The sequence below is a fragment of the Canis lupus genome, chromosome 11 (assembly GCF_048164855.1).
Source record: "Canis lupus baileyi chromosome 11, mCanLup2.hap1, whole genome shotgun sequence".
In the NCBI taxonomy this organism is placed as follows: domain Eukaryota; kingdom Metazoa; phylum Chordata; class Mammalia; order Carnivora; family Canidae; genus Canis; species Canis lupus.
In genome coordinates, this window is record NC_132848.1 from 35023245 (window position 1) to 35164267 (window position 141023).

General features: G+C 45.5%; 2 protein-coding genes, 3 long non-coding RNA genes and 1 pseudogene across 9 annotated transcripts; 4 read left to right on the forward strand and 2 right to left on the reverse strand.

Moving 5' to 3' along the window:
- Positions 1-707: 707 nt before the first annotated feature.
- On the reverse strand, positions 708-39283 carry TCP11L2 (t-complex 11 like 2). Of its 4 annotated transcripts, XM_072844252.1 has the most exons (11): positions 38962-39244; positions 37675-37813; positions 30474-30665; positions 27675-27810; positions 23963-24083; positions 22502-22722; positions 21313-21449; positions 10984-11171; positions 10595-10776; positions 8000-8172; positions 708-3164 (listed from the first exon to the last, which is right to left on the reverse strand). In XM_072844252.1, the coding sequence occupies exons 3-11, from the start codon at positions 30628-30630 to the stop codon at positions 2923-2925; spliced, it is 1557 nt and encodes a 518-aa protein (XP_072700353.1). In that variant the 5' UTR covers positions 30631-30665; positions 37675-37813; positions 38962-39244; the 3' UTR covers positions 708-2922. The 4 variants fall into 4 exon arrangements, 3 of the variants coding, with proteins under 3 accessions (XP_072700353.1, XP_072700352.1, XP_072700355.1); XM_072844251.1 differs by lacking the exon at positions 37675-37813 and having other exon boundaries at positions 38962-39237; XM_072844254.1 differs by lacking the exons at positions 37675-37813; positions 38962-39244 and adding an exon at positions 38218-38374.
- Positions 12442-12814, forward strand: LOC140642978 (large ribosomal subunit protein eL37 pseudogene; annotated as a pseudogene).
- LOC140642979 (uncharacterized) lies at positions 38673-71433 on the forward strand. Of its 2 annotated transcripts, XR_012039363.1 has the most exons (5): positions 38673-38855; positions 62212-62354; positions 67065-67241; positions 68158-68299; positions 70320-71433. It is a non-coding gene; the product is annotated as an uncharacterized lncRNA (long non-coding RNA). The 2 variants fall into 2 exon arrangements; XR_012039364.1 differs by lacking the exon at positions 67065-67241.
- Positions 56933-72010, reverse strand: LOC140642980 (uncharacterized). The gene is made up of 3 exons (XR_012039365.1): positions 71413-72010; positions 69824-69981; positions 56933-58019 (listed from the first exon to the last, which is right to left on the reverse strand). It is a non-coding gene; the product is annotated as an uncharacterized lncRNA (long non-coding RNA).
- Positions 72011-73027: 1017 nt separating this feature from the next.
- CKAP4 (cytoskeleton associated protein 4) lies at positions 73028-82389 on the forward strand. The gene is made up of 2 exons (XM_072844246.1): positions 73028-73632; positions 79929-82389. The coding sequence occupies exons 1-2, from the start codon at positions 73168-73170 to the stop codon at positions 81249-81251; spliced, it is 1788 nt and encodes a 595-aa protein (XP_072700347.1). The 5' UTR covers positions 73028-73167; the 3' UTR covers positions 81252-82389.
- Positions 82390-106241: 23852 nt separating this feature from the next.
- Positions 106242-111511, forward strand: LOC140642241 (uncharacterized). The gene is made up of 3 exons (XR_012038739.1): positions 106242-106419; positions 106854-106996; positions 110350-111511. It is a non-coding gene; the product is annotated as an uncharacterized lncRNA (long non-coding RNA).
- Positions 111512-141023: the final 29512 nt, after the last annotated feature.

Below are 141023 nucleotides of genomic sequence, written 5' to 3' on the forward strand. Positions count from 1 at the left end.
AATATTCCAGCACCAATAGCAACTGTTCTTGGCTGAGGTAATCTTCCCAAAATATAATTTCCAAATATATAATTTTTAAAATACGACCCTCCCATTTCAAAAGATTCAGATTCTTTATCTGTTTTAGGACCAACCCCCAAAATTTTAGCATTAGCATCTCAGAACCTTTTTACCACTCTCATTTCTCCTCCCCTCACTTTCACTTTTCTACCATATGCTTGCTGGTTCTTGGCTTGCCATCTCTCTACCCCACTGGATTCACCATGCACTTGGCCTATTGTGACTTTTACTTTCTTAGGCTTTTGACAATTCCAGCCCATCCTTCCTATTGTAGTTCAAGAACGATCTCCATGAAATAGAATTTGATGGTATTCCCCATAGCACACTATGTGTACTTGTTTTATGGCCTTTATTACACTTTGTTGTGATTGTTCACAAGTTTGTCCTTCTTCCTAGGTTATAAGCTTGAGGACAGTGTCTGTCGAGTCACTATGTATCACAATACTTAGGATACTCCTGGGCGTATAGTATATGCTCAGTAGGTATTTGTTGACTGATTGTCTGACTGTGTGAGTGAACATGACCTGATCTCTATAAGGCTCTGACAATCACCAGAAGAACCATTCTAGAACAACTACAATAAAGGCTGTACAATATCCCAGCCCTGAGCTACCCAAAGGTGGTTTAGAAAACAAAGAGACACTGGCTATCTTGATAATAACTTTTAATGTTTTAAAATTTAACTAGTGCACACAATACATGTTTTAGCAGAAGAATGAAAACGTGTGTTTGGTGCCTAATAAAATTGACATTACAAAATAAGACCATGTTAAGAAAACCTCAAAAGTAGAAGTAAACATTTAAGTAGAACAAAATGAAAAACCCAAAAACAAATGAAAAAAATGCTAAGGGATATGCTTTTAAAATAGTAATAAATGCGGTTGCCTAAATGCAGACTTGAGATGTTGAGATTTACTTTGGGACTTAAGAAAAAAAAAAAGAAAAAAAGAAAAAGCAGCAGAATGCCCTTCATTTTAAATGTATTTTTTAAAAATGTCTGCACATTGTTTTCCTGTTTGCAAATGCAGTATAATCAAGTATATATATATAAGGATACCAGCTGGATTCCAAACTACTGATAAAAAAGTACACCACCTGGTCTTCCCATTAAGCATACAGTTTACATCAGAAAGCAACAAGAAGTCACACTACATATTACTTTTCCATGTCAGACCCTCCCTGCTACCTATGCTCCAAAGTGAACACAGTTGAAAACTACTTCAACTGAAGAGAAAAAAATGAAAACAAAAATCTTCAGCACCTTATAGTTTCTACGCACAGGACAACACGGGCAGACAGGAAATACAGGAAGAGAGAGAGAAAATGGGTAAGACCAGTGATGTGCTCTTCAGGAAAATTCTATGTATACACAGCTGCTCAGATAGATAGAATGGCTGATTTATATATTGGTCATTCTGAGAAAAAAAAAAAAAAAAAGACTTTCAAAAGTTCCGCAAATTTTGGCAGATCCCTTCAAAATGTAAAGATTGGAGACACTTTATTCGCACAATCATTTCCTAGAACTTTATCAAATAATTAAGTAGCACCATAATGGTGGGAGTCATAGTGAGGAAAAGTTGCTAAGGAAGAAAGGAGTACTCCTTTTTACTTCCTGCCCACTCTTCCTTACCAGAGTACTAAAGATTCGATGCTTAGGGTACAAAATAATCAAAATGTGTTTTATGGGAATGAAGTACTTTCTAGACTGTAGTGCTTCCCTTAACATTTCAAGAGAAGTATGTAATTCCAGGACAAGCAGATTTCTCTAAAATCCTGATGACAACCACTGCCAGCTTGGCAAAGTTTTGCTTTAATGCTCAAGAATGTCAGATGATAGTGATACTTAGAAGAGCATCTTGTCAACAGCGGGGTAAGAATTTAGTCAGCACAGGGGGCATCTGCTAGCAAGTTATATGGTTAAAAAAATTCAAAGTTCAACTAATTCTTTTTCAGATGTGAACTCCATTGAGAATGGGGATCTCCTGGGGATCTGGTTTTGTTATTAGCTTCCCTTCTTATAAATAAATCAATTCAAACCACTCCTGCCTTATGTAAAAATATCAAAATCTTACATAAACCTTACCAAGCAAGGCCTGAGAAATGCAAGGACATTCACTAAGATATTTGTGCAAAAGTTGTTTCTCTCAGAGAGCAGGGTAAGTTTCAGGCAGAAACCAACCTCTGGGATAAAATTTTAGATGGGATTTTTTTTTTTCCTATTTTCACTAAATAAACACTAGAAGTTTTATCTAAAATTTGTATAAAGCTTTAAAATATTTTTAATAAATTTAAGTTCTAGACAAATACTGACAATTGGTAATATAAAATGTGATTTGGTACATTTGTGGAATTTGAAGACTTACTATGTAAGTTTCTATTACACATTAATATTTAATTGTACATTTCAAATACAATTATGCTTACTTCACATCATTTATTGAGAACATAAATCCCCTTGGTTACTCTCATGACTTCCAACCCTTTAAGAAGTTGTACCAAAATTAAAAATCATTAGATTTGATAGTGACAAGTGAGGAAATACAACTCCTTAAGGTTGATGAATAAGCCATATATGAATGCTTATGAAAACATTTACAAATATTATATAGGTAATATAATTAATTACAAATTACTTTCTGTCCATTAAAAACATCTCTTTTGAATTTGAAAATGATGCATGAATAGGGTGTATACAATGTGCATGTTTTCTGCAACGTTAATATTACTGGATTATACAAATTCAAGCTAACACTGCACCACGAACAGGACTGAGAATGTGCCATATCTGTAATGCCACTGGTGGAAACAGACTGGGTACCAAAGTGCTGGATTTTCAACCTTGCATCCAATGTCAGTTCCTCTTTAGTCAGAAGATGAAGCATCTGCCTTTCCCACGGCTTCCTCGCCGAAGAGCAGCTTTCGAAGTATATTTGCATAAAATGGTCCATACACTTGTTTGTTGAGATTCACAATGTTTGCAAATTGAGAGCCTAGCTCTTCCAACTCCTGTTGAATGACAGCAAGGCCTCCTGGCATGGGAGGCATGCATTTTTGAGGACTTGGAAGACAAAGTAGGCTTTTCATGTATAGTTGGATTCGTTTATCTGAGGAAAAAAATAAGATATCTTTTAATCTGTCCCATTATTAAAGAACATGATTTTTAAAAAGCAAATGAGAATAATAATTACAGCGGGTGAATTGCCATAATATTCCCAATTTTCTGCCCTCCCTGTATCCATGTCCTTTATGAGGTTGCCTTGCAGCTCTTCCCATCAAAGGCTATAGACTATCTCCCCATATCTTGAATTGGGGCTGGCCTCATGGTTGGTTTTGGCTGATACAGAAGGTGGCAGAAGTGCCGGTATGCTAGTGGCATACAGAGACTCCAAGTGCCGTGGGTCACATCTGCTTTCTCTACCCACCACTGCACATGAACAAGCCTGGGCGGGGTGAGAGACCACACTAAGGGAAGCCTGGCTGTTCCACGTGAGGCCATCCTAGACCAACTTGTAGCCAAAAAGCTTACAAACGCTCGAGAAAGACCAGGAAAGGTCAGCAGAGCTACCTAGCCAACGCAGAGCTGATTGCGTATGCATGTATGAGTCCAGCAAGACCAGATGAACTACCTAGGTGCCCCCATGGACTTATGAGCAACACTAAAGATTTGTGTTTTTTTAAGCGATGGAGTGTGAGGTGCCTTGTTACGCAGCGATGGCTGAGAGACAAAAAGCATAGAGCACCTTTGGAGTAGGACAGGAACTCTTTTACAAAAACTTAACACTTAGTGTCCATAATTTTTTTTATTTATGTACATGAAAGTTGAGTTTGTAAACTGGTACTGCCAGTTTGGTCCCACAAAATGTTTTGTGTGTTTTTTTTTTTTTTATAGAAACTATTTAAAATCAGGGGATTTTGCATTGAAATCCAAATTTCCTGTTCCTCTTGAAAAATCTAGAGATCAGACAAACTTGGAGGCACAAATTACCTCAGGACCAGAGTAACCACACATCCAGGTTTTCCCAGTACAGTCAGGGTTTACACCTATTGTCCTGGCATAATTAACAAAAATGCTCTAAAAAGTGTCATGGTTTGGACAATAAATTATACAGTTACCCTACCTACAGCCAACAATGGAGGCACTGAGGAGGGCTGCCCCAACAGGCACTCCAGTTTGCCATTTTCTCCATCATCCTACTTCCCTGCTTCAGTCTATTTGCATGTAAGGCAACTTTATAAAAGGATGCAAATGTATAAGTAAATTAGGTTGCGATAGTATTGGTCAAATAGTTACTGGACAGGCCAGACCCGCTATAGGCCATGCTGCCCCAAGGACTTTCTTTGGCTTTGGAAATGGAAACTTCACAAAGAAAAGTTTACTAAGGAGAACACAGTCCATAGGATATGGACAATGATCACATTAATGAAACACTGGTCTTCAAACACTTCTCCCAAAAGTCACACATTGTAGCCAGATCTGACCTAGAACTCTAAGTTCCCAATGTCACATGTCCTTGTCTTAGCCACAACTATTTTCTCTTGCGAGACAACCCTTCCCTCTCACCTCACCTCTGCCCAAAGTCTAAAAGATCCTTCAATGACAAACCTAAAGTTACCTCCTTTCTGTGGCTTTCCCTAACATCCATCAGACAATCACGCCATATTACTGTTACTTAAGAACATGTGTCTTTCTCCCTTCTAAGACAAGGAGTTCCCTGAGGATGAGGGCTGTGTCTTTTTTTTTATCTTTATATCCCTGGCCTCACATGTGGAAGACACATCACTGAACTGAACTGAAATGAAGTAAGAATGGAATGAAAAAGTTCAATAAAGGTGACTACGTCCAATTGAAAACAAGAGAGTCAGGGAGGAATGGGGTGGGCAAAGAGAACTTGGCCTCACCTGTAATATGGAAACAAGAAGAAATCATTTGTGTATGTATCACTTATACAATTGAAAATTACTTTTAAAAAACTGATAGCTACAAGCACACAAATAATCTACAAAGCAGGTAATCTAAAAAATAATTTTCCCCTGGTTTTCTCATATGCATTTGAAAAAAAGCTGGTTTGAAAGAAAACTTTTCTAGTTATCTTAAAAGGCTAAGAACACAGTGGGAGTTATACTCCCATTGTAAATAAACAGCACATCCATCAAGAACAAAAGGTGGCAGACTATGGGTACCAGAAAGAGGGAAAGAAAACCAAGGCTAACTGGTCCTTCTTATGCCTCTGGGTTCCTCTAAGAGCTTAATTTACTCCAACTCTTCTGCAAGCAGAAAATTAAGAGTCAATTGTGTACTAAATTTCCCGTTAGACTGGTTGCCTACTCTCTGGAGCCCAGGTCTGTTTTTATCACAGATATGGTCCAACACCTTCCTGCAAGATTGTTTAAAGAAAGAAACTCTTTCAAAACTGTTATTATGCTGACAAGTGGTTCTGTCTCCTCTGTGGACGAGTCGGTTTTTAGGCCAAGACTAAAATGACAGAAGCATTTGTCCAGTTAGGAGCAGCCAAACTGAGTCCCTGCCAAAGGCGTGCCCTTGGCTTCCAGAGTCGTTCGGGAGGGCCACTCAAGTGAGTCATTTGAGTTTCTAGGCAACGATACTTTGAATGAGGTTAAAAATGCTTTCAGTTTGCAAAAGAGCAGGAAAGTTGGACTGGGAATAGCTGGGTGAAAAAAAAAAAGTGCTTTATGGGATTTTAAGAGGCCACCATGGGGTGGTGCATCCAGGTGGGGCATCCCAACTTCCCTCTGAATTACAAATATTTCCCTTAACCACAGCAAGGGCACAGAAGACACCCGAATGCTCCTGCCACCGTGCCAACCCACAGCAGGGCTCCAGTTCTGACTACAGTGCCCACTGGGAGTAGTTAAGAATATGAGCTCTGGAGTCTGACTCATTGAGAGTCCCTAGTCTGCAACCAGCTGGTTATATGAGTTACTTACCCAGCTAAGTCTCTGATGTGCTCACCCCTTCTACAAATACAGTTGATCCTTGAACAACATGGAGGTGAGGGGCACTGACTGCTCTCATACAGTCAAAAACTTACATAGAACTTTTTGGCTCCCCAAAAGCCTGACTACTAATAGCCTACTGTTGACCAGAAGCCTTACTGAGAACATAAGCAGTTAATTAACACATATTTTATGTATTTCATTCTTATAATAGGCTAGAGAAGACAAAGTGTTATTAAGAAAATCATAAGGAAGAGAAAACACATTTACAGTACTGTATCAAAGAAAATCTGCATGTAAGGGACCTGAGCAGTTCAAACACATATTGCTTAAGGGTCGGCTGTATTTACTAAATGCCATGCTGTGGGTCCAGCCTGGTACAGGGATATAGCAGAGAAACATGCATTCTATCCTCATGAGGCTTGCACACTAGTGGGGCTAGTGGTGTGTGGTAGAGACTGCAGACAGTCTGCCCCTCCTCCTCCCAGGTATGGGCTGCCCTGCTGGAGACCACAGGCTGTGAGGACACAAAGGCGTAGGCAGCGAAGGCATGCAGGGAAGGGCTTAGTTCCAGGGGGCTGCAGCTATGCTGTGTTTGTCACTGTCGTCCAGGGTCACCTCTAAGAAGCCCACAGTGCTGCACACTGGCACTACTCCTTTCTGGGAAGCAGTTAAAGCCTTGAGCTTTTAGTGGCCTAAATCTCCAGCATTCCATGTCCCCAGGGGTAAGGATGAGAGAAACTATGTGAGAGCCTCAAAAAAATAATGACAAGCCTTTGTACTCTTAGGGAAGTCAGTGTTGTACATTGAAAACTTGCAGATTAGCCATAGGTCCCATTCCTCTTCTCCTCCTTCTGGTCTTTATTCCTCACTCTCTGCAGCAGACACTTGCTTTGTGCCCCACATCACCCTCTCCCCCTCCTTCTGGCCACAGCACCCCAATTTGGTCTGGGGGAAATCATCTCCTCTCTCTCAGACCAGGTGCTGCAGGGAAAGCAGACTCACTCTGGCTCCAGGAACTGAACATACATCTCAAGCTCCAGTTCCTTCCCCTCTGGCCACCATGACTGATTCAAGAATGTGTTTTGACCTACAGCCATGCCAACTGGAGCCAATGAGGCTCAATTCTGGGGTCATTATTTGGGTTAACAGTAAAGCCAATACCTTGTTTTTCACTTGACTGCAATGTGGAAAGATACAGGCTGGAGCTGAAGCTGTCTTGCCATGATAGAAAAGAGCCTATCTGTGATGACAGCCAGCCCAAAGGAAGGCAGTGTTGAAGAGTAGAGGTGGGGAAACTAGTGCCAGTGACACAGACTGAACTCTAACTAAGCCATATAGAGCCAGTCCTGCTCTGCTCTTATTGGTTATGTGAGAAAATGCACTTCCTTCTTGCTTAAGCTGGTTCAGTTCTGTCACAGGTAATAGAAAGAGTCCTAACTGATGCATTCCCCATTTTCCCAACTCACCAACATAACTTGACACCGAGATGGTCACTTGCCTAGAAACCAAATACAAAAAAAGCCCACCATCATGTGCCCCAGTTCCACAGGCTCTTTACTCATTGTCTCTTTAAGTCTGACCGAGAAAAAGGCCTTAGCTCCCTGAGCCTTGCTCACAGCAGAATTGGTATCTATTTTCTGTGAACTTACTGCCAGCGGGTTTGGATTGTTGCACTGATCTAGGATTTTAACATTACTGATAGCATTATGATATTTTCTTCATAAAAATCTATTGGCTGGATAGTAAGACAGAGGGCCCTCGAACATTCCCCTACTCTATTATTACATATACACACAGAATAAGCAATGAGTCTCAAACCTTTGAAATTTACAATTTCTTTCTTTATATTTTTATATTTATTCTCCAAAAAGAACAGGTAATCTGTTTAAGACTAAAATGCAACTGACACTTGACACTAGTCAAAACCAGCAAGTTAAAGCAAATTGGAATTGAAGCAGAAACCAATAAAAACATGACTCACCAATCAAGGACCAGATAGGATTGTCCTCCTCTTCCATGCTTGAAAATTGACCTATAAGATTAGCTTGGACCTCAGCATTTAAAGTGGATAAACCTCTCTCCACCAGGGCTTTGTTAACCTCAACACAAGTCTGAACACCAATGGAATTCAGGACTTCCTTCAAGTTAAAGGTCCTAAAAAAACATGAAACAAAACTGCATCAGGAATAGGTTTTTTTGTTCAGCAGTTTATATCTATCTTTTAATATACCAACTTGTTTCAAATGTCTGTCACTTTTCATTTACAAAGACAGTAAGTACCTCTATTAGCATGAACTTAGAATATAGTAACTCCTCCCAAGCACCAACCCTTATGTGTAGCAGATTTTTAAATACTTAAAACCATTCAATTCCATAGGTACTGTTTAGTTAGGAAAGCAAAATCAGAAAAGTATGGTCCCCGAAAATACGTCTGCAACTCCATTTTCATGCAGGACCATCAGAAAGGAAAATACCTACTTACTTCTTAAAATAAACGTTTTGGTCTGAACAAATTAATTCAAGTTTTTTTTTTTTTTTTTTTTGTCAAATCTATGCTTATAAAATGAAGTAAGAATCAATTCCTTTATGCCTCAACAGTGAATCTATAAAACCAACCAAAAACAAGAAATGAAGGGACACCTGGGTGGCTCAGGGTCAGTTAAGCAACCAACTCTTGGTTTCAGCTCAGGTCATGATCCTAAGGTCCTGGGATCAAGCCCTGCACTAGGTGCTGTACTCAGAGCAGGGAGTCTGCTTGAAGTTCTCTCTCTTACTCTTCTTCTGCCCCTCCCCCCACTTGTGATATCTCCCTCTCCCTCAAATAAAAAACCCACAAGAAATGTGTGTTAAAAAAACCCACAAGAAATGAAGATATTCAGATGTTAATACCATAGTGACAAATTACCTAAAATTCTTGATCTGTCATGATCAAAAAAGCTCCTTCCTACTGTTACTTTCAAGAAACTTTAAAAAAATCCCAGAAAACTATGAAAAGCAATTGGCAGAGGGTTATTTAAGAGGTAAGGAAAAAGACGTGATCAGAAAGGGCATGTGGTGGGTCCACGCCTTTAGGGAATGATGATTAAAAATGTCTCTTACCATCCAGAAATAGTCTTTAAAGATAACTCTGCAAAAATGGGAATTAAAGGATGAGAGAACAGGAGTGGGTATGGGAAATTAAAACAATAAAGCAATCAGAGGGGCAGAGCCTCTATAAAGAAGAGATTTTACAACTAACCAGTTATTAGCAAGCAGCATGTGCCAGACACCTGCACTATGTGCTTCATGGTGAATCATCTTAAGTTCCCACATCTGTAAGTAAGCACAATCATCCCTTCTTACAAGTGAGAGAATGAGGCCCAGAGTGATTTGGGAATTTGTTCAAGGGTACCTAACAAGCTAACAGCAGAGCTGGAACTTAAACCCTGATCTGTCTGACCTGAAGCTTGACTTCTTAGTAACCACTTTGTTATATGCTTTATATTAATACTTAGCAGCATTGTGGGTTCTCTAAAGGTTTAATAAATAAAAATTTCTGGAAAGAAATAGTTACCATGTGGGGAAATGCTAAGGTAAGACCAGCTGCAAACCTAGAGAAAGTTCCTTTTAATTCTAGGTCTTGGGTCCTGGAATGTGAAGGAAATGAGCCTGGCTGATTAGCACAGAAGCAGTAGAAGAGGAAGGGCCTTGACACAGCCCAGGGCTCAGGCCTTGGACTGCCCTTTTACTCGCTGTGCACCCCAAGGCAAATCCCATTCTCTCTGACAACTTTGGATGCTATAATCACTCAGGCTCCTCTTGGCTCTTAATATTCTAGGATTTTATCAAATAATTTATGTGTTTTCTGAATAATGGGAAAGAGATGGAAGAATAGATGCAACTCACTCCAAAGATAGGAATGAGCAATGTAAGGTCTTAAAAATACCTGAAAGGGGACACAGCAAGAGGAGGTGACCCATATAAGACCCATGAAAACATCTGATCATTGACTAAGATTAGGAATTTTCTGACTTGCACAGGATTTGCAACAGGATGATCTAAATGCAAAATCTAAATGAGATCTAAGGTTTGATACTGGAAATGAATATAGCAAAAACAAGACCTTCACTGGACTTGTGTCACATCACTGAAGGACAGGATGACACTACTTCTAAAGACTTGATAGCAGGCTGGATCAGTAAAGTTGGTATATACTTCATTGCAGAAAAATGATGGAATCAGAACTGAATAGGAAAGCCTCCATGATAAGGCTTTCTAAACACATAGCTTGGAATTCTGGTTTTGTTTGTTTCACAGCACTGCCAAATAAGAGCTCTTGCACATGCCCATCCTAAGTGGAAATATGATACTCACTCTGGGACTTGTCATGGAAAAGACCTCTCCCTTCTTATGAAAGGAAATATAAACCTTTAGAGAGAGATATTAAAAGAAATTCTAGAAAAAGAAGGTATAAAATAGGCTTCTCTAAAGTACAGCCCTGAATATCACATCCAGACATCCAGGATTATTCACAATCTCTGAAACACACGCAGAGCCTTAATATGAGGATGAGCAGATATAAACACTTGGAACTTACTCTTTGTTCATGCCTTCAAGTAGAACAGCTGAAATCCTTTTTAACCTGTTTGCAAGCTCAGGGAGGCCTTCTGTAAGAGCACCCACCATGTTGTTGGTAATTAGGGACAGGCAGGCAATAATTTTCAATTGATTCAGCTTTTCTGTCAGTTCCTGAAGACGTGCTCCATCTGTCATGAGTGTCTAGCATATTTATTTTAAATGTAAAAATAGAAAGGGAAGCTCAATACCATGAAAATATAAAACAAGCAATGTTACATCCAAACTCCCATTTCTATCTGATTCCAGGAAAGTCATTAAACCACATGCAACACTAGACCAACTGATGCACAGATAGAACTTGAGAATTAAAATGATGGAAAACTTGAGGGAAGGAAAAAACCCACTCACCTCTGGTAATTCCTTTTTCAGATAATCCCACTGTAACAGTTTTAAATAACTGTTATTTAGCACCAGCGTAGGGCTCAGGCTTGGTTTAGAGCTGTTTTCAGCCCCAGGAGTTAAAGCAGTCTCAGAGAGAGAAAGTAGTTCTTCATTGACAGATTCTTTTATCCATTCTGTAGTTTGATCAAGAGCACCTATAAGTGAAAAGGCCACATATTTGTCCTATTGCTGTTGATCCCTTGTGTGCATTCTACATGGCAGATGTTAAGTTAGGAGCTAGGCATGAATGAAAAGACAGGCACACCTCTGAAGGAGCTTATAGTGCAGATGGGGAGACAGAGCTGTAAACCAATAATTAGAGCAGAATACAACAAATGCTAGAAGGCACAGGAGTGGAGGGAGCAGACACTGTCCAGGACAGTCTAAGATGAAGAGCTCTGTAAATGACACCTGAAGATATAAGGCAGACTATCACTCCAGGCCCAGCAAACGGCGCATACAGAAACCCAGAATAGTGAGGGAATATGGCACATTCTGGATGCTACAAGCATATCTGTATTGCTGGTCCATAGAAAATGAGGGAGAGTAGTAGCAGATGACACTGGGGAGGTAGACAGAATCCAGCTCACACACAACCTTGAATTCTGTGCAGAGAAGGTATTTAGACAAAGGCATTGTTTATTAAACATGTTTGGGTCCTGGGTCCCCTGAGTGTCTGATTAGAGCCATGCCTTTCCCAAAATGCACATGCATGCTAGTGTGCACACTTATACTTTTGACCCAGTTCTAGGGTTTCCCACTAGAAACAATCTGCTTTTTATACCACATTGCTTATAAAACTGTATTTGGTAGAATTTATAAGGTGGAACTTGCTAAAAAAAAAAAAAATTGCATACTGAACACAGGAGTAGATTTTTTTTTAAAAGCACCAGAGAATGAAATAAAGAATAGTGATCCTGAAATGCTTCCTCAGACCCAGCGTTTGAGCAGGGGTAATTTGTCAGCAGCTCTGGTTGCCACACCAGAGCAATATTACCTCAGAATTTCATAACTTTGCTTCTCCTCAGTTGGCAAATGTTCTAATTCTGTTCATAAAGATGTAAAATTTGTAGTCTTTTATTTAAAGGATATCCAACAGAAAGAGAGAAAAGGGGGGGATCTTTGTGGATATAATTACAACGTGGTGTTAATAAGCATTTATACTGCGTGCTCAATCATTTACAGCTGACACATTTAAAAGCCCATTTAGTTATCTCAAAAGCAACAGTGTACCATAGTGATTCTCAATCGTGGGTGATTTTAGAATCACCTGGAGAGCTTGAAAAAGAAAAGAATGATCTTGGGCACAGCTCCTGGAGATTCTGATTTAATCAGTCTGAGATGGGGCTCAGGCATCTGTGTTTAAACACCCCAGGTGATCCTATTATGAAGCCATAATTAAGTATGACTGGTAAAGTAGCTCTTTGGGGTCTGCCGCGGAAACAAGATGACGAAGGGGACATCATCGTTCGGAAAGCATCGCAATAAGACGCACACGTTGTGCCGCCGCTGTGGCTCTAAGGCCTACCACCTTCAGAAGTCCACCTGCGGCAAGTGTGGCTACCCTGCCAAGCGGAAGAGAAAGTATAACTGGAGTGCCAAGGCTAAAAGACGGAATACCACTGGGACCAGTCGAATGAGGCACCTAAAAATTGTATGCCGCAGATTCAGGCATGGATTCCGTGAAGGAACGACACCTAAGCCCAAGAGGGCAGCTGTTGCAGCATCCAGTTCATCTTAAGGATTTCAACGATTAGTCAAAATAAACGTTCTGGTTTTAAAAAGTAAAAAAGAAAAAAAAAAAAAGCAGACAGAGCATGAGTTCAGAGTGAAACATCAGCTTTCCTCTAAGGGATCTACTGAGATGTTATTCCCACAAGCTAGTACACTGACCATTCTATGTGGCTCCAAATCCAAGGTCAACCCCGTGGGACACTGGTACCCTTTATTTTTCATATGGGCAGTAATTCTCTTCATTCATTCATTCATTCATTCATTCATTCAATAACTGAACACTGAATATGCAGTAGGTACTGTATCAAGTGCTATGGAGTCTTAGATGAGTAAACATGTTCCGTGCACTCAAGAAGCTCTTAGTCTACTAGGAGGGGGAAACACGAGAACAGGCAATAGCCTCCCAGGTGCATTTACCTAAGAATTTCCTAGGAGCTGTGGAGGCCCAGGAGCATTGCACCTGACTTCAACTGTGCATCCAATACATGCTTCTATTTTCCTGCCAGGGAGACTTGGCCTAACCGCCCTGAAACTACCTGGTTCTCTAAATCTAAATCCAACCAGTCCTTACTGGTCTCACCTAAATCCCTCTGCCTGTTGGAAGCCTTCCTTCATCATATGGACTCATTCTTAGCTCTCCCTTCTCAGAGCACCTGTCCTTGAATTTTTGATCTGGCTGTCATTTTTCTTAAACAGCTGAACTAAAAAAACAGCTTCTCTATTTTTAAAAAAATTGTTATTAAATATTTCAAGTGCATCCGTCTTAATTTCATCTCACTAGTGAGATCACTGAGAGTCTAATCTATGATCTTTATTTTTTCTTTCTTTCCCTTGACTTACTTCATATCACAACTGATAGGTATGTGACATGTGGCTTTGTTTTGTCAGACACATCTGCTTTGAAAAATACTCAGATACCTTTCCAGTGGTACTTGTCATATAGGGGTTGGTCTAAAAGCCTCTGCTCTCTGTGTCTGGCATTAGAGACCTGGTAGGTTTCCAATTCACCATCTCTGGAAGTAACCATGGGCTTAAGGAATGGCTCAAATAGTCTCCTTCAGACTGACAAACTGATTGGTCCTACAGGTCTGCAGCTATCTTTCCCTCCCTACTGTCATCCAATAAAATGTTTGTACTAATGTACACAGTACATGCAAATCAAAACAAAGTGGTTTTTGCAAACTCTTTCACAAAGCAGAGAAGGGAATATTTCTCAATTCATTTTATGAGTTCAGCTTTGCCATGGTGCCAAACCCAGACAAAGGCATTACAAGAAAATTACAGAGTGATCTTTTCCAAAAAATACAGATGCAAAACTCCTTAAGAAAGCATTAGCAAGGTAAAGTATTAGCAAGATAAAATAATTAACTATGACCAAGGGGTACAATAAACATTTCAGTATTACAAGGTTGGTTTAACATTAGAAACACAGCAATCGATCAAAAAAAAAAAAAAAAAAAAAAAGAAACACAGCAATCACTGTAATTCAGAATATTAACACTATAAAAGAGAGAAAAAAAAAGATCACTCCAATAGATACAGAGAAAGCACGTGACCAAATTTAACATGTGGCCTATTTAGATAAAAACTCTCAGCAAACTTCCTCAACACAGAAAAGAACATCTATGAGAAGCTGCAGCTAACATCATACTTAATGGTCAAACAATGGAAAAACTCTTCCCTAGAGTGGCAAGGATCCTCTCTCTCATGACTACTAATGAACATTTGATTGGATGTCTTAGTGCAATAAGGCAAGAAAAAGAAACAAAAGTCACACAGATTTAAATAAAAAAGAAGAGGAAGTAAAACTGTCTTTATTTGCAGGCAAAATTATTGTATACATAGAAAAACCTAAGGAATATTCCAAAAATCTACTAGCATTAATAAGTTAATTTAGCAAGTTCTCAGGATGCAAAGCCAATATTTGAAAATCAGTTATATTTCTATATACTAGAAAATAAAACTTTTACAAAATATCATTTATAATAGCATCAAAGAACACAGAACAAATGAGATTAACCTGAACAAAATAAGTATGGAACTGATGGGGGTGCCTGGGTAGCACAGTTGGTTGAGCGTCCAACTCTTGGTTTCAGCTGGTCATGATCTCAGGGTTGTAAGACAGAGCTTTGTGTCAGGCTCTGCACTTAGCACAGAGTCTGCTTAAGTTTCTCTCTCTCCCTTAGCCCCTCCCCACCTTAAATCAATCAATCAATCAATCAATCAATCAATCTTTAAAAAAATTAAGTACAAGACTGGAACACCAAAACTAAAACATATTGCTGAAATAAATTAGATTTTAGTAGTGATATCTAGTTCACAAATTAATAGATTCAGTACTGTGAAGATGTCAATTCAACATAATTCTAATCACCATCCCACCTGGCTTCTTCTGCAGAAACTAATAAACTAATTAAAAATGCATATGGAAATTCAAAGCACCTAAAAGAGGCAAACAATTTTGAGTAAGAAGAACAAAGAAAGAAGACTAACAATACCTGAATTCAAGACTTAGCCTCAATAACCAAGACTGTGTCATACTGGTGAAGACATATAGATCAGAGGATAGAATCGAATCCAATAAAAAAAAAATGAAGTACTGATATGTGCTACAACACAGGTAAATCTTAAAAATATAATAAGTGAAAGAAGCCAGACACAAAAAGCCACACATTGTATGATTTGATTCATATGAAATGTCCCTAACTGGCAAATCCATAGAGACAGAAAGTAGACCAGTGGGCAAGAGGGTTCTTTCTGGCACAACAGAAATGCCTTATATCTTGTTTGTAGTGGTAGTTACAGGGGCATATTCTTTTGTCAAAACCCACAGAACCATACACTTAAAGTGGGCACATTTTACTGTATGTAGAACATACTTTGATGATGTTTAAAAGAAAAAAAGAGATATGGGTTATGAGTTGGTCAATTAAGTCCCTGAATCTAAACCTAGTAAACACAGATTAAAATCACATAAAGTTTCATCAACACTAAACATATATGTAAATATTTATGTTATGTAAAAGCCACTGGTTATGCTATTTAGTGCTACAAGAGCATTCAGGGGAATGTCCTGTAAAATCTGTCAGTTTAGTATGAATGAGTTTAGTATTTGAGCCTCCTCAGATGAATGCATCAAGGGTATCCCCATATGGATTATTCAAGGAATACAATTCCCATCTTTGCTGACTTCTAATATGGTAACTAAGCATGAAACCTAGTACTTAAGGATGAACTCTGAGTGACCTCTAAAAAGGCAACAACTCCATATCCTGGATCTGGGGGACGGCCTGTACAATTCTGAGCAGACAGTATTCACATAAACTACGAGAATGCTGCAGAATATGTGAATAGGAGATGTGGATGTTGTGCAAAGCTTTAATTGGCTCCCATTTTCAATATTCTAGCAAGTACATTCAGACTAAGTACTCCAATTTCCATTTAGAAGAATATAGTTCCCTTATCCATGACACCTGCTCTATTATGCCTAACAATACCTCACCTCCCTTTTGACACTGATTTTCTTTCCTTTTTTTTTTCTTTTTTTTTATAAGTAGGCTCCATGCCCAACATGGGGCTTGAGCTCATGACCCAAGATCAAGAGTCACATGCTCTACTGACTGAGCCAGCCAGGTACCCCTTGATATGGCTTTCTTCGAGAAATCATTTTCCCTCCTTCCATGTGAATATCAGTTAAGAGGTCCCTGACCATGGGTTGACCTACCTGAATCATATGCTCATCAAACTTTCCTGGGATCTGAATGGTGACTATAGCATTCAAGGATGGCCCATTTTAAAGTATGCATTAAGTCTTCTGATGATGGAGCTAGGAACTTTCCTTATTTTTTCCTGCCCGGATTCCCGATGTTCTCCTGGTTTCTGGCCTTGCTCAGGCTCAGCTATTTTAGCTTTTGTGTGAACTACCGCCATCCTTCCATTCACTTCCCTTTTTGCTAAATCAGCCAAATCAGCCAGAGTTGGTTTCTGTTGTTTTCAATACAACCCAGTTGATGAAACACAAAAGTGAAAAATCCAAAGAAAGTAGCCAAAACAGCAGCTTGGTTTAATCTTGGCTTGGATGTAGGAGACCTGGCTTCCAGTCCTAGCTCTACTACTTATTAGCTGTGTGACTCTGTATTTGGGCAGGCCATTGCTGAACATCAGTTTGCTCATCTTCTGCATGTTCCATTAAGTTCTTAAATGCTTTGTGTGTCAGGCAAAGAAAATAAAATTGCAGTTTGATGTGTTTCTGAAAAATATTTATGTCCTATAGGATTTTTAAAAGAATCAATGAGTGAAAATATCAGTGAGGGTGACAAAACATGAGAGACACCTAACTCTGGGAAACAAACAAGGGGTAGTGGAAAGGGAGGTGGGTGAGGGGTTGGGGTGACTGGGTGATGGGCACTGAGGGGGGCACTTGGCGGGATGAGCACTGGGTGTTATGCTATATGTTGGCAAATTGAACTCCAATTAAAAAAATTTCAAAAAAGAATCACATGAAATTTAGTTCTATGAGAATATTTTATCAGACATAAGATATTACCTAAATAAATAAAAACCTTCTGAGTATCTTAGAAATTACTTATGCTCTGCACCCCCAAGGGGTAATCTGTTACTCTTTTCACAAGTAATTTAGTTGTTGAACCTGATGTGGTCATCCTATTGATGCTTAGTGTATGTGTCCAATCATTGCCTAAGGCTTTCTTAGGTATACTGTAAATCAGAGAATTATATAAAAACTCTGTGTTGGCAAAATAAAATATTTTCTGGAGTCAATTTAGAAATCTAGGGTACGTCTATGTATTAATTTTCCAATAATTATTTTATAAAAAATCATGTACACACAAAAATCCAATCCTTTTGTCCTTCTGCATGTTACTGTGAGGCTCTTATTTTGATATTAGGGCACAGTGACCGACTTTTGGCAGAGGGACTTGAGGATATAATTAACAACTGACACACACTCTGATTCCTGGACTCTTGATTTCTCTGGGAACATATTTAGAGCTAGGCAATAATGACCTATATACACAACTGGATTTATTCTATTCTTAAATCTCTGAAAATATCCAAGTCAATGTGAAAAGTACAAATGAATTGCAGGTCACTAAGCCTAGATTTTAAGACAGAAACAAATAATTTAACATGAACAAAACTGTAATTCAAACCAATATTAAGGAATTTGCTCCATGAGACAAGCTATCTTGATTCAAGACACGGACACATTTCCGCACATGTGTATATACATGTACACAGGCACACAAATGAAACCAACCAATAAAATGCTGGAAAGGAAAACACTGCTACAAACATGGTTACTATAGTGCAGGTTTGAGATTCAGGTTCTACGTAGGGTTCTATTTCCATTAATCCCTCTTTCCCTGAGGAGCTAAAACAATACAGCCCTAAAATCACAGAATTTTTATTGTGGAAGGATCCTCAGATGTCATCTAATCTTATCTTCCACTCAGTGCCACACTCCCTCTGCAGATACCCCAAAGAAAGTCAGTATCTCATCTGAAGACCAGCAGTGTTGTGTAGCAGTTCAACGTACATGCTTTGGGGCAGAGACATGTCTGGTTTATCCAGGCTTTAGCAGTCACCTCAGCTAAGTACCTTTTTTTTTTTTTTTTTTTTTTTTTTTTTCAGCTAAGTACCTTAACCTCAGTTTCTTCACTTATAAACAGTGAATGATAACAGTGCCAGATTCATAGGGCTTTGTGAGGCTTGAATGGGCTAATAAAGGTAAAATGTTTGGCCATAGTAAGGACTTGGCATATAATAAGTGTTCAATAAAATGACAGCTGGCACTGACTACTAGTAATAGAAATACCCATTCCAAGCTTAAAACAGCTCTTGCTGCTAAAAAGGGTCAAAACTAGCTGCCTGTTATTTTTCTCCATTGGTCCTAGTCTACACTACAGAGCTTAACCCAAAGTCCCTAAACCAATATCAACAGGAGGGCAGTGCTCCTGGCCTATGTGTACCTCCTTATTACCAAGCAGAATGTACATAGCTTCATGGACTGTTCTTCCTATGACCCTCCATGACCCAGGCCCTCCTCCCTGGACATACTCCAGACTCTTTAAAAGTGTCTTTAAGAGCCCCTTTAAAAGTGACACCAGTTTGGCTTTGGCTTTGTTCACATAAGGCCACCATACTGACTATCTTGACCGAAAAGCTCAATCCATGAAGAGTGGGGGTGAAGTGGATGAATCACCCAAACAGTCTTAGAGTGTGCTTAGTTAAAGCCCATAAGCTAGTATTAAAAATTTGCCAGTGAGAGAATCAGTAAGCCAGCCTTTTGCCAGCTGTGCAAACATCTGGGATCTCAATTCCCTCGCCTGTGAAATAAAGCATATAACAGTACTTAATTAACTAAGTAACTGTGACATTTACTTAACTAAGTAACTGTGACATTTCACTGAAGTACCACGTTCTCTACTCCCAGTCTTTCTTGACCCCTCTCCCAGTCCAGTTTTAATGCCCACTAGTCCATGAACCTGCTCCCATTAGGGTTACCAAGGATCCTCATGTAGTCATATCCCATGATCAAACCTTGACTTTCATTTTTCTTGACCACTCAGCACTTGTCATAGCTGATTATGTCTTCATTCTCCACTTTGTTCACTTGTCTTGCAGAACATCACCAGCTCCTGGCTTCCTTCACTTCTCTAGCTACTTTCACAGTCACCTTTGTTAGATCTTTCTCCTCTTCTCAAGCTCTAGATGCTTTAGAGTCCCAGGTCATTGTATCTATACTCACTCCCCAGATAATTTAATCTAGTGTAATATTGTGGCTAAGAAAATGAACTTTGTAGCCAGAACACCTGGGGGAGTCCCAGCTCCATAGCTTACAAGTTGTGTCATGGAGACAAGTGATCTAACTAATCTATGCCTCAGTTTCCTCACTCATAAAATGGGGAGTAATTTCCTAAGGTTGTTGCAAAGATCAAATTAGTTAATACAGGTAAAGTACTTACATGTGGTAAGCATTTTATACATGTTAGCTATTATTCTAACATATCTTGGCTTTATCTATCATAAATATACTGATGAATCCTGAATATGTATCCTCAGTATCCACCATCCAACTGTACTCTAGTCTCTTACACCCACAGGCCTATCTGATGTGTCCATGTTGATGCCAAACAAGATCTCAAAGTTCATATATCTAAAACTGAACCCTGATTCCATACCACCTCCCTATTTGCCTTCCCTTGTTGCCCTACCTCACAGACAGCCATCACTATTCACCTTGCTGCTCAGGTGAAAATCTTAGCATCATCCTCTACTCCTCCCTGTTCTCCTTTGTTCAGCTTTTGGTCAATCATTTGATTCAACTTTCAAAATACATCCAGAATCTGGATTCTTCATACTACTTCCACCCTTGCTACTTGCACTACTTGCTCCCTGGACCATTACTTCTTACTGGAACAACTGCAATACCGCCTACTTGGTGCCCGTCTCCCTCTCCAATTTGCTCCTGTTATAATCTGTTCTCTACCCAGAAGCCAGGGTAGTCTTTAAAAATGAAAATCACACGTTGCCCTCCTGCTTAAAGCTCTCCAGTGACTTCCCATCACTCTTGGAATCAACTCTAAAACTCCTCTCATTTCCTAGCAAAGCTCAATAGGATCTTTTTCTACCTCTCAGTCTCGTCTCCTCCCACTCTCTCCCTGCCTACTCCACTCCAGCCACACCGTCTGCCCCGTATCTGTCCAAGTTCCCATGCAAGCTTAGCTTCCAAGCTTTTGTCCCTCTGTCTGGAAAGTTCTTCTCTTACATCTTCACATGCCCCTTCCTCTTTCCTTTGCAAACTCAGCTCAAATGTTACTTCTTAGAGAGGGCTTCCCAGTCTACATTATCTTAAAAAACACTACCTCCCCCACTCCTGCCCCATTGCTCTCTGCCCTTTTTCCTACTTTTCTTCATAGCACTTAACCCATCTGACAATATATGTTATTTGTTTGTTTGCCATGCCTACTAGAATGTCAGCACTCCTCAGGGGTCACAATATTGTTTGTTCACTACAGTATCCACAGCAACTAAGTAGTCTAGGATATTGCAGGTGCTCTCTCTCTCTCTCTCTCTCTCTATATATATATATATATATGTATGTATGTGTGTATATATATATGTATGTATATACATATATTTTAAAGATTTTATTTATTTATTCATGAGAGACACAGAGAGGCAGAGACCCAGGCAGAGGGAGAAGCAGGCTCCTCGCAGGGAGCCCGATGCAGGACTCAATCCCAGGACCCCGGGATCACACCCTGAGCCAAAGGCAGACACTCAATTGCTGAGCCACCCAGACGTTCCACAAATATGTATTTTTTAATACATGAAGAAATGAATAGTGCTTTGCACAATTCTTGGAACACAACAGATAGCTTAAATCTGTGATGTTGATTTTAGAAGTTAAAAAATGTTAATGTTAAAAAATGTTAAACAGAAAAGCCAAAATCCTCTAGGGATACTCCTTAAGATGTCAAAAACATAAACATCATATTTCCATTTAATTTCAATATATACACATTATATTGCACTTACTTGGAGTTTCTTCTAAAATTTCTTGGAACTTGGTTCTCTCGTAATCCACCAGCTGGCGTTGAAGATGTGGTCTAAGACTCCTAATTGTAAAATTGACCATGTCCATTTTCATGAGGTCCAGGACATGAAATATTTGTCTAAAAATTTTAGAATTCAAATAGTTAGAGTGGTGTTTAATGACTGAAATTCATTAATTGTGATCTATTTGACAGGCTGGAAAAGATAAACATCCCCAAATAGTTTTGAAATTCCAATTGCCATTGGCAAAGTCACTTTTTTCTACCTTTCTTTCTTTTTTTCTTTTTTTTTTAAGATTTTATTTATTGGTTCATGAAAGACATAGAGAAAGAGGCAGAGACATAAGCAGAGGAAGAAGCAGGCTCCCTGCAGGGAGCCCAATGTGGAACTCAATCCCAGGACCCGGGACCATGCCCTGAGCCAAAGGCAGATGCTCAACCACTGAACCACCCAGGCGTCCCAGCAAGGTCACTTTTAATAGAAGGCATTACATGTGCATTCCAAAGGTATTCTTCACAGATCTCAAGAGTATTTGCTTGAGCAAATACAATACCTCCAGCTGATCCATTACACCCAGCCGTAAACTGATAGACACTAAGAAGGATAAACAATGAGTCTTAATGAGACAAAGAAGATTCAAAAAGGAATTTTCATTTGAAAGCCCTGAAATTTTAAGGAGTCTGAACAAAGTATATATGGTTTCTATTCCTACTGGAATGGGGGTGGGTGGAGAGAAAAGAAAAAAACGTACAGGGCACTGAGGCACAGAGGAAAAATACTTCAGTTTTGCTTATCTGGTTTTCTTCTAAGATCAAGGATTCCTTTGAAAGACTAGTTATTATTCTGTGTTGCTCAATTCCCACACTTCTCTATTGTGTGTGTGTGTGTGTGTGTGTGTGTGTGTGTGTGTTTTAAAGATTTATTTATTTATTTGAGATAGAAAGAACATAAGCAGGAGGGGCAGGAGAAAAGATAATCTCAAGCAGACTCTGCACTGAGCGCAGGACCCAATTTGGGGCTTGATCTCAGGATCCTGAGATCACAACCTGAGCCAAAACCAAGAGTCAGCACTTAACCAACTGCACCACCCAGGCACCACCTACCCACCCACCTTCCCTTTTGAATGAACTCAAAGATACTCTGAGAAAATGCAAGCAGTGTAAGTGCTAACCTCAGCACCTCCACAATGTTGCTGGTCGCCTTTAGCTCTCTGATATCGTCATCTCGAACGGGAGCACACAGCTTTCCCATCGTACTGATGACATAGTTGGCCAGGCCCTGGATGTCGACAGCACTGTGCTCAGCCTGCTGCCTAATGAGGTCTGTGTCCAAAACTTCACAGATCTGGTTGCGAAGTCGGTTGCCACCAGGAGTCAGAAAAGAGAGGAGAATCTACATAGGGAAAGGAAAGAGAAGTTAACAGCATCGTTATGTGGATAAGGGTTGTCATTTTTTACTTCCAGATGACTAAGCTCCTTGTCCATATTTTAATGCCCTGGATGCCACAGAAGCATTCACTGCCTGGTGGTGGGTCAGAGTGGGCACTCTAGTGTCTCAACTCTAAAAAGAAAGCTCTATCTTCTGAATTAAAGCCTCCACCCCAACCCATGGGAAGTTACTGAAACTACCAAAATGAGAACAACTGGCAAGGAAGCAGTATTATTGAAATAACTTCAAATAGTTTACAGATAAACCATGCAAAGAGAGAACAAGTTGCAGATCATGGCTGCATAAGGACCCTTTAAAGAAGAGCAAATGGAAATACCCTATGGGCTCCATTAGTGTATTTTCTATGTAAAAATATTTTTTTTAATTTATTTATGATAGTCACAGAGAGAGAGAGAGAGAGAGAGAGAGAGAGGCAGAGACACAGGCAGAGGGAGAAGCAGGCTCCATGCACCGGGAGCCCGACGTGGGATTCGATCCCGGGTTTCCAGGATTGCGCCCTGGGCCAAAGGCAGGCGCCAAACCGCTGCGCCACCCAGGGATCCCAAAAATATTATATATTATATAAGCAACCTCTCCTGAGTATTCACCACACAGCAGACACTGTGCTTACACACACCACACATGGTTGGGAGTACAGGCTTGAGCCAGAGCATCTCAGCTCAAATTCCTCTCCACTCCTCAAAGCTGTGTGACCCTGCATAAGGGAACTCCATTTCTTTTTTATTCAGTGAAAATAACAGAAGTAACTACCTCACAGCATTATGGTAACAATAATGAATAATCTAGTGTTTGGCACAGAGCAAGTACTTTGTGAATGTCAGTTAAAACTGTAACTGTCATATCATTTAATTCTTATGATTACCCTGCAAGTACTCAGGACACAAAAAGTCATGGAGGGAAAGCTTGTTAGACAACCTGTCACCAAACCAGGCTGTCTGGCTCCTGAATCTGTGCTTTTAACTACTGTGACCACTACTCTGTGTGCTAAACATTGCCCTGTGCTCCTTCCATTGCCGTATTTCCCTAGCTCCCACCCCACCCAAGGAAGTGCATTTCAGAAAACACTCTTCCAGTGATTGAATTTACTTAGTTTTCCAAAAAGAATCTCCAAAACTCTTTAGAGGACATAAAAACAGCCTCTGGGGGGAAAAAAAACTTACTAATCAATACAATATTAACTTGCCTCTCTGATTTCTTCAAACAGTTTGATGGCATGTTCATACTCAGGAGGCTCAGCATTCAGTTCTGACTCCAGGACGTCCCAGAAAGCCCGGTGGACAATGTGTTTTACTCGACTGGCTAAGCTACAGGAAGGAAATGAGTTGTTTTTAAAAATAAGCATTATCTTTCCTGATTATAAAAGAAACATGCTCATTGCAGAAATCTTAGAAAATGCAGAAAAAAAATCCCAGAAAATGGCCCATAATCTCATTTTTAATCTTTTGACACATTTCCCTTGTTCAAAGTATTGTTTTAATATAGTTGAGAATAATCAACTAATTATGGTTAATATTCTGTCCTAACAGATTCCCCCCACACTTTAAAAATGCTTCCTTGCTATAGCTTCAATAAATTCATAAAATTCTGTCTTAAGGAGATTCCATAATTTACTCAGCTACTCTTTAAATCTTTAGACTTGTTCTAGATTTGTGGGGATGAGACAGCAAAGTTGCTCTTTCCTCAACAGCTACAGTTTCATTGCACAGAAAAGAACAGACTGACCCGAAGGAGACATGCATGTGAATTGCTGCCAACCGCAGTTTAGATGTCCCATTTAAAGTTAGCCAGACCAAAATGCTGAAATGGGAACTTTACTAGGAAGAGCTCACAATAGAATAGGTGGCCACTTTGCTTCACCCCTTATGTCAATGCCCTAAAATAGATGCACATTTAAATATGCATCCCTACTGAACTTCTATATTTGGCAACAGTTTTAAGAAAAGCACATATTTCCCTGCACGGCACTCGCTTATGAGTCTCCAACCCCTACAGCGCATACATCTCTCCCAGGCAGAGGCCATAACTTCTCTTTTAAGTACCTGCCACTATACCAAGCACACTACCTGGCATACATGAGTGTTTGATGAATGCACAGTGAATGAATTAATAATTTGATAGTTAAGCACATCCTTTTAGAGTATAAATAGCTAAACATACAACAATGCTATGAGAAATTAAAATTAGCTTTCTAAGGAGTGTGAGTTAAAATTGTTTCTGTAACTGCAAATGCTATATTCTACCCAGCAACTTTAAATGTTAAAACTTATTCTAGTTGCCTGACTAGATTTATTCAACGTAAATGCTATTTCTAATGTTGACCCTCTTGAGCAGCTATAGAACAATTAGAAAGGCAAACACTGCTAGGATGGACTTTCACCCTTGACTTTACAAGCCTCATGTAGTTGGCTTGAATGGATCAATGGCTCATAATATGCTATTGCATTTTTAAATAAAGGTAATGGTCCTAAGCTTGCACTCTGCTTTCCTTGCTCACATTTTCCAGATATGGCAGAAAATGAAGGAAGGAGGCATTCCTATTTCCCATAGTATCAAAATACTTATGTTCAAGGTACTCAGATACCTATGAGCATGCATTTCAAGTGAGTATTTTAGTACCTATCATATCCTTGGGGAATGTGAGGTTCAGAAATGGACTCAGCAGAGCCAGGATTCAAACCCATAGCCTGTCTGATCCTAAAGCACAGTGCTTCACTAATGCCTATATCTGCAACTTTTGAATTTAAAGTATAAATACTCCCAAATTGTCTTTTGCTATACTTCATAAAACACGCTAATTTTAACTTCGAACATTCATTTTCATTAGTCAGTCAAAAATGTTTCTAAGCCATCCAATATGTGCCAGGCCCTGTTTTAGGTGCTGTGGTTACTATAGTAAAAAGAAAAGTATCTGCTCTCAAAAAGCTTATTTGTTAGCAGGGACAGAAAGACAAAACCAAAACACATTAAAAATGAATAAGGCAATTTCAGAACCATGAGGAAGACAGAACAAGACGGTGTGGTAGATAGTGATGGGGAAGCTGCTAACTTCACTGGTGGTTGAAGAAAACTTCTCTAACACAGTGACCTTTGAGTTGAGACTTGAAGGAGGAACAAACAAGCAGCCAGTGAAAATCTAAGGGAACAACACTGAAAAAGCAGAAAGGAGGACAAAGTCCTTACACAGGATAAAGCTGGTGTACTCCAAGGTCAGCATAGAAGCCAGAGCACCTGAGGCATAGCAAGCAGGAGGGAAAGAAGAGACACAGTTGGGAGTAGGGCCTTGCTGCCTAGGGGTTTGAGTTCTTATTCTAAGTGTAATAGAAAACCATTAAAGGATTTTAAGCAAAGAAATGACCTACTCTCATTAACCCTTTTGAAAGATCACTCTGGCTACCATGTGGATATGGAGGATGGACCATGGGAATCAAAGATGGAGCCAGGATAACCTGCTAGGACTTCAGAGTCCAGGTCAGAAATGATGGTGGCTGGGCCTAAGAGTGTAGTACTAGAGCTGGTATAAAGAATTGTGGTAAAATGCAGTTACCATAGAAAACCAAACAGATACAACTATTTTGGCCAGTAATCTTAAAAAGTTATTAATGATTATTATGAATAATAACCTCAAGAGGGGACTATGATCCATATTTCGAAGAAGGAAAATTATGATGTTGCTATTTTCCTGCTTTAAAACAAATAAACATAAAAGCTCCAAATAGGATCGAATATTATATGCTATCTTAATTGATAGAGGAAATACCTCTATATTTATTTTTTTATTTTACTTTATTTTTTTTAGGATTTATTTATTTATTTATTCAGAGAGAGAGAGAGAGAGAGATAGAGAGAGAGGCAGAGACACAGGCAGAGGGAGAAGCAGGCCCCATGCAGGAAGCCCAACGTGGGACTCGATTCTGGGTCTCCAGGATCATACCCCGGGCTGCAGGTGGCGCTAAACCTCTGCACCACCGGGGCTGCCCCTGCCTCTAAATTTATAAATGACACTGTGAGGTTGAAGATTCAGTGTCATTATTCATGAGCTAACTATGCCTGTAAAGGTGATTTATGTGTAGTTATGACCTCAAACCTTTTCTCCTCTTTGTCCGAGGGGATTTATAAGCCACCAAAGTCAGAGAGGCTGAGGCAGGATATAAGAGCATGGCTCTAACTAGAGGTCTCAGGGTTGGGAGGGTTGGGGCCGGGGGCAGTGAGGTTAACCAGGGGTGCCCATGTAGTTGTAATTCCTATCTTCAGATGTTTCTGAGTCACCTATTCTTAGGACTTTGGCAGCTCAGCTACATTTATTTATCTTTCATAACTTGAATATCAGTTTTTAAGAAGTCGATCTGCAAACTTTCTTGAGCATGTACTATATGTCAGGCATTCTGCCAGGCAATGGAGATAGAGCAGCAAACAATATAGACATAGTTCCTCCATTAATGGTGCTTTGGTCACATAATAAAGACAGATACTGAACATAAAATTATAAGCCTTCTTAGCAAAAAGGGGCAATAGGAGTATTTAGGAAGGGGATTTAATGTAAACTAGTATGCTCTGATATGTCAGGAAAAGCTTCCTCAGGAAGTGACATTTAAGCTAAGTTCTAAAGATTATGGGTAACATGTACCCTAGAGGAATGGTTTTATTTTTTTTTTTATTTTTTTTTTTTTTTTACCTAGAGGAATGGTTTTAAAAACAAGTATAAGATCCTGTTAGAGAACTAACCAATTTTTATTCCCAGTGGCTATTATACAAGACTTCTAGGAATCTGTGTGAACGTGTGTGTGTGTGTGTGTGTGTGTGTGTGTGTGTGAGAGAGAGAGAGAGAGAGAGAGAGAAACAGACAGACAGACAGACTCCGCAGCTTGGTTTACATAAAACAAAGGCCTCTGGGTTACCTGTTCTCAGGGAGGGCATCTTGTTTCAATTGAAAATTCTCATTTACAGCAATTTCATGAGCAAGTGTCATGTTTGATAAGTTCCTTGCTGCAGCCATCACTTCGTCAAATGTTACGACCCTGGGAGGGCTTGTTGCTGAAAGAAAAACAAGCCTCAGTTCATGTCATGGAGGAAAAGCTACCATCGAATGAAGCCTCCCGAAGCAAACAGAGTTTAAGTTATTCTAATATATACATTCAGAGTTTTACAAGTTAAGACGACCATATACTAAATTAGGTAGATTTCCCTGCTAATTACTTAAGACTTCAAAAATTCAAAAACTCCTTTGATAGTTTCAGTTACTGTATTAATAATAAATTCTCAAATGTTTTATTTATTTTTTTTAAGATTTTATTTATTTATTCATGAATGACAGAGAGAGAGAGACAGACAGACAGACAGAGGGAGAAGCAGGCTCCATGCAGGAAGCCCAATGTGGGACTCGATCCCGGGTCTCCAGGATCACACTCTGGGCTGCAGGCAGCGCTAAACCGCTGCGCCACAAGGACTGCCCAAATTCTCAAATGTTTTAGAAATTATCTTATTAACATAAGCTATCATAAGTTACTTTTCTTTTATTAAATCATGTCACATTTTAGTACCTCTTGGTATCTGCACTTATTACGCAGTAATATGCAGGAACTTGGTAAGACTACTTTTATTCTGTCATTTGTAACTTTCATTAATTTAAGCAGACAAGATGAAATAACTGATTTTTTTAAAACTACAACTTCTAAAAGTATAGGCAGTATAGCGTAATGTTTAGGTTTAATTCCAATTTCTACTGCTGGTAGATATTATTTGACTTCACTACGGCATAACTTACCTCCTCAGGGCTGTGTTGAGGTGATTAAGTAAAGTAATTTGAGTAAAAAAGAACAAAGTAAGAACTTCATAAATGTAGATAATTAAAATAAAATTAATCTGGTAAGCTGGATAATCTACTCAGTAGGAAGTAGTAAATAAAGAATTATTCTAATTACTTTTTTAAAAAGATTGTATTTATTTATTCATGAGAGACACAGAGAGAGAGGCAGAGACACAGGCAGAGGGAGAAGCAGGCTCCCTGAAGGGAGCCCGATGTGAGACTCAATCCCAGGACCCCAGGATCATGACCTGAACCAAAGGCAGATGCTCAACCACTGAGCAACTCAGGTGTCCCTATTCTAATTACCCCTAAAGATTATTCTAAAAAATTATTCTAATTCTAACAAAGTAAAATCTTTTAAAAATCACTATTGGAATTCTTAGCTTCAATTAATTAAAATCATTGCCTCAAACAACAGTACTGGCTGGCAATATTTTGCTACCTAAAATAATTTTTTAAAGAAGCAGAGGAGAAAGAGAAGGAAGAGGAAGACCATCTAGAAGAGGAGGGGGAGAAAGGGAAAAACGGTGATACATGGAATTAGTGAAACTTCCCCTCTTTAGGATGCCTGTGTCCCCTGTTAGAGGCACCAACCTCATATGTAGTATAAAGAGTGAGAAAAAGCACAGAAAGCTAGGTGGTTGCTAGTCAATTCTTTTCTCAATTCTCTGTGCCATTAAGATTCTTTCAAGAGGGACTCCTGGGTGGCTCAGTGGTCCCCTTTTCATGTTTTAAATGTATATCATGGGTAAATGTTTTAGTTATCATCCTTTTTTTTAAGAGTTATTTATTTATTGGAGCGAGGGGTGTAGGAGTGGGCAGAGGGAGAGAAAATCCTGAAACAGACTCCTCGCGGAGTATGGAGCTCAACAGGGCACAAGCCCCAGGATCCTGAGATCATGACCTGAGCCCAAATCAAGAGTTGGCTGCTTAACTGACAGAGCCACCCAGGCCCACCATGTTTTAGTCATAATTCTAAGTGAGAAGAGTCTATACATATATACATACATATGCCAACATGAAGAATGAATATGGCAAAGTACCACCAGCTTTCATCTTTGGGTGATATTATAGGCAAAGTTTTCTTTTCTCTATACTTATGTAAATTTCCAAATTTTAAAAAATGAGATTATATAGATTTAACATAAACATAAATGAACAAACTTTTTGAAGTGTACATTTGATTATATTAAACATTAGTTGCTTCTTTCTGCACTTGCTTTGTCTAAGGTGTTATATTTCCTATACAAAATGTCAATTAAAAAGCTTAAAATAAAAAGACCAAACATACTTGCTTTACATATCTCTAGCTTCCACACACAAAAAAGGGAAAAGACATCTCCCTCATCATGGCCACCTATTAAAATCTCACACCCCTGGTGTAGTAATTCTCTTCGTGGGCAATTTTCTAGGGTGATTTGCACAACAGGTTTTGAAATCAGCAGGAAACCCTTTAGATTATTTCACTTCCTGCCTGACCCTTGAATTGGGGCAAGCTTCCTTCCGTGTAAATCAGCAATTATCAGAAAAGACCAATTTGAATTTATCCTAGAATATGGCCCAAGAAGTGATCTCAAGAGGGAATGACTTTCCACTACTTGAGAGAAAAGATAGATGGGGTTTAAGGCCCTGATTTATAGTAAAACCAAAGCAGATCAGAGACAGTAATGCAAATTAAAATGGGCAGATGGAAAAAAATAATAATAAAAAAATAAAATGGGCAGATTGTAAACTTTAGTGGCTACTTATTCCTGTCTTTGCAGTGCTATTATGGTACATCTAGAAAGGAGGAATAGTTTGTACTTTGCTCTCATTTATGAGTTTTAAAATCTAACACACATGCCTAGAATCACCCTCTCCCCCCACACGCCCTGCTCCCCCATCAGCTTACAAGCAGGAGAGCTGGATTTGCTGGAAGAGTCGCTTGTAAAGCTCTGCCTGGAGCACTCATAGTCACTGAGTGAAGCCATGCTTTCGGAAAACCGGGAAGAGTCTGAATCGCTTGGCTGGTCCTCACCCACACACTGCTTCTCACCATTGAAGGGCATTCTGTGTCACTGAAGTGTGGGCAAAGAGATAGCACCTGCAGACAAACAGACCCTGCGTCAGCGCTCTGTGGTACTTCACTGGCATCACAGATGGCTTCTTTTAGTGTAGACAGCTTTGCCCACATATGTCACAGTGTTGGAAAGGTCCTAGAAGATAACCTCATCTTTCCCATAGCAGTCAGGCTATTACCAGGCCTTCAAGACTACCTCCCAGAAAAGACACTCCATCGCCCCAAGTGTGAACTTACTCAGGACATACACAGTGTGAACATGGAACAGCTCTCACAATAACAGATCCTTTAAAACTGTGCAAAAGACACACAGGCTCTCTGTTCCTAGGTTTCTAAAACATGGAAAGGGATGTTGACAATGGGGCCTGAGGCCAGACTGCCTAGGTTAGAAGCTCATGTTGTCTTTTGCCATGTGACCTTGGGACAAAAGTCACTAAACCACCTACTTCATGAGTCAAACTGGGCTGAAAGACTAAACTTGCAGGGTTGCTTGAAGATTAAATAGGCTTAATTTTATTAAAGTGCTTAGCACCAAAATGTTAGCTATTTTTTTTTAAGATTTTTACCTATTTATTCATGAAAGACAGAGGGGGGTGGCAGAGGGAGAAGCAGGCTCCATGCAGGGAGCTCAACGGGGGACTCGATCCTGGGTCTCTAGGATCCTGCCCTGGGCTGAATGCAGCGCTAAACCACTCAGCCACCAGGGCTGCCCAAATGTTAGCTATTATTACTGTTCCTATGGCTTTGTTCTAAGTAAAATAGTTTTGAAATCAGCCTCTTTAATTCCTCGTGAGCCTCTTGGGAAAGGAGAAGACTAACTAAAATCTCTGGCTGGCAAGTCTTCAGGTTCTTCTCCATTTTCCTGTGAACTGTCATGATATAAAGAGTAAAGCCTGACACTGGGTTTGCACTTGACGGCTGACTTGGTACTACTATCCCCCAATGAACAAACAGGCACCAAAGATCCTGACTCATGGGTCAGAGATGGGCTCTGGGGACAATGGGACTTACTATGCCATAAAACCAGTCCCTTGACTTTATCTACATCCAGTGCTGTATCTGAGACATTAGACTACCTCCCAGGTATGGGCCCAGTCACCATCTAGAAAGGATATCCTGAGCACACAGGATGTCCCAGCCTGAGCCCAGGAGCCTCAGCCAAGGCCCAAGAGAGAGCTGGCTCTGATAGGTGTGGTGTTAGCTGACACTGAGGGGAACCTGGGCCTGAGGAAGAAGGCACCTCAAATCCTGAACAGACAATAATGACAGAAGGATTCATGGAGTCTCTTTAAACCTGAGCCAGTCCATGCAATGAGATATACAGAGCTTTCAAAGCTACAAACACTTGAAAACACAGCTATGCATAGTATGTCTAGAACTCCTGCGCAGTCTCTTCAATGATTCCTTTCATATTTATTGAGCGCCTACTATGCAGCAGCACCAGGAAAGATAACAGTGAACAAGAGAGACAGGTCGCTACACTGATGGCTCTCAACTCCAGTTACCTACAACTATGTGTGCCTGAGTCTAGAACACAAGAAAAGGGGAAACAAGACATTGCTGAGGAAGCACAAGAAAGGAGAGGCAGGGTGGGACTATGGGGGAATCTTGCCTTTGTTGAGAGAAATGGTGCCATAATTTATCCCTTGGGTGGTCACAGAGACAAAGATGAACCTCAGAGGGACTTATTAAAGGTCAAATGCCCAAGGGCATTTGCCCCTGGCCTCCCCTAAACAACCTTCTTCAGTCCTGCCAATCGCACAAGGGCACCCCTCCTGGGGCCACCACTTCCACAAACAGAAGAAAACCACTAACTAGGAGGCTGAGCAGAGCTGCCAGGAAGCTACCACCGAGAGGTCTACCTTACCCTAGAGTCCCAAGGCCAACCACCACTGACAGAGGCTATAAAATAGCCCTGAACCCTTGCAACCCCAGTGGGGGAAATAACCCCCTTTACCACATGCAAAGCTCTACTTGAGCTTTAACTGTCATCTGCTGGGGAGGAAAGGAATACAGGACAGAAAAAACTGTCAGCTCTAACTCTTTTACTTCCACCAAACCCCAATCCTAAATGGAATACTTGCCCTTCCCTCTAGATTTCTCTCTCGCGCTCTGACAACATTTTATGTCCCACTGAAGGCATCTCTTGAAAATGCTACCTTCCTCAGGAAGCCTTTACTCCCTGGCCAGAGTGAATGACACCCCTCTTTGCACATCTGCAGCACATGTCCTCTACCTCTGGCATAGAGCTGAGTGCCTTGGACAGTTATTTTCCTCCATGGCTACTTCTCTGACTTTTCTTAATAAGGCAGGGACTGTGTCTTGTCCATTGCCAGTGTCAAGTACGTGACAAGTATTCATTTAGTGTCAGGTGAATCAGAATCATTGAATCCCATTTGGTACAGCTTCAACCAGAACATTCGCAAAATGATATCACTACACACTTACAGGGCTGGGACTGCCAAAGTTAAAGCATTGGATCAGAGAATCTACCACTTAAACCTACTTTATTAGGTTTAAGACTCAATATTCCCTGGTCCTGGTCACAGTCTTATTTTAATATCTTAAACCTTGTTTCCATTTTGTTATCTTCCTCTGTCATTCCACCATAACACTATGCTCTGTATGCTCTGCTCTTCGTTTTTCTTCACTTTAGCTGTTTTTCCAAGTAAAGGTGAATAAAAGCTTTCATCCACTGGAACTTATGAACTAGGTTAATAGTTATAACTGTCCATTTCATTTTTCTACTCTAGATGAACAGCACACTTTGTTTGTTCCTTAATTGTGTCTAACAAGGCAGTAAAGTACAAAGATTTAAAAATAAAAGATATAGGGTAGGAGTTAGAAGGCTAGGGTCTAAGGCCTGGATCTGTCATTAATTTGCTGGGTGACTTTATGCACATCACATTGGCTTTCTTCACCTCATTTTTCTGAGCAGGTTGGATCAGCTATAAAGGGTCCCTTTTAGCTAGGAATTGCTAAAGTTCTATAAACTCAGGGTTCCATGAGGCTTCACTAGATGTTCTGAGAAATTAAATGTACTCATCGCAGACATACTTAATAACGTGCAACTATGCTTCTTTCCAATAATTCACTGGAAGTAGAATTTCTGGCACAGGGGATGCAACAGAAAATTTGAAAGCTTCAACATGTTTAGACACTCTTGTTTGATTGGTAGAAGCCTCCATAGCACAACTGGGCTTTAGTGCATCCAACAAGAAACTTTCTTTTGAAGCCCAAATGCCCATTATTACTCTATAAAGAAATTGCCTGTTTCCTCCTCCAGACATACTAATAATACCTAGGGTTGGTGTGAAACTTCATTTAGTCAATACATGTAGAGTGCTTGGAACAGTGTCTGACAGAGAAAACAGGATATAAATCATTGTTATTATTAATATTATTTTCATTTTTCTCTTGTTATTATCGTTTTAGGCATTAAAAACTCTAGGGGGGAGAACCGTTTCACCCCGATGATAAAAATATATTCTCCTACAGATAAACAAGATTGCTAGTTAACCTAGGAAAGTACTCTTGCACTTGTCTGAAATACAAAAGCTGAAAGCAAACAGCCCATCCCAGTGTAAATGGTCATCTGCAAGTTCCTTCACATCTGTTCTTACTTTTCTTGGTCTCGGGTTTCCATATAAGTCATCTGGGGACAAAGCTACTTGACTCAAAAGGCACTGAGGGTAATTAGATGGCTTTAAAAACTACTTTGGATTCTCTCTTAGAACAGTGATAATAAAACCAGTCCCTTTCCTTAAGAAAGGTAATGCTTCTCATACCGACAAACTTAGACCTACTTTAACTTTCGGCCATGGCAGATCACAAGCAAACCACACAACTTTTCAAGAAACATCACATCTCATCCTACCTAGAGGATTTACTTGCTGGCCAAAGGTAAAGGCAAAGGTAAAAACAGTGGATAACTCCAAGCAAAGCCTCCAACACTACAATGGGTCCCCATCAAGGAGAATAATCACATTTTTCATTGCATTCTTTCTCATTTATAAATTCAATATTATATAATTCTTTCCAAGACCAATGACTGGGATGCAGCTGACATTTATTGTTGAATGAATGGCAATATGACCACTGACATTTTAGAGAGGAGGAAATGGATACAGAGATCCGAAGGGGACACTGCCTTCTTCCCATGTCCCATGTCAGATGGTGGGGAGATGGGTTTTTAATTCGCTGGTCAATTCCTTAGCCTGTGTCCACACTACCAACTTTACTTCTTTATTTCCTTTCCATGGCAAATTCATTTGCAAATGGTCCAGCATGGGTTCAGAATTACAAAGGTCCACCAGTAACAATGTATATGTCCATGAAACAGTAAGAACCCTGGCTCTGGAGTCAGGTCAACTGGGTTCTTGATCCTGACTCTTGATATTTACTGAGTGGAGAAAGGGAACTTAGTCATTTGTAAAATGGGGCTAATAATAGTATCTATGTCATAGAATTGTGAAGATTAACTGAAATAGTCTATGTCAAGTATTTAAGCTCCTTGTAAAAGCTTATTTTGAAAATGACAGATTTTCAATTATTATTTTATTCTTACTAAAAGAAATCATGATTTCCAAACATGTCAATGTCATAAAAACAAAGGAAGCCTGAGGACATGTTCCAGATGAAAAGAGACCTAACAGCTGAGTGCAACAGATGATCCCTGACTGGATCCTGTACCAGAGGGGGAAAAATGCTATTATTGAGTCAACTGACAGCATTGTTATAATACTTAAATCTACGGTCTGTATTACAATGTTAAATTTACTAAAGTTGATAAATGTACTGTGATTACATATTTAGGAATAAAGGGCCATAATGTATGCAGATTTCTCTAAAATAATTTAATGAGAAAAAGAGAAAACAATAAAGCATATAGAGCAAAATGTTAACAGGTGAATATGAGTAAAAGGTAGACAATAAGGACTTCTTTGCACTGTTCTTACAACTTTTTCTGTAAGTTTGAAATTATTTCCAAGCAAAAGATTAAAAGAAAAGTACTAAACCAAAATTTCAAATCTAATTCAGAATGGTCTGGGCTCCTGCAATTTTTAGATTTTGACCGTTCCCATTGAAGAGATAGCTTAGATATTGCTCTATGACAAAAGCTCTTCTAGACAGTCAGACTTGTCCCAATGTCCTTCTTGAACAGTGTCTAGAAAATAAAACAGGAAATAGGCCAGAGCCTTTCAGAAGAGGCAAATAAATCATCCCTCTTAAGAGTTCATCTCCAGGTGGTTTCCCTTTTCTTAAGAGGCTTCTTGGCAATGGTTTATATTCCTCTGTGATTTGGCCTCTGCTCACACCATCCTGTGCCACTCTCCCCCTAACCCTTCCGCTACAGACATAATGGCTTTCTTCAGGTTACTCAGATATGCCAAACTTCCCACTTTGGAGCACATGCACCTGCTCTCCTCTCCCCTAGCACGTTCTTCTTTCTGATCTCCCTGGGATGGGCTCCTTGTTGTCATTTGGGTTCAAAATTAAATGTTACAACTTCCAAGTGACCTTCCCTGATAACCTCACTCCATCTAAACTAGCCATCTAGAGCTGAGAACACTTCCTGGGATAGAGGGAAGCCCAAAGAGTATCACTGAAGAACAAATCAAGCCACATTCCTATTCATATTGTAACCTGGGGTTTCCTTCTTCCTTTCCCACTCATATTGCTCATATTCCCATAATGCAGTCACTTAAAGTACTACGGTTGCTGTTTATGTATCTGACTCCCCACTAAATATTAAGCTGTTTGTGGGAAGGGCCATGTCTCTGCTAATTCCCAGTGCCTACCTCAACACACTTCCCAGGCACAGATAATTCAAACCAGCAAAGAATCACAGTTTGTAGAGCTCAAAGAACTGTTTACATTGTGTCTTTCCACTTTCTTAATGTTCACTGATAGTAAATAAAAACAATTAGAGCTAATATTTACTGTATATTTATTATGTCCCACCACCCCCCCATAAGTGCTTTAAGTATTTTATCTCCTTGAATCTTCATTATAATCTTGTTAGCTGAGGTACTGCTATTATCCTCACTTTGTAGATAAGAACCTGAGGTTCAGAGAGGTTAAATTACTTGCCCTACGGTTCACAGCAGTGGCTGAAGAAAATCTGAAATCCAGGGCATGGATCCCTAAGGCCCACGCTTTCTACTATTTTAGGATGGCTGGAGAAAATTTGGTGTGCTGCTCATCCTTTCCACTCTCAGTCTGCCAAATCGATCTACCCAAAACCACGTGGATACTTGCATATGTGGTAACAAGCTGACCTTACCCCAGGGTGGCTGCTCAAAGTACTATACCATGAAGGGCATCACTGAAAGAGTCTATCATCCAAAATAATTCTCAACCACCCCACTAGAGTAAATGAAAATCCTCTATCAGGGAGCCATTCCTTAAGCACTGCACGATCTCTAGTTAAAACCCACATATTATCAAAAGTCTTAACTGCTTACAATCAGTATCAAAAACATCTTGAGGTGAATTATTCAGATTTTCCAGCAATGTCCTGTTTAAGGAATGGAACTCTTCCAGCTAAGGTTGGGTCATGGAAATGAGAAAATTCAAGGAATATCTAGTGGGTGTCATCCTTGAAGACCAGATCAAGGTCACACGCAAAGACAAGCATTCAAATACATGTAGTAAAGGACAAGGAGTCAGAGGTGTAAGACTGGGCTCTGAAGAAAAAAAAATTGTAGATGGTGTGGAAAATCCTCGTCTTCCACGAAATGCTGCTTTAGAACCTGTCCCAAACAGCAGTACTAAAAATTTATTCATATGCAGCAAGGCATAAACCACAGAGCAGAGAGATAGGCTCCAGCTCCATTCAGCTAAAGAATACTGGTCTTCATCAAATTAGAGCCAACAAAGAGCTAGATAAAGGCCAACAAGCCAGTCATTGTCTGAGAAAGCAGATGTTCATGCAACACATAACATTACAGCATCAGGGAGAAGGATTTCTAGGCACTTTTCACACTTGGAAACACTTCTCCTCCCACCCCTGGCTGGCCTATTTTAGTACCTGTGCTTCCTCCTCTGGGGGCCTCAACTCCTCACAAAATGGCACTGAAGCTGCTTCCACACATGACTGGGTATCTTCAGCCCTGGGCCACCTCAAGTGGGGCCACCTCCACGGGCTGCCAGAGTGATGTATGAAATCCCTGGAGGCAAGAGGACACAGCAAACAGGGAGCCGCCTAAAGTGGGAACCACTGCGATAACCTCATTATGGTCGCGGCAGGTGGCAAAGAGCAGGGTCTCTGGCTGGGCTGGAGATCATGGGACCACAGGGATCTTGGGGGCTGAGGGCAGTGGGGACAAGGACAACTTGTCTGGTTTCTCAAGGTTAACGTAACAGGACAACCACCTAAGACCATTATTTGCCAAACTTCTAGTCATTTGGGTACCACTGTTCACGCCTGTTTCCACATCTCCACCCTCATCTATAACCTAATTTATCGATCACCTCTATCTCGACTAGATTTTTGCATTTAAATGCATTGATTTTAAAAGTTTTGTATCATCGTGAAATCGCTGGTCTAATGCAAGTGTCCCCCAATACTAACCAAAACGCAGAACCCTGTTCGTCCACGTGCCACCTCAAAGCAGCGCTGTTACCCCGAGTGGTGCCACCCAGAGGAGCAGTTCTGGGCCGCTCAAGCCACCCCGAGAGGTCAGGCGTTCGAGCTCGGGGCCCGACCCGCCTCGGCTCCGGGGACGCACCAGCAGGCGGTGCCCCCGTCCCTCCGGCCGCCCCTCCCTCCAGCAGCACGTTTCCTGTCAAAACAAACCCTTGGGGGAGGGGACGGCGGAGGCCGAGCCCAGTGCCCGGGAAACCCCGGCAACAAACCCAAACACACGCTTCGGGCCGCGCCCGGCGCCCCCCGCGGCCCGGCCCGCCCACCCCCGCTGGGCCGGGGGTCGCCGGCGGGAGGGGCGCCCTCTCGGGGCCCGGAGGGCGGGGAGCCGCTCGCGGCGCGGTCGCTGGCCCGAGTCCAGCAGGATGCAAACCGCGGCCGAGAGGCGCGACCCCGCCGCCTCCGGGGCCCGAAGCCCGCGGCCACCCCGACACCCGCCGCGGCCACTCGGTGCCCGCGCCCCGTTCCCACGCGGGACGGCGGTTCGAGGTCAGTCAAGGAGACGGGGGAGCAAGAAGCGGGGCTTTAACGCCCCCGGCACCGGAGTCCCACGACAGAGTTCCGAGGTGGGTGGAGGGAGGCCCCCGGGCCGCCCCGGGGCGAGGCGTCGGGCTCCACTGGCCCGGGCCGGTCACCTCGGAGCCGGCGACCCCCTCCCCGATGGATACGCACCGGGTCCGGCGCGGAGGCAGGCGGAGGACACAGGCGACTAGAGTGAGGCCGGGTCGGGGGTCCTCGGGGGTCCCCTCACGAGCACCGCGCAGCACCTCGAAAACTCACCGGCCCAACAACCCCCAGCCTCCCAGCAACCCCCCCGCCGGGCCCCACGCGGTATTTAAAGGGCCGGGAGGGACTCCGAGGAGGCAGCCACGGCGTAGCCGCGGGACCGGCGGGCGGGGGGAGGCGGCCCGCGGGACGGGAGAAATCCGGGTCACCCTCGGCTCCGACAGCAGCGCTCTGGCAGATTTGACCTACTGCAGAGCAGCTGTCCTCATGTGCGGGTGGAAGACGCCGGGGAGAGCTCGGATTGACGGCGTCCTGCATGCGAGGGGAAGCCGTCCCCCCCGCAGGCTTCGAGTGGTGCGGTCCGGGGCCTGCTAGGGGCGGGGAGGAAAGTGTTTACGGAACTGGAGCGGCCGTGCGGCTGGAGCGCCCGGCGATGGAGGCGGGGCTGTCGGGGCTGGGGGGCGGAGCCGAGCCTGGGCGGCCAGGGGGCGGGGCGGGGCGGCCAGGGGGCGGGGCGGGGCGGCCAGGGGGCGGGGCCGGGCGGCCAGGGGGCGGGGCCGGGCTGCGCGCGAATCCGCTGGTGGCCGCGCTCGCGGAGCTCGGGGCTGGCGTGAGCGTGCGGGGCGCCCCGGCGTGGGTGGTGTACACACTCCGGGGCTGCGGGTGGAACTTCTGCTCCCCGAGCACCCCTCATCTAGGCGGGGCGATCCAAATTGGGTGCCCAACATCACCGCGTCCGCACAGACACTCACAGCCCAACATGCAGGAGGGCAGGTGCGTTCCCACGCGCGTCAGCAACCGACCTGGTCACCCACGTTTGTGTCTGCGCCTCCACGTAAACACCGGCCCAGATTTGCATATGCCTGGACTGAAAGATTAGCTCCTGGGAGTCGCACCCACACAGGCTCTCTGAAGGCGTCGACTTCAAACATGGTGTGCATGCAAAAGATAACACATCTCACTTCCTCTAGAGTTCTTGGCAGCACCTCTCTCCTGGAGAAGTGTCGACAGTGGTTAATGTAAATAAGCAGTCCCAGGGCGGGTTCTGTTCAGCTCTTGTGGGCGTGCTTCAGGATGTACAGAAACACCATTCCCCTCAACCGCACACATAAAAACCACTATATTTTCTGTACACTGGCATTATTTGGGGGAAAGTTTCATGCAGGACTGTAAGTGGATTTTGTACAGGCTGAAGTATTTCTATTTCGTGCTGAAATCATGTCTGAATTGTGGAGGCAAAATTGGTTCTAGAAAAAAAAAAAAAAAAAAAAAAAAAAAACCAGGCAGGCAACATTTTAAAGGAGAATAGAAAGCCAGTTATCCTGGATGAAATAATTTGGTATTGCAACATGGACTTGTTTTGGGTTCAGCCCTGGCTCTGACATTAATGACCCATCGGATCTTGGTTGATGGATAACAGTGATAACTATCTCATTGGGTAAGGTGAGGATGGAATGAGATAAATCATCTGAAGTGCTTAGAGCTATACACAGTAAACACTAGTCAGGGTTAGTTATTGAAACTATTAGGCAAATCACTCTGAACAAACATGCCTGGTGATCTCTATAAATTTGTATTTATGTCTCCTTATGCCCTCTATCCTCCTTTCTAAAAAGTACAACTTGATACAAACAAAGAGATTAAGGATAAACTGCTGTTGCCACCCATAGGTTCTTTCCTTGTTTATATTATTTATTGGAATCAGCACTCAGGGTAACAGAAGCCTCCAATTTCAATTCTTGCCAAATAACAACCACCACTCAACAACTGCTGTCACCACCCTAAAAACTCCACAACAGAAAGATTAACCAAAAATATCCCCCCCCCAACTTTTAGACATTGTGACAATGACACATTGCAGCTTTGCTTCTTTTTTGTTAGCTTTATAGGCACTTGTTAAGTATTGTTTTTGTGTTATTACATAACTTGGAACAGGTGAGCATGAGTCAGGAAAGTTATCCAGTCTACCTGAATGACCAGTGGCCTGACCCTAGGCATGGCACTTATTTCAAAGCTCAAATATGTATCTCTCAAAGCCACAATGAAGCAATTTTTTTTTTCAAATCAGATGATTCAAGTTTCAGCATGTGCTGGGGTGAGAACCTTAAGGTGGAAGAGGTGGGATAACATCAGAGACCCAAGCTGGGGAGAGAAAATAACCCTGGAAACACAATCTACTCTTACTTTGACATTAAATTAACTTGCTATCTGGAAACCTTTTGGTCAATTACCTGACCAACCACCCTCAGTCTGGCTTGTATATATAAAAGCCACTTTGAAAAAATATAGTACCATAAAATATTAGGCAATTCCCTTAAAAACGAGCCTTGAATCACGTTCTTGCTCAGAGAGCTCAAGCAGTCATAGAATAAAATCCTCCTTGCTCAAATATGTTGACAACCTTCTGGAAAAAAAAAATGTCTAAAAGGCGATCTCTTTGGTAAGTAAGCTTCTAAAAATTATTTTCACACCGAATTTTTCTAACTTGGCTCTTTGAACCACTTAGAAAATTCAGAGTAATGCAGTTTGTTTGCCACCTATAAATTACATAATAGTCTAAATTTATTCTACTGCCTTTGGCACATACATGACTTAAGGGCTGATCAAAATTATTGCTAGCTGAAGAAATAGAAATACTTATTTTCTCTTTACACATTTTAAATCTGAGTTTTAAATTGTAATGAGTCCTTGAAAAAAAATCAGAAGATCCGCAAATGTAATTTTAATATGAATTTGCAACTTCTTAACTTTCTTAACATTTAACTTCAATAGTGGAGTTGCAACTTGTACTGATTTAGCATAATGTAAATTCAATTGTATATACTCAGATGGGACAGGGTGCAGGGAGCACAACAGAATAATTTAAAGACTGGCAGTGATTTTGCCCCCAGCTCTCTCTATGGGAGTTGTGAGGTTTCTCTTCCTGAGTTGATCTCAGTTCTCAGACTTCTCATTTTGCCTCAAGCTTCTTACCCAGGGCTGGCTTCATGGGTGTGCATGAGGCCCTACACTTGGAAGAGCCATACCCTCAGTTTAAGGCTCTGCTGCTACCATCTTGAAATTCGTCATAATTTTTCAATAAAGAGCCCAATTTTTATTTTGCACTGGATCTTGAAAATTATGTAGCTGGTCCTGATCTCTCCACAAAGCACATCAGTCTAGAGTTTAAAGGTACTTATTTTCCCTTCACCTGTTCAAATCACTTATTTTATCTAGTGCTTTGTTGAAGAATCATATCTCTGTCAGGGCACCTGGGTGGCTCAGTTGGTTAAGCGTCTGCCCTTGGCTCAGGTCGTAATCCTGGAGTACCAGGATCAGGCCTCACATTGGGCTCCCTGCTCAGCGGGGAGTCTGCTTCTCCCTCTTCCCCTCCCTCGCCCCTCTCTTGTTCTCTCTCTCTCTCTCTCCCTCTCTCTCTTTCCCTCCCTCCCTCTCAAATAAATAAATAAAATCTTAAAAAGAAAAAAAAAAAAAACGTGTGTTTCCATGTCATAGGCAAAAACAAAACAAACCAAAACAAAACTGGGTCTATCTCACATCTTATGACCCATCAAAGGACCTTCCAAAGATAATTTTAACTGCATGTGATTTTGGCCTTATGTTCTCCCTTTGGAAACTAATCCCTCACATAAGATAATGACTTCACTGTAGTAGAAACATTGATACATGGAATATCACCTTTTTTTTTATCTCTAGGGGCTAGGAAGGCCAAAAAAGCAGTAAGGGTTGGGGGGAAAGACAATAGAAAGTAGGAGGTAGGGGGGCACCTGGGTGGCTCAGTGGTTGAGCATCTGCCTTTGGCTCAGGGCTTGATCCCAGGGTCCTGGGATTTAGTCCTGCATTGGGCTCCCTGCAGGAAGCCTGCTTCTCCTTCTGCCTGTGTCTCTCTGCCTCTCTCTGTGTGTCTCTCATGAATAAATAAATAAAATATTAAAAAAAGAAAGAAGGAGAAGGTAGAAAAAAAATTAAGCTAAAACAAGCTAGGTAATTGGTAACTAAATGTTCAAAATTTGACCTACCTTCTCATCAGCTTTTGTCATTCTTTTCTTTTGGTCTTGAAGACAAAGGAGATTTAGATCATTGACCAGTTTTGACCATTTATCAAAATGTTGAGGCTTGATCAAGTTTCCAAAGCACTAGACCCAGTTTTCCCCCTGCCTTCTCTGAACTGAATTAGCATAAAATTGGAGGTGACTTCTCATTGCAGTTGCCTGTACCTTCACATCTAGATACAGACCCAGACCCTCTTTCCTCACATGCTAAAGGGAAAAATGTTTTTAGAATCCACCCATCCCTTTCACCGTCCATGGGCCCCCTCCACTTACCTGGAAACCACTGTTGTTCCCTGGAAAGCAAAGAGAGTGCGGACCAGGAGTGCAGGCAAGGCTGGGCAGGAAGTGGGAGGGGCCAAGGAGACGTGATGCTCTAAAGTGCACTATGAGAAACCAAAGAGGTGTTGGCACAGAGCCCTGGCCAGACAGTCACTCTCTCTACCCGACCTCTGGGGCCAGCAGGTGGTCATTTTCTAAATACCTGCCTAGTCCGTCCAACCACGGATGAACATTTATGCCCTCACTTTAAAAATCCATTGCAATATCCAGTGGAGTACAGGAAGAAATAAAGGAAAGTTTTAAGAAATGTGACTTTTCAGATAGGCTGTTTAACACAAAAATATGAGTTACAGAACAATGATTGTTGGGTGATACCGTGTCTGCTTAAGGGAGAGCTTGATGAGAGAGCATATGTGTGTGTGCTCTGTGTTTATAAAATGTATAGAAATGGACTAAAAAGTTACCCTCCAAACTCTTTAAGAGGTAGAGTGGGAGATGTTCCTGATTTATTCTATATATATACTAATGGCCTATTCCTTTTACAGGGAGAATGTATTTCAATTTCATTATTCGTATATTACTCTGTAACTCACACTGCCGTACAATGGAGCACTCTCATGATTGTTTGTCCTCTTAAATATACCTTAGTGGTAGTGGGCTATTAACACTGCACGGTAAATAGCTTTCCCATCTTCTTTTTATTCATATTTTTAAAAGTCATGGTAATCAATGGAACTTTTCATATAAACCATAGAAAGGAATCGATTTGCAAAAGGTCCATCACTACAGTATGTCAAAATTATTTCTGCTGGAAAAGTAAAAATTATTACTTTTTTAGGTTGTTTCCTTCAAGTCCAACTCTTAGACAACATAGGTGCCTGGAGTTTACTTTCATTTAAAATACATGTTGTGCCCCAACATACCACCACTAAGGGTTTCCTTCTTTTGGTAATAAATGGGACAGGAATTCTTTCTCAAAATGGTATGAGTCTTGAATAATTTTATTACCTTTGGAGGATGAAAAGTTGAGAGCCCCGAACAGTCAGAACAAAGCTACAGTCTGTACAGTAGCTTTGACCCGAGTTGCTGTGTGTTCTAGTGGAAGGTATTATATGAGGGCACTGAGGTTTATGACTGACCAAAGTGATATTCAGTGACTCATTGAACTGGCAGGTCAAGAATAGAAACCAGAACTCATTTGATGGCTACTCTACAAATGCACGCGCACATGCACACACTCATACATGCTCGCGGTGTCACATGCAACGTATCACCCATTAGTAGCATAATTATCTAATTTCCATAACAATCTGTCAACAAGCATACCAGCACTATATCAACTAAGCACTCATGGTATTTATAAGCACATTCCATTACATTACTCTGGAAGGGTGCTTGTGTCTTCCAGGAAGTGAGGAGAATGGATTGCTGCCAGCTCTCCTAAAATAGGAAGCCGTTTATGTTTTTCTCTCATATATATATGAAGCAGTCAGAGAAAGGGGAAAAAAAGCAAATTCTGCTGCAAGAAAATCTGGAGTAAAGAACAGTTACAAAGCATTTCTGGCCAATTCCCTGAGACGCATGCTTGGCCGTGACATTGTTTATGTTACAAGTGCACCTGCATGTACATACTCAGCAAATCCTGAACAGCTGAATACAACAGAATTGTGCACACGTGAATATTAATGCTCAAACTGAAGTCTTCATTTAAACGGTGGCTACTGTGGTTATATTTCTAAGTTAAAACTTTTTAAAAATTTACAAGTTTATGTAGATCAAAACTCTCTTTTATAAAAAAAAATTATTTATTTATTCATGAGAGACACTCAGAGAGGGGCAGAGACACAGAGGGAGAAGCAGGCTCCCTGCAGGGAGCCTGATGTGGGACTCGATCCCAGGACCCCAGGATCACACCCTGAGCCAAAGGCAGACGCACCCAACCGCTGAGCCACCCAGGTGTCCCAAGATCAAAACTTTCAAAGAGCAAATCAATTAACATACATATATAAAAAGCAAATGTAGAATGGTAGAAGGTGTGCTTTGGATTCAGGCAGACCAGAGGGCTTATAGCCATGTCCTAGCACTCGTTATACAAATGCCTTTATCTTCACAGGTGTAAAATGGGGATGATGACATTGTGGGGGCCATTTGTCATTTTGGTGGCCCAGCTTCTCAAATGGTAGTCCAAATGGCAGATCATCCCTGTGGAATGGTCTTAGGTATAGGTGACTTCCTTCAGTTCTTTCCCAAGCCTAGTTTTTCAGCCGTCATCTAAATTCCATGAACTACCCCAGAGCACTTGGTATGTCTATTCAAAGTAGGTGTCTATTATTTGCCACTAGGCTTCTTTACTAGAACAAATACCCCTCCCCAACTAGTTTATTGGAGAATTAAAAGAGATACTATGTATAAGGAGTTGAGTGGAGTACCAGGTACATTGTATGGACCAATAAATCACAGTTATTGTACTCTTGTTATTTACTGACATAATCTTTACAGTGTCAATTGGTGCTGAGCAACTTAAATGTCTGTGACATGTGATAATTTAATATGATGCCAAGGCACAAACAAATCTGATCCATCAAGTTGGTGGTACAGGAGCCATTTACTTAGCTAATGAGTGAGCCTAACAGATCGCCCAATATTTATATATTAATGTGAATATTGCTATTCTCTACTCATCAGACCAGTCAGTCAAGATCCATTCAGAAAAATAATAGGCTGTTCCACTTAGTTCAATTGAGAGAATCCAATAGGCAAAGACATTATACCCAGGAAGAGCTCTTACAGGATGGCCAAACAACCCAGATTATAGAATCAGTGGGAAGCTACTTCTTTCCCTAGAGCTGAAGGAACAAAGGGACAAAAGCAGAGCCTGAGAGTCAGGACTGTCCAGTAGGAGGTGAAGAGATGAACGTAGAACCCCTGGGGAGATAAGCCACCACTGGAGAAGTTTGCTCAACGTGTGGCGTGGCAGTTGTGGGTTGAGGGGAGGAACAGAAGGGACAGGAGTGGTGGCTTCTCCCTTCTTCCCATCCTCCTGTCTCCCTCCAGGGCCACCCATTAACCAAACCCAGCCTGAAGCCAGTTCAAAAGGGAAGCTGGGAAATGTAATATCCAGAGTTCAGTCCTCCCTGAAGATATAGCAGGGCAGGGGAAGGGAAGAGAAAGGGTGTCTGACAACAAACACAAGCGGAGAAGGAGCTAGACAACAAATATGTTAAATTTCATTAAGGGTAAGAAGGGATTGTTTATATTTTTAAAAGTTATGTCTGATGGCATTTTATCAGGAGAACTACATTCTAGATTGGTATTTGCTGATGGGGCACTCAAGAAATAGCCCAGGATTCAATTTCATAAAGCTACATTTTAGTGGGAGAGCTGTTATCATACCTAGTGGAGTCTTGCATGTGTGAGTCACTCAGCAAATGCTTATTTTATAAACAATTCTATAAATGAGGGATGCCTAGGTGGCTCAGTGGATGAGCGTCTGCCTTTGGCTCAGGGCATGATCCCGGGGTCCTGGGATCAAGTCTTGCATCAGGGGAGCCTGCTTCTCCCTCTGCCTGTGTCTCTGCCTCTCTCTGTGTGTCTCTCATAAATAAATAAATAAATAAATAAATAAATAAAATCTTTAAAAAAATTTTTTTAATTCTTCTTTTTTTTTTTTTTAATTTATGATAGGCACACAGTGAGAGAGAGAGAGAGAGAGAGGCAGAGACACAGGCAGAGGGAGAAGCAGGCTCCATGCACCGGGAGCCCGACGTGGGATTCGATCCCGGGTCTCCAGGATCATGCCCTGGGCCAAAGGCAGGCGCTAAACCGCTGCGCCACCCAGGGATCCCCAAAATTTTTTAATTCTATAAATGAATAAAGACTATATTGGTTGAAACACCTCACCCCATCACCATTGTGAATATTGCTACTGATAAGAATGAAAGGTGAAAATAAGGACCATCACTGATATTTTAATTTAAGAGAAGGATGAAAGAGCCAATAAAAAGTGTGCTAGAATTGGAATCTGGTTCTCCACTTTTACATGTTCGATTTAATTTTTTACACTTTTTTATTTTTTTATTTTTTTATTTTTTTTTATTTATTTATGATAGTCACAGAGAGAGAGAGAGAGAGAGAGAGAGAGAGGCAGAGACACAGGCAGAGGGAGAAGCAGGCTCCATGCACTGGGAGCCTGATGTGGGATTCGATCCCGGGTCTCCAGGATTGCGCCCTGGGCCAAAGGCAGGCGCCAAACCACTGCGCCACCCAGGGATCCCTCGATTTAATTTTTTAAAATGTATTTGAGAGAGCATGTGCAGTGGGGGGCGGGAGCAGCAGAGGGAAAGAGGGAGACAGTCTTAAGTAGACTCAGTGCTGAGTGCAGCGCCTGACTCAAGGCTCAACTTCACAATCCTGAGATCATGACCTGAGTCTGAAATCAAGAGCCAGACACTTAACCAACTGAGCCACCTAGGCGCCCCATTTTTAATTTAATTTTAAGAAATACTTATTGTGGGCTTATTATGTGGTGGATACCAACAGATGCAAGGAAAATATCAATGATCAAGAAACCATGATTTTTACCCTTGTGGAACTCACAGTCTAGTGAGAAGATAGGCAAATAAGTGGGCTATTTTACTACTATATGACAAATGCTATGGTGGCTAGCAGCACAGACACAGAGTCAAACAGGCAGATCAAGTTTCTAATGCCCGCTTTGTCATGAGCTGAGTGTTTGGGGGTTAAGCTAAACTTCAGTTTCATCTGGAAAATGGGTGAGTAGTAATACCTTCTTAATATCACACGCATGAGAAAATATATGTGCCTGACACAGCTGGTGCTCAGTAAAGCTTAACAATTGTTTTATCATTATTATTAGTTAATAATAATAATGTATACTGTATTATATTAAGAAAAATTTCCCCAAAACTTGGGTATTCATCCAAACATGGTCCAAAAACTTGGAAATAGGCAAAAAAGATTACCGGATGTCTTTTCAGTGTAGTGCTGTGTAGTGTGCCATACGGCAGCAGACCCATTCAAGGATTAAATAATTCACTAAGACTCTGTACCTTTGTTGGACTTCCTATTTACTATTGGTTCAGATATTTTACAGTTTTGGAAAGGTAGATGTTAATTTATTGAAAACTTATAATACCACAGATGCTTCTTGTCTATTACCAATACAAATGAAATGAAATTCTGTTCTGCAGGGAAGATAACCCCACAGGTTACTGTTTGTTGACCTATAAGATATTAGCCACTTTTGTAACTAACCCGGTCATCTTATTCTAAGATTTAAAAAAAATGCTTTTGTGTTGGGCTGTATAAACCTCCGTTGCTCAAATGCTCCTTAAACTGGTTTTATCATTTTCCTGGCTACCCTTTTAATTGATAAAATGAGTACTTTTTAAAACCTGTGTTGGTGTTCTTTTATAGAGTCATGTTTTCACTTATTGAAAAATATCCCTTCACTAATAGAGGTCAATCCAAGCTGTAGCGGAGGAACACACAATGCAGACCCTGAGGACCAGGTAGTGTTTCCCAGAGAGAGTGGCATCTAAGGAGAGACAGGGATAAAAAGTTAACTCAATTGATTAGATGCAAGCTTATCGATACAGTATTTGGGTTAAATTTATTGTAGAAAACTGTGGTTGAAGTTAGCCTAACTGACATGGGAGAAACTTGGCACTGTTTAGCCAAAAATCTGGGTTGACTTAAACTGTTTCAGTGCTGTTTTTACATTTTTCAAAAATAGCAGTAAATTGCTCACTTGGGTACCCCATGCAGACTGGGAGGTTCATGATTTCTGCTATATGAGGTGAGAAGTTCACTACATTTTCTAGATCTAGGCAGACAGTGCTAAGAGATTTCCTCGGGGGCCCAGAACTAAAAAAGTAAGCTTGGGGTAGAGGGCATTGCAATGAGCGGGCTTCAGCCCACAGATATATTGTCAGAATTTGCATGCCACAGACCCTGGGTGTTATCTGTGGCCTACTTCATTCATTTGAATGGTTCACGGGCCCTAGGCATTTATGCTACCTCCATGAAGAAAACAAGGGCCTTTAGCAACATTTTCACCAGAGAATTCTGCTAAGCACCACTAGATAGAAAATCAGACTTCAGGCAAGCTTTGAAAGCATGTATCAATCACACATGCCCTGTAACAATTTTATTACATGAAAGTCATTCATTTCAGGCCATGAGTTCCTTGGGTTTAAGGACCATGTCCAATTCATCTTCACAACAAGCAGTTTGATTGTGCAGGTGCTCAACTAGGATGCTCATCCCACGTTGCCTGACTGAACTGCCTGGAGTTTGAGGTATTCTTTTCCATTAACAGGAAAGGTCGTGCCCAAATTCAAGCACCTTGGGTCAAGCTGGGCTGCTAGTGTTCTTTGGTGTTCCTCTCAACAGCCACGTCTAACTCACAGGCTGCCTGGTAGCCATGGCTGGAAGCACCGTGTTTCTTCTGGGCATGGTCATTGCCAGGCTGTGCCCTCATCCAAGTGTACCTCTCTGCAGATGCCAAGAGAACCGGAGGTACTTCTGCTACGCACTGAAGCCCACAGTGAGCAATGCTGATATATGCCCCAAACCCACTGTCAGACAACAATTGTGTCTTTACATTACTCTATACTCTTTTACACAGCACCCATCACTGTGTAATGTGTATGCAGCACGTGCATGCACTCAGTGCTGTGCAGACCAATCAATAAGATGACCTTACAGGCAGAACTAAATATTGGTTGGGAGGGCATAAAGCTAGTTGACAAGACCTCAGTGATTAGGAGAAAAAAATTAACTCTGATGAACTTTAAATAGAACAGTTCTTTTCTTCTTTTTGCTTTGCTTGAAAGCCAGGAAATATTCAAGTTAATCAGAGGGATCAGAGAGCTAATTGTGAAATTGAAGAAGGAAGCATATTCCATTATGTCTGTTTAAATTGGAAACAGATCTGGTTGTCCTGTTCAGAAGAACAGATGCTATGTAAGAGCTGAATGTAGAGGTTCTTGAGGAAAATCTAGATAGGTTTTCTGGAGCAAGGATAAGCTGAAACAAATTCTAGGCAAACCAAGAAAGATTAAGGATCAGTTAGGACTCCTCAGGGCTTTGTGAAAACCCGTGTTTGATAAAGCAGTGTTTCAAAGAATTATAGCTATTTATAAAGATACATAACAATCTAAATATTTCCTTTGGGGGATAGTAGCAGGGATGGCAGAAATTAGCATAAAATAGGGTAGATTTATTAAAATAAACCTATATTTGAAATGTAGTCTTATCATCTATCAGTTATATGATTTTAGGCTGGCTGCATAATCTTTTAGAGTTTGAGCTATCCCATCTATAAAATGGAAGTAATAATGCCTAATCACTTGAAATCCTGCAAAAAAAAAATGAAATGTAGGTAATATGAATATCTGTCAGAAGGGCGTCTAGGTGGCTCAGTCAGTTAAGCATCCAACTCTTGATCTCAGCCCAGGGTCTTGATCTCAGGGTCGTGAGTTTAAGCCCCATATTGGGCTCCATGTGGGGCATGAAGCCTACTTTAAAGACATTAGCAGGTAAAACAATACTTTCATCATTTCAGGTGCCTGGGTGTCTTAGTTGGTTAAGTGTCCAACTCTCAATTTCAGCTCAGGTCTTGATCTCACAGCCCTGAGAGACCTGATCTCAGGGCTGTGAGATCAAGACCCTCACTGGGCTCTACACTGGGCGTGGAGCCTACTGAAGGAAAAAAAAAGAACGTATGTCAGAGACTAATGAGCCATGCATATCCATTTTATTTTCTTTTTCTCTCAGTGCACAGCCTCCCTCGTGGTTAGGTATTGACATATGACTGAGTTCTGGCCAAAAGAATAGAGGAGAGTAATGAGTACACTTCCCAGACTGGCTCTTAAACACCACTCTCCCCATCCATGACTTGTGTGCAGACAATGTGGAAGGCCTTGGAAGAGAGAATCACAAGATAGAAGGAACCCAGGTCCCTGGCTGCCTTCTGATTAGAAATAGTCACTTGGACTTTGTGAGAGTGAAATGCAGGCTGTTATTTAGATTTGGAACAGTTGGCTTTAACTTCATTTATTTTGTAAAAATATAAAATAATTTGTAAACATATTTCAAAACTACCACAAATCCCATTTATGCTCTAGGGACACTAAACCACCCATTGGTCCCTGAATTTGTGGCCATGCTTCTACACACTACCCTTTTCTTGCAGTGCATTGATACCACAAATTTACCTCCCAAATTTCTACTCACCATTTAAGATTCAGCTTAGATGCCATATGCATTATGACCTTTTACAGCCCCACGTTTAGAAGTAATGACAGGACCTTCTCTGTCCTGCCCATGGGCCTCTGTTTCAATTTCTCCTAGGTGACCTGAATACATATTTGTTGGTGGATAAACAGAGCAGAATAATAAAATCTCAGGTGTGAAAGTGACCTTAAGTGTTACTTAGAGCATCCTTTTTGAGTTTGTTTCTAATCATGTTCTTTTGTCCTCTGAATTTTCACTGTCTTGAAAATGGGAACCAGGTTTGATTTACCTCTATAACGATTCCCCACTCCACCCTTCCACTACCAGCTCTTCCAGCAGTGCTCTGGCTACAGCAGGCTTTCAAGGGAGGTTAGCAAAATGAACCAGCCTGCCTTCCTCAACACACACACACACACACACACACACACACACACACCCTCTGCATATGTTGGTAATATGCTGCTTTTCTATTAGCCAGGTAATATATGGTTTGAGGCAGGTTGGAGCAGTTGGAACAGATATCTCTAAATGCTGAAAGAGCATGAGATGCTCTTAATTCACCAGATACCATCAATCAGAATTAATGGTCTTTATCATGGCTACTGTCCAGCTAACAGCCACATTCCTGGAGAAGATCAATGCTGTTGTTCCAAACAGACAGGGTCACCCTTCTGCCCATCCTTTCAAACTCCTACTTCCCTTTCTCTTCTTCAAAAGCAAACTTTCTGGGCCACAGCAAATGGATTAACCAAGATCATTCTACTTATAGTAAGCATCAGAGCTCAAACAACTCACTGTTGAGCAGCTTTAATTTACAAACAAATTATGTTCCAAAAATTTTCAGTGGATATTTTGCAAGAGTGCCTAGTTGCACATATGGAACTCAAAGTTCCTTAGGTGACTCACAAAACACTGTTCAAGCAATGTCTTCAACATGCCAAATCTTTATAATGAAGATACAATGCCAGCAATTGAATATAATTGAAAAAAAAAGTGAATATAGTTTTTGAAACAACTTCTCCAGCATGCTGATGCTTGAAGGAAAAGCTAATTTAAGGAAGGAAAAATGAAGAAGTAGTAGCAGATTTTCGGGGTGCATTTACTAAAGACTTCTTGACCCTTCCCATGACTTTGAAGATTGATTTACCTGGTTCATTTTTATACCTAACTCTGATTGCCAACTCTGCACTTTTTTTTTTTTTAAAGGTATAGCCCTAGAATTCCAGCCCTCACAGACTTGGGAGTGGAAAATAATGTTACATTTCCTTTTTGTATTTAAATTGTGACCCCATGGACACCTACCAACCATGCTGCTACAAATGAATCTCCTTTAAAGCATCTCCCCAGTTGTTCCTGAGCAGTGACAGGTGCCTCTGAGCTTACAAACACTGCACAGCATTAGCCCTGCTTGCCTCTCCTACTGAGATTCCCAAGTGTCCACATCCACTGCTTGCAGAGATGGTTGGACCCCTCTGCCTGTAAGCCATAGGATAGCCGAGGTCCATACCAAACAGACAACCTCTGCATGTTTCCAAAACTTCCAAACCTTTCACTGGGCTCCATGATGAGGTAGAAGCCAACCCCCTTCCCTGACCTTGTACACACTCTTGGTTGCTCGTGCTTGGGGCCTCACGAGGCTTTTTTTTTTTTTTTTTATCAGTTCCAGCATAGCTTGGTCTCCAGGAGACAGCTTTGTTAGTGTGAAGCCCAAGAACTGTAGCATTCATCAGATTACTAATCAGACATGACTCTTCAGAGGATTACAAAATTTTTTTTCTTCAAGGGAATGAAAAGAGAAGATGAAAGGCAAGCTTTCCTAAGGATATTATAAGAGTCAGAAGGGGAGTGGAGAGGAAGAAGAGGATTTAAAGGGATGTGTGTCTTTGTGTGAGTGTCCTACTTGGCCATAGAGTGAGGTAGAGTCAAGCAAGTTACCATTAATTCATTCAGCAAATTTTAATTGAGCATCTAGTATGTGCCAGGCACTGTTTGTATCTCGAGAGCCAAGCAGTGAACAAAGTAGGCCAAGACCTCATCCTCAAGTAACCCACATGTTAGTAAGGGGAGGCAGGGCTCACAGAAATAAATAAATGGAGGGGTACCTGATTGGCTCAGTCAATTAAGCATCTGACTCTTGGTTTCACCTCAGGTCATGATCTTGGAGTCCTGAGATCAAGCCCCGTGTCAGGCTCCCCACTTAGCATGGGGTCTGCTTGAGATTCTCTCTCTCCCTCTCCCTTTGCCCTTCCCTACCACGCACTTGTGTTTGCTCTCTCTCAAGTAAGTAAGTAAATCCTAAAATCAATCAATCAATCAACCAATCAATCAATCTACATGATAATTTCAGGTATGACAAGTGCCGTGATGAAAAATGAAGCAGGATAAGGAGAATGACAGACTCATGTGGCATGCTGGTTTAGGTAGCTTGGTCAAGCAAGTCCTTAATGCTAAAGTTATGTTTGAGCAGAGATCTGAAGGAAATAAAGGTATAAGCCTGCAGGTGTCTAGAGAAAGAATGTTCTAGGTAGTGGGAATATAAGTGCAAAGCGCCTTAGATGGAAACACACTGGTGGACTTAAGGAACAGCTAGGGAGCCAGTGTGGCTGGTGGGGAAGGGGTAAAGGGTGGGACGTGAAGTTGGAACAAACCCCGGCCAGATGGCACAGGGTCTGTACGTGATGAGAAGCAAATGGAGAGAAGTAATAGGATGTGACATATGTTTTAATAGAACCACTCTGGGGGCAACTGGGTGGCTCAGTCAGTTAAACATCTGCCTTCAGCTCAGGTCATGATCCTGGGGTCCTGGGATCAAGCCCCATGTTTGGCTCCCCACTCAATGGGGAGTCTTTTTCTCCCTCTTTCTTTGCCCCTTCCCCTGCAAGCTCTTTCTTTTACAAATAAACAAAATCTTTAAAAAAAATAAATATAAAAGAACCACTCGGGATGCTTGGAAGACAACCAAATATAGTAGGGCAAGAGGGAGGCCGAGAGACCAGTTGGGGGGCTGTGGCAATCATTCAGGCTGGAGACAGTATTGGCTGTCCTCAGGTCACACTGGTGGCCAGGTCCCTGTGGATGGAGCACGCCTCTAAATAGCAATTGGGTGTGAATCTTGAATCTTGTCTTGGGGGTGTACTTTGAGGTGCAGCTCTCTAATTCCCATGTCTGACAGCAAGGAGGAGCTTACCTGGGATAGATATAATTGATTAAGAATATGGGACCGTCAAAGAGCCTCAGGAAAATCCCCAAATGGAATCTAAGACTCAGGCATCTCCTTGTAATTCTTTCTCCTTGTCTAAGGAACAGACAGGAGTTGTGGAAGACCATTAATCTTAAGGAAGGCATGCCAGAGTGCCTGCCTCAGTTTAGTTAGGATGTTTTCCACTTTGAGGAAGAGAAATCCCACTCAAACAAGCTTACACAGTGAAAAAACCCATCTCCCACAACGGGACATCCAGAGGTATTCTGTTTGCTTGCGTATTGTGGTATCAGTAGCTTCATAGGCAGTACCCACTCAGTATGAGGTCTGCTTGAGATTCTCTTCCTTTTCCCCCAACATGTAACTTGTAGTGCACTATGCAATACACTTACTTATCATGTTTGTCAATATTGTCTTTCTTCTTCCATTAGAATTAACCTCCAAGAGGGCAGGGATTGTTGTTTTGTTCACTACATATCCTAAAAGCCTAGAATGGTGCCTGAAACCATGGAGGCACTTGATAAATATTTGTCAAATGAATGAGTAAAAGAATGATATCTTCCTTTGGGTTCCAAACGAGGCAAAAGGAGGGTCATGACGGCCCCAGAGTTTCTTTCCTGGGGCGGTAAGAAAAGAGTCAGGAAACTGCATTTCCTGGAACAGTTTCTCTGTGGCTGCCAAAGGTACAAGGCTGCAAACTGTAAACCATACCCCATGGTTCCCTAAGCACTGAAGGAGGAATGCCGGGTTCAAGATAGTTCCAATGATCTTCAGGCTTAACCAAGTGGCAGATGTCACTTGACAACATATTTGGGAAAGATTAAAGACTGTGTAGTCCCTCTGACTGGTCTCAGACTCTGAACTTTGTGTCTTGACCAGTAGCACCCTGACTTTGGTAGGCTCTACATGCATGGGAAAAAGAAGCACTTAGTGCCATTCCTTTGGGCCATAGAAGTAGTCAGTTCATTTTATTACAGCATCTGCTTATTAAGCCTCCCTTTCCTTGTTCTGCGCACCGTGAAAAGTGCTGGGCGAGGTGAGGGACACAATAACCAGGTTTAGTGAGGGGGCCAGTTTAGTATAGGAGACAAACATATAAATGGGAAATTACATCAAATGTTATAGGTGTGGTATTGGATACATATACCAGGCACAGTTGGAAGAAATGATTGACTCCATGTGGGAGGGAACAGACAAGACTACAGAGAGGCAGGGGATGCTTAAGTTTTGAAGGTGAATAGGAGTTTGCCAGGCAACCACGGAATAGGAGAAGGTACAGTGATGCTCCAGGGAGAGCAAAGAGCAAGAATAAAGATGTGGATGGTAGAAAGTAGAACTAAGATTGGTCATGTATTTCTGGAGTACAAAGTGCTGGGAGGGGACTGCTGGAAAGCTGGATGGAGGCCAGAGTAGCAACGCTTTGCTTAGATAAGGGACTTGGGGCTAATTTTAGTTGATGAGTTTTCATGAGAAGAGTGAGAGGATTCGATTTAGCTCCAACTGGAGTCAAAGGGAACCACTCACACTGAAGGAATAATAAAGCTTGGCCAGTTCCTACACTGCCCACCAGGTGGAGGAAGTGGGCCAGAACAGCTTGGTTGCTGGAGCGGGTGGGGGTGGGGAGGAGTTGGAGAAAGGGTGGGACAGGAGAAACCACAGGTAAGGGACTGTTTTTTTAAGGAGCAGGAAGCTTCTCAATCAGGTGCTCCTAACTCTGGAAATAACTGTATTGATTTTTTAAAATTCTCTAGAGAAAACCGGAAGTAACCTAAACATCCACATACAGAGGACCTGGGAAATATCACAAAGCATTCATATACTGGATTACTGAGAAGCCATTTAATGGAATGGGGTGGCTTCATGTGCACCTACGTGAAAAAAGTGAAAAAAGCGAATGGGAGAATAGCGCATAATATGATCCCTGCTGTGCAAATGTCTAGAAAGAGGATGACAAAATTGATATTAGTGGTAATTTCAAGAGAGAGAATTTCGGGGCTATTGATTGTGTGTGTGTGTGTATTTAGCCATTTTATTGAGGTATAATTGACATACAATAGCTGCGCATATTTAAAATATACAATTTAACACGTTTTGGCATACATGTACCCTATGAAGCCGTCACCACAGTCCCAACGAATATATTCATTGTCTTCAAAAGTTTCCTCCCATCCCCTCCCTATCACCCTTCCCTGTCCCCTATCTCAGGCAACCATTGATCTACTTTCTGTCATGAAAAGTTTGCATTTCCCAGAATTTTACATAAATGGAATCGTGTAATATGTCTTATTTTTGGTCTTGCTTCTTTCATTGAAGCACAATTAGAGATTCATCCACGTTGCTAAGAATATCAATAATTGATTCCTTTTAATTGCAGAATAGCATCACAATTGTATGGATGTATCACAATTTGCTTATCATTCATCTGGTGATGGACATTTGGATTGTGAATAGTTTTGGGCTATTCCCCCAAAAACAAAACAAAATAAAACTGCTAGGAACATTTGTGCACCAGTCTTTGTGTTTGCATATGCTTTCATTTCTCTTGTGTAAATACTTGAGAGTGGAATGTTTAGATCATATGAAAGGTGTAACTTTTTAAGAACCTGCAAAGTTGGTTTTCAAACTGGTTGTACCATCTTATATCCCACTAGCACTGTATGAACATTTCCATTTGTCTATATCCTTGCCAGTATCTGGCATGATCAGACTTCTAAATTTTAGCTCTTCTAATGGGTGACTTAAATTTTCATTTCTTTAATGATTAACAATGTACATTTTTCATGTACTTATTTGCCATTTGTAGATCTCTTTTGGTGAAGTGTTTATTCAAATTTTTGTGGACTATTGACATTTATATTTCACTTTATACTTCATAAAGTTTTAAATTTTACAGGGAGCCTATATCTCTTTCATTATGAAAAAAACTAATTTAAAACATCTCAACCCAGAGTACAGCAATAATTACGATTTGAACTTTAAACTTAATAGTAGTATATTATACTAGGGTAAAGTCAAATCCTTATTATGTCTTTAAAAGATGATACATTTGGTTTCCAGTTTCAAATTATTAGGAAAAGACCTCAAAACCATTATGATTCTTATTTCCACTTACTAATGCATTTGAGAGATACCATGAGTTTAGCCTCCAATGAACCTGGCTTCAAACTCCAGGCCTTCTGCTTATCAGCTGGGTGATCTTGGGCAAATTCTCAGAGCTTCAATTAAAAAAAAAATAACATGTCACTTATCTCATAAGTTCATTTTGAGGATTAAATCTGGTATATTTAGCACAATAACTAGCATGTAAAATGTGTTCCACAAATTAGAACTTCTATGGCAAGCAGCTTGAGTATCTTGACAACCAGTTGTTCTATGCTCAGAATTCAAGCTAAGGCTAAAATAAAGCACAGTCACAGTATTTTGTAAAGGAACTGTTGAAACCAGTGTCAAGAGAGGCAACATCCTTTGTGATAACAGAGATCACCAGCCCTCCCCGCGATCCCTGTTTATTTTTAAAAGAATCTGAAAGAGCTCTGGTTTGTATTTGGTTGTGAAAGGGGGGAGGGAGAACAGGAAACAGGAAACTTAGGTTGAAAATGGACTTGATTGAACATTCAGCACATGTTGACTTGCTTTGGAGAGGCTTCAATATCCTCTGTTGTTCAACCCCCCAGATGGTCTTAGAGACGCTCATGGTACCCTGCATGTGGTGCAGAGTTAAAGGGCTGCATGTTCCACATTGGAGTTATGGTCAAGTTAGGGTTATTGAGTTAGTGTCAGTCATAAATTACTGTATATTGTGTAATGCAATGGAAAGAAACTTGGCAGCCACAGCTGAAGAGAAGCTTTTGGAAGGGAAATGAGAGGAATACCAGCTGAACTAATGGTGGCTAGAGAAAGGAACTCAGAACTTGAGACTCCTGCATGTCTGGCCTTGCATCTCTAAGAGGCCCAAATTTATAGGCTGCTCTATCCCCTTGAGCCCCATGACTCTTTGCCTCCTCCTCTGTTAATAGCACCAATGGTCTGCTCTGGCAGCTACCTGTTCTGTAAACTACGTATTCTTAAGGAACTTATTAATCAAGTTCTTCAAGATTATTGCTTGTGTGTTTTTCCAAATTTGCATATCTTCAGCATCTGGCACAAAGCACGTTCTCAATTAATTGTATATATTTAAGTGTAATAGAGGAAGATAAAATGTTTGCTGTCCACCAACACAACAGTCCAAGAAGAATGGATTAGTTTTCCGTGAAAGGTCCTATCGACCAGCTGGGCACCTGGAAAGGTCAGGAGCTGAGTCTGGAGGTTGGGGCCTCAATGAACAGGATAGCTGTGCATTACAGAGAGAAGAGTTGGGAGTAGGATGCAGGCTGAGGGTGGGGTAGGAAAGCACTAGGGAGGCAGGGAAGGAGGGAGGGAGAGGATTAAATGAGATAGTCATAGAGCAAAGCAGCCAATAAATAATGCTTCTCAGGGCCTGGTAGCCAAAGGGTTTGTTTTGTTTTGTTTTCTCAGGGATATTTAATATTCACGTTGAAGTTGTTTGAGTTTCAATGGTGTAAACCTCTCTTTGCCCTCCAATATCCTTGATAAAGTGTACCTGGTCGGATGGCCTTGTTGTGTGGGTTCATTGTAAAAACCAAGGGAGGGGCTGATTTTCTATCTGGGTCAAGGGCAGAAAAGTGAGACTGTTTCCTGAATGAACTGGGTCAGTGGAACCAAGAGTTGGAGGCAGCTGCAGCCATGACAAAGTAAGCTTATGAAAGTAAGAGGAAATCTTGGGGAAGGCTTTCCAACTTCCCTTAGGACATGAATTTGGGAGTCCTGGCTTGGTTTCTCTTATGGTGCAGAGAGATCATGGCTGAAGTGTACTGTGCAAGTGAGGAAGAAAAGAACCAGAGTGAGGAGAAGGTGCCCTTCCTTCCCTTAGGCTTTCTGATCTATCTGAGGGTGTAACTGCTAGCCACGAAAAGATCGCCAACAGTGCAGGACAGCCTATGACCTTGTGGGAGTCAACGTCAGGGTTAAGAGTTTAGGCACAGGAAGCAGAAGTTTCTCACAAAACAGGTAGGCCTTGAATTGGCCTTGAGGGATGAATCTCCAGCTTAGAAAAGTTTAATATCTGTATTTATATATAGCTATATGTAAAATATTTACCTATTTTCTTCTCTTATTGAGGAGAGTGGAGTGGACATCAAACAGACCAGGCTCTAAACCCTGGCTATCTGCTGTGTGACTTGGGGTGAGATACTTAAGTTATCTGAGCCTTGATTTCTCCATTCGTAAATTGGAGTAAATGAAAGTACCCACCTTGGGGGGTCGCAGGGAGATTTAAGTAAGATAATCTGTGCAAAGTTCTCTGGATAGGGCCTGGCGTAAGACAAACACTGAGCAACACTCACTAAGTCATATCCATTTTTATGTAAGATGGTTGAACACAGCTTGGAAAATACAGAGAAAAGCAGAACTAAAAGCCTTCAGTAGTTTCACCACCCAAACCAGAAAACCACAGTTAAAACCTGGGACCATACTTTTGTAGTTTTTTATTGGTGCAGAGCATGGTTTGACCTTTTTTCTTTCTGGGATTGCCATTCTGAATATAAAAGTTAAATCTTAATTTTTACTTAGTTAACATATGATTTTTTTCTGTCTTATTATAATCCCTTCAAAACATTTTTTGATGACTGTGATACATTATAATGTTGTATTATAATTCACTTAGTCATTCTCTTATGGTTAGACATTTGTGTGGATCCCAGGCTTTTCTCCCCCTCCTCCCTATTCTGAATACAAGTCAGTATATAAACCCTTTCTTTTGTTTTATATTATTTCATTTTTTTAAAAGATTCTATTTGTTTATTCATGAGAGACACAGAGGGAGAGAGAGGCAGAGACACAGGCAGAGGGAGAAGCAGGCTCCCTGCGGGGAGCCTAATAGGGAACTTGATCCCAGGACCCCAGGATCACACCCTGAACCTGAGGCAGATGCTCAACCACTGAGCCACCCAGGTGCTCCTGTTTTGTATTATTTCTTTAGAAATGATTCTTAGACATAAGATCACTCATGTAGCCTTAAGGTATCAACAGTTGTGATCCTCCCACTTACTGTCAAAAGAATCCTGCGGACACCTGGAGGAGGGGCTTTCCTCTGTGGCCTCTTCCCTTGGATCCTTCTTTTTTGCCTCTTTTCTACGATGGGGCATGGGATAACCAGAGGCATGGGAACATTGTTGGATCATCTTTGCCAGTGGGCAGAGGCACCAGGCAGAAAGAAGTCTGGAGGTGGGTGTAGTGTCTCTTGTTTCGGCCAATCTGTTGAATGTAGTCTGAGAGAAAAGCTGACCCAGAGCGTGGACGCCTGGAAGAGGTCTGGGCATACTGTATATTTTTTTTTACTCTCTTTTCTCCCCAGTGGCAAGCAGGCTTGGGACGACACACTGCACCCCCTCCTGCCGGGGCTTCTGGCTAGGTTCAGAGGCAAACATATTTTCTCTTGGGATCTCTTTCTCTGTGGCTGCATCTCATCCAGCATGGATGGATATGCACCATGTCACCTTTCCTTGCAAAATAACTTACCCAATATCCAGGTCAGTGGAAAAGGCTGCTCTCCTAAGTGTCCAGCTATGATCCTTGCAGAACAGCTTCATGCATAGCCTAAAGCCCAGTTAAAAATAAAACTCCCTGTGGCTTTGGTCTCTCTTGGGGACCACCTGGGGAGGGTTTTTCATTTATAAACTGGAGATAAAAGTCTCAGGTAGGATTTGGGTCTCAGCAACCCTGGCTGCATTGTCCAACATTCTCTGAATTGCTAGTGACAGAAATCCAGTACAGGTACCTTAAGGAAAGTGGTGTGCTGGTAAGTGTTTAACAACTGGCTCTTTGGGGGGGAGAGGGTGTTGGGGGCAAGGGTAAAAGCCCTGATTTGCAATGTTTTCAGATTTCCTTGGGCTAGAAACTGAGGCTATAGAGTAGGTATCTCTATCAGGGCTAATTTCAAGCTCCAACTGGTTAACACCCAGTTCCTGAGAAGGTCACAACAGGTTTTCACAAACCAGAAGGAGCCTAGTCTGGTACACTCAGGGTGGAAGAGACAATCAGCTCAGGTCATCAACTACACACAGAAAATGACCTCAGGGGGATCTCTGGGTGGCTCAGTGGTTTGGCGCCTGCCTTTGGCCTAGGGCACGGTCTTGGAGTCCCGGGATCGAGTCCCGCATCAGGTTCCTTCCATGGAGCCTGCTTCTCCCTCTGCCTATGTCTCTGCCTCTCTTTCTCTGTGTCTCTCATGAATAAATAAATAAAATCTTGGAAAAAAGAAAAGAAAATGACCGCGGGAATGATGGGGATCAGGGAGTCTAATGCCAACAGGATTCTCTGCAAAACAACTTTTTTTTTTTTCTATTACAGATATACTCTCTCCATGTTTTCAAGAGACACAACTACTGGCAGTTTCTAGAATCCTGTCCTTCACTGATTCACAACCAGAGAAAAAAGGGGGCTTCTCTTCCAGACAGGGCTGGTTTGAAGAAGCCCAGTGAAGGTTGACCAGGGTAGGCATGTTGTTTGAGAATTGTGGGTTCTGTTAGAAGGGGGGGTTCAGTTGCTGGGCACACAAAACCAATAATTCCCATTACACTAACCATCTGGATACCATTGGAACCTGGCTCCTATTTCTACTAGCCTTCAAAGTGGCTGAATCAATGATAGCATGAAGAAGCTGTTTCACCCTACCTGCCTTACCATTATATTTTATAATTTTTTAAATTTATTTTTATTTATTTATTTTAAAGATTTTATTTACTTATTCATCACACACACACACACACACACACACACACACATAGAGAGAGGCAGAGACACAGGCAGAGGGAGAAGGCTCCATGCAGGGAGCCTGATGTGGGACTTGATCCTGGGGCTCCAGGATCACGCCCTGGGCTGAAGGCGGCACTAAACCCCTGAGCCACCCGGGCTGCCCTATAAATTTTTTTTTTTTTTTTAAATCTCAGCTCATTTCTTAGATACAAATAAGAACCCATCAGGTCTTTTCTCCCTTCTTCTTCTTGAATGAGCCTTTGGCCCTGCTTCATAGCCTTTGGGATGAACAGATGCAAGACATTTCCAGAGAAAACATGCAAATATATGTCAGGATGAGAAATGAAAAGAAGTTCAAGTGTCTGTTAGTTTCAGAGGTTTCAGACACCTTCAGAGAGGCTGTACCTTTTTGGATAGGAACCCTCCTTTCTTAGAGAAATGGAAAGAAGCTTTGAACAACACAAAGGCCTTGCCTTCATAAGCTTGGCAGAGGCAAAATCTGACTTTACTCTAGGCCTTTTCGGCTCAGTAGCAAAGAGAATCCCAGGTCCTGGGCCGCTTAGCTTGTAAACCAAGCACAGCTATTGTGAAAATCATGCAGGCAGAGTCACTTTTATGAAAGAAAATTCTCACGCAAATCTGTTTACAGAGCAAAGAATCTTTCTCCAGAATGGAAAATGCCATTACTTCTCAGAAGATCCACCTGCCTTAATTTCATGTCATTGGTATTAATTCAGCAGTTTGACAAATATTTATTGATATCACTTCTGTTTGACAAGTACTTTGGAACTGGCCTCTACACCGTATTGAAAACTGGTTTTCTGTGCCGACCTGCATACAAGTTGACACCAAATATTTATTTTTTGGGTGCTAATCTTCAGTCCTTGGAGGAATGCTAATGAGAATGCTAATCCGTATTCTTTGGAGGTCACTCATCCAAGGCACAGGATGAGTGGACAGGGAGAGGAGTTTGGAATCAGAAGCATGTGTCTCACACCTGGACTCTCGATGGGGACAAGCTGTGTGACTTTAAGACAATGGCTAAAACACCCTGGGCCCATGCCTTACTTTTCTCTAAAATGAGAATGTCTTCCTTACTCTTAAGGTAGTGTTCTCTTTCTGGGAGAGCAGATGTGGTGGGTGGAAAGAAGACACACCTTATTTATTTTAGAAGAGAGAAACTTGCATGGTATCAGAGAAGAAAGAGAAAGAGGCCAGCCTGCCCATGGGGAGGGTGTGTTTGGGAACAAGAGGTGACCCTGGGTCAGTGGAGGAAGGGCCTTGCTGCTTGGTATACGGGTCACACACCAAAAGCCCAGGCTTTGAGATGTGGTCTTGGAAGTCTCTGCATGGTGGAGGGGCTTGAGCAGCGGGGTGGGAGATGAGTACGCCAACAGTCACGGAGCAACGGAGTTGAAAGCTTTCTCTGAGTGCTTGTCCTTGCCTTCGCTTCTGACAAATAGGTCAAAAGAAGGGTGCTATTTCTTACATTTGAAGAACAACAGGACCTAGGCTTATTGGAGCAAGAGGGCCTTAAGTCATTAAAGATCTGCCTAAGAGACTTAATATCTCCTGGCAGACAGAGGTTCAGAGAGGAGTTCATTAGTTTCTTACTGACTCAATCTCTTCCACAGGCTGGACAGATCTCCTGAATTACTGTGATAATCACTGTGTTTGAAAGCTTCCTGATGAGCACCTAGTGGCCTCACTCTCATCCACCCCTTTCTAGGGGAAATCTTGTCCCAGGCTGAGCTGGGTTGTAAACAGCAGGACCCTAGTTCTGCCTGCTGGGTCCCAGGTAACAGCCCAAAGCTGATAAGCCCAGCACATGCTGCTCCCCTCTGGGGGTCCCTATGAAATGAAGGTGCCTAGGACTGATCAGAATTCACAGGATCTGAACTGCTGGACTCCCCTCTTTACATTTTTGAAGGTTGAGGGGAATTCAATCAGAGCAATATAGTACTGCATTTACATACAATTCTGGTATCATTTTGGGACCTAAGATTTTCAGAGCGAAAGGCCAATGCAAGGAAACAGTAAGTCTCCAGTGCAGTTAAACATCGAGAGATAACCAGATGTTAATGGTTAGGGACCCAGCCTACACAGGTCAGCGAGATTCAGTTCACCAGGCAGTTACTGAGCTCTTACTAGGCACGGGATCTTGGGCTGGATACTGGTGGAGGTGGTGGTGGTGGGAGAATGCAGAGATAACAGTGGTAATGACAATGAGGAAAACAGTAGCATGTGCTGAGCGCTGACTGTGTGCCAGGCATTGTGCTCATTTGTTTATTCCCTATGTAGTAGGAGCTCCATAAACACTTGGTGAACTACTCACTCGTCTCAGCTACACTGGCCTTCCCTCTGCTCCTCAGATGCACCTCAGGGCCTTTGCATTCATTCTTTTTTCTACCTGGAAGGCTCTTTTTCCAGATATTTGCATGGCAAGCTCCCATACCTCCTTGAGGTCTTTACTCCAATGTCACCCTCTCAGTGAGGTCTCCTTGACCATCTAAGCTAAAATAGCAATCCCAATCCCAAAGCCTTCCTTTCCCTTAGCACAGTCTAACATACTGACGTGCTATAGCCTGGTGTCCCTTGCTGGTATGAGAGCTCCACAAGACAGGGATTTTGAACTGCTTGTTCATTGCTGTAGCCCCCTTGCCTAGGTCAGACGCTCAGATTTGTTCAATGTGTGAATCAAGTGAAAATCATACTTTCTGGGTCAGTTGCCCATGCAACAATAAGCTCTAAGGATAGCACGGTGAGCGCGGTGAAATGAAGCCCAAGAGGTTTTGCCCTCTAGAGATCCGTGGCCTGGCGGTTTTGCCCTCTAGAGATCCGTGGATATTACCCTAATTACATAATGATCTCCCTTCTGCTGAAACAGAGCATGCTGGGTGCTTTACTGATACTTCTTTCACTGAAATCTTACCACAGTTCTAGGCCATTGGTGGTACTGTAAGACAAAGTTTATGGATGCTATTTTAGTTTTTTCTAGTGCTGAAAATATCCAGCAAGGCTCTGAACTATAGAGGGGCTGGCTTTATTTAGTTGGCACACATTAATGGTAATTATGTATATGAAGCTTACAGTTATCCTGGTCTCTTTTGTATTTGTTATCTCCCATGAATCCTGCAAAGTATCTATCCATATTCCTCTATAAATGAAGAAACTGAGGACCAGAGAAGTTAGATATATATTTTAAAAGATTTTATTTATTTATTCATGAGAGACACAGAAAGAGAGAGAGGCAGAGACACAGGCGAGGGAGAAGCAGGCTCCATGCAGGGAGCCCGATGTGGGACTCGATCCTGGGACTCCAGGATTACGCCCTGGGCCAAAGGTGGTGCTAAACCACTAAGCCACCCAAGGATCCCCAAGAAGTTAGATATCTTTCCAGAACCACACAGCCTAGTAAGTCTTCCAGATAGGACCAAATCCAGTCCGTATCCTTACCACTCTCATTCTGAAGAGGCACTCAAATGATGGAGGGACTGAAGAGGTGAGGGCACAGGTGGTCAGGGACTAGATTTTTCTGGAAGGAGGCTGCTGGGGCTGGGGAGAAGAGCTTGAATGAACAAAGAGCAAAGGCTTGCAGGTGGCTGTGGGGCAGGGGGGGTGTATTCCCACACCCTCATCACACACACACACACACACACACACACCTGGTCATTGTGCTCTGACTGTGATAAAGAGGTGTGGGCGATTTCTTGAGCAGAGCTGGGGCAGGAGTGAAAATGCTCTTGGTGGAGCAGGATTTTTACAGCAACTTCTCTATCCCATTCACTAAACCATGCACCTCTTGTGTTTATTTGGTTAAATTAGCAACACGTTTGTTACATGCTATCTGAACCTATCATAAAACATTGCATTTCCACATTTTACCCACTTCTACTAAACGTTCAAAACTTTGAGACTTTCCTAATAATCTATCACCTAAAGAGTGCGTACTCTGACAGTGAGGGATGCTGAAAATCAAAGAGTATTGTATGTCACATACTGTTGTATCCACGTAATTATCCATCCATCCATCCATCCATCCATCCATCCATCCATCCATCCATCATGTTTTGAGTGCCTCCCACAATCTGGGCAAACTGCCTAGCACTAGGGATAAGAAAAGGAGTCGATCAGTCTTTAGCCGCAAAGGTCTAGTGTAGATGACAGTACATGAACAGGCAATCACAATACACCCTGGTAGATGCTATGATCGTGGGGGTTGCGACAGCACCAGGGAGGGACATCTTATCCAGGTTGGGGTGGGGGCATGAAAAGGGTCAAGGAAGCTGAATTACTTAGAGAATATGGCAAATTAGGGCAACTGAAGGAAGGCTACACTGAGTAGGAAGGGATTTGAGGGAGAAATGAAGCTAGGGAGAGAAGCAGGGGTCAGATTGTGAAAATTTTTAAAATATATACATTTCTTCTATTTTTAAATTTTCCTATAGCACACCCAAGGAGTGAAACGTGTCCACCAGAAGCATGATGAGAGGGAGCAGTTGTAGAGGTGAATTGCCAGTGTCAGGGTGAGAGATAGCCCTGTCCTTCCTGTTTGAGACTCATGATGCTCATTAAACCTCTAGATTTTATCAGAAGGCCTTGGATAAATTATCCCATCAGACTAGGTTTGTTTTCTTACCTGTCTATACACTCATGTGCTAATTGGGAGTGTGAGCACTCAGATCCTAACTCCCTAGATTCTAGTCTTGACTCCTACCATTCTCAAGTTGTATCATCTTGTACAAGTTGTCTACTCTTGCTTATAAACTGGATCAGTACTACTGTGGTGCCTCCATTAAAAGCTCATTGAGGATGGAAGTAATCATCCTCTTGGTCATCCCCATCCCCATCATCATCGCCATCATTCCCAGTATCATGATGATGATACTGAAATTCTAGGTCATTCTTCACTGAGGGTCCTACCCTCACTGCCCTCCTGCCCCCCACCTTGTGGTCTTCTTATGAGAGGGAAGGCCCTATGTAGAGGGATTTCATTCATGTGAAATTCATAACATTTACTGAGCTCCTACTATGTGCCAGACATGATGTTCTAGGTGCTAGGGAATACAAGAGTGAGCTAAATAAAGTTTCCAGGCATGCAACTTACTAATGAGAAGAGACAGATAATAATAATTAAATAAGCAAATACATAGTTTGTTAGAGAAAAATGAAGCAGAAGAGACAGTGTCTCGGCTTGTGCAGTTGTTATCTTCTATGAGATGGTCAAGGATGAGCTCACCTAAAGGTGACAATTGAAATGAGGATGTGGAGGACCTGGGGGTGAAGTTCATCGAACACAGAAATTACGAAAGGCCAGAGGTGGGACATACCTGATGTATTGAGGAGCAATAAGGAGGTTGGTGTGGCTGCATGTCAGTGATCTAGGGGGTAAGAGGGGCTAGCATCAGAGAGGCAGCAGCAGGCCATATCATGGGGCCTGTGGAGATCATTGTAAAAACTTTGCCTTTGACTCCATCTGACTTGAAAAGTCACTGGGGGGTTTTAGAGAGAAGTGTGACATGACGTGCCTTAACTTTTTAGGGACTGCTCTGGCTTTTGGATTGAAGACAGACCACAGGGAGCAAGTCACTTAGCAGGGAGGCCAGTGTGAGCTGGCAGTGACTTGGAGCGGTGGCAGTGGTGCAGATGGCTAGAAATGGGAAGTACTGGATAGATTTTGCAGGTAAAGCCCACAGGGTTTGCTAATACGTGCATTGGTCGTGGGGGTGGGTTGGGGATGGGTAAGAGAAAACACAGAGTCTAGGAGGCTTCCTGAACAACTGGATGGATGTTACTGTTGGAATGGGCAGACCAAGAGGAGCAGCGGTGGAGGAGAAAATCACTTGAATGTTCACATTGCTTCTGCAAGGGAAGTACCTTGGCTATGTTCCATAAAAACTGGGGCTGAGTGAGGGGAAGCTCGTGGTTTATAAGCCACATATGGTGCTGTGAGCTCTGAGAAAGGAATCCCCTACTGCACAGAGAGGCAGTATTTGGAGTTGGGGAGGTCCCGGGGGAGGGAACCACTGAGACTGTGCCCCAGCACTCCAGAGCCAAATACAAAGAAGGCCCCCACTTCTAACATACACCCTGTTTGCTGGGCATTTGGGACCATGTCTTGGCCTCTGAGGGGGTCAACCTGGCACTGAGAAGCAATCAATAGTAAGTAATAGGGGCTTTCTTAGGCACTCCAACAGAAATACAGAAACCCAGAAGGGCTGCAGGCCTACAAATCTCTTTCTTATAATTTATGTTCTGCACAGACTGAGCATGTTAAGAAGTGTCTTCACACAAGCTGAGGGAGAGGAAGAGATGTCTCCAGCTCTTCCTCTTTTCCACCCACATTTCCTGACCATCTAATACACTTGAGGGGGGGAAGAGGAGGACAAGGGATAGAGGTGAAAAAAATCAGGGGGAAAAGCAGGGAAACCTCCTGCCCATGCATGCAGTGCTGACTGAGATGATGGGCTAGAGGAATGGAAATCCCCCAGCACCACTGCTGCCTTCCTGGCCTAGAGGATGTACCTCCTAGACCAGGCACCCAAGCCCCCTTGGGGTAGCCAAACTCCACAGTGGAACCACGCTTCAGAGGAAACACTGCCCGCTTTCTCAGGTAAAACACATCAGAGCCTGTGGTCTCTAAGCCACATATGGTGCCGGGAGTGCCAAGAAACAATGATGAAAGAAAATGGTTGAAATCTAGACATAGAAGCTCTGTGCCGCTCTGCTTTTGCTCGGAGACTTGGCAAGTTATATTAGCTGCCCGCTATTCATTGAGCCCTGCTCTGTGCCCTGTATCCTGCACTGTCTCTAGGTGAGGTAGTTCTTATCACCCACCTCTCACAGATGAAGACACAGAGGTTCAGAGAGGTCACACTCTCCAGTCCATCACTGGAAGCTAAATTTGAACCCACAGAGGTCTATTTTGGAGGCTGGGTCTTAACCATTAGACTTCACAACCTCCCAGAGGAAAGGGTCAAGAGGGAAACGCTGAATATGGCAACACTCCCCTCCCCCACCTGTTGTTCTCCCCATGCTCAGCAGAGGCAGAAAATTGAGAAACCTTCCATGCTTTCTGGCCTAAGGTCTGTATCAACTTTAAAAAAACGTTAAGGTTTAATTATTTCAGATACCAGGGGTGACAATTTTTCTCTAGGAAATAGATTAATAGAAAAAGAAAGGTCTTTAGAGATGCAGAAGAGCTGACCTTGAACTCCAGAGAAAGTGCACTCCTCAAAGGTCACAGGTTGGTGGCAAATCCTTAGTTAAAAGGGCAGTGCTCTTGCCTCCCAGGTCGGAGTGTCAGGGGGCTCGGTTGGGGGCAAAGCTGCATTGCAGGTTATCACTGCCTTGACAGATGACTGCCTGCAGGAGGATGACACAAGCTGAACTCGGCCAGACAGTTTTTAAACAAGGCTCTTCTAGCACCTTCTGATGAGTTAGTCTCTGCCATCTCCTCCCCCGCCCCCCCCCCCCCCAGGTCTGTGTTCTTTTGAACTAGAAGATTCCTAATATTTCTCCTTGTATTTAGCTGGAGTGGATCCTCCTCTCTGTCTGGGGCAGACGGTTGTATTTCTAGTTCAGAACCTGCTGTAATTGACTCTGGCCTCCCACACTAAAGTGACTCTTCTGCCTGCCTGGTGGCTTCTACCGACTTCTGTGACCTGGACCCATTCCACCCAGTTCATCTTTTTCTTCCCTAGGTCGTGACATGTACTACTTCTTGTCAGACTGGAGTCCTGGGCTCACCCTATTTCTGCCACAGAAATATCCTCCCTGCTCTCCTCCTGTGCAAACCCATTCTTCAAGACGTTGCTCAGACCTTCATGCCCCAGATTTCCCCATGCACTACAGCCCTGTGATGTGCTTGCCAAGCTCCCTTTGCATTTATTTTCTCAAGTACATAATTTGGCCCTCAACATGGTTTCTGCACATTCCTCTAAATGTAACACAGACCCCGGAAGGCAGACCCCACGTGTTTATTGGTTCACTAGAGATTTTTAAAAGCACCTTATATGGTGAGATACAAAGAGAAATTTAAGTGATGGTTGCTTCTTGTCCTTAGAGGAGGAGGCTAGTACTTCATAGACATCTGTCTGGCCCTCAGTGGACCCTTCACAAAGGTTTGTTATATTGAACTAACATATAGGATGCCCCTTACTGCAACCATCTGCTGTCTCTAAGTGTCATGAGAGGTGGTAATATAGGGAAGGCATCATGACAGAAGAGGTGTTTGAACTGGGCCTTAAGGACAAGGAGTTATTTTAAAAACAGAATTGGCAGAAGAAGGAGCGTTCCTGCAGCCCACTGTCAGGCACACACTGCCAGGCACCGCACATTAGGTTCAGGGGGAAGCACTGGAATCCCTGGGCGGCACCAACTAGCCTTAGTGGGAGTGTGCAGCTGCTCAGCTTCCCTGCCCTCTCTCCTTTCCTGCCCACTCCAATCGCGGTTCAAGTCATAGCTGTGTGACCTGGAGCCAATTAGTTGGGGTGGGGGCTCATGTTCCTTCCAGTAAAATGGGTAAAATAATCCTGCCTTCCAAGGTTTTTGTGAGGTTTGAAGAACATAGAACATATTTAAGTTGCTAAATGCAGAGCATGGCGATCTATTTCCTTCTGCCCTAGTAGGGGTGACACCCCACTGCGCGTCCCTCTCCCTGTGACCCCGCAGGTCTCCCAGCACACAGCACCGACCTTCCGGAGGGGCTGGGGCCAGACTGCAAGGCCCCTAAAGAGAAAGTGGGGCTGAAAGAGCTTCAGAAAAAAAAGTAAACAGCATTGACAGTGGACTGACCGGGCTAAGGGGGATGCTCAATAAATGTGTTTCCTTGAATAGATTTTCCGCAGCCAGAGAATCTTTGCTGACTCTCCCTCAACAGGCCTCCCGGAGCCAACTGAGTTCTCGACAGCTCGGTCTGCCTCCGCCTTCAAACCCCAGGAAAGAGTCAGGGCCCAACTCCGGCCAGCTTGGGGGTGGGGTGGGATTTCCCCAAGTCCCAGGAGGAAAGATGTGGGGGTGGTCCGGCTCCCACCTCCTTACCCCACTCCCAGGGGCAGGGCTCTTGGGCGCCCCCCCCATCTTCTCGCTCTCAATAGATCAAAAGGAGGGGGACTCGAATTTGGCCGACAGCAAAAGCTCAACCCCAGCTCTCCTCCCTCAGAGGCGCCCGGCCACCCCCACTCGGCCACCCCCACTCGTAGCCGGCTCGGTCGCCAGCTCCGGCCCCCACCGACCCGGCTCTGCGCCCCTCCCCGTGGCCACCTCGACTCCGGGCCAGCTGCCCTCCCTACTTCGGGCGCCTCCTGCTCCCTCCCACTCGGCCACTTCAGACGCCTGCCCCTGCCTCGTAGATCCCCCTGGGACACCCTCCTCGCCACCTCGGGGCCGTGGACCCGCTGGGACGCCCTCCCCCAACCTCCCCCCACCTCCCCCCCACCCCAGCTGTCTCAGACCGCACTCGGCCACCACCTTCCACTGGGCTCCCCCCACCCCCGCCTCTAGGCCCCGCGGCCCCCGCTAGGACACCCCCCGTCCCCCCGGGCCCCGCTGGGACGCCCTCCCCCCGCTGGGACACCCCCGGGACACCCCCCCCGGGCCCCCGCTGGGACACCACCCCCGTCCCCCCCCCCCAGGCCCCGCTGGGACGCCCTCCCCCCGCTGGGACACCACCCCCGTTCCCCCCCCCCGGCCCCGCTGGGACGCCCTCCCCCCGCTGGGACCCCCCCCGGGACACCCCACCCCCCGGGCCCCGCGGCCCCCGCTGGGACACCACCCCCGTCTCCCCCCCTCTCCCCCCCGGGCCCCCGCTGGGACGCCCTCCCCCCGCTGGGACACCACCCCCGTCCCCCCCCCCCCGGGCCCCGCTGGGACACCCTCCCCCCGCTGGGACACCCCCCCCCGGGACCCCCCCCCCCGGGACCCGCGGCCCCCGCTGGGACACCACCCCCGTTCCCCACCCCACCCCCCCGGCCCCGCTGGGACGCCCTCCCCCCGCTGGGACACCCCCCCTCCCCGCCCCCAGGCCCCGTGGATCCCGCTGGGACACCCCCCCCCCCCGCTGGGACCCCCCCGGGCCCCGCGGCCCCTCTGGGACGCCCTCCCCCCCCTCCCGCCGCCTCAGCCCGCCCCCCGCCGCCGCCCTCCCCTCGGCGCCCCCTCCCCCGGCCTCGACCAGCCTGGGACGCCCCCAGCCGGTCCGCGTGGACCCCGCGGCGCCCGCCCCCTCCCGCGGGTCGCGGCGGCGGGGGAGGGGCCCGGCGGCCCAGCGTGCGTGGCAGGCCCTGCCGGCTCGGTCTCCGGCCGCCCTTCCCGGGAGGCGGGGTCGGCGCGGCGGCGGCGGCGGCGGCGGCGGCAGGCCCCCTCCTCCTTCCTGCCTGGTCCGGCCTCCTTCCTCGCCGCCCGCCGCTCGCCCGCTCTCTCGGCCGCTCCGACGCCGGCAGCGCCCGCGTGCCGCTCGCCCAGCCCCGGGGGAGCCCGAGGAAGTTTCCGGGCCGCGTGCCCCGCTCGCTCGCTCGCCCCGCAGCCCGCCGCTCACCCGCCGCGCCCGCCATGCCCGCGGCCAAACAAAGGGGCTCCAAGGGCGGCCACGGCGCCGCGAGCCCCGCGGAGAAGGGCGCCCACCCGTCGGGCGGCGCGGATGACGTGGCGAAGAAGCCGCCGCCGGCGCCGCAGCAGCAGCAGCAGCCGCCGCCGCCCGCGCCGCACCCGCCGCAGCAGCCGCCGCAGCATCCGCAGAACCAGGCGCACGGCAAGGGCGGCCACCGCGGCGGCAAGTCCTCCTCCTCCTCCGCCGCCGCCGCCGCCGCCGCCGCCGCCTCCTCGGCGTCCTGCTCGCGCAGGCTCGGCCGCGCGCTCAACTTTCTCTTCTACCTCGCCCTGGCGGCGGCGGCCGGCTTCTCCGGCTGGTGCGTCCACCACGTCCTGGAGGAGGTCCAGCAGGTCCGGCACGGCCACCAGCTCTTCTCCCGGCAGAGGGAGGAGCTGGGCCAGGGCTTGCAGGGCGTCGAGCAGAAGGTGGGTCCCCCGGCTCCCCCGCCCGCGGCCCCGCCGCCCTGGCCCGCCCCGGAGCCCCCGGGGCCCGGCGGCCCCCGGACCCCTTTGTTAATGGCCGCGGAGGACCGGCCCGGGGCTGGGCCGCCGCGAGGATGGTCGGGCCGGCCGGCCAGGGTGGGCCAAGGGCCTGTCACAGGGCATTAGCGGTGGCCTGTAAGGAAGCCGCCCGGCCCTGGGAGCCCATTCTTTTTGGATTAGGAACCGCCGAATGGGCAGCGTCGTGTGAAAGGGAGGTCGGAAGGGACCTCGGCGCATCCCCGGGAGCCCGGGCAAGGCAAGGCCGCACCTGGGCTGCCCCGCGGGAGACCCCTGAGCTACGCTTTAGTAGATCCCGATGCCGGAGGAGGAAACGCAAGTAATCCTCCTCATTGGCCAAGTTCAAATGAAATATTCCCTAGCTTCTGGCCGCCTGTCTGCTAGCGGACCAGTGTCCCCATGTGGGCCTTTGAAGTAATGTGCCAGCTCTAGAGGAAAGGCCCCAGATACTGGAGGGTACTGGTGAGTAATACCGCAAGGCACATTTGCAAGATGTGAAGAGGGCTTACTCACTATCTAATCATCACAGCAACCCTGGTGGGGAGGGAGCGGTCGTGGCAGTTTTGACTCCATTTTCCAGGCCAGAAGATTGAGGTTCACAGAGATTAAGTGAATTGATAAAGACCCAGGCTGGTGAGACAGACTGTCTAGGCCGCTGCCAGGTTTGGGGTCCCCAGAGGCCTCTCTCAGGTATGGATGGACCCAGCTTTCCCCAGAGCCTCTTCAATTCCACCCTGTCTGTTTTTTTTCCACACCAAGTGCAGCCCCTTCACTCTCACCACTCCTCCTCCGGCCTCCACTAATATTATTGCTCAATGAAACTTGGTTGTATGATAGAAACAAAAAATCCCGCCACCACTTCTGAGCCCGGAACTGCTGCCTCCTTTTCCCAGCATGCTGCCTGCCCTGCCAAGTTTCTATCGACTTTTGTGGAGTGTGCAGGACTAGGAATTTCCTCTTAAGACTGGCAGAGCAACTGGAATGAGTCAGCCTGCTCTGTGCTGCAGGCCAAGGGAGGTGGCTTTTCTAAGGGAATTGAGTAGGCACTGCTGCTTTGCCTATCCTGATGTTAAATCATTCTTAAGAAGCAGACAGACTGCTGGAGTATATAACCACTAGCCTCTCATTTCCCATCTTTCATCCACCCAGTTACCAATCAATCACAGTACTTACTGAATTCTGATAGTGATATGGCTGCATGTTGGCCCCGTGGTGGTGGTGGGAGGGGGGTTCAGAGGTGTAAAAGGTGCAAATCATGTTTGCAGAGCAGCACATAAGTAGGTTTCAGGTAAGGGTCACTGCTGTGTGAGTTCAGAAGAGAGATGTGGCTTAGGCCTGTATCCCAGTGGCCCAGTGCCAGTCTAGACCTAGCTGATGGTCAGTAGCTGTTGAGAGAGGGAGTGGACACAAAGCGAGGGAGGCTATCGAGTATGTTGAAGGGACAGCAGGTGACCGACTGCCCTGCCTGTAGCCAAGTAACGTTTAGAAAGTAGCGAGCCAGGAGATTGAAGTTGAGGCCCCGATGGGGGAGGTCTTGAATATCAAGTTGAAGAAATTAGGGCTTTATTCTCTCTGCTTCTCCCTTGCTTCTCCCTTCTTCTTGGCTCCTGCCTCTTCTCTATCAAAGCCAAGTGCATGTTACATTCTGCTTTGGGCTCACTTTTCCTATCAGCACAGCAAGGGGAGGGCTCCATCCAGATTTTTAAGGATCCACCTGGCTGTCAACTGTTGAAATAGTGATCTCTCTTTTTATTTATTTTTTTTATTTAAAGGCTTTATTTTATTATTTATTCATTCATGAGAGTCACGGAGAGAGAGGCAGAGACACAGGCAGAGGGAGAAGCAGGCTCCATGCAGGGAGCCCGACGTGGGACTCGATCCCGGGTCTCCAGAATCACACCCTGGGCTGAAGGTGGCACTAAACTGCTGAGCCACCCGGCTGCCCTGACCTCTCTTTTTAATTTAGCAGTGTAATCAAGCTGTTACATAAGACCTCGTATTTACTCTGTACTCCTCTTTTTTGACTCTCACAACAGCCCTGAGAGGTGAGCACTAGTAGATCCTCCTCTTGCAGACAAGGGGAGTGAGACACGCGGAGGCAGAGTCACTGCAAGGTTCCACAGCTAGTAAGGGTCAGGGCTGGGGTTCATACTGCAGTTAGCTCCTAGAACACTCCTAACCATTTGTCTGTTCATTTTGTTATCTTGCCCATGCCCCGCCAGATTCATGGTAGGTGTTTCATTAAAGCTTAGTTCAGTGACGTGGAACTCAGAATGTGCCCAAAACAGTATTAAGGTTTGTCATTGTGTGTGGCTACTTTTGTCTACACCTCTGAGGTGGCCGGTAAGTAAGTTATTTTGCTTTGAAGAGTGACGGCTCCTCTAACAGCCTCAGTTGGAGCCCCTTTTTAACTCTATGATGTTAGGTGAGGGGTGGGGTTTGGTTCTTAGCAGGAACGTATACTTATAATATTATTCATAATTAGTACTCCTTATGGTCTAGGCATTCTAGTAAGTGCTTCCAGCCACCTGCAGGCATGTCCCATTTAGTAGCACAGTTTCACAGGTGGGCCAGCTGGGCCTGGAGCAGGTGTGCTACTCGTTGAGGGTCACACACAGACCCTAAGTTGGGGAACTGGGATCGGAGTCAAAGCAGTGTGACTTGAAGCACTCTACTCCCCTGGGTGCTCAACTGGTCTCATTCTGCAGATGCTCTCCGTGTTGGGAAAGCCCCAGGTCTGCTGAATGACCGCAGCCTGGGCATATTCCTCACATGGAATATTCAGTGGGCACAATGGGTGCGGGCTTCAGAAAATGTTGGCAGTTCACTTGAGGCTGTGAAGGGCCTATGTTGGCCTGGCGGATCCAGGGTAGCGTAATGTGATAGGAGTAGGCTTAGGCCCAGGAGGGACAGTTGAATGAGATGAGCAGCTTTTTGTGGAAGAGGGAGTTCTCTGGTTGCATTTCTTTGTTTTTTCATCTCGGCTCTGGAGGAGTCGGGACTCCTGGTGTAGCAGCATCACGTCCAGGCACTCAGTGCACTTTGAACATGCCTCTGCTCCAGCTCCCCCACTAGAGGTTAAGAGCACAGGGTGTGACGTCATATGTTCTGGGATTTTGATGCTCAACATGACCATTTACCAGTCTTCAGATTTGTAAATTGGAAATCAGTGGGAGCCACCAACTCATGAGGTTATTCTGAGGCTGTAATGAGATGATGTCTCTGAAGTCCTTTGCTTATTTTTTACTGTACAGGAAGTGGCCTTTTGAACGTCAGCCACCACTATCTCCCCCGTGCTATGAGCTCCTCAAAGTGTGGGGATCTGTTCTAGCCATTATTTTTCTCTGGTGTCTTGCCCACCATTTAGTGGCCACCCCACATATGTTGGGGGAACAGATGCATCCATTGCATATTGATTATAATGAGGTCTTTGCATGTAAAGATGAGCAGCTCACAGCACCATCAATAGGGGGGTGATTTCTATGTTCTTTTCACAGTGTTGGGGGTTGGTGTGTTTGGTTTCATCCATAATTTTGGATCAAGTCCTCTTCCTGGCCATTTGCAAAGAGCCAGCCCAGGTTGGGTGACAGAGATCAGAGGGGAAATGGACCAGTTCAGTCTTCGTCAGGTTTTGCGCTATTAATCAATTCCTGATTCATTCAGAAAACACTGAATGAATGCCATGTTGCAGGTACTGTGCTTACCCATTTGTGCCTCTCTTCTGAGTGATTACAGAACAGACAGGTGCTGTGATTGAATAACTTAGTTTTGGAGGTGAGCTCTCCTTGGTCCCTTCTCAAATTATCCTTTATGACTCCGGTTATATTTCGTTGAACAGGGAACTTGTCTAGTATTTTGGAATTAGAAAACCTAATTCTAATGTGTCTTAAAATCACAAGACTATTGGAAACCAAAAGGGACTTTAGAAACCTATTTGTTAATAGACGAGGAGTTGGGACCTGGAAAGTGAGTGACTTATTTGTGCTCACAGAGCTGGTTATAAGTGGGGCTGGAACTAGAGTCCAGGCATCCTCTTGTGGTTTCTGTAGCTTTAACCTTTGGCACTGGGCTAAGGGTGGTCTCAGAATCTCCTGACTTCTGAGGTACTCCCAGAAGAAAGATTAAACAGTAATGAAGACTATAGCTGCCGTTGGTTGATCATTCACTATCTGTCAGGCACAATTAAAGCTTTAGATATATTTGCTCCCTTAATGCTTGCAAGATATGCCTAGGAGTCAGATGCTGTTTTTGTTCCCATCCTGCAGCAGAGGCAACCAGGGCACAGATGTGCTGGGTAACTTGCCGAAGATCACATAGCTAGGAAGTGTCCAAGCCAAGATTCAAATGTAGGCAGTCTGGTTCCAGAGCTCATGCTATTTTGTTTTTTCACTTCTTGCCATGGAAGTATTCATGTGTAAACAGAAGAGATCAATATAATGAACCCCAGTTTCAATAATGCTTTTTTTTTTTTTTTTCCTATTGTTTCATTCCATTACCACCTCTTCCCTCCCATTTTGTTTTGTTCTTTTGGGGCTGGAGTCAGAGCAGTGTGACTCCATACCTTCTCTTCCACCCCTTTTGGGTGTCCACCTGGTCTCTCTTGTTCTCAGAGCTCTGGGTGTTGGGAAATGGTCCAGGTGTGCCGAATGGCTGCAGCCTGGGCAGAGAGGATGGCCTGTCCTCAGTCGGGAGAATCAGCAGGCAACAGTGGGCGCAGGCCTACAGAAACGCTGGTGGTGCAGGTCCAGGCCCTTTGGAGGGCTGGTGTTGCCCTTGCAGACCCAGTGGATATCAAACCAGGATCAAATTTTGACTGATGCATTAGTTCACCCAAAGTATTCAGGATTTATTTTTAACAAATAGGAGCTCCTTCTTTTCCCTTTCCTTTTGGCAAAACACAATATAGTTAATCCAACAAAGTTAATGGTAATGCTTGATTCTCATCTAATACCTAGTTCAAAATCAGATTTCCCTGACCCCTTAAAAAATATCTTTTTTATAGTTGCTTTGTTTGAGTCAGGATCCATGTAAGTCCACACATTACGTTTGGTTGATAAATCTCTTTTAAACTATTAAACTCTTTTAATAGTTTCCTGTCTTTCCCTCTTTAAAAATGCCATTTAACTATTGAAGATCCTGGTTATTTGTCATGTAGAACTTCCCACATTGTGAGTGTGGCTGATTGCACCCTCATGGTGTATTTTTCTCTTGCATGTTCCTGTGAATTGGTGGTTAGAACTGGAGACTTGAGAGATTCAGAATCTTTTTTTGTTTGTTTTTTCCTTTTTTTTCAAGAAAGCATTTTAGGTAGCTCTGCGTGCCAATAGTCATCGGCCTGTCAGGCTTGGCACATCAAACCAGCACCTGGAGAGTTTCCCAGGTCAGACCTTGGTTAGGGGAGAGTTTATTTAGAATGTGTGTGTCATGGCAAACAGGATCATAATGTGCTCACAAAGCCAGAGAATGCTAAGGGAACATCTGGACCACAGTCATATTTTCGGGTGAGGACAGTGACTTGGTTGGGGCCACACAGCTAGAAGGGGCAAGCCAGACACTTGACCCTTGCTCTTACCTCTTAGGCCAGTGTCTCCCATGTGCCTCAGCTTTCTTCCTGTAAAAAGTTGTAAGACTTCCAGTTGCAAGAGCTAGAAACACAGCCTAACTGGCTTAGAGGGAAGGAGGGGGAGAGAGGGAGGGAGGGAGAACAAGAGCATACTGACTGAAACAAAAAAGTTAAAGAGCAAATTCCTTCAGGTACAGCTGTGTCCAGAGATCCAGGTCGTGTCTTCAGGACCTGGTCTTGCCTCTCTCAGATTTGCCCTCTGGGCTGGCTTGATTCGTAGTCTGGTGTTCATGTGCCAGTCTGAGCCTCTCCGGGCTTCCCTCATCCTATAGCTGGCAATCCCAGTAGAAAAAAGTTTTCTTTACCAGTCGTTTTAACAGGAATCTTGGAATTGACTGGCCGACCTTAGGCCATATGCCCATCCCTGGGCTGATCACTGTGGCTTCGGGAGAGAGGACTCCTGAAGCACTTGGAAAGAGCCTTTAGGTTGGTCCCCCCCAAAATGCATGGACTGTATGTGGAGGGAAGGTTCTCCAAAGACAATTATTGTTCTGTTCCAGAAGAGGGACCTGGAAGCTGGGCAGGCAAAAAAATATAGCCATATTGCATAAAACTCATCAGCTTGTCTCAGCAGTTAACCTGTGGATTTTGGTTACAGGTGCAGTCTCTTCAAGCCACATTTGGGACTTTTGAGTCCATCTTGAGAAGCTCCCAGCATAAACAAGACCTCACGGAGAAAGCTGTGAAGCAAGGGGAGAGTGAGATTAACCGGATCAGTGAAGTTCTGCAGAAGCTCCAGAACGAGATTCTCAAAGACCTCTCTGATGGCATCCATGTGGTGAAGGATGCCCGGGAGCGGGACTTCACGTCTCTGGAGAACACGGTGGAGGAAAGGCTGACGGAACTTACCAAGTCCATCAATGACAACATTGCCATCTTCACCGAGGTCCAGAAGAGGAGCCAGAAGGACATCAACGATGTGAAGGCGAAGGTTGCCTCTCTGGAAGACTCCGAGGGGTACAAGCAGGATTTGAAAGCTTTGAAGGAAGTTGTGAAGGAAACACAGTTGTCTGTGAAGTCCAGAGAAAAGGACATCGAGGCCCTAAGAAGCAGCCTCCAGACCTTGGAGTCTGACGTCTACACTGAAGTCAAGGAGCTGGTGAGCCTCAAGCAGGAGCAGCAGAAGTTCAAGGAGGCGGCCAATTCGGAGCACCTCACCTTGCAGGCCCTCACAGAGAAGCTTCTCCAGTCGGAGGAGGTCACCTCCCGCCTTCCTGAGGAGATCAGGAAACTCAAGGAGGAGCTGCACCACCTAGAAACTGAGGCCCTGAGGCCGGAAGAAGATGGGGCTTATAAAAACTTAGAGTCTTTAGAGGCACTCCAGGAGAAGAGTCAGGGATTGGACTCCAGGCTCCAGACTGTGGAAGATGGGGTAGACGCTGTACAGACGGCCTGTGCACGCCACAGCGAGAACCTGGAGACCCTGCTGGCGAAGAGCGAGGAGCAGGAGCGGCGCCTGGCTACCCTGCAGGAGCACGTGGCCGGCCTGGGCCCCTTGGAGGCTGACACAGGTGGCCTGGCCAGCACGGTGAGGAGCCTGGGGGAGGCCCAGCTCTCGCTCTACAGTGACGTGGAGGAGCTGAAGAGAAGTGTGGGTGAGCTCCCCAGCACTGTGGAGGCTCTCCAGAAGGTGCAAGAGCAGGTGCAGACGCTGCTGGGTCAGGACCCGGCCCGGGCGGCCCCCTTGCCTCAGGACTTCCTGGACAGACTCTCTTCTCTAGACAACCTCAAAGCCTCAGTCAGCCAAGTGGAGTCGGACTTGAGGATGCTCAGGACTGCTGTGGACAGTTTGGTTGCCTACTCAGTGAAAATAGAAACCAACGAGAACAACCTGGAATCAGCTAAGGGCTTGCTAGATGACCTGAGAAATGACCTAGATAGGTTGTTTTTGAAAGTGGAAAAGATTCATGAAAAAGTCTGAATGAATTGCGTGTGCAGGGTGCAGATTTAAAGTCCAGTGTCTCATGACCAAAAATGTGTTGTTTTCTCCCATGCACCCTACCCTCCACGTTCTTGGCCCCTCTTAAAAAGCGGTGACACCCGTTCCCCGAGCACCAAGGCATTTTAGTTTTGTGCCCAGTTTATTTATGATGATTACCACACATCATTGGTTTCTCAAGTTTTCTGCTTCTGTGTTGAGTGGTTTTCCTCAAGGCCTGGCCCCTGCAAATCAGAGGTATCTTTTAGGAAGGATGTCTCTAGTGTCAGGAGAAGAATGGCTTCAACTGAGGATTAACAGAAGCAGATTAACTATAACCTCAGAAAACCTTGCCTGGCTGGCTGATTTCAAGTTAAAAAAAAAAAAAAGTGGGGTGGGGGGGGTAGGCACTTTTCTTTTTAATTCTCTTTAAAGAAAATTAATTTTACTTTTTAAAAATACTTCCAGCCAAAGTTTTCATGAGCTGTCACTCACTTCTTGTCTTCCACTTTAAACTGGTTAAAACTCTCAAGTGTCAGCTCTGATTTAGGAGGGGAACAAGACCCTTGGATTTTAATCAGAACCAGCTGCTTGACTTGATGGTCACTTCCCGTGGTGTGGGGTGGTGTCTTTTCCATTTCTGGATCATCCTGTGATCTCAAAGGTAACTATGCAAAGAATCCAGATGGTTCTGAATGTGAAGGCACAACACCACACAGAGACCCCTGTGGCCGACCTGTGTAGGGCCCCCAGATGATACATAGGTTTAGAATCTCAGCAAGGGGACTCCTTGGCTTCTTTCCAGAAATGTGTTATGAGAGCTGTCCACAGAGGCATGGGCTGTCTCCCCCAGAGAATGGAGGCCTAGTATTTTTATTTTACCATGATGTCCTTGAAGAGGTCTGCTGTCAGAGCAGACCCCATCTGTCAGTGAGGAGGAATGTGTGCGTTTTCTGTAGTTTTTTGCTGTTTCCCTTCCAGCTGTACTGTTCTTTTATGGCTGTCTTGCCCTTCAAAAAAGAAGAAAAAAAGAAAAAAAAGAAAAGAGAAAAAAAAGATTTGTTTAGTTTACTGTGAAATGAACTGTATGGCTTATTTACAGTATTTTTAATTCTTAATAAACACTTGAGCTTTGTTACGACTTTTCTAGAGTGGTTGCTTTCTGAGAATTTAGCAATTGTGATGTATTTTGTTGATTAGAAAGATCGGGAAGTTATCAATTTTAAGACTTCGTTTCAATTCTACAACCAAGATGGCCTCACTCTTACGCCTGGGGACAGATTTTTGATTGACTGTTACAGGTCCTCCCCTGACTCCAACTCTTATTAGTCTGTAGAGGGTCTCCACCTCCACTTAACTCTAGAATCCCTGGGCATTTGAAGCAATCCCTGGGCCTGCCCCCAGGGGTCTCAATTCCGTGAATGGAGAGGGCTGGCTCCCTTCGGGTTGCAAAGTGCAGCCCCACTTGAGAACTTTGGTCTTAGACCATCTTTGTGACCTTCAGCCTCCATTTTCCTTGGGAAAAGTGATTTCAGATACTGTTTGTTAAGTCCCTATGTGCTTTGCCTTGTGCTAAGCATTGAATAGGCCCCTGTATCTTCCTAACATTCCCCGGAGCTAGGCGGGCGGCATCATTCCCTGTGTTAGAGGGCCAGCAGGCTGGCAGGCATCACGGGAGATCATTATTAGCTAGGAAGAGGCAGGGCTGAGGTTTGAACCCATCTTGCTCTTTGCTGTGACAGCAAACTCCACCTTCCACCACCACGAGGGTAGGGCCCCTGCTGCCCTGTTCCAGAGCCTGAGGCTGCAGGAGCTCTTCTCTCCCATCCAGGGTGTAGAGGGAGAGGAGGACCTGCATGAACGTGGTCTCCTGCCCTCCAGGAGGGGCCCCTCATCCCTGAACTCTGTATATGTCATTCTGGGTCCCGAGGCAGCGTCCGTAAGGTGTCACAACTCCTAGCTGATGTTTTTCCAAAGCAGTTTGCAAATCAGGATGGGCCCTTTATTGGTGTTAGAAATAATTTGTAATTTTATTTTAAAGTAGAAGAGTTGATAGAAAACACTAGTTTAGGAACCAGTTTGGCCCTCCATTGTGGAGGGTGCTGGACGGCCTAAACTTCCAAGCATGGAGAAAATGAGATTCTGGTTTCTTTTCAGGTTGGTTGGTTGTATCAGGCATTTGTCTTGAGACCTTCCTCTTGACACCATTTGTGTAGTCTTTAATCTCAGACTATAGAGTGATTTAATAGATTGTCATGTATTTATTTATTTTTAAAGATTTTATTTATTTGAGCCAGAGCACAAGCAGGGGGAGGAACAGGGAGGGACAAGCCGACTGTGCTGAGCGTAAAGCCTGATGTAGGGCTCAATCCCGCGACCCTGAAATCCTGACCTGAGCTGAAATCAAAAGTTGGACGCCCAATGACTGAGCGTTCCAGGTGCCCCAAATAGATTGTCATTTAATATTATAACACAAAATCTCTACTAAGGGTTAGAGAAATAAGTTAAATTCAGAAGGTGAGAAGAAAAAATGCATTATGAATTCACATACTCCTGCCGTGGTGGGGCCGTTAGGGGTCGATCTTACCCCAGGTAACAGTCACAGATCAATCAGCCTTGTTCATGTGTCTGCTCGTTCCTTCACCCAGTGAACACAGCTGAGCCCATGGCCAGACAGAGCACCGTCCTGGGGCTGGCGAGCTCGCAGCTGTCCCCGGGAACTACAGGTGCTATAATCAGGTCTAAGGAGGTACGGGGGGATTGGCCAGTTCTGCCTCGGTTCTGCAGGGTGGTTAGAACAGTTTTGACGAGGCCGTGGGAAGGCCTTGATGCGTGACGGAGACCTTGGGGTCACCGGGTTCCCTGCCCCTTGAGGTAGGCCCAGTGCGAGGATCAGAGCCCGCAGCTGATTCCCCAGGAAGGGCTGTCAGCACGTAGGGCAAGGCGCTTGGTGCCGGCGACCAGGGTGCAGACCCCTTACGGGGTGGCTGTGATGGTGGCTTGAAGTCACGGGGGAGAGGGTGCAGCTCAGCCCCTCGCCTGGTGCGGAGAGCTCCGGGCTTGCTCAGAGCCAGTCCTCCCAGAGGTTAAAAGATTGAAATGTTTCTGTGCTGCTCTGTGAAGAGCTGCAGCCCCGAGCCCTCCCTAATGACCCCTAGACTTTCAGTCCAGCAATGCATGGCGTAGCACCCCTGCCCCAACCCGGGGCCACGACAGTTCTCATTGAGTGGGCATCGCGCTTCTCCAGCGTGCAAATAGTTTGAAATCACCCTGCCCTCCTCAAAGCACGCCTCTGAGTTACTGATCTGTTTTTCCAGGAACATTTGGACACAACCCTACCAGACATCTCACAGGTCCCCAACCAAAGCCTTCATTGCCCCTAGGAGTAGATGGGGCCACACCCCTCCCTCGTTGTTTGAGCCAGAAGCTTGGGGACCCTGTGTCTCTGAGTGTCCCCATCTGCTCCTGCTGAAGCCCTGACACAGCCGCCCCCTCTGGGCTCCTCGACTCCATCTGAGTCCCAGGAGTAGCCCCTCGCCATGCCCCGCATGTTAACTGGGGGCAGAAGCATGGGCCTGCACTCAGTGTTCGTTCAACAACGTCAGGGAGCACGGCTGTGCCGGATACAAGGATGGGACTAAGACACAGGCTCCCTGCTTTCAGGATTCTCATGGTCCAGGGCAGGAGACCAGCAGTCCAGATGGAAGGAAACAGAAGTGTGCAAATTGCAGCACATGTCTTGAGACACAGAAACGGCTCAAGTGGCCTCCGTCTCTGACTCCCATTCAGGGGATTCCCTATGGGTGACCAGCATGATCCTTCTCAAAAGCAGATCTGCCCGTGACTCTTCTCACTCAGTCCTTCAGTGTCTCCCCTTGGGCTTCAGGAGGAAATCCCAACTCCGTGGTGTGGCTGAGAGCTTTCTGACTGCTCTCTTCCTGCCCTCTGGCCTCGTCTGCTGTGTATGCTGCTGGGGGGTGTGCCAACCTAATGAACCACTCCTCACCCCAGTGCCTTTGCATACACATTTTCCTTCTACTCAGAGTTCCCCAACTCCCTGAAGGCTGAATTTGGGAGATCTTCCTACAAACTCCTACGTTTCAGGCTTACAACTGCTTTCTTGTCTGCTTGGTGCACTCCGTGGATGATAGGGGTGTGTCTTTTATCTCTGTCCACAGCAATAACACCATGCTTAGCCCACATCAGTAACACTAACGTTTATTGAGTTACTTACTATGTGCCAACCACTGTTCTGAGGGTGAGGATTAACTCAATTCAACTGTTGTAGCAGTCATCATGAGGGTACTAGTGTTAGCCTCATTTTTCAGGTGGAGAAACTGAGGCACAGAGAGGTTAAGTAATTTGTTCTACATACTTACTAGTCACAGCTGGTAAGTAGTAGAGTCAGATTTAGAACCCAATGGTCTTAAGTTAAAAACTGTGCTCTGAGCTACTATGGATTGGTTTCTTTTCTCCGCTTAAAAACACCTAGCATTTTGGGGGGGTTACTCTTCACTGAAGTATAACTTGCATGCTTTAAAGGCATGAGTGTCTGAAGTCCACAGCTGAATGGACTTTTACACATTATATCACATACTAACCACCGGATCAAGACATACCAGAGACTTCCTATGCCCCGCCATCTAGAACCCCCAAAGATAACTACTATCCTGGCTGCTATCACCATAGGCTACTTTTGCCCATTTTAGAATTTCATGTAAGTGGAATCATGCCGTAGAAGACCTGGTGTTCCTTTAAAAAATAGTAGCTTTATTAAAATATACTTCACATACCACAAAATCCACCCTGTTAAAATACACGCTGAAGGCTGGATCCATTCCTTCCTGGTAATTCTTGTCTCTTACATATAAACTCACACACGGCTCATGGGTGTTCCATGGACAGCAGATGTTCGAGCACACGGAGACTTGTGAACCAGGCGGTGCATTTTGGGCTCTCCATGGGGGCGGGGGGGTGGGGATGTTCTCCCGTTTGCCTCCAGGCTGGCTCCGTGGAAGAGGAGATGAAAGCCACAAAGGCCGCGCTTGCCAGCCCTCACCCCTGCCCAGGCTGTGTTTGCTCGAGGGATTGTTTCCACAAGTGGCTATTATGAACAGGGTGCAAAACTGCATCTGCCCTGGGAGACAGGATGAGAGGTGAACCACCCAGCCCAGCAGAGGACATGGTGTATAATCACACGTGGCATGACACGGACACGGCGGGAGGGGCCGATGAGGTCCTGGGCCTTGGCGGTGGCCTGCCCAGCAGGCAGTCCTCCTTCAGTAGGTAACAATTCCCCTAGTTTTCTTTAGAGGGTCACCCCTTCCCCACCTCAGTCCATCTGGCTCTGAGGAGACTGACCATGGCCACGAACACATGACCCAGTTTTGGCCAATGAGAAATCCCATTCTGGTCTGATTTGTTCCAGATGAACACATGTCACCATCTGGTCTACTGACTACTGCTGGAACTTTCTAGAAAGGGGTGTGCTCTGTCCATCGGGGCTGCCAAAGTGGCAGGACCTAAGCTCAGGGCCACTAGGGTCCACTCTGTGTGAAGAGACACTGAGAATGAAGCCAGCGTGGAAGAAAGCAGAGCTTAGATGTGGTAACGGACAGGTCCCTGGTGACAAACTTTGAATGCCTGGATCCATCTGTGCCAGAAGCTTCAGAGGCCATGCTCTTTACCACACAGAATCTCACACACCTTTCATATGTATACAAGGTGATATGGAGCCCTGGAAAGAATGGGTATAACAGTATTGTTTGTAACTAAAAAAATTAGAAACACCTAAAAAAGTCTGGCATCCTGTTCAATCAGTAACTACATTGTCACTTGTTCATACAATGGACCTCAAAACAGTAATAAAAACAAATAAATCAGAATCCTATATGGCAGTGCAGATAAATCTTTCCACTAAAATTCCAGGTGAAAAAAAAGCTGCAGAAGAAAATGCACAGTATGAAAATTTGCACATAAACTTAAGAAATCATGCAAAATAACAATATATATTGTAGTAAAAGTATCAAGAAATGACCAGGAGACAGAATATCCAAATTTGGGTTTCTTAGGCTAAGTAGGGGCTACTTGGGCGTTCATGATACTATTCTTACTGCCTTTCCTCTCACCATTTTATTATGAAAATTCAAACAGAGATGTTGAAAGAATTGTTCAGTGAGCACTCATATCTACTACTTAGCACAATGAACATTTTGCTATATTTGTTTCTTGTATATCTCTATCTCCCCATTTTCCTGATCGATTTTTAAGATTTTATTTATTTATTCATGAGACACACACACACACACACACACACACACACACACAGAGGCAGAGACACAGGCAGAGGGAGAAGCAGGCTCCATGCAGGGAGCCTGATGTGGGACTCAATTTCAGGTCTCCAGGATCACACCCTGGGCGGAAGGCAGGCGCTAAACCGCTGAGCCACCCAGGGGTCCCCCTGATACCTTCTTGTATGCCAGAAATATTTTGTAATTAGAACTTTGTAAAAGAGGGGGGCTCAGCGCCAGGTCGCTTGTCCCTCTCCCTGCTTGTTCTCTCTCTCTCAAATAAATAAATAAGATGTTTAAAAAAAAAAAAAAGATGTTTAAAAAAAACTTTTTAAAAAGGTGGAAGAAATTTGGAGGAAAATGCACTTAAAAAAAAAAAGGTTTTATTTATTTTAGAGTGAAATAGAGAATGTGTATGCGCACGCGAGTCGGGGGAAGGGCAGAGGCAAAAGGAGAGAATCTCAAGCCGACTGCGTGCTGAGCGCAGAGTCCAACACGGGGCTGGGTCTCACCACCCTGAGATCACGGCCTGGGCTGAAATCAAGCGTCGGAAGCCCAACCGTCTGAGCCACCCGAAAAACTAGTATTTTTATTGTTTAAAATAACATAGGTCAGAACACGGGACGATGACCTCGGGGAACTTCATGCCGGGCTTTGTTTCAGCAGGAGTAACTCCTTTCCCTAACAGGGATACCTGAAGGGCCAGGTGGTGGCTCTCAGACACCTAAGGCTGCAAAGGGGCTCCAACCTAACACCCCTGTTTTACCAACGGGAAGACTGAATCTCAGGAAGAGGCCACCCCTCCCACCGCCCCAGCTCACACACTGGGAGATGGAGCCCACGATTTCCTTCTCTTCTCCCCGCAGATTTGCTTAGGCTCCACCCCCGGCCCAAGCACATTTGCGAAACGCCGGGAGCAAGCACAGGGTCACCGCAGAGCGCCCGGGGGCCGGGGCCGGGGCCGTGAGCTCGCCGAGCGCAGGGGGGCGGCCCTCCTCCTGCTGAGCGTGTGCGCCCAGCACCCGGGGCAACACCTGTTGGGCAACGTGGTGGGGAAACCCGACCGATCTGTGTTTAAATACCTGGTAATGTTCTGTTGAAACGCCTGTTAGCAATCCGGCCTGTGCCCTGGTGCCCTCCGAGTCACTCCTAGAAATGCAGAAGCGGGACTCCTGGGTGTCTCCGCGGTGGAGCATCTGCCTTCGGCTCAGGGCGTGATCCCGGGGTCCTGGGATCGAGTCCCATCTCCGGCTTCCCGCAGGGAGCCTGCTTCTCCCTCTGCCTTGTCTCTGCCTCTCTGTGTGTGTCCCTCGTGAATAAATCAATAAAATCTTTAAAAACCCCACTCAGGAGCCTCGGTCTTTCTCACTTGCTGGCATGGTCCTGGTTGGCTGGTGTTGGGAGAGTCCCCGTTGTTGGAAGCCGGCAGGCAGGGAGGAAAAGCACCTGGCATCAGGAAGCTGGTCCTAGTTCTGGTTGCCTTCTGTCTCTGGGCCCCTGTCCGTCCTCCAGTGTGTGAAGGGAGACGTGCAGTGATGCCATGATCTCCAACTTCTCTCCCAGCTGCAACTCTCTTTGACTTTCTCATTGTGCGGGATTCTTTGGGAGCTTTCCGCGAGTAGGAACTCTCCCCGAGGGAAGAAGGACTAAATCGTGGCAGACCCGGGGGAGGGGGGGATGAAGATGACTTCTGTCTTAACCAAGGCTGTATTCCTAGATCCCATTAGAGTCTGGCACCCACAGGGTATTCTTTCTTATTGGGGTGCGGAACGGGATTTGTTAGATGCGTGGCAGGGGAGAGTCAGGCTGGACTGACATCTCGCATAACCTCTTATGAAGTCTGTCTGCCCTCGCAAGAGGCCTGGCTGCACCAGCAAGCGATCGGGGGTGGTTCTCAAACTCTCTACCTGTGAGCTGGGGAGTAGCCCCGCCCGCGGGTCAGGCCGCGTGGGTCGCAGATGCCGCTCGAAGCGAGGACTCAGCGCCATCTGGTGTCTCAGTTGGGAACACTGATTTCTTTTTTTCCTTTTTAGCCATTGTATTTCACAAAGGAGGGATGGGATCTAGTCGTACCATTGAAATATACCAAGAAAATCCACTATTATTTTTTAAGTAGGCTCCATGCCCCATGTTGGCCTTGGACCCACGACCCTGAGATCCAGAGTCACATCCTCTACCGACTGAGCCAGCCAAGAGCCCTGAAAATCCACGATTTAAAGACCAACGAGGGCAGCCCGGGTGGCTCAGCAGTTTAGCGCAGCCTTCAGCCCGGGGCGTGATCCTGGACTCCCAGATCGGGGTTGAGTCCCACATCGGGCTCCCTGCATGCAGCCTGCTTCTCCCTCTGTCTGTGTCTCTGTCTCTCTCTCTCTCTCATGAATAAATAAATAAAATCTTAAAAAAATAAAAAAAAGACCAATGAGTGTATTAATATGTGATATAAACACCTTTGTTATATGAATACTCTCCCTCTAATTAGCTCCCTCTGAAAACTTAGACAATGATAAAGGGTTTTGTTGATCTGAATCTTTTGTTAGTAGAAGCTTAGAGGGTCTTAAGACCCTTTATCCTTTCCATGTCCAGCTAGTTCAGAAAGGCAGGAACTGACCCTTAGAGCAGCTCAGTCCAGTGTCGCGTGCTTAGTTATTAACATCAGCAGTAGCCACCCATAATTGTGTATCTGTGTTTTATATCATGAGTCAAATCAAATACATATTACCTCACTTAACCCTGGCAATTATTTTAGGGAGTAAGAATGGCCATCTCTGATTTGCTAGCCAGTCACTGTAGCTAAGAAAGCTTCATTAACTTGCCCTGAGTTCACACAGCTAGTAGGATCAGGATTCAGACTCACACCTGTTTATCTCTATTGACTGTTCTCTGTCCACTAGAAATCATACTTCCTTTCCCATAGAGATAAAAATCGGCACCCCATAATGTCCAAGGACACAACTTTATATACTTGTACTGTGTATATAATATTGGAGGCTAAGAAATTAGGTTCTGGAGCCAGAGTGAGTCCACATCCCAGCCATATCACTTTCCATCTGATGTAGGGAAAGTTATGGAAGCTCCTATGCCTCAGTTTCCCTTTATACATGGGGATAATGCTAATGATACCACCTACCTCATAGAGTTGGCTAAGGCTCAAATAGTTATTACATCCAAGGTGCTTAGAACAGGGCCCAATAAGAAGGTGTTCAGTAAATATGACTTAAAAATGGACCATTAAGCAGGCAGTTGAAAATATGAGGCTTGTGAAGTAAGCCTGCCTATAGTTGGTCAGCAAAATGCATACTTAGGAGTTAAGTCTGAGCACCTTCAGGTGGGCCTCTGTCCTCTAGGTTCACATAGTTCCCGCCGTGCATGCTTCTCCATCTGTTCAGGACAACTGTCTGGCTCTCATAGACATTTGGAGTTTCTATCCTTGCAGCGAATGAGATGAATTAATAGGAATCGTGACCCTGAGAAATGGAAATTTGGGGCTCTTTGTGAATCTCTTTTAAGACTTCACAGCTTTCTATCAGAGGAGATCTTTGGGTTCTGTCTGGTAGGGTTTCTTCCGCCAAGAATTGGGCCTCTTCTAGCCAAGAACCAAGGCCCTGGGCCGCCTCAGCCCAGCTCCAGCCCCACGGCGCTTTCTTACCTCCTTGCACGGATGTCTACCTTCCTCCCAGCCTTCCAGGGAGGAGCTGGGCTCTCTGAGGGGAGGACGGCTGTGAGGGGGAGTGAGCAAGGTTTGCAAAGAGAGGTACAACCCAGAGCCCTGGAGTCCCTGTGCCCTGAGGAGATGGGTCAGAGCCTCTGGAAAATGCGACCCAGACAGGAAGGCAATTTCCCCCATTGCCAGCAGAGGGCAGCGTAGTGCAGCGGACGGAGGAGGGCCTGGCCGGGAGCTGCGGGTTCTAGTCCCTACTCCGCCTGGAAGTAGCTGCGGTCTGTAGAGTAGGCGTGGCCGGGTGTCTCCCGATGCCTCTTCTAGCGCCAAGCTCCTGATATCCCATCAGGAGAGAACCCGAGTGAATTGCCAAGAGCTCCAAAGAGCTTCCTGTAAGGGAGAAATCTGTCGTGGGGGAGGTGGCTTCATGGGAGAAGGGGATGAGGGCATGATGCGGTGTGCGCAGTGGGGAGGACCTGTTTCGTAGGGGCTCGAATCTGTCTTAGTGAATCCCGCAGGGTTGGTAGGGGAGCCTCAGGACATCTCTCCTAGGGTCACGTGCTCTGCATGGGCAGAATGTCAAACCATCCCAAGTAGTTTGGAATTCGGCGTTACAGTCTGCCCTGCCCTTGTTGGGGTGAATGCGTAATCCCAAAGAAGCAATGGAAGTTACAAACACCACACGCTGGTGGTTTGTCCATCTCTGCATTTTGTAATAGCAGAGTCTATTTGTTTCTTGGTGGAAATTCCTTCCAGAAATGGCTTGCTGCAGAGCCTGTGGTGGCTTTGGGGTGCCCCTTGGCAGGGATGCAGCATGGAGTCTACAGGCAAAACCTTTTCTGGCTTAGCCCAGCTCCTCTGAACCTGCCTTATTATGCTTTGGAAGGCCCATCAGAGTCCTAGGGTTCCCCACTGGTTGGGGCAGGGGCTTTTTCTATTGGAGCCACTTGAGCGGGTGTCCTGGAAGCCCAAGGCAGTGAGATTAAGAGAACACCGGGGTCTAGCTTGTCACTGAGAGATGGATGGGTAGTTTTGGTAGTCCGGCTTGTATGTATCTCCATGGCCTCGAATGCTGCCTGCCTCACCCAAAGCCAGCCAGAAAAGTTCAAATTGGGATAGGTGAGCCTTCTCCCTTGTTACCGTGCCTAGTTCTTCACCTGTTGGCTGTGGACATCTTGCCTCCCTCTCTGGTACCCCCCTTGAACTTCCTGGAGCTGCTGGGGGTGGGAGCCATGCAAAGGCTAGGCACGTGGGCTCTATAGCTCGACTGTCTGGGTGTGTAACTCGGGCCAAGTTACCTAACTTCCTGTGGCCTCTGTTCCTCACCTATAACATGGGGGTGATTATGATAGGACCTACCTCACAGAGCATTTGGGGAGAGTAAAGTGCTTAGCACATTAAGATTTGTTAAAATATGCATTTGTGTCCAGAGAAGAAAGAAATCCCGGAAGGAAAGTCCTCCCTCCCTTGGCATCCACATCACTTCACACTTCCGGCCATGGCCTCCTGGACTCCACACTGTGTCCTCTTCCTTGACCAGACCCAAGGTCTTGGACATGGGTAGTGCTCTCCCCTTTTCTATCTTCTGCCCCAGGGTGCTGTCTGTTCCTGGGCTCGACATTCCTCTTCCCTAAGCTGAGGACACCAAGGGTTTGTCTCCAGCCCGGACTTCTCTCCTGAGTTCTGGTCCAGCTCTAGTGAACTGGTTGCTCGACGTTTCTGCCTGTTGTGTAAAGACCTCACAGCTGACCCCCGGCATTGGAATACCCTTTCTATTTCGGGGACGAGGCACAGATATTCTCTCTTCTATTCTCAGCCAGTCATAAACTCTGTGCTTAGAGCTGTAAGTCTTTGAAGTACAGAGATAATCAGAGGTTATTTACATTGATACTGAAGAAAGTGAGTGTCCAGGGTTGAGGTGACGGGTGTCCTGGGTGCCGATGCCAGGGCAGCATACATCGCAGGAGGTTTTCACAGGAATTTTGCTTCTCTCTCATCTGAATATTTTCAGGGACTGGGTGTCCGGTCTTTCTGATGAACTGGTGAGCCACCAGCTATCCTCCAAGCTGGGGCCACGTTGTGTTGATTGCAACCAAGACTGATGAAAGGTGTAAGCTTATTAAATTCACTGGCCCTCAAAGGCACTCATTATTTACTCCTCTGAGACCATCCCTCCCCCAGTGCACTCTATAAGAGTGCATGGCTTCTTCGTCCATGTAGTTTCTCATGTCAGAAACATGAGTTCTCACCCCATTTCCTGACTTGGGGTCCACATCCAGTCACCAAGTCTGACTGATGCATCTTATTTAATATTTCTCAAGAACTGTTCCTCTGCTCCATTGCCATGTTGATGGTCCAAACCACCACCTTCTCTCAGACCAGACCCTTGTCATTGCCTCCTGATGGGGGTCTTTGCTTCTCCAGTCCGTCCTTCATATGGAAGGCAGAGTGAGGTTTTAACAAGACACATCCAATCAGTTCTTCGCTTAAAACCTATAGTGTCCTGTGCTCTGAGGGTCAAGTCCAAAATCACCACAGAGTCCCGAGACTCATGCCAGAAGCCCATCGACCTTGACTTCCCTGCCAGTAATTCTCTTGCTGAGTGCTGTGTGAAATAATGGTGCAACTTATGAGCAGTGCCATCTTAGGTCTGATGACCCATGGTAATTACATGATTATTTGTTTGCATGGTGTGTCTCCTAGAACATAAGCTTGTCTGTCTTGGTGAGCACTCCATCCTCAACACTCAGTATCTGGCACCTGCTCTGCACCGACTAAGATGTGTTGAGTCGATACATTCATGCATATATTACAGAGGCTAAGGTATGTGAAGAAAAAAGCCCCACCTGGAAGACTGTGGTAAGTTACCGATGTATGTTAGAGACCCTAAGAGCATCCACTAAAGTACGACATAGAGTTATAGCTAATAAGCCAAAAGATGGGATGGAAGGGAGGGGTTGTAACAGGGAGGAGGAAACTTTGTGGGACGGTGAATATGATCATTGCATGATTGTGGTGGTGGTTTCATGGGTGTAGATGTCCAGAATCTACTAAACAGTACATTTTATTTTTTTAAGGCTATTTTGAGAGAGAGAGAGAGAGAGAGCACATGCAAGCAGGGCGACGGGGGCAGAGGGAGAGGGAAGGAATGTCAAGTAGGCTCTGTGCTCAGTGCGGAGCTCAGCTTGGGGTTGGATCTCATGACCATGAGATCCATGGCCTGAGCTGAAACCAAGAGTCAGACGCTTAACTCATGAGCGACCCAGGCGTCCCATAAATGTTACATTTTAAACATGCCCTTAATGTGTGTCGATTATATTCAGTAAATTTGTTTTGAAAGATGTCTCTTGATGGCAGGATTATGAATCACGTTTGTCCTTTTAAATGTCTGGTCTATGTTTTCCAGAATGAAAATGGGATGGATAAAGTTGGGAAATCTGTTTTGGTTAAAGGCTCTGTATCTAGCCCTTCTTTGTTCATCCTTTTCTTTTCCTTGTGGAACATCACAAGATTCTCCTGTTTTCTACTTTTTACCTTTCCTGTCACTCACCCAGTCAAGGATTGCCAACTTTATTTCCTTCCAATGCTCCTTTCAAGCCTCTCTCCCCAGCTACTCCCTGGCTGCCAGCCAGCTGAGTCCCAAATCCTCCACCAGGCATTTAGTCCCCTCAGCTGACCAGGAGCTTACTCTGGGGGGTGTGGAAGCCTGCTCCTGAGGGTGGGCACCTATCAGTGGTGAGGCAGGGGGCTGGGGGCAGCTTCCAGGGGTCTCTCAGCTGAGCCTGGCATCTGCAATGGAGGTGAGGTAGGAAGGGGGCAGCTGCTCCTGCCCCATATCCCAGAGAATAGAAGACTGAGCTACACGGACCTCTGAATCTCTCGCAATATGTCAGAGTTTGGGGAGGGGTGCTGAATCTTTTTCCCAGCCATGAATTCTGTAAAATATGTATCATCCCTCCACTAATGGTTTCTCTCTCTCCCCTCCCCTCCTCCCTCCTGTTGTCTCTCTCTCCCATTCCTCTGTTCCCCTTTTCACCTGCTTCCACCAACCCACCCTCCTTTGCCCTCACACTAGACTCTTCTCTTCTTTGTTTTCACTCTTTCTTGGTCTGAGTTTATTTTTTTCTAAGGTTTTATTCATTTCTTCATGAGAGACGAGAGAGAGAGAGGCAGAGACATAGGCAGAGGGAGAAGCGGGCTCCCTGCAGGGAGTGGGATCCGGGACTGGATCCCGACCCTGGGATCACGACCTGAGCTGAAGGCAGGCGCTCAGCCACTGAGCTCCCCAGGCACCTCTTGGTCTGAGTTTTTAAAGCACATTTTCTCTCAGAAGTGCCCAGCTGTCTGGAGGGTCCCTTGTGAGGCCATTTCCAACAGGTGTGTCCCATTGGGGCTTCGGGTCCCCCGGCCCGAGCCCCCAGCTCTCATTTCTGCTCTGCCCACCGGCCAGCGCCCACCCGGGTTCCCTGTCCTTGCAGCTCAGCTTTTGCCGAACACAAGCCAGGGCTGTCTTCAACAGGTGTGCCCCTGACCTGCCCGGCTGCCAAACACCAGGCTCCAGGGGCCGGGCGAGAGCCCTCCGCGTGCCAGAATGTCAATGGAACTTTCCCGCAGAAAAACCTGGAGCCCAGCAATTTTAAACCGTGGGGACAGATCCCGAAAAACAAACTTTTTTTTTTTTGCACTTTCTCCAAGGAACTCTCTGAAAAGCAAAGACAAATTACATTGTTTATGGAGAAAAAAAGAAAGACACAGGAGCCCAACAATAACACAGGATAATTGCAGAGGATGAGTATAACCCTGTCAGGGATGGTTTGAAAGGAAGCTGTTGTGTGTTTTTTTTTCCTTAGCACTTTTTCACATTGGATGCAAAATAGCCTGGGGCTATGCTAAATTCCTGTGGATGGTCCCGTTTTCCGCCAGTCAGTCTCGATCTGGTTGGGACGAAATCTTTTGGTTCTGAGTAAGGGTGGAAAGCATAATGCAGACTTGTTGGAAAGATCTTTAGTTCCTTGACGTTCTTCAGGCTCTGGGCATCCTGAGTGGCATCTGAAGCTCCTGGTGGTTTAGTTTCGGTGTATCAGGCTCTGGTCTACTGAGGGTTCAGTGACTTCTGTCCCCAGGTAGTGAAGCCCTGTGTTTACACTTCTCCCCTCTGCTAGAGCTTGAACTACCTGCTGACCTGCCAGGTCACTCCCTTCAATGTCAGAGGTAGGAGCGTGACAGCCAGCAGGCAGAGAAGGGCTGTTATTTTTTATTTTATTGTATTTTATTCATGACAGACACAGAGAGAGAGAGGCAGAGACACAGGCGGAGGGAGAAGCAGACTTCCTGCGAGGAACCTGGTGCGGGACTCTATCCCAGGACCTCAGGGTCATGCCTTGAGCCCCCCAGGCACCCCTTGCAGTGCCAATCTTAGCCTCCTTCAAGGGGATGCGGTGAGATGGCTGAAGCCCACACAGTATCAGGAGGATTGGTTAAAAAAACTAGAGAAACTGTTGGTTGAGCTTTACACTATGCAAAAGCTATGGTAAGTGATTAAAGACTTTACTTCACAAAATTGTTCCCTAAACCCTCAGTAGTAGGGCCGAACAGGAGCTGCATTCTAGAACTAAGAAGACCAAGACTCAGAGAGATTAAATACATTGCACGAGAATGCAGTGAATCTAGATGTGACATCAGAGCTGTCTGACTTCAAAACTTAGATTTTTGGGGACCCTGGGGGGCTCAGTCAGTTAGGCTTCTGCCTTCCACTCAGGGCATGATCCCGGGGTCCTGGGAACCTGCCCCACATCGGACTCCCGGCTCAGTGGGAAGTCTGCTTCTCCCTCTGCCCCTCTCCCTGCTCATGCTCCCTCAAATAAATAAAATCTTGAAAAAAAAAAAAAAACCCTCAGATTCTCAATCATTGTGGTAAAAAGAAAGGACTCAAGAAACACTTTTCTGGGGGGTGGGGTGTGTGTGAAAAATGTATTGTTCCTCTTAACTTACCTGCAAGGTTGAGTTAATTCAATACCACTCAGAAAAGAGCAGAAATTTGTGGTGACATTCTAGGCACAGAGAGGTTGAGTAACTTGTGAAAAGTCACACAGCCTCTAGGAAGAGGTAAGGCCTCGACTGAGACCTGAAGCATTCCAACTGTCAGACCTCTGTATCAAGGTTTATTTGTAGTAAGAAGGGGGTGCTAGCAGAAGTGGCCCCAGGATAGGGTGGGGTGCACAGAGAGGTGTCACCTGAACTGAAGATGGTAGGATAAAGACCAGCATCGTCCCTGTGGCCAGAAAAGCCCCCCGATGACCTTGCCCCTGCTTTCTAAGCACATCTCCTACCTCTCTCCCTTGGCTTGTATGCTTCAGCACCCTGACCTTCGCTCCAGATTCCTCCTACTTCAGGCCCTTTGCACTTGTTACCTCTCTGCGTAGAACCCACTGCCCTGGTTCTTACAAGGCTGACACTTGGAACCATCACTCTGTGTCACCTAACACGGTTCTTTTTTTGTTTCACTGCATTTACTATTATTCGATCTTCTTATTCATGTGCTTTTTAAAATAATTGGTCTTTACCCCTTCCCCCTCCAGTGAGCTTCACTGTGTATGGGAGGACGCCGTCTGATGATCTACGGCTTGCTTGCTGCATTGCATGCCTTAAATAAGTGTTGACTTGGAGGGGAGCCGCCAGAGCTGCAGGGCGGGGGGCTTGGAGGGAGCCGGTGGTGGGACGAGGCCAGTACCGAGTACGAGGGGCAGGCCCAGGGCGAATCCTGACGGAGGTGGGCCACAGAAGGATGGGGGGGCGGGTGTCATTGCGCCTCCCCCTGTGCAGGCCGCGAGGTGCTGCAGCCCAGGGAGGGCTCCTGCGGTTGGAGGCGCTTCCCTCGTCCTAGAACCTGGAGGGGCCTGGAGAGACGCAGTCTGGGGATTTGCCAGTGGTTCCTGCGATTTACACCTGTGGCCTTGCATGTACCACTTCCTTGCTTTTTGTCACTGGCGCTGTGTGTGTCCTGCCTGCTGCCCTTGTTGCTTTTCTTTTCTTTTCTTAAGATTTTATTTGTTTATTTTTTTTGACAGAGAGAGGGAGAAAGAGAGAGCGAGAACGTAAAGTGTGGGGAGCAGCAGAGGCAGCGGGAGAAGCAGCCTCCCCACAGAGCAGGAAGCTCTATGCAGGGCTCCATCCCAGGACCCCAGGACCAGGACCTGAGCCCAAGGCAGGCGCTCAACCACTGAGCCCCTGCCCCTCTCGCTTCTCATCCCACCTCAGACCTGAGGCCCCCCTGCCTGCTGGCTCGCTGGAGGGTGAACACGGGGACCAGCCTCTGCCACTGGCCAATGTTGAGGAATTAGCACCTCAGCCTCCTCCTCCCCAGGGAGCAGCTCTGGGGCGTCTTCTGCACCACCTCACAGAGGTTCCCGGTGGAGCAGAGCCCCCAGGGGCAACCTGCTCACCAAGGACCCCTCCCTATAATGTCTTCCTCTCCTTCCCTGTCTCACTCGCTCTCTCTTTTCTCTGTTTCTGGGATCAACTAGCAAATAAATCCCTTACATCCAGCCTTATCTCAAAGTTTTGCTTCTGGGGGATTCCATCCTGAGACACTGTTCCTGGCTTCTCACTCATAGCCTCATTCTTGGTTCTTTGAATTTGCTGTCCGCAGCTCGCTCTCGCCCCTGTTTCCCTGAAGCCTCGTTCCTGTGTCTCCCGAATGGCCTCCAGAGAGGTCACCTCCATTATCAGTTAGGTTGGGTTAGTTATGCTGAGGTAACAAACCAGCCCCTGATCACAGTCTGGTTTACCCGTTTGCCCAACAGCAGTTTGTTTGTTGTCCTGCTGCAGGCCCACCGAAGGTCAGCAAGGTTAGCTCAGGAGTCCTTGGGGACCCAGGCTGACAGAGGCTCCTTGGCAACACAGATTCCTCCAACCCCAATGGGTGGCAGGGGCTTCAGAGAAGCAGCACTCATCACTTCCACTCCCGTAGCAGAGGCCGGAGCAAAGCCATGCTTGCATCTGACAGGGAGCAGAGAGGCACAGCTTTACTTCATATCCAGGAGGTGGAGAGCTGGAAATACTCAGGCCACGTCCCCCTCGACTGCCAGTCTCAGGGAAGTTGGCTCTGATGACCGGGACCTCATAGGTGCTTGTCATTTTCTGTGTCTCCATGTGGGTGCAGGCTACATGGGTATGTTCCCTTGAAGAAAATGTGTTGAGCTGAACTCTTATGACTTGCTCACCTTTCCTTATGTGTGTATATGTAAATAAAAATTTCAGAAATTGCGGTCCTGTACTTGCTATGCTTCTCCTACTTTTTCTTCATAGCATTTATCACTGTCTAACGAACTGCCTATTTTACTACTTTTTAATTTGTCTCTCCCACTGGAATGTAAGTGCCATAAGGAGAGAGGACATTTTCAATTTTTTTTCCCACTCAGTCTTTCTCTGCTGTTTGATCGAGTTCTGGCATATAGTAGGGACTCAAAGTTTATGTATTAAATAAATGAATATTTGAAGCCAGTTGTAATGTTCCAAATATTTCATAACCAGAGGGCATAGGCATGATCCAGTTGGAAGGGATACTTCCTATAAAAACTGGTATAGTGTTACCGGGCATACCGGCTGAATGTTAGCTCTGATTGGGATGAAAATGCAGCATTTGAAAATCCTATACTCTGTATTCGGCACAGTCTGGGAACGGGCATTGCCAGGGCTAACGTCTCTGTAATTAGCAGAAGGAAGGAGAACTCGAGCCTTCTTAGCATTTAATCCTGTGCCAGGTCCCGGGCTGGGCCTTTTATAGTTATTATTTAATTGAACGTCATGGCTTATCTTGTTTCATTTCAAAATACACTCAAGTTGCATACTCTGACATTCTCTTTCCTCTGGGCCTCTCCCTGCTTCTCCCTGTGCCCACTTTAACAGTGCACCTGATGGGTAGGAAGTGCTCCTTAGAATCTCAGTGGGTGATTAAAAACAGGTTAGGGAAAGTGGGCTGCCATGTGGCTCCGGTTGGGACCAGCGCGTCCAGCAGAGTCAGGAAAGGCCAACACCGAGACAGCCCAATGGGCTTCCTTTTCTGGCTCTATTCACATCTCATCTTTTCCTGTCACATGTGACGCCTAGAAGGTTTTACACCAAAGTTGCCTGGCTGGCCCCAGGGCTCATAAATAATGGCTTATAAGCAGTCATTCTTTCAACTCATTATTATTATTGTTTTATTAAAGTAGTGGCTCGAGAATGCTAAGTCTGCTTTTTTATGAGTGTTGGCTTGCTTCAAGATGGGGCCTCTGAGTCTGGCTTGGAAAAATAGTTGTAGCATGAAGGCCACAGATGACATGTTCAGTTCCTCCTCGCTTTGCTCACTGGACCCCCCAGTATTTCAGGGGTCAGTCCAAGAATGTGGCAGGGCTTGGGTTTGGTGAGGCTTTTCAAAATGATTTTTGGTGGTGATGGCCGCAAGAAAGAACAGAGACTTCAGAATTAAGAGTTGTGACAACTTTTATCCAGGAGGATGATTTCATTTGTGTATCATTTGCCCAACCACCCCTGATCCCCATCACTGAGCACAGAGCTAAAAAAGAATTTATTCAGTTGGTCAATCAATCAACAAATATTTGTGGGCATGTTCAGCTCTAGGCACCAGACCTGGAGCTGGGTACAGCAGTACACAAACAGAGAGGATGCGTTTATGCCATCATTTATCCAGTGATTATTTACTGAGTCTACACCAAGAATCAGATCCTGTGTTGGGTGCAGAGAAAGTAGAAAATAATATGGTGGAGTGAGATGGGTGAATTGTGAGCTACAGCAAAGAGCTACTCATTTGCTCTCTGGAAAGGCTCTAGAAAAGCAGGGACTTGGTACTTCACCTGGGGACTGGGTAAAGTGGGCTGGCCCCAAATGCCCTTGCTTTTATGTTCCTTGAATTTGTAATTGCTTGTGTAACAGGATATTAAGTTTGACTTTTGGTGTTTTGGCAAAGTACCTAAAGGTTGAGACCATCTGTGTAGTTCATGCTAAGAGATCGTGAAATTAGTTTTTCTTGAAAAAAAACTCTTAGCTCATCACCCATGTGGAGGACATACAATGGGGTGGGGTGGGGAGGATCAATTGAAAGATGTTGGAGAGAACATAGTCAGAGTGAGGGAAAGGAGGAACATGCTTCTCTCCCCTTCCTCCAAGCTAGATGAGGAGGATTTCCGAGAATCATTTGGAAAAACCCCTGGCATTGAAGAGACATAGTGACTGGTGCACAACTCATGCAGGAGAGTCTAGAGAAAGGGACCAACTCGAGCTGCCTTGCGGACAAAGGTAGGAAGATGGACCACATCTTGGCATGAATGATCCTCCCTATGGCCACGGAGGCCAGGATATGGTCCCAAGAAGGAGACCCAGACTTGAATCGTTTTGAAAAGGGTTCCCATTTGAAAGATCCCTTGTGAAGCACAAGGTGACCCCCAAGAAATGATGTGTGAATAGGATAGAGAGCTGGCAGCCAGGACTTGAGAGGTCAGCTGGGGGAGGTACGGCCTACACTAGGGGATTGCAAGAGGCCCCTGGCAGAAGGGGGTAGGGTGGAAGTCCTCGGCAGAGAAAGAAACAGTGTTTGGACCTTGACATTAATGAGGACATTCAGCCAGTAGAGACGACCCTGGCTCCAAAGACTTCACCTCTTAACCTCTTCCATTCTTGTGTACTGATTCCTAAGCCCCTTGCCCCTGGCCCAGAGGAGCCTAGAAGAGCACAGTGAACTAGGGAGAAAGGCAAGAACCAGCAAAGGAGCCCCACAATCTCCTTCTCCACTGCAGCTTCCTGGCCCGAGCCAGTCCCAGATCCACAGTGGCAAGAAATTTTTAACTGGCTGAAAGGTTAGGGCTTTGTCATTAGACCAGATGGGACTTTATAGATTATCTAAAACATGATGCTGTCCTTTGACACTGAGAGTGACCAGAAATAGCTGTAGAATCCAACTAAGGTGACTAAGATTTTCAGGGAATAGGAAGATGGAGCAGGTTGGGAGGGACAATGATGAGAAAGTAGAATTGCTTTCAACTGATTCCAGTTTATTCAGTCAGCTGTGACATTTTTAAAGATGTTTTTTTCTGTAAGCTCTGTGAGGGCTTGTTATGGGTCTTGTTCATCAGGGAATCCTAGCACCAATACAGTATGTGGCTCATAGTGGCTGCTCAGTGAAACTTTATTTAATTGCACTGAGTTCAGTTGAAGGGTGTAGGCAAGAGTTGGGTGCGATGTTGACTGTAGGGATTTGGTGGGAGATAAAGAAACTACCTTCTCCCCACTTAGGACTCCAGGGAGAAATGTATAATATGTTGGCAAGGGTGCCATATTATGGACTCTGGGTCTAGTCCTGGCTCTGCTGCCAGAGGACTTGTTACGTCAGGCACATCTCTAGCACACTCTGGACTTCAATTTTCTAGTCTGAAAAAACAAAGAAGTTGGTTGGATTGATGAGTGGATTCCAGAGCAGGCTGTTCATGAGAATCATTTGGGGTGCTCTGTAGCCGCAGATTTCTGGACCTGCTCCTACCCCCATTCTGATTGGGGGTGGTGGTGTCTAGAACAGGACCCCACATGCTGTAGGGTTTCCTAGGTCATTCTGATGCCCAAGCCAGTTTAGTAACCACTGGTTAAGATGATTGCTAAGATCTTTTCAAGATTTAAAGGGTGCAAATTGATTTCCTCATCTAAAAAATGGGGGGGCACCTGGGTGGCTCAGCGATTGAGCATCTGCCTTTGGCTCAGTCCGTGATCCCTGGGTCCTCGTATTGAGTTGCATCAGGCTCCCCACAGGGAGCCTGCTTCTCCCTCTGCCCGTGTCTCTGCCTCTCTTTGTGTTTCTCATGAATAAATAAATAAAATCTTAAAAAAATATGGGAATAACATGAGTGTCTGCCCCACAGAGCTGCTGTGAGGGTGAGATTGAATGATACATGTGCAAGGCTGAAAGCAGCTTCCAGCACAAGCTGGGTCCTCAGTAAATACTATCTCATAAAGTATAGAAATAGGTATTTGCCAGTAGAGTAGAATTGTCAACTTCAAAATTTGTTTGAAACCCACAACTATCATGCCAAATCTTTTCTTGTTTTCATTTTCTTTTCCTGCACATTTCTAGCCTGGGCCATGCCCTTTCTCCTTCTCATGTGTTTGTAATTATTTTCTCTTTAAAATGTTTTCTTATCCCATCCCACCCACATCCCATGCTTGCAGTTGTGTTTCCCCTTACACAGAAATCATGGACCTTTCTCACTCATTTTCTAATTCTCAGGGCAAACTTCCACAAGTATCTCTCCCCCCATGTCCCCGAGATGAAGTGTTTTAGAAAGTCCCTGGCGTTCGAGGCGAGTTTTCTGTAAGTTGCACAGCAAGTTGAACAGGGACTTAGGGTGCTGGATAATGTAGCCTCATGGTCCAGGCCCGATGGACAGAGGGATTGCTGTCGTCCTGGTGAATGTTCATCTTGGTCATGCTTAGCGTCCCGGCTGGTTTTCATTGCATCCTGACTTGGCCAAAGCCAAACATTTTGTGCTGGGCCAGCAGTTGTGAAATATCTAGCAGATCCAGTGGTATTGTGTGTCTATTTTTAGGTGCTGTGTCCTGGGGACCACGGAGAACGGGGGTTCTGTGGTATTTTGCTGCTTCTCCTGGGCCCCGCTGTCGGGAGCTGACCTCATTTTTCACTCATCATCAGTAATTGACTGCAGAGTGAGCTCCGGACTGCTCCAGCACCATCTCAGGCTCTTTCCCAGCGTCCTTCATTACAGAGCTGTGAGTACACAGCCTGGCTTCTTAGACAGAAATTGATTCTGGCTTAAGGCCCTGCTCAGGTGCATTGCTCTGTAGCTGCACAGAATAGGCCAAAGGCCAGTAGAGCCGAACTCCCTGCAGGTCCCTGCTTTTGATGAGCTATTAAGTAAGGAGATAATTAGATTTACAGAGAGTGGGGCTAGGTAAGCTTATTCCAAGGTTTGTTAAAGCCTGCAGAAGACAAGTGATAGAAACTGTGTCTCGGGGAGCCTGGGTGGCTCAGCAGTTTAGCGCTGCCTTCAGCCCAGGGTGTGATCCTGGAGACTCGGGATCGAGTCCCACGTCAGGCTCCCTGCATGGAGCTTGCTTTGCCCTCTGCCTGTGTCTCTCTCTCTCTTTCTCTCTCTCTCTGGGTCTCTCATGAATAAATAAATAAAATCTTAAAAAAAAAAAAAGAAACTGTGTCTCATTCATTCTCTCTGTTCCCACCTATCTATTCACTAGCACTGTAGCACTTAGCAAATCACATCGCTTCATTGCATGTGAATTTTTCTGCATTTACTAGTAATTATAAACTACTCTGGCTCAGGCACACAGCAGGAGCTCAGACAATATCTGTTGAGTGAATTTTGAATAAGTTACACAGAGACGTGGTCTTATCCACCATTTATTTCCAGTCTCACGTGGGACCTGGACATGGTAGGTGTCCTATCATATTTGAGAATGAGTGAATTTCAGCATCTGTGGCTTTGGAGTTTGGCAGATGTGGTTTCAAATGCTGGGTCTGCAACCATACGGCCGAAATTCATCATTTTCTTCTCCGAGACGCACTTTCCTCATCTGCATAATGAAGATGATAGCATCTACCACACAGAGTTTATCTTGAGGGTGGGATAAGCTAATGTACTAGTTAGTGAGATATTGGTAAAGAGAGCCCCTTGGAGAATCAATGGCATGTCTGGGAGAAAAGAATATAGAGACAGTAAGGCCACAGGGGTGAGGGTAGGAAGAGGGAGTTAGGGGAGAGGGCACGCGAGGGCCAGTGAGGGGTATTCATCTATTTCCTCAGTTGTAATAGTAACCATTTCTGGCAGTCTAGTCCACCATCTTTCTGGATGAGAGACTTAGAGACCTAGTTAGAGAGGCTAGAGAAGGTTCCTGCCTGGCTCCAACAATTAGCCTGGGGCACCTAGGGCCCCTGACTCCACAGAGGGAATTTCTGCTAGAAGTGGTTCTGGGACAGGATGCAAGTCACTGGGTTCAGTGGCATCTCAGGACATTGGGAGGCTGAGCACAAACCCAAATGCCCTGCCCAGGTCCGGTTGCACTGAGGAGAATGGGTTTTCCGGACTGTGACTTCTCCAAAATTCTTAGCATCTGTCATCAGTTTATACACTTAGTGTTTGAAAAATATTTTAGCATATTTGGCTGATCAAATATTGGTGTGATAACAGGGCTTCTTTCATATTTTGTGTATTCTCAGGAGTGCTAGAAAAAGGGGATAGAGAGGGAAGAGAAGCATGTCACCTGAGAAATATTTTAAAGAATTCCCAATTACCAGACTATAATATAATAAAGGTTACATGTGTATCAGATCTACCAGCCTCTGCTACCCTCTAGATACTGTTAACCTTCTCTGTGGGATTAAGAGCCGATTAAAAAAATCAGAATACAAAGAAGGAGCCCCAAATCCCCAGTTCCAAATCTAAATCCACAGGTCCCCAAATGTTACAGAATCATAATTTCTTGCGTTTGCTTCCACGGCTCTGTTTGATCATCTTGAACCAGCTTTATGTTCTTACTGGATGCCAGGGAGAAACAAGCTCAAATATAAAGATTCTAGAGACTTTCCTCTGTCACCCTGGCTGCCACCCAGCTCTCTGTGCTGGGAAACGTACCGTGTGAGTGAATGGGGGCAGACAAACAGCGGACTGTGGACAATCTGTCCTCACTTGCCAAAATGGAACTTCAGGGGAGCAGTAGGGGCCCTGGTGTGGGGAGCTCTAGTCTGGGAGCCAGGAGACCCAGGTCCTCATCCCTGCTTGCCCACTGGCAAACCTTGTGACTGTGAGCGAGTCACTGAATTAATCCAGGCCTTGGTGTCCTCTTTGCAAAATGAGGTGCTTGAATCAAATCACCCCAAAGTCTTGGCAGTGCATCCTATTATTGTTCCAATTAGTCACTGCCTTTCTCGTAAGAGGATTATCCATCCCCGCCCACTGCCACACAGATTCCAGTTCTTCTTCCACTGATGTTGGAATTGGCCATAAACTTGCTTTGGCCAATGGAGTTTGGGCAGATATGATAGGACACCCCTGGGCAGAGGCTTTAAGAGCCACTGTGTGGTTCAGTTACTGTTCTGTCACTTTCTGCCATGAAACTGAGTTAGGAGCTGCTCCCCAGCCTGGACCCTGGAATGAGGAAGATATTTGGCATGCAGCCGCAGGGCCAGAGTCAGCCTGTAGCCAGCAATGTGAGTGACAAGTAAAGTGTTAATTGTAGGCCATTGGAAGCTGGGGCTGTCTAGTGTGGTAGGGCCCCCTCCCCCCAACCCCGGCCCAGGGAAAGTGGATTAGTAGCCTCCAACTTGGAAGTCTGGGTCCTCTTCCCTTCAAGGCAGCGTCATCTTGATCATTCCTCTCTCGGCACATGGCATGCCCACTCTAAAATCAGATCTGCTTGTATTTGTTAGGGCTCTTTTGGTTGCAGTTTCCAGAAAACCCACCTCAGCAGGCATGAGACCCAAACAAACAAAGAAACAAACAAAAAAGGAATTTATTAGTCTATTTAATGGGAAAGCCCAGAAGAGATTTGGCCCAGCTTTATCCAGAGGTGCTGTGCTATTATCGGGATCCTACCTCTCTCCATCTCCTGACTCCACTCACCTATCTTTGGCTTTATTCTCAGGCTTTATATGGAGGCAAGATAACTACATTTGCTACCTACTCGAGGCTTAACCCTTCCTGGGTCTAATCCAGCCTAGTAAAGACATTCCTTTACCAGTGGTGCTGGTACTCATCCAAAGATTTACTCCGACTGGACCATCATAGGTGAGTATCTATCCCTGAAACAATCTCTGTACATCAGAGGAATGAAATTATCGTGATGGGCTTACATCTAAATCAATCCCTGTGTGTGATCCTGTGATCTGATTGGCCAGTTCTGGGTCACATGCATTTCTCCCTACCTCTAAGAGTTGTAGAGGGGTGGTTCTCCAAGGGATCTGAGCTGCTCTTGTGAGGAGTAAAAAGGGATGGGTGTTGGCAGAGAAGTCAGCAAATGAGTGGTATATTGGTTATGCCACTTACATGACATTAAAAAAACAAAAACCTAAAAAAAAAAAAAAAATCCCCAGATTTTGCAGGCTCAAATCCCAACTTTTTTATCTGGCCCTTGCTCACTTTGCTGACCTCATGTCCTTACCCACCTCCAGTGGGAAGGACAATCCTTCCCTCTTGGCCAACTTTGTTCCCTCAGTGGTTAAGAGAGGTGCCTCGAAGAAAAATGAAGACATGTCAGGATACGATTGGGAGAATTGTGGTGTATTTTTGATGTTTTGGTTAATTAACACTTTCAACACATGGGTGAAAAGTTCCATGGTCACACACTCTCATTCGATGATTAGGATCAGGAGCCTGAATTGGGGGGCCTTCTGTGATGGTGAGGCCCAAGCTGAAGGGGCTTCCAGTCACACTTTCAACCTCCAAGCCCCCTGACTTTTCCCACCAAGCAGTTACAGTGTCTGAAAAGTGTGTGTGTTCCCAAATGCTATTTCCTAGCCTTCCCCCTACCCCTGTTCTTTGCCTGCCTTTAAAATTAATTCAGTTTCTTTCTTTCTTCTTTCTTTTTAAAGATTTTATTTATTTATTTGACAGAGAGAGAATGCACAAGCAGGGGAAGTGGTAGAGGGAGAGGGAGAAGCAGGCTCCCACTGGCATGGAGTCCGATGCAGGGCTCTATCCCAGGACCCCAGGATCATGACCTGAGATGAAGGCAGATGCTTAACTGACCGAGCCACCCAGAGCCCCAAATTCATGCCCTTTAAATTTAAGTAACCAGGTCTTCCAAAGATGGACCTGAATCCTCTAGTCCAGGGGGCTATTAATCTTTTTTTTCCCCTTGGAATTGATTGAAAAAAATGAATTAGTGATCTAGTTGTATATATGTGCTTCTCTTTGAATGAATTACATAATAAGATCCGGCAGTAAATTTTGATGTAATGATGCACATGGACATTCTTTCAAGGTTTCTGCCACAAATGAAATGTGATATGAGAATATCTGTGATTCCAGTTTGTAACAAGGGCACAGGTACTGCTAATCCCCCTGTGGTTTGTTGCCTATACTCGTAATAGAAAGGCTTGCTTCATTTCAGTTACAGGTTAGTGAAAATCAAGATAGATTTTTTTATCTCATCCAAATTCATGGAGCCCCTTATTTCAATCTACAGACCACAGGTTAGTAAATCTGCCCTAATCCTTTCTTTTTTTTAAAGATTGTATTTATTTATTCATGAAAGACACAGAGAGAGGCAGAGACACAGGAAGAGGGAGAAGCAGGCTCCCTGTGGGGAGCCCGATGTGGGACTCAATCCCAGGACCCCAGGATCACGACCTGAGCCAAAGGCAAATGCTCAACCACTGAGCCACCCGGGAGCCCCAAGTCTGCCCTAATCTGATTTGGATGGCCCTCTCCTCAGACATGGAAACATGCTGTGCGTGTCTCATATCACAACCCTTTGTCCTCTTCTCTCAGAGCTGGACCCGGAGGAGCAGGCCCATAGGGCTGGCTGCCCATCAACTGCCCATCCATCATCTACAGGGCGCTGAGGGTGAGGGGGACAGGATGGCAAGGAGGCTGGCAGCCCTTAGCCTCAGCTCCATCTCCAGCCTGATGCAATGCAGCCCACACTGGCACACTTCACCCTACAAAACTCCCACCCCTCGTACAGAGCAATCTATCATTTTTACATTGATGCTCCCCTGGTTTGACCCTTGCAGGAAGTGCTAGAAGCTTCTTTCTTCAGAGACAGTTTCCACTTTCCCTGTGTTCGTAAGGTATTCCCTGAGGAGCCGAATGCCTGTCTTTCTTTCCTGACGGAGGGATTGCACGGGGAGGGAGGGACTTAATTAGAAGTGAAAGACAGTCAGATTTTTCTTTATTCTCTTTGTTACAAAGGTTTTACCATTCCGAACACGTGCTTAGCTGTGTCTCTCCCTTCCTCTGAAGGAATGGAGTCACCAACTCCTTGACCGTAAATTATCTCAGGACAAGGCCAGGGTCTGTATCCCACTCCCTAGTATACATTAGATATTCAATATTTTTGGAAGAAAAACTTGAACTGAAAAGCAATGGTTAATGAAGGTTAAGATCTCCAGAATGAGAACCTAAAATACCTGATTCTTGCTCAAGCCTAAAGCTTTCATTCGAATTTTCATTCATCACACCAGTCTTTTCTTTTTATTCCTTCTCTTTCTCCCACCCAATGCTATGTCCTGAGTAAGTGGTTTTGTTTTATAGCCAGGCACCAGGAAATGGCGTGGACCGCAGACCTCCCGAATGAACACCTGCTCCCTATATTTTTTGAATAGAAGGGCAAATGCCCTCAATGGAGAGGCTGATCATACATTAATTGAACAACCTCTGAGGGAAGAGAATATTGGCTTTCATATATTTTCTTTTTTTTTTTTTTTCACCAAAAGGTTAAAAAATAAAAAGCCTGTGCAGCTTGAACACATTTTTACTGCTGGGTCCTTTTATTCAGGCCCCGAGGGCCTCCGGCCCCATCGTGTAGCAATTTGGTTCAGATTTCATTTGGCAACTCTTTTGATGTACCACTTTTGTTCTAGGCAATCTATTGACTTCTTCCTGGAGCCAGCTGGCTCGCCAGGTGATGTGGCTTTAGTTAGAGACTTTGGCTTATTGAGGTTTGGGGATCTGCAGATTGTGGGTGGACTGGATGTCCTAGCAGGTGGTTGGTTTGTCCCTCAAGACATTTAAAAATTTGGGAGCCAGAGGCCTACTTTTAAAAAGTGAGGAAAATTTTAACATACAAAAATCTGGATTTCTGGCCTCTTTTGGAAAATTCTAAGGCCTGGCAATATTGTCTGACATTCCCGTGCCAGGCAGGCGTTGAGTGGTGGCTGTCGCCCCCTTCACATGGACTATGATTCTTCACTGCCCACAGTTACCTTCTGCCCTCACGTTTCAGGCTTCCCTTTGCCGTTAGGACATGGACCAACACTCTTCCCATGGCCCACAGGCCTGCATGGCTTGACTTCCCGCATCTTGTGCTGGGAATAATAATGGCAAATACACACACACAGTGCTAAATGTGTGCCAGGCTCTTTCAATCCTTGGGATAACCCTGGGAAGGAGGTACTATTATTTCCCTTGCTTTGCAGGTGAGGAAAGTAAGGCCCAGAGAAGTCAAGGAACTTGTCTGACAGCACACAGCGGGAAGACTTGGGCTGGGATTCAAACCCAGGGAACAGCCCCTGGAGACCCTGTACTCCATGTCTTTGCCTTCTGGTCTCACGGTTCCCTCCCTGCATGGGATGGGTTTTTTACAGGTGCTCTTCCCTCCACTTCGGCGCACTTTCTGCCCTTCCCCCAGCCTTCCTCACCCCCAGCTTTCCCCTCTTCCTCTGTCCCAGCTGCAAAGCCGAGTGTACGGGAAGCCTCTCAGTGTCTGAAGGCCCAGAGCTCCCGGCGTTGGTCCCCGTCCCCTCAAGCAGGAGATCCTGCGAGATGAGGATGCCGTGTGTCTGTGCCACCAGGGAGGGTAGCCGCCCGCTGCGCTGGTCGTTGGGCCCCAGGCCCGTGTGACCGAAGAACTGAATCACTCATTTGGTGCACTCTTCATTAGGCCACAGGGGAATTTCACCGCCTCCTGTGGCCTGACTGCCCCTGGGGCACCACTCGGGGTTCGTCTCACCTTGGACTTCTGGCCCCTCGCTCCTGTGGGTTTGGTCTGTCCCTGCCTGGGGCACAGGCCCTGCTCTGCCCGGGACACGCATGATGTGGGTCCCTTCCTAATGTGTCCCTGACCCTGCGGCCGGGGCCCTGTGCCCCAGAGTCTGGCTGAGCTGCCAGCTCCGCAGCCCTTGTGCACCCCCAGATGGGCGAGTAGAGGACCTGGCGGCCGCCTGGCCTGGAGGGGACCATGCAGCAGCCTGGGCTTCGGGGCGCAGCTGCCTCTCCCCAGCCTCGGCCTGTGAGCTCCCGGCCCTGGGGCTCTCACTGGCAGGATGCAAGCCGGATTCTACCTCAGAGGGTTGTTGTGCCCAACCAAGGAGCTACTGTGAGAATAATAAAGATGAGGGTACCTGGGGGCTCCGTCGGTGAAGCGTCTGCCTTCAGCTCTGGGCATGACCTGGCGTCCTGGGATCCAGTCGCGCGTTGGGCGACCTGCTAAGCGGGGCATCTGCTGCTCCCTCTGCCTCGGCCCTTCTGCCCTCCCGGGCTCTCTCTCTCTCTCTCTCCTCCGCTTGCTGTCTCTCATGCTTGCTCGGTCTCATGCTCTCTCTCTCTCCCACGCTCGCTCTCTCTCTCATGCTCTCCGTTTCTCCAATAAATAAAAAGATGAATACGAGTCTCTGAGAAGCAGTGCGGCCTTAGCACCAGCTTACGTTCTCCTCACGGTTTTGCACGTATTTCGTCTCCAGGTCGCAACGAGCGCTGGGAGGGCGGGGCCCTGGGAGGGCCAGACTGGGGTGCCCGGGAGGGTTGGGGGGACCGGGAGGGCGGGGCCCGGAGGGCTGGGTGACCCAGGCCGCACAGACGGCACAGGGTGGCCGTGTCTGAGCGCACCTGTCTCCCTCCCCAGCACTTGGCTCTGGCATCTGGGAAGGGCCTGGCAGGAGCCCTAGCCTCACCCCTGCCTTCACCACCACCAGCGCCCCCCTCACCCCTCCTCCCCTTGCCTTCAGCCCCCTCTTTACCCCTTCTCCCCCTGCCTTCACACACACACACACACACACACACACACACCCCGTCACAGCTGTGAGGCCGGCCTGGGGCAGTTGTGGGCAGCCAGGCCCAGGGCAACAGGAGGACCCTGCCTTCCCTAGGGGGCGTGCAGGGCGGAGGCTGCAGTCCAGCGGGGGAGGGGGCCCATGAACCTGCTGGCCACTGTTCAACCTGCGGTGACCCTGCTGCCGCCCTCTACTTGGTGTCAACCAACGGGTCCCTGTGAGGCCAACCCAGGTGTGGGAAGCTGGCCTCTCCACCCTCAGGCAAGGTAGCTCCCATCTAGGCTCCTCTGAGACCCCTCCTGAGGGGATTTAGACTGGGGGCGTGGGAGGGACCTGGGTGGGGGGCCCCTGGAGGTGGGGAGGAATGGAGTGGAAGAGGGAGGAGAGAAGGGGAGGGGGGAAAGAAACTTGTGGGCCAGAGGTCAGCTCCCTCCAGAACCAAGGCATTTGGGGCTTTGCACCTTCTTGGGCATCACTCTGTGACCAGGCTAAAGCCAATAGTGATAACATTTATCAAGCACTTAAATGTGTCCGGCATTGCTCTAATTATTTCATCCTTTAAATTAGGTCCTATGGTTTTAACCCCATTTGACATATGAGGAAACTGAGGAACAGAGAGGTTAAGTAGCCTGTCCAAGGTCACACAATACGTGCTTGAGCCTGAATTCCAATCCAGACAGACTTTAGAACTGAAGTTTCTATGAAATAACCTTGGATTACATCATTGCTTAAGCTCTAGTTGGGAATGCCAAAGATCAGCTTCTAGAACACCCTGTTTATTTCACAGCTGGCACATCAAAGGTCTCAGGAGGAGGAGTTTTGAGGATTTGCTCAGGACGCACAGGACCTGTGACCAGAGTTGAGGCTGCTTAGGAACCTGGTCCCTGACTTCGACCTCACTCACAGGAAACCCACTGGGCTAAAAACCATCCAGATTCCACCTGCACCATCACTTCTGAGGGAGAGACTCCAAGGAAGCATTTCTAGAAGCACAGCCCATGAGATGCTCTGTGAGACCAGGGTCTAGAGGCAGCTGCGGTCTGGACAGCGTCTTGCAGAGCTCACAGTGTGCATTCGCTCAGTAAAGGCAAATTTTCTACATCAGTCTGAGTGTGGGGTTTTGCTAAAATGTTTGAGTCAGTGGAACATAAGGAGAGAGAACTAGCTGTGACTCAGTTTGGGGAGAAGAGGGTAGAAATTAGATGACATTGGGAGGGTGTGTGGCTATGGGGAATGGCCATGGGCTGCAGACTTGGGCCGACTTGTGGATGGACTGCCTTCTCCTGCAGATGATGGCCAGCTCCTAGAATGTGTTGCCAAACAGACAACAGCTCTTGTACGTGTGTGGGGGGACATCTCCCTTAGTCAACTTGACCAGTGATAACTACTAATACTCTTAAAATAATTAACACCAGTTCCAAACATATGTTAAGAAAATGCAAGTTCTTTGGAAATTAATAGATATTACTTGTCAAAAGTAAGTTTAGAAAATGCTTAGTTAAGCAAGGGATATTAATTTCTTTCTGCAAGACTTCTCAGTGCCTTTATTTGGGCTCTTACCCAACTCCATTTCTGTTCACATCTCTTATGATTACTAATTCTGATTTCTTTTTAAGGGGAAACTTTACTTTTCCATTTATTTTTTTTGACAACTATTTCCCCTTTGTGTCCTCTAAGTCTTAAAGAACCTGGCATCTTTTGCTGTATTTTGAATATTAACCAGTAAGGTTTCCTGAGCTAAAGGGCTGATTGATATGTGTGTCATGCAAGGTGTCATGTGGGATAAACTGGCATTTATTGAATGAGCACTTACTATGTGCTACTTTACACACATAATCTTAATTCTTTCTCACCAAAGTCATGTATAATTTTATTATCCCCATTTTATGGACCGGAAAGCAGGGGCTCAGAGAGCTCAAATATTCAGGGCTATCCAGGTAGGTTTACGCCCCGCTGGGTTTCAAACTTAAGAGTTTATGCCCTTGGAATGGTGGGTGGAAGCTGGGCTTAGGGATGTCAGAAAATGAAAAGTAAGCAAATAGAGCAATGAGGCTCCTTGGCAGCTATGTGAACTGAGGAACCCTGGGGTGGGAAGGCGGCTGGGCCACCTGCTTTTCTCGGGCTGGGGTGCTGGGGAGGGGGAGGCAACCAAATAGATGAGCAGGGTCAAGTTTCCTAAAGGCTGATGAGCCAATAAAATGACATTCTTCATTTAAATTAAGAATGGAAAATGGGGGTAATTCAAAGAAATTGGCTGTTTCGGCCTCCCTTTGGCTGAGCCCTAGACCTTACATATGTTTAGTTTGGATCAACTGTGATATTCCTTCCCTGTTCTCATCTTCGTTTTGTTTAGTTTAGTTTTGTTTTTTTTCTAATTTCTAAAGAATGGCTTTGGAGCCAGTTTCTGAGAAGTGATTTTTTCATTTTGCTTGGGATTGCTTTAATAACTTAATATTACTGTTTTTTTTTTACAATAATCCCTTCAATTTTGGAAATGAAATCTTTAGGGAGCAATGAAAGCTTGCTTTCTCTTGCACATGCGACTACTGATTCCCTCAGAAGACTGAAGTGGCACTTGGGAGAGTTTGGTCCAGGGAGGGAAAAACAGGCGGTGGCTTGGGGCCAGGGCATTCACCCTCTAGCCATAGCAGAGCTAGGCCGGCGGAGGGCTCAGCTGCGTGACCTTGGGCAAGTCCCTTTACCTTCCTGGGGGTCAGTGTCTTTGTTCGTCAGAGAGATGACTGAACTTAAGTTGTCTCCACGATGCCTTCCCATTCGAACATTCTACAGCCCCGAGTGTGTCGTGCGTGCACAGGATACGTGAATAGGTGATAAAAACTCAGGAGTGTGGGCAGAGTCGGGCTTGGGTGCTGAATCTGGGGATTACAGGGGGTCTCCTTCACGACGGCAGCCTCGGAGGATCAGTGCCCCTTGCAAGCGCTGGACCCTGTGCGACACCCTGCAAAGACTGCGGCACAGAGCCTACAAGAAGGTTTGCGTCTTGGCCTGGCTGAATCACAGGGACAATGACATCAACATACTTGAAAGAGCATCGTCCTGGAGTTTGTGATGCGTGGTTGGGTCTGGGGTCCCCGGTACTGCCTCCCGGCTGCTCTCCACCTCCACGTGGTCTCCTATCAGCTGTCTTCCTAACCTGTGAGCTCAAACACTCAGATGTGCAGACTCTGAGGGGCAGGTGAGCTCGTGCGACCAGTGCTGTGTCTGCAGGAAACGCTCGAGCAAAGATGATGAGCATGGGGTGGCCGGTCTGTGAGTGCCTATCTACCTGCTGTGTGTATGTGCGTGCGTGTGTGTGCATGCCAGTGTTACTGAAGCTGTTCACACCTCCCCAACCCCGTGTGCCCTTTCTCACCGCCGACATCCATCACCTGAAAACACATCCTTGTCCTTTGCTCATGTCCCTGTGGTCTGCTCTGCTTTCCCCCTTAGAGCCCTGGTCCCTGAGGGGCTGCCCTCCTCCTGGGGCCGGCCTGTTGGGCTGGCCAGGGTTCCAGTTTTCCCAGCAGGCTCCATTTCCACGTCCTCATTGTCTGACATGGGAATTCTTGAAGTCAGGATTTCTTTGAAATAGAACAGACTGTTTCCTCTTTATTATAAAAGTGATCCACACTTACAACTGAAGCTCTGGATAATAGGGAGAGAAGAAAAAACCTGAAATCTTCATTAGTCTAAAACTAAGAAGCCAGGTACAGAGACTGAAGCTCTTACGTCATATTTTCTTGCATCTTTTCTGTCTATACAAGATGTGTTTGAATATAACTGGAATATACAAATAGTTGTGTATCCTGGTTTTTCCTATAACATGCACTTAAGATCTTGTCACAAGCTTTTTAAGATTTTTATCTATTTATTTAGAGAAAGAGAGTGTGAGCAGGAGGAGGGCAGAGGGAGACAGACTGCGCTGAGCATGGACCCCAATGTGGGGCTCACTGTGGGACTGGGGATGGGGTTTGATGGCCTTGAGATCATCACTTGAGCTGAAACCAAGCGTCAGACGCTTAATCGACTGACCCACCAGGTTCCTCTATCACAAACTCCTCTTAAGTGCACCTGGTAAAGGGCATTGAATCAACACTGGTGACTCAGAATTTAACTATTTTCTCTTGATTGTCGAGGGCCTGGGCTGGGCGAGGCTCTACATGAACTGTTAGACATTTAGGTTGTGTCCATTTCTGTAATAATTTATATAGTCCTGGAGTGAATACTATATACATAAGTTTGAGATTATCTTCTTAGGCTAGGTTCCTGGAAGTTGGAGGTAGCTGCCTATGGTTAGTGTAAAAATCACCGGCCTCTGAGTCAGACCACTAGGCCTGCATCCCAGCTCCATCTGTCAGTAGCTGGATGGATGACCCTGGACAAGTCACATACCCTCTCAGAGCTTTGTTTTCTCATCTCTAACATATGGGTAGAGCTCCTTCCTGCCACGAGAATATATGTATCCGATGGTAAGTGCTGAAATGAGGTGTGGTACATACCACTGAACCCCTGCCACCACCACCACAGCAGATATCCTACTATTCAGTTTGAGTCTATGAACACTTCAGGCATTCTCTAGCTTTTTATCAATAATAGGTCAGGGCCTCTTCATGATCACTCTTCTCAGCTGTCACCTCTTTTTAGCTCACTCCGGGCCTGGGCCTCCTCAATCTAAACCTCTTCTCTCTCCTCATTTACCCAGCACACGTCTCCTGAGGCTATAGAGGAGGAAGTGGGCTGTGGGGTATAGTCTGAGGAGAGCCGGCTTCTCTGTCCCTGGAGGTACTCTCTCCTCCACGGGCCTGTCCTGGTGCCCAGTGTCTTCTCTGACAGGGAGGTGCCCCTGGCCTAGGGAAGGCCTCTGGCTGCAGGCCCGGAAGCAAGGGCCCTGGACTTCTCACCAGGAAGTGCAGTTTGAATTCTTTCTGCCCTGAAAGCTCCTGGAGCGGAGCCTCCCTCAATCAAGTCTCCTCGCCCAGAGGAGCCAATGTGCCCTTTTCTCTCAAACTTGTGACGGGCCAGAGGGGAGTGTGAAGGCCCCTGCATGACGTGTCCAAGGAGCCTAGTGAGGTCCAGCTGTGGGGGTCCAGAACCCATGCTCTCCCTGCTCAGGCCCTGTTGATGCTTGCCCTGTGGGGCTCATCCCCAGACCTGTCAGAGCTTTGAAGTTTTGAAGGAGAAGCCAAAACATCTGGACTTAAAAGTGTAAAGTAACCTCCAGGGTTTGAAATGTTAGCCAACCCTTTTCCTTCAAGATTTCTTCCAGTCATCACTTCCCTTGGGGAGGCATCCCTTGCCACCCTGCTCCTCTCTGTCTTGCAGCCCATCATCCTGTGGGACTGCCTATGAGCTGCTTACCTGTCTGATTCTCACATCTGTCCCTGAGTTATTGGAGGGGGAGCCCCTGGCTGGACTCCTTCCCTTTCCTGGAGCCTAGTTCAGGGCCAGGGACAGAGAGGTTGGTTCACTACAGACATCTGGCCTGAACAGACAGATAAGCAAGTGATGATGAGCTAGAGCAGGGTGATGGTAGGTTGGGGTGCAGAACTTGCAAATTTGAGGACCAGGCTAGTAAAAACACCAAAATTCCTCGAGGCTGCCTGCACTTGTGACTGCAGGTGCTCGACTGCTTGTAACGTGGACAATCAGCTCTCTGCCCCTGCCCAATGAAACATCTCCCCTGGGGCTGCTGCTCTGCTTTCCTTGCAGATCCATAAGTGGAGATGGATTATACACTGTGCTCCATAAAGTATCTATGCCCATGTGTAAAGACAAGAAAAAAAAAAACCAAAAAACCTGCAGCACCAGGATATAAATGACCTCAGCTGTTAGGGCAGCCAGGACACAGGTGAAATTCTTTACATTAAAACCTATTAGGATTATAGTGGATAATTTTTTTAGGTTGAAATTATTTTGATACTGAAAAGTACAGAAGGGGACAAAGAATATTAAAACAAACATCTGTACCTACCACCTTGAATTAGTGCTAACACTTTATCTTATTTGCTTTAAGTATCTTTATATGCATGAGATTGTAAAGATTACAGATAGAGCTGAGAGTCTCTTTTTCCTTTTTTCTCAGTCCCTTCTTCTTCCTCCTTCTCCCCACCTTCCCTGTCTCATGCATGGTAGGTGCCAGTGTCAAGTGGGTTGGTGGGTTTCCTCCCCATCTTTCTTTCACATGTGGCAATGTTGATTTTTTTTTTTAAGATTTTATTTATTTATCTGAGAAAGAGAGAGTGAGAGGGACAGGGACAGAGGATCTGAAGCAGACTCAGTACTGAGCACAAAGCCCAATGTGGGACTTGATCCCACAACTACAAGATCATGACCTGAGCTGAAACCAAGAGTCGAACACTCGGCTGACTGAGCCACCCAGGCACCCGATGTTATTCTGAACCATAAAAATGAGAAAAAGAATTTACTTTTCTATGCTCAACCCCTATTCTGTTAGATACTAGGATGAGAGACCTAAAATCTCAGTTTTGAGGACTAGAATATTCTAGTAAGAGCATAGTCTTTAGACGTAGGAGGTGCCTTACAGGGTACTGTTATTTGTTCATTGGGATTATACATCTATAGAAATAACAAAATATTCAGTTTTCAACATGGTGGGTACTTTAAAGATGTGACCTCATTTAATCTTTCCAGAAGCCTGAGATGAAAGTACTTTATCCCTACTTTACAGACGAGGACACTACTGCTTCGAGAGGTAATGAGATATCCCAGGCTGCTCAGCTAACAGCAGCACCACTGGATTTGAACCCGGGTCTGTCTGACTTCAATGCTCCTGCTGGCGAGAGCCAGCTGATTGACACAGGCTGGAAATGGACTCGGACCTGCTAAGCCTCTAGTTCTCATTCAACAGGGTTTCTGTTTGGTGCTGTTTTCTTTTACTCAGAATTTTTCTGAAAAATTCTCTCCTTAGGGCAACATTTTCCATCACAAAAGGTGCTTTGCTTTGGAAAAGTTTGGGTAAAAACAGCTCTATATTTCTTGCTTTCCAGAGAATGGAAAAACACATGCTATTCACTTGTGTTTTTAATAGCTACTTTAAGAAACAACCCACAGACACTCACATAAATTATTTCTTTGTTAATCACTCCAAATGCCATCCACAGTGTTTCCAAAGAACAGCTGGGAACGTGCGTTAAGACATTGAGTAATTTCTTAACATATTTATTTTCCCGATGAAATCTGTATCCTCTGTGTTAGAAAAATAAATGTGTTTACTATTTCTCAACTTGGGGTTATTTAACATCATCAAGGGCCAACAGACTTCCAAGTGCTCGGGGAGGCATTCAAGTAGACGAGGTTCCCATCTAAAATCTGATCTAATGAGACAGGTAAAGATATAGGAAGATCGATGAACAAATAATGGCTAGGATGCGTACAGTGACTTGCAGTTTAAAAGTGATTTCAGTAGGGTGTTTCATCCATATTGGAGGGTATAGTGGAGGATACACCGTGATTCCCAGTTTTGCAAAACAGGCAGGTGGGATGCTCAGTGATGGAGCAACTGGATTGGGTCAGGTGGCAGGTGGGTGGCAGCTCTACCCCTTCCCCACAGGGCTTCTGACTCCCGGATCCATGCTCATTCCACTGATCAAGGTTTGAGTCCTGACTAGGATGCTCACCACACGTGTGCCCTTGATAAGACACCAGAGCTCTCTATGTCTCACCTTGTCATCTGCAGAAGGAAGAACCAGGATTCCCATAACCAGAGGGATGGGGAAGGAATGGGAGAGCCAAGCAGAGCCCCGAAGTAACAGATGGAGGCCTTAGGTTGGGCTCAGCATCATTAAGCACAAAGGGGAATTAGTGGGAGGCATCCTAGTATGTCTCCTGAAAAGCAAATGCATGTTCCCTCTCACCTCCGTCTTCAGGTCTCCCCAGCCCGCACTCCCCCTGCAATGGCCTCTCATCCCTGCTTCCCACTCCACCTGTTTTCCTCTTTCCCTCCTCCTACAGGCTTTCGGTGCTTCTCAGGACGCAGGGCACAGAATGACCGCATCAGCTCTTACCTGTTATCTTGGTTCAGGCACCGACAGGAAAAGATCAGAGTTTCTTCTACCACTTACAAATTTTAGATGGACAAGACCCATTAGTTGGCCCAGTGTGGGTCGGGGGTCTTGGAGAGGGGCCATAGGGACGCAGACCAAGGGGCCAATGAGCATTTAATGGACCTTTAAGTACCAGGCAGTGTGCATATTGCCAAGACCTGATTGAATTTTTAAAATTACTGTTAGTCCAGTGCTTCTATAAGTGAGACACTGCGCCTTGATCCATGATTTCATATCATCCTTATAGCAGCCCTTTGGAGGGAGGCATTATTACCCCCATTTTTTTTTTTAACATATGAAGAAGCCAAGGCTCCAAAGATTATGCCATTTGCCCAATACACATAGGTAATAAGAGCCAGATCCAGGAGGTTCCTCAGGGTGTTCAGGAATGAGAGACTCAATCACCATTATTTGAAAGATGTATGAGAACAGGAGAAGGTCATGTTTCCTTCTCAAGCTTCCTTGGGCCAGTAGGTTCTGATTTATATACAGACTCTCTCCGAGTCCTAGTTTAAAGTATGTTTTGAGCCCGTCATGGGACTTTGTCTGTTGGCTCTCCAACCCTCTCCTCTTCAATTCCAACCCAACTCAAGTGACAACCAGGCCCCTGATCAAAGGTACCCTGACCTCCAGCCTGCACTGAATTTCCAACTTCTCTGCAAGATAACTGACAAAATAGGACTTTATCCAAACAGAGCTGTGCCTCTATGATCAAAGCCTTGGAGGTGAGTAGGGATGTGTGTTTACTGACCACAGGGCAATCCAAATTGATTATGATGTTCATGGTTTCAGCCACTGAGCCATTTACAGATCCCTTTAGAGAGCTTTGCTTGAGGCAGTGGAGCCTACCTGGGTAAAGCAATAGTGAGACCTTGAGGAAAATTGATAGGTGATAAGAGAATTCCATTTGGGGAAAGAACTTCTTTATTTGTGAAATCATTGAAGAGACTGATTGGGGTGAACCCCTTGGGGCACATGCCAAGGGCATTAGGAACTCATCAAAATCTAGGGCGCTTTCTTTATCTAGGCTGGGCCCAAATTTGAATCATTTAGAATGAGTGACAAAGGAGAAGCTTCTGGACAAGAGGAGATGTAGCAACCACTCAAAGATTGTTCTCCTGCCCTTTTGTATCAACTTGGACAAACATTTGGCTATGGCCAGACCACTGTCAGTCCTCACCTTGGAGCATGAATTCCTTTTTGATCTGACTGAAGATCTGACTCGCAGCTCGGGTGGGGACAGATTACAAATGGATATCTACTTTGAAGGGGGAGGTGATATTTTTATAAAGTGCCCTTGGCAAACTATTATTAGAGGGATGATATTAGATCATAACTCCAAAATTTCAATTAAAGTGACATTAATGGGTCCTTCTTAGCAATTTAAAATTAAAATTAAACCACAAGAATGGCCCAGTTATTGAATGATTATTATTTGTGGTAGTATTCCAAGTCCTATATGTTCCATTTGTACCAATAACACAAAATACATATTTCTGAGAAACGTGCACACAGATCTTAGTGTGACTCACTGGAGACATAGGGAAAGAGCCGAATATGTTTTCACCCTTTTCCTGAAAAATAGAGGTGAAAAAAATCTTAAAATGTATGTTGAGTTTGAAGACACTTGGTCAGGAAAAAAAAAAAAAAAAGAACACACTAGGTATTTCTAACAGAGGGAGTTTAATTCCGGGTATGGTTATAGAGATGTTAGAAGGGCTGCAAATACAAAAATGGGAAGGAGGAAGAGGGCAGGATGAACAAAAGGGAGGACACTCAAGTACCAGGGCTTCTAGTGCACCTGGGACAGGAGCCGCTCCCTGTTGGGGGTGTTGTTGCAGTGAGGTCTGGGTCAGTTGACAGAGTGGGGTTGGGGGCCTCCTCAGCCCTGGTTGCCGAAACAAAGCTGCTTCCATCAGGGTGACTGGCATCCAGAATCACCCACCTGCTGCTGTCACTATGCTAAGTCCCAGCAGCTCCCCATCAGAGGCCCAGAGGAGACTTCACAGGTTCCTCCCACCTGCCTGCCCATCTCCCACAAGCACCACCCATTGGTGGAACCAACCTGGAAGCCCCTGGCAAGGGAGCCTGGGAAATGTGGTCTGCAGACACCTAGCTCTGGGTGTACAGAACAACCAGGGCAAGAAAGGCAGCGGCAAGGCCGAGCATCAGCAAGTAAATTATGGGCCCAGCTATCAGGGGGTGTTTGAACCAAGGGTTCCTGGATCACCAACGTTTCCAAGAAAGTGGTGGAACTTGAAAGAGAGCTCGGTGAGGAGGGTATTAGAGAGAGCCCAGGGAGCCATGGGTCAGTCAGGAAGTGGCCATGCAGGAGAGCCCTGACCTTCCCCACGATCTCTGCTAGCTAAACACTTCACTTACTGATGTAGGAAGCAGGTGAAGGGTTTAAATCCAGTTTGACGCCAGAATGGACCAAGACAGTATATAGAAGGCCCAGGACCCTGGAAACAGAGACAGGAGACCATGGATGGATGAGTCCTGGGAACGTGTCCGCAGATTGGATGGGATTTGTGTCCTTAACTGTGTCTGAGCCTCCTAACAGCAGTCCTATGTAGATCTCAAGGGTTGGGGCTCCCAACTCATATCTGGATTACAAATAGAACCTTTGCTTGCAATGAGAAAATCCAGTTTTTTTGTCTTTGCTCTGCCCCTTACTAGTCACGTGATCCTTGGCAAGTCACAGTTACTGAATCTCTACTTCACTCCATTCCTCCTCTATGGGACAGAGAGAAGAATGGCTACTTTGCAGGGTTGTTCTGAAGGCGAAAGGAGATCATGGCTGAACAGCTCCTTGTCCACTGCCCACTGAACATGCGTTGGGAATGTCTTCTCTGTCCCCTAGGGTCTGTGCCTGTGTCACCTCCTCCTGGAAGCCTCCCCAGCTCTCAGGCAAAATGAAACTGAATGTCTTTCCTGCTCTCACTATCCTGTAGGCTTTCCTGCTTGGAGACCTCCTTGGCAAGGTACTAAGTGAAGTGCTTTTCTTATGTCTGCCTCCCCCCAGCTCCCACCTGCCATCCCCAAGTTCACTTGAGCTCCTCAAAGGGATTCCCTTCATTTTATTCATGATCTCGTTCCTCTTTGGTGATAGAATTTTCACCTGGTCACATGGTTGTCCACAATAAAGACTCTACCTCCCAGCCTCCCTTGCAGCAAAAGTGGCCATGTGGTCAAGTTGTGTGGCCAGTGGGACATGACGGGAGGTGAGGGAGGAGATGTATGTGCCTTCCCCCCTTTTTGTCCCTTTTCCACTGGCTGGGGGGCAGACATGGGGGTGAACCATTGTGAACCATGTGGATGAAAGGCCACATCTCTGTGTTCCTTTCCCATAACAAAGTACCACAGAGGCCACGGCGGAACCACAGAGTGCATCGTCTCACAGCCTGGAGGCTGGAACCCGAGATGAAGGTGTGGGCAGGATGGTTCCTTCGGAGCCGTGAGGCCGGAGCCATTCCGTGCCTCCTCTCTGTTGCTGGTGCATTGCTGGCCATTGCTGTCAGCCCTGGGCTTGTGGAAGCATCACCCAGCCATCGTTCTCATGGAGTCCCCCGTATGCCTTCCTACGTCTCAGTCTCCCCTCTTGTGATATGACACCTGCTATGTGGGATTAGGAGCCCACCCTATCTAGTATTACCTCATTGAAACTGAACCAGAACATCTGCAATGGCTCTATTTCCAAAGAAGTTTGGAGGTGCTGGGGGTTAGGACTTCAACATATGGATTTTTGGTGTGGAGGAAGGGGCACAATTCAACACACACCCACCTCACAGGGGCTGCTGTGCTACTCAGATTACCTGTCAGGACCTAAGGGTTCACTCCCACTGCTGCCCACCCTCTACTATCAGCCCCTGCTGACACTTGCTCTTAGCCCTAGAGTCTTCTGGTCCAAGGTCACAGCCCTTCCCAGGGGCAGCCAGTACCCAATGACGAGTCTCTGCGTTTGTATAAAGGCCTGGCTCCCTCACCCCTGTTTGGACAGACCCCGAAAGGACATCACAGCTTCAGGGGCCCCCAAGGGGTTGGCTAGGGCTTGGCTGTGACTGTCACAGCCCAGCTCCTCCCTTCCCTCAGGCCGCGTGTGTACTTTTCCATAGGTGCAGCCCCTGTGTGCTAACTCCAGCGTGGAGTCTGCTTCCTGGGGGTGCCCGAACTGCCACACACCCTAAAAATTCAAGCAGAGGGGTCCTGTGTCCCTAAACCCTACAGAGTGGCCATACTAGTCCTGGAGTGCCTGTGAGAAGGACGCGGCTCCTTCATGTGGCCTGTGCCACTGCTGCTCTCTCACTGCATCAGCAGCTGCAGACGCTGCAGGGGAATGGCCAGCCCAAGCAGGTGTCCATGAGCTCTGGTGCTCCTCCCAGCCTGGGGTCTCCCATCGTGGTGGGGCCCTGATGGCTGTGAGGCGGCCTCCAGCCAGGCAGCCACCTGCAGGTGGCATCGGGGATGCACTGGTGCGGGGAAACTCATTGAACTTTGCTCAGGGGACTTAGTTCCTGCTCTGAATGTCTCTCTTTTCACCTCTGTTACTTTTTTGGGGGGCTCCAGTTTCCTCATCTCTGACACAGGACTAGGTTGTTTGAAAATCTCTTGCTTTGCCTACTCCGGAGAGTTGTATGAGGCCAAATGGAGCCCAGAAGAAGGGCTTCGAAGGGTCAGTACCACTGTCTAAATACACAAGATTTGATGATTCTGATTGGTATTGACACTGCAAGGCTGTTCCAGCCACAGGTTGTGCGGATGATGCTTGACAGATGGCTTTCCCAGAATGCTCCCAGGGGCCTTGTTACTGCAGGATTTTCCATTGAACACAGCTCTCTTTCAAAGTTTTGTTTTGAAACCGGAGACTCAGTGAGGAGCCTGGGTTAATCCTGGACGCAGGCGCGGCAACTCAACTAGCTGAGTGTGGGGCAGGCCTTGTATCAAGGCCTGGACCTTTGGTTGACCCGGGAGGAGAAGCTCTTTCAGTCCCTAAGATAGTTGACCATAGTTGGCCGATGTGAGCTGCGGGCTTACTACAGGTCCCAGAAGCCTCTGGACTGACTTGACCCAAACTCTGCCTTTGTCTGGGTATGTGTTGTTTGAGACTGGGGTGTGTGTGTCTGGGTGAGGGAGCAGGAGGGGGAAGAAGAGGGAATCGGAGCCTATTGGATTAGAGCCCCCCAATCCAACCTCTTCATGTTGCTAACCACGACACAAGGTTCAGAGAGGCTTAGTATTTTGCCTAAGAACACATAGCAGATGGGGAGACAGCTAGGTGCAGACCATAGGATTCTTTTTTTTTCTTTTTCTTTTTTTTCTTTTTTTTCTTTTTAGACCATAGGATTCTTAAACATCTGGGCTGAGGTCTGTTTATGCCCACAGAAGCTATTGACTATGGCTACCTCAGAGGTTCCGCAGGGCTGGGGGTGCAGCCAGAGGACTGGGCTCACTGACTTCAACCCAATTTCACATCTCAAGGACTGGTTCCCCCCTCCAGTGCTGCTGGATCCCTGTGGCTAATATTAGCTTCTTCCCTGAGGCAGCCATGGCCAGTGACCTGGCTGACCGAGGTGGGCCCCACTTTGAAAGCAGTGGAGAGTTGGTTAGGATCTGGTGCAAGGGCAGCGTGACACCCTCTGCTTCTGAGCAGACTGCCCCAACCATTGCTTGAGACGCCTCCATGAAAGGCTTGCCTTTCTAGAATTCTCTATTTAAAATGTTAGTAAGCCCAGGAGCAGCAATACTTGTCCATCTGACTTGCTATTGTTCCCTGAGAGTGTCTTGGGTCTCAGGGCAGGTCCTGAGAGAGGACTGGAGGGAGCCCACGTGGGGGTAGGGTGGGGTGGGTGACAAGGAGAATAGGGAAATGAAAATCCTGTTCGTGGAACATACATTCCTCACTGCACAACTCCGATGAGGGCTTGTGGGTGTTGCAGGCCTGCCTCCTCCCAGGTAAGGGGCATTTGCCTTTCTTGTCCTGACTTGTCATTTCATCTGCCTGGGGAATCCAGGGCCTCCCCCCACAGTTGGAAAGCAGGGGGCTGGGGAGGCTCCTAGGGACAAGTGCCCAGGCAGAGGGCTGGTGACACTTCTGGTCATTTCAGAGGCACAGGAGGGCTCCCACAGGCCTTTCCTAAGCTCAAGGTGTCAAGGTAGCCTGGTGATAAAGCAGAGCTGGCTCAGAGCTCCATGATGGCCACAGGAGGTCTCAGGGAGGGGTCTTCACAAAGGCAGCGGAGGCCCCCTTCCTGGTGCGGTTTCAGGGGAAACAAGGAGAGCCCTGACCCCCAAATATATTCACAACTGCCTCCCCCACCTTTGACTCTGCCTTTTCACCTGTGGCTTGGCATTTCTTTGACAACAGGAAGAATACTAAAGATATTTTAAAGTTGTGAATATCATAGAAAATCTAGAAATGCATTAACAAAAGACAAAAACAATCACCTATAATCCTCCTGTCCAGAGAAAGCCAGTGTGAGCATTGTGACTGTGTTCTCCCAGTATTTGAGGGTGTGTGTGTGTACTCATGCGTGTATGTATGTGTGTGTGCACCTGCATATGTGTGTACTTATGTTTATGCACACACGTGTACATGTGTATTGTGTGCGCATGTGTATTGTGTATGCACACACATGTGTACATGTGCATATATGCATGTGCATTGCGTATGCACACATGTGTGTGCATGTGCACAAGTGTGTATATGTATAGGTGTGTGTGTGTATATGTGTGTGTGTGTGTGCACATGTTTGTAGGGGCCAACGATACAGCACCCTTCCCCATCTGCTCTCTGAACCTCTTGAGAGAGTCTGTAGAGCTGGCAGGGATGATCTAAATGAAGAGAAGAGAACTTCACAGAGGGAAAGGCAGAGGTGAGGACCAAGTATGTGTGTGTGGCCCTCAAGGTGAGCAACAGCTGGAGGATGAGGGCCCCTAAGGATGCTGGGAAAACAGAAGGATTCGATCTGGAGAAGCTATAGCCATGGAGGGGACCACAGAGCAGGATTCATGGCCATAGAAGGTTGGAGAAACTGCCAGCAATAGGGCACCCCCTGGCCCCCTGTCATCCTTCCATTGCCTGGGGCCTCTGAAAGCTGGAGGTCAAGGGCACCCTGTGATACAGCCCACAGGGGTCAGCCCAGGGGTTCTCTTTCCCAGAGAAAGAGCACAATGGATCGGATGGTGGGTTGTGCAAACAAACACAACAAGAGCTTCCTTTCGGGGAGAGGGGCTGGTGAGGCGCTGGAGGAGGCTGATTTCGATGGTGAAGCTACTTTTTGAGTAAGTAGAAGTCAGAGATGGAGAAGAAGCCTCTTCCCTGCCTTCCCCAGCTCCTTGTCTGTCTATCTACCCATCTACCCACCCATGTATATCTGTCTCTAAATTCTCTTAGGAGAGAACTGTAGGCAGTACGAAGTAGAGGCTAAGTGCAGGCTTTGGACCAGAGCTCGTGAGCTGGAGAGCTGCCTGCAGCACTTTACCATGCTGGGTGTCGGAGCTGGTTGGTCCACCTCTCTGAGGCTCAGTTTCCCCATCTCTCAATGGGCCCAGTGGTGGTTGGGAGACTTAGATGAGCAAATCTGTGTTAGGTGCTTAAAACAGTGCCAGGTACACTGTAGTTGCTCAGTTCACAGCTATGCCAACAATTCGTTGTATTATGACCTAGGGAGTAGTTGGATCATATCTTCTTGTGGGAAAAGAAGGGTCAGGTGCTAGTTTATGGGGTGGGGGCTGGAGTCAGCTTACCCCCCTTCTCTGGTTGGGTCACCCCAGGTTAGATTCCACTTTCTTAGTCAGGTGTCCTCAGGGGTGACTCTCCAGAAGATCTTTCGGGGCACTTTTTCTTCTAATTTATGCCTTTGAAAATGAAAATCCTCCTGGGAGGGGAGCTATTCTCACTGAGGTGCTAAGCATTTCTCAGCTCTTGGCTGGCAGGCAGGAGACATTCAGTGGCTCTGAATCAGAGAGGAGAGGCTAAAGAAAGAAAGGAAGTAAGGGGAGGAGGGAAGTGTGACAAAGGAGTACAGGGAGTGTGTGAGACACAAAGACCAGCGCTCCCAGGGCCAGGTGGGCACTAGCCCCCTGCCCCTGCCTTCCCATAGGTCTCTGCTGCTGCACTGCTAGAAACACAGAGTGGCTCAGTGAGGTCAGCCAGGCTTCCTCACATTGCTTTCTGCCACTTTGTAGGTTGTAGGTCTTAAGAGAGCCTGTTTATTCACCTGGAAAATGGGGATAATATTCCCAAATTTGCTTATAGTGAGGCTAAATGCAATATAATACTATACCTGTGGAGCTTGCTAGAATGCCTGACTCAAAACATATGGTCACAAAAGTTGTAGCATATAGTCACGAAAAATAAAGCCAAGGGCCCTGAATAGACATTTCTCCAAAGAAATACAAATAAAAGGCCAATAAGTACATGAGAAGATGCTCAACATCACTCATCATTGGAAAGATGCAAATCAAAACCACAATGAGACATCACCTCACACCCAGTAGTAGGATGACAGTCATTAGAAAAAAAAAAAAACCTAAAGCCCCCAAATCAGTATTGGTGAGGATGTGGAGAAAAGGGAACCCTTGTGCAATGTTGACGGGCATGGACAGTGATGCACTCACTGTGGCTCCTCAAAAAATTCAACACAGAATTACCATGTGACCCAGCCATTCCATTTCTGAGTGCATGTCCCAAAGAAATGAAAGCAGAAACACAAGACACAGGGTAGCCTTATTCACAGTAGCCCAAAGTAGAAGCAACCAAGTATCCACTGATGGATGAATGGTTGAACAAAATGTGTTAGATGTGCATGATGGACTATTACTCAGCCTTAGAAAGGAGTGGAATTCTGACAGGAGCTAGAACACGGATGACCCTTGAAGACATCATGCTAAGTGAAAGAAGCCAGTAACAAAAGGACATATTGTTTGGTTCCCTGTTTATGAGGTTCCTAGAGGAGTCAAATCCATGGAGGCAGAAAGCAGAATGGTGGATGCCAAGGGCCAGTGGAGGCATGGGGGTGGGGAGGGGATGGGAATGGGGAATTCATATTTTATGGGAACAGAATTTCAGGTGAGGAAAATGAAAAAGTTCTGGCGATGATGATTGCACAGCAACATGAATGTACTTCATGCCACTGAACGGTACATGAAGTGAGTCACCTTAGAAGTGACTAAAACGGGGGATACCTGGGTGGCTAGTTAGTTAAGTGTCCATTTCTTAGTTTCATCTCAAGTCATGATTTCAGGATTCTTGGCATCAAGCCCCAAGTCGGCTTTGTGCTCAGTGGGGAGTCTGCTTGGGATTCTCTCCTTCTGCCCTCCCCCTTCTTGTGTGCGCATGCTCTCTCTCTCAAATAAATAAATAAATCTTTAAAAAAATGATTAAAATGGTAAATTTTATCTTATGTATATTTTGTTATAAAAAATTAACAAAACCAAACCCAGTAAGTTATAATAATTATGGACCACACTCACTATTCATTTTATTTTATATCCTCAATACTCTCGTCCTCCTTAACCAGCACAATAATGTTGGGCTCTCAATACATGAAGGCCTCAAACAGACAAACCAAAAACACTGACTGAAGAAACAAAGAACATGGTAGTTATAGGAGCTTCACTCCCTTTCTGCCTTCCTTCTCCATCTCCTTTTTTTGGAAGGCAGGTCCTGTGTGTTTTTCAACGAATGAGCAACAAAGGCTATTTGTAGGAAAGGCTAGTCTCTGTCCTACTGCTTACACTCCTAGAAATGCATCTTCAGGTGACTGGTGGGTTCCATAAATGCAGCAGAGCAATTGAGGAGCTAATAAACAAGACAGCTCCTCTCTCTCAGAGGGGTCTAAGTTTCTTGAGATAGAGCCCAGTAGGTGAAAAATCAAAAGCTTTGGAGCAGAGGAGCCAGGACTTTATGAGAGAACAGCAAAGTTCTCATCCCTTTCTACAAAGTGCTGAGTCCTTCATCACTAACCAGAAAAACAGATAAGTGTCCTCTCCAAGATCCAAGTCACTTCCAGGGGGACTGGCTTCGTTCCCTTTGAATTACATAAGAGGCTTTCCTGGCACTTTGGTTTTATTCATTGAACATTCCTTTGAGATGTTCTAATTCTGGGATACACAATAATCACTTCTTGGTAGAGCAGGGTTCATCATAGAGTTTGAGAGCTGGTGCATTAAAATCCTGGGAGACTGGAACAGAAGACCTGTTTGCCTGTGGGGCTTCTTTTTCACAGACCATTGGGAAGCCCGGTGGTCCTTTCTCATCTTGCAGACAGACCCTGTGACTGTCTTTGGAGTGAGAGGAAAATGGGAGAGGCAGAGCTGGGGTCTCTGACCTAACTGACAAGGGCAGCCAGTGGTCTGGTCATTGCCCCACTTTATCCTCAACAGGGTCTGTGGGCAGTGACCACACCTTTCACTACTCATCCTGTGCACACCAGTGGCCAGTTTATTTGTGTAACAATGACTCTGAAACCTAGTGGCTAAAATAATGGCCATTTATTTAGCTAATGAGACTATGCATGACTGACTGGTGGTTTCCACTTCCTTGGCAGGTGGGACTTCAGGCTGTTGGCTTACCTGTCTGTGGTCAGCTCCAAGATGGCCTGAGGGCTGACTGTTCCAAAATGGCATCAGTTGGGTTAGCTCATGTCTGCTCCACATGACCTGCAATCCTCCAAGAGGCTGGCCCAACCCAGGCTTGTTCTTGTGGCAATTGCCCAAGGCCTCAAGAGAATAAAAGTGGACAGGACCCCTTGAAGTCCAACCTTGGAACTAGTGGCCATTCCCAAGGTCAATTGCATTTTCTTGGCCAAAGCAAATCTTAAGGTCAGCCCAGATTTAAGGAGGGGGATGATTGTAGGCATTTTTTTTTTGTAAACAATCTACCATTGTAACTATTTGCTACTTAGAGTTTGCTATCATCTGGGCTACCATGTGAATGGGAGAAATAGCACTCAGCACAGTGCTTGCCATTAGTCATGCTCAGGAAATGTTGAATAAATACATAGAAGCATCTTATTAGGTGGAGAATATAGAAGTGAGAGTAAGATATCATTCTTGCCCTCGAGAACCTCAGAGCCAAGAGAGAAGACAGACTCGTAAACAGGTCATTCTAATACAACATGGTCAGTGTGATGATAGAAGTTTGTGTGGGGTGTTGCAAACACCAATAAGAAAGGCTCCCCTCATCCAGCCTGGGAGTGAGTGGGGTGTAGTGGGGCTGGAGGCAGTAAAGTGGAGTGGTGAAGGTCATGGTTTCCAGCCATTTGCCCAAGTTGAAATCCAGTGCTGATCTAGCTGTGTGACTTTGGGTAAGTCACTTAACCTCTCTATGCCTCAGTTCCCTCATCTTTAATATGTGGATGTTAAAAGTAGTGCCTATCTCATAGCGTTTGCATGAGTTCTAAATGACTAATGTTTGAAAAGCACTTGTAACAGTGACAAGCACATAATAAGCATTATATGAATATGAGCTATGAATATTAACTATTTTTCATAATTAGTAGGTGTTAGTCACATGGGGGCCTGGGAGAAGTAGGAGCATTCCTGGTGTTGGGGGCTTGCTGAGTGCCTGCTCAATTCTCCCCCTTGCATCACGTGCCAACCGAGAGTGAACCCAGCAATCAGATGGAGATGAGATGAATTTCACAGCAGGGAAGCTGTTCAGACTCCCTGCTAAGCAAGGAGTCCAACGCATGGCTCAATCCCAGGACCCTGAGATCATGACCTGAACTGAAACCAGAAGTCAGAACTGGAAACCTCAGCTTGGACTCGAGGCTGGTGTGGTGGTCCTGCTCCTTTGCTCCATTAGTAGACGGGCTTACTCACCCTTTTGCAGGCATTAAGTTCCACCATGGGGAGTTTATCACAGTGGTATCTTTATCGATCAGATATTCACTGTCCCTCTACTTCTCCATGGGAGGAGCCTACACTCCTGCATCATGGATGTTTGCTCCCCGGCGTGACTTGCCCTGGCCAACAGAATGGAGCAGGGTGGTGTCTATCACAGCTGATCCGAGGCTTGAAACGTGCTCCTGTTTGGCTTAGCCTCCTGAGCATCTGCTTCTGTCCTGAAACCAATGTCCCCCTTGTATGTCTTCAGCCTGGGTCCTCTGATGAGAAGCCACGTGGGACAGACTTGCACCTGGCCTGTGGCCTGGGGCTGAGCTCAGTGGGTCCCAGGAGAATCACAGAAGACAGGTAAGCCCAGACATGAGAAATAAACATCTTGTTGTAAGACCCTGAAATTTTGGGGGTTGTTTGTTACTGCGGGAAAAGCTGATTACTAAAAGTACATAATTGGCCAATGTCCCTCCATCACTAAATAGGAAGAAGAGCATGAGCAGGGATAAGAAGCCGAGGAGTCCAGGAATGCTGGAGTAACACAGTAGGATTCAAGGCTGGAAGAGCAGGCAAGGGGCAGCCCAAGGAGGATAGGCCTCAGCGGTCAAGGTCTTTGGGGTTAGACTGCAGGAAATGGGAGTTACTGAAGGATTATTTAGGACAGCGATGTGAGTAGAATTTGAGATTTAAGTCATCTGTCTGAATAATTACAAAAGGTCCTAAAATGCATTTGAGCCTCTGAAAACAAGGGAGAGGGCTGAGACCTAGCTCCTACTTTAAGTAGTGGGAGAACTTGGGCGGGGGAGGGGGGGGCACGTCCAGATCGGAACTTACCCTGTCTTACCTGGATGTGTCCATTGGAAAGGAAAAGGGAGAGGTGAAAGCAGGTTTCCAAGTCATGCTATGAAATAGATTTGCTGTGGGAAGACCACTGGACACAGAATTAGAGAAGGTAAGTGTGACTTTTCTGGTCTACCATTTGCTTAATGTTACTGGTCTCATGGCATTCTTTCTTTTTTTAGGATTTATTTATTTATTTATTTATTTATTTATTTATTTGAGAGAGAGAGAGAGAGAGAAAGCACGAACTACCACAGGGGCAGAGGGAGAGGGAGAGAGAGCAAATCCTCAAGCAGACTCCCTGCTGAGTGCAGTGCCTGACGTGGGACTTGATCCCAGGGCCCTGAGATCATGACTTGAGCCACAATCAATAGTCGGATGCTTAACTGACAGAGCCACCCAGGTGCCCCAGTTCTCATGGCATTTTTTAGAATTCTGTTGGCGAGTGGGATGCCTGAGTGGCTCAGTGGTTGAAGTGTCTGCCTTTGGCTCAGGGCATGATCCTGGAGCCCTGGGATTGAATCCCACATCGGGCTCCCTGCATGGAACCTGCTTTTCTGCCTATGTCTCTGACTCTCTCTCTCTGTGTCTCTCATGAATAAATAAAAGCTTAAAAAAAAAGAATTCTGTAACAAAAACCCATTTGAACTATGGAAGCAAAAGAAGGGATTATTGTAAGGATCTGGAGACGCTTTATAGAACTTGAGAAAGAAATAGAGCTGGGCCTTAGGAGGAGATTAGGACTAGGAGTGTGGAATTCATCTGGGACCATACAGCTTATTTCTGTCCATCTGCTTCATTCGTTTTCTACAGACTGATTTTTTGTGTTTTGGTCCATTTAACATGTGGAAGAGGGATACCCTATAGCTCTTGAGTTTACCTCTTCTGTATTCAAGTAATCAGTCCAGGCTGAGCTAGAATATCTTAGCACTCATTTCAGCTAACTAGAAGAGAGACTTTGATTGACCTGTCTTGGGTTTATTGTCCACTCCTATGGCCATGAAATCAGGGTCATTGAGCATAAACACAATTAAGGAGAGATCATACTTTTGGGTGAAGTGGGAGGTCAAGCACATTGCTCTAAGCAAGATAGTTATATCAAAATTCATCTAGGGAATATTTCAGAACACACATTCACTTGTTTCACAGAGACCTCAATAGCAGTGCTTAAAAGAAATAGAAGATAGATATTTCTCATGCAACAGTTCAATGCTAAGCAGTACAGGGCAGAGAGATCACAGCTGCAGTATTAGTTGGCTGGGCTGCTGTGATTTGGTGTCTACCTCCTATAGAGTTTCACCCTCCATGTGGTCATTGTGGCTTATCATCAGATTCACCTTCAAGATGGTGGAAGGGGTAAGATTCCATTCTCTCTAAAAGCATGACCTCAAAGCTACCCATTGCTCTTTTGCTCACATCACATTCTCTGGAACCTGCATGGCCTACCGGGCTGCAGAGAAGACTAGAAAATACTGTCTTTATTCTGGAGTGCCATGTAACCAGTTCCACCACTACAAACAAAGAGGAGTAGAATGGTGTGGAGCAACTAAACATCTTCCTACACTGTAATATTTCTTACTTTGACAAGTTGTTCCGAGGATCAAATGACCTGGTCTGTAGGAAAGGTCTGTAAACTGTAAAGCATAATGTAACAATATGAACCATGACAGGAAAACCTTCTTATGAGTTATTTGTAGTCCACTGTTGAGATGAGGAGGCTTAACTTCTGAGTCAGGAATTCATCATTTATTTTTTGTGTGACTTATACAATCACACAAATTGTGATTAATTTGTGAGTAATTTAAACTTTCTGGGCCTCAGTTTTGTCAAAGATAAAATGCGGTTAATACTAGTGGCCTCAAGGTCACTCAAGGGTGTTAAGAAGATCAGATAATGTACACCAAGTCCTTAATACTAAGCTGCTCTGTACTACTACACTACTATAGGGTTCAAGTGGTTATTAGAATTTATAGTCCATCCTTAAAGTTAACCATCTGATTCCTTGGGTTGAACTCCAACTGAATTTTGATGTCTAAAGGAAATCAAGTCTCTGAGAACCTTTGTTGGTTGCCTCCCTCCAACCATCTCCAACCTCCATTCTCCTTCTCTCCTTCCTAATGAGAGCCTGAATATGGCAGGTATTTGCTTCCCTTGCCCGCTTTGCAGCTAAGTGTAAATATGGGGCCAAATGTTGATTGATGGGTTGTTCTGGGAAAAATTTTAATCTCATAAAGGGACAGAAGACATGAAGGGAGCTTCCCCTTTGCCCTGGCTGACCCCTCACCCTACCCCTTCTTACTTCTTTTAAAAGCAGTAGTATGAGAATGCGATGTCTGGACCCATGGCAGACATTGTGACCATGAGGTAAGTAATAATTAAGAAAAGCCAATAGGTAAGAATGGTAAAGAAAAAGAATAGAAACAACCTGTGTTCTTTTTTTTTATTTTTAAGTTTTTATTTTGATTCCAGTTAGATAACATAAAGTGTTATGTTAGTTTCAGGTGTACAATATAGTGACTCAACACTTCCACACATCACCCTATAAGGGCCTGTTGGAGGAAGGATGGGCTAGATAGGTGATGTACTTGTTGTGATGAGCACTGGGTGTTCTATGGAAGTGATAAACCACTGAATTCTACTCCTGAAACCAATATTACACTGCATGTTAACTAACTAGAATTTAAATTAAAAATTTGCAAAAAGAAAAAAGACAGAAAGAAAGGTCCTGCCTTCGAAATGCTCACAGCTAGGGAGAAGAACAAATATAGATAAACAGATAATTCCACAACATGAAAAGGGCAGTGGTGGTATGGGAGTACAAAGGAGGGGAACAAGCCACATGGTCGGGGCAGGGAGAGGGGAGCAAATCAAACCAGGGAAGAGAATACTTATTGAACACCTCCGGGGTGGAAGTGTAGAGTGTACGGGTATATATGCTTTTAATTGGAAGTCCCAGTTCTAGATCCAACGTCATCATGTGAGGGCTGCTTCCCCCAGCAAGAACCAGTATCTTCCCAGCAGCAGCATCTTAGTGTATCCTCGGGTATATATATATACATATATATACAGGACAGAGAGGTGGGGGGTTGGGGAGAAAGCAGGGCCGGGGAGCACAGCTAATCAACATATTCTAGTTTGCTAATTTGCATATAGCCAATCAGAGCATGAGTGTGGACAGCAATGGCTCAGGGCAACCAATCACAGGAGAGGAGCTCCACACTCACTCCCAGGAACCCAGCGTTTCCAGTTAGACTGCACTTGTTGGCCCTGCAGGGACTATGCGGCGCCTCCACACCCCTTCCCCACTGTCTTAGGTAACCCTGAAGGTCTGTGGCCAGGGGTCCGGATCATGCTCTCAAGAGAACTCTTACACTGGGTCCAACCCCCGAGTAATGGCTGAGGCAGCTGCTGAGGTGTGAGAGGACATCCATTCCTACAGGTGAGCCGCTCTGACAGGTACCATGCTGGACATCAAGGTACTAACTAGGTCCTTTATCCCAAAGGAGTGTTATGTATGTAACTTAACAGGAATCCAGGAAGACACCCTCAGAGGACCAGGTCTCCCATGTGCTGGCCATCACTGCCATTTTTCAAGGGGTCATATTTCTATGGATGATGTAGGCTCCTGGGCCCCACATTGCTCATCTGTAAATTGGACACACGAATGCTATAGCACATCTCTCCTGGATGTTGCCAGAAAGACAGACAGACAGTACTACTTTCTCCTTGTTAGTTTATTCATTCACATTTACCAAATGATTCATTGCAGTCCTGACCTGAGGGACACAGGGCTACCAGGATGCCTCAGGAGAAACTGGGCCACAGCAGTCAAACATGACAATACTCTCCTTGATTGGAGCCCTTATTATGTGCCAGAACATAAGGCACACTTTAATATAGTCCTCTTTAAATTACATTTGTTAGGTATTATTTCAACTTTGTAGATACAGAGGAGACTGAGGCTCAGAGAAGTTAAGCAGTTTGCCCAAGGTCACACAGCTAGCAATGGAGGGGCCTGGGATGTGACCCATATCTGACCCTGGGGCTTTCATTCTCAATATACATGGCCTCTCCTGTATTGGAGCCTCTCCTGCTTTATTCCCTTCTGCCTTGGCTGGGCCTGTTTGAGACAGATGCAGCCGATGGTAAGGAGCCACAGTCAGATGGAAATCAGAGTCAGCAGGTGGGCCTATGACCCAAGTAATTTGGTGAGAGCTGCTGGGATATTTTAGGTGAAGGTCTTGGGGGCCCAAACTCTGGACGGTTGCTGTATTCTTGCTGGGGCCAGGTGTGGATGGAGTGCACTGGGCGCCATCTCCTGCCTCAGCAGCAGATCCTGCTTCCCTTCCCCAACTACCCAGGTGGCTGCCATGGTCTAGTCTGTCCATGTCGGGAACTGGTCTTTTGGGCCAGAGTCCCCTCAGCACCTGCTCTGAGCAGCTGGTACAGCAGCTGATGAGAAAGCCTGCTGGTAGCCCAAGAAGGCCAGAAACGAGGAGCAGAATGTACAGCTGGAGAGGACTGCGGGGTGGAAACACCGCAAGGACACATTAATTTTTCTGAATGCTCTCCCACCATAACAGAGGTGCTGAGAATCTAATCAGCTGCCCTTTCAAAAGAACACTGAGGTGGCTGCTCTTTTGAAAAGGGCAGGAGGCCAAGCTGAGGCCAGGCTGGATTTCCTCACCCTGTCCTTTTCCTGGCTCTTCATTTTGGCTCACAGTACTCTAATCTGGATGCTGAAAAGTCATGGCATTCTGTTTCATTATAAACAGGAGATAGAAGAGACCCTGTGAGAAATAAAATACAAAGTATTTTATGAGTGGCTTTCACAAACGTGCTTTTTTTTTTTTTTCCATTTCGACCATGTCCATACGATGAAAGGTATCATTATGCCCATTTAATAGATGGGGGAAACCAAGGCCCAGAGAGACTATGTGATATAGCAGAGAGTGTACAGGACAAGGAGTTGGAAGATCGGGACCATAAACTGGCTCTAATTTCATAAACAACAATGGACACAAATGTGGAGCATTTTGCTGTGCAGAGAGTTTTTGCATCTAGCTTTTTAGCTCATGCACACAACAAACCCTACAGGGACTTTTATTATTAACTTCCATTCTGCAGATCACAACACAGTCAGTGACAGACCTGATCCTCTAAATTAATCTTCTATTTTTTTCCCCCCCATCATATCAATTCTCCTTGGGTTCCTCAAGTTCTTTGAATCTCTATCCCAGGAGCTGGTAATTTTTTTTAAAGTACCGGGCAGTAAATATTTTTAGGCTTTGACAGTCATATGGTCTCTGTCAAAACACTCAGTTCTGTTCTTATAGCTCGGAGCAGCCATAGATGTCCATGGGTAAATAGGCGGGACTGTGTTCCAATAACTATTTATAGCACTGAAATCTGAATTTCATATAATTTTCAGATATCATAAAATATTGTTCTTATTTGATTTTCCAACTGCTAAAAAATATAAAAACCATTCTTAGCTTGTGTAAGGCACAAAAGCAGGCAGTGGACCATAAGTGTGCTGGCCCAGTTCTATGTTTATCTGTGAACCTGGGTGCAGTAATACCTCTCTCTTAGACTCATATGGATGAAATAAGACCATTCAGGTAATTAACTTTGCACAGAGGACATCATCGCCCTTATGTCACCCTGTAAGAGCATGAACTTCTTTGGGCCTTAGTTTTCCCATCTATAAAAAGGGAACGGTTGGCCACTTGCAGCCATACTGGTCTATGCATTTCTGCCAGATTGCTTCTTGATGAAGAGCTTTGACTGCTTGCCTTCTTCCTGTCGTGATGGCATCCATGCCTCTTGGATCCCCGCTGAATTTCTCAACGCCGCGCTGGTTTTGCCAAGTTCTTTTTCTCCATCCTAGTTGTTAGATATGTTGTGCCTTGGCTCATTGAAGTTTAAGACTCTGATGGAGTTTTTCATGGACAGAGAGACTCAGCCACTTGGTGGTGCTGTGGGAAGATTTTTTCCCCCCTCATAAAGCTACCTGGATGTTTCTGAGGAAACCTCAGGAATAAAGATACAGACACCAGAAATGGTTCTCTTGGGGGGAAAGAGGTGTGGTTCATACTTGTGCAGCATTTGTCCACACCATGTTAATTTGGGCAGTTGGGGTTCTGAGGTCAGAAGTTTCAGGAATCCAGAGTGGGGCACTCGCATCAGAGGAGCAAGGGTCAGACAGAGCTGGTGAGGCTCCCCATCCTCCAAATTCCTGGTGTTCCCTTCTGTCATGCTGGGGAAGGGAGCCAGTCTCTCCTCCCCGTGTGTAACAATTTCTTTTGGGGGCCATTAAATATATAATTAAATGACCTTTATATTTTAGTAGCTTTTTGTGACTTTTATAGAACTGCTGTTTGTGAGATGTGATGTTGCTTGGATACTACCTGTGGTGAAAGCAAAAGACCTGAGTTTGAGTCCTGGCTCCTCGTTTATGAACTGTGAGACCTTGAGCAAGGTACGCCATCTCTTAGTACATCCAGTAAAATGTGTGTGTGTATGTGTGTGTGTGGGGGGGATAAAAATATCTAATCCCAAGTAAAATATCATTATGAGATTTAAAAGAGACCACCCGTGTGCTAATGTTTGTAAACTGTAAAGCACCACATCAGTGGGGAGTATTAGACACTCCCCGAGGACAGAGGACCATCTTATGTTACCCTTTATCCTCAGCCCAGTCACAAGGACTACATTGTCCTGGATGCTCAAATACCGTGAATGGACAGGTGGATGCAGAGTGTCATGAAGGGAAGGGCAGATTGGAAATGTGTCTGTTAAATTAAGGATTTCAAAGGATGAAGCCAGAGAGGGAGCAGGAGAAGCAGGCACTTGAAAGGAATTTAGGGCTTGTGGCTCCTCTGCCAGGAAGGCAGCTAATGCATCTCTCACCAGCTGGCTGCCTGGGCAGCCTGGCTTCACTGGGGCCCAGCTGCCAGGTCCTGGGCCATCTAAGGCCTGGGTGTCTGTTCCAGAGCAGGTGGGGCAAGAGCTTCTGCCGTCAGAGGCAGTCTAGTGACTCGCGTGGAATGCCCTGCCTCTCGTGCCTGCTTTTAGAGCCTAAGTCCCTGGTGACAGTAAACTGTGGCTGCGGGCCTGACACGGAGCAGCCCTGGGTCTTGGCAGGGCAGGGTTGAGGGACCTGTATCCCATGGTTAGCAATATAAATACAAACAGGACAGGTAAATATAGGCAATCGAGTAGGCAATCTAGATCCCAGGACTATTTTTTCCTAACCTAGTTTTTTTTTTTTTTTTTTTTGACAGAATTACTTGGAAAATTGTAATTGCTTTACACAGTTTGTTATAGATCTGATAGAATGAATCTAATATTATTATTTAAACAGAATAATAACAGCTACATTTTGTAAGTGCCAATGTAGCTACTATGCTAAATGTTTCAGAAACATAATCTTAGTCCTGGAAGATGAGCATTAACTCTGTAGGATCAAATCAGACTAACTCTGTAAGGTAAATATTACTACACAGCTGTTTTACAGATGAAGGAACTATGGTTTAATCTTTAATTACTTACAGAGCTAGCAGATGAAATAACTGGAGCTCAAATCATTCATCTAGCCATTTATTCATTCCATGCATGATTATTGAACACCTATTATTTGCCAGGTACTGGGGATTTATGGGAGAATCACATAGATAAAAATCCCTGCTTTATCCAGAAAAACACAACAAAGAAGCAGATCATGTAATACATTACATTCTGGTAAATGCAATGGTGAAGAATAAAACAGGTAAAGGGGGTAAGGAGCATCAGTGTTGGGATGGAGGAGGAGAGGATGGGCTGCAATTTTAAACAGGATGGCCAGAAAAGACCTCCCTTTGCTCTGACATCTAAGCAAAGAGTTGAATATGCTGAGTCTGAGCTGCATGGATCAGAGAGTAGAACTTCATGCCTTTAAACTTTGTTCCATGAGGTAAATTGGAAAAACTGAGGTCCAAGGAAGATTTTTATGGATTCACTTTTCCCTTAGGTTCATTCTCTTTTTCCTGGGTTCTGCATTTCCAGAGTAAGAAATAAGAAGGTGAACTAGGGATGGTATTAAGTTAGTAAGATTCATCTGTCCATCCATCCATCCATCCATCCATCCATCTATCCATCCATCCATCATCCATTCTTTTAGGGTTTATATATCATAATCCACATCTATACTTCTATTAGAATAAAGAATAAGATCTAGATCTATACTGTTGGGAACAGCATCCCCTAGTCATATGTGGCTATGGGCCCTTGAAATGGAGCTGTGTAATGGGGAACTAAAAATTTAATTTTATGCAATTAACTAAAATTTAAGTTAAAAAACAGGAGCTGTAAAAAAAA

What these genes read in the sequence shown, in the direction of transcription:
- TCP11L2 (XM_072844252.1), bottom strand. Translation starts at nt 30,630, where the DNA reads ATGCCCTTCAATGGTGAGAAGCAGTGTGTGGGTGAGGACCAGCCAAGC. An exon ending in AATTTTAGAAGAAACTCCAA is followed by an intron (nt 11,172 to 21,312) that starts GTAAGTGCAATA and finishes TTTCACTTATAG; the next exon opens with GTGCTCTTGATCAAACTACA. An exon ending in CTTGAAGGCATGAACAAAGA is followed by an intron (nt 8,173 to 10,594) that starts GTAAGTTCCAAG and finishes ATGTTTTTTTAG; the next exon opens with GACCTTTAACTTGAAGGAAG.
- CKAP4 (XM_072844246.1), top strand. Translation starts at nt 73,168, where the DNA reads ATGCCCGCGGCCAAACAAAGGGGCTCCAAGGGCGGCCACGGCGCCGCG. An exon ending in TGCAGGGCGTCGAGCAGAAG is followed by an intron (nt 73,633 to 79,928) that starts GTGGGTCCCCCG and finishes TTTTGGTTACAG; the next exon opens with GTGCAGTCTCTTCAAGCCAC.